General features: G+C 45.4%; 4 protein-coding genes across 10 annotated transcripts; 2 read left to right on the forward strand and 2 right to left on the reverse strand.

Annotated features, from left to right (window-relative positions):
• The first annotated feature begins 13,156 nt into the window (after positions 1–13,156).
• Positions 13,157–27,975, forward strand: DELE1 (DAP3 binding cell death enhancer 1). Of its 2 annotated transcripts, none has more exons than XM_029217691.1 (13): positions 13,157–14,115; positions 14,829–14,943; positions 15,045–15,162; positions 17,195–17,342; positions 18,309–18,470; positions 18,713–18,801; positions 18,904–19,000; positions 21,863–22,005; positions 22,846–23,004; positions 23,098–23,190; positions 25,329–25,488; positions 26,239–26,478; positions 27,381–27,975. In XM_029217691.1, the coding sequence occupies exons 1-12, from the start codon at positions 14,085–14,087 to the stop codon at positions 26,475–26,477; spliced, it is 1,554 nt and encodes a 517-aa protein (XP_029073524.1). In that variant the 5' UTR covers positions 13,157–14,084; the 3' UTR covers position 26,478; positions 27,381–27,975. The 2 variants fall into 2 exon arrangements, with proteins under 2 accessions (XP_029073524.1, XP_029073525.1); XM_029217692.1 differs by having other exon boundaries at positions 13,995–14,115; positions 21,916–22,005; positions 22,850–23,004.
• A 296-nt stretch (positions 27,976–28,271) lies between these two features.
• Positions 28,272–75,546, forward strand: RNF14 (ring finger protein 14). Of its 4 annotated transcripts, XM_029218168.1 has the most exons (9): positions 28,272–28,632; positions 31,909–32,037; positions 59,481–59,650; positions 60,709–60,860; positions 64,032–64,559; positions 65,513–65,741; positions 70,159–70,331; positions 71,297–71,427; positions 73,387–75,546. In XM_029218168.1, the coding sequence occupies exons 3-9, from the start codon at positions 59,497–59,499 to the stop codon at positions 73,442–73,444; spliced, it is 1,425 nt and encodes a 474-aa protein (XP_029074001.1). In that variant the 5' UTR covers positions 28,272–28,632; positions 31,909–32,037; positions 59,481–59,496; the 3' UTR covers positions 73,445–75,546. The 4 variants fall into 4 exon arrangements, with proteins under 4 accessions (XP_029074001.1, XP_029074003.1, XP_029074002.1 ...); XM_029218170.1 differs by lacking the exons at positions 28,272–28,632; positions 31,909–32,037 and adding an exon at positions 55,640–55,742; XM_029218169.1 differs by lacking the exons at positions 28,272–28,632; positions 31,909–32,037 and adding an exon at positions 55,869–56,073.
• Positions 32,666–45,870, reverse strand: PCDH12 (protocadherin 12). Of its 3 annotated transcripts, XM_029218167.1 has the most exons (4): positions 42,463–45,870; positions 38,943–39,040; positions 36,869–37,020; positions 32,666–33,512 (listed from the first exon to the last, which is right to left on the reverse strand). In XM_029218167.1, exons 1-4 carry the CDS (start codon positions 45,340–45,342, stop codon positions 33,043–33,045), a joined length of 3,600 nt encoding a protein of 1,199 aa, XP_029074000.1. In that variant the 5' UTR covers positions 45,343–45,870; the 3' UTR covers positions 32,666–33,042. The 3 variants fall into 3 exon arrangements, 1 of the variants encoding a protein (XP_029074000.1); XR_003792784.1 differs by lacking the exon at positions 38,943–39,040 and having other exon boundaries at positions 33,279–33,512; positions 42,463–45,655; XR_003792783.1 differs by lacking the exon at positions 32,666–33,512 and having other exon boundaries at positions 36,985–37,020; positions 38,943–39,271; positions 42,463–45,655.
• Positions 75,547–84,526: 8,980 nt separating the features above from the next.
• Positions 84,527–95,765, reverse strand: GNPDA1 (glucosamine-6-phosphate deaminase 1). The gene is made up of 7 exons (XM_029218249.1): positions 95,600–95,765; positions 94,610–94,739; positions 91,503–91,604; positions 90,121–90,303; positions 88,899–89,083; positions 86,910–87,084; positions 84,527–86,004 (listed from the first exon to the last, which is right to left on the reverse strand). Exons 2-7 carry the CDS (start codon positions 94,731–94,733, stop codon positions 85,904–85,906), a joined length of 870 nt encoding a protein of 289 aa, XP_029074082.1. The 5' UTR covers positions 94,734–94,739; positions 95,600–95,765; the 3' UTR covers positions 84,527–85,903.
• Positions 95,766–142,363: the final 46,598 nt, after the last annotated feature.

Here is a 142,363-nt window from a genome sequence, read left to right on the forward strand (position 1 = left end):
TGAAAGAATAGTCTCTTCAACAGTTGGTGCAGGGACAACTGGATATCCACATGCAAAAAGAAGGAGGAGGACGAGGAGGAGGAGGAGGAAGAGAAGTTGGCTCCCTACCTTACACTATACACAAAAGTTAACTCAATATGGTTCAAAAGGCTAAATATAAGAGCTAAAACTATTACACTCTTAGAAGAAAATATAACGGTAAATCTTCATGACCTGGATTTGGCAATGGTCTTAAACATGACACCAAAAACACAAGTAACAAAAGAAAAAATGGATATATTGCACATCATTAAATAAAAAACTTTTGTGCGTCAAAGGACACCATCAAGAAAGTGAAAACACATTTTGCAAGTTATATATCCAGTAAGGTTCTGGTATCCAGAATATATAAGGAACTCATTACAACTCAATGACAAAAAGACAAATAACCCAATGTAAAAATGAGTAAAGGGCTTGAACAGACATTTCTCCAAAGAAGATTATACAAGTGGCCAATAAGTACATGAAAAGACGCTCAACATCATTAGTCATTGGGGAAATGGAAATCAAAACCACAGTGAGATACGGCTTCATGTCCACTAGGATGGCTATAGTAAAACAAAACAAAACAAAAAATAAAACACCTAAACAAAAACAAGTGTTGGCAAGGATGTGAGGACTTTGGAGCCCTTGTACATGTCTGGTGGGCACGTAAAATGGTGCAGCCACTGTGGAAAATGGTTTGGTGGTTCCTTAAAAAGCTAAACATAGGGCTTCCCTGGTGGCGCAGTGGTTGAGTGTCCGCCTGCTGATGCAGGGGACACGGGTTTGTGCCCCGGTCCAGGAATATCCCACATGCCGCGGAGCGCTAGGCCCATGAGCCATGGCCGCTGAGCCTGCGCGTCCAGAGCCTGTGCTCCGCGACGGGAGAGGGCACAACAGTGAGAGGCCTGCGTACCGCAAAAAAAAAAAAAAAAAAAAAGCTAAACATAGAACTAGCATGTAACCCAGCAATGTCACTGCTAGGTATCTGCCCAAGAAAATTGAAAACAGGTACTCAGACAAATACTTATACGTGAATGTTCATAGCAGCAACATTCACAATAGCCAAAAGGTGGAAACAACCAAAATGTCCATCGATGGATGAATGGATAAACAAAATCTGGTATATTCATATAATGGAATGTTATTCAGCAATAAGAGGAAATGAAGTACTGACATATGATATAACATGGATGAACCTCAGAAACATTATGACAAGTGAAAGAAATCAGACACAAAATGTCATATAGAGTATCATTTCATTCATTTAAAATATGCAAGATAGGTAAATCCATTGAAAGTGGGTTAGTGGTTGCAAAGAGATGGGGGAGGGGAGCATGGGAAGTGACTGCTTGATGGGTGATGAAAATATTTTAGAACTAGATAGAGGTTATGATTGCACAACATTGTGAATGCACTAAATGTCACAGAAATGTATGCTTTTAAGGCTATTTCTATGTTATGTAAATTTTACTTCGATTAAAAAAGAAAAGCAGATTCCTGGCCCCACCTTCAGAGCCTTAGGCTCAGTGCATCTGCCATGAGGCCCAGGAATCTGAATTTTCTGCAAGTACCTTAGATACCTGACGCAGGTACCGGTACCGATTTTGAGAAATATCACTATACTGTCTTAAACCTCCTGTTGATCCTCTCGCATAGGACCCGAGCTTCTCCTTTCGTAATACACCTCATAACTGGAATTACTTTTCCCGCAGCTCTTCCTGCACCGCCCCCCGCCCCCACCCCACGAGTCTGCAAACTCCCTGAGGGCAGAACCCATGTCTTCCTTATTTATCATAATACTCCCAGCATTTAGAAAAATCACCTGGACATTACATGTGCTTAATTGATATCAGGTGAATGGAATTACTGAACTGGATTAACTAGAAGGGGTCAGAATAAAAGGGGGAAATCCTAAGGAGTCTCTAGCTCAAGAAGCCACAGTCTATGTAATGCGTCCAAGGTTTAAACTCACTTCTCTCCATGAGTTCCACCGCATGATGCAGTGTATCCATCCCTGGTGTGGAAATCAGCACACTCTGGTTGGGAAAGGCCTTCTCTAGGATCCCACACTGGGCTCCCCATGGGGAGGCACAGCTAGGGAGCTCCTGGCCAAGCCTGGGCACAGCAGTTTCCGTTCTTGGACCCTCAGACATGGCATCTAGAGGTGTACACCTCTGTTGGCATCTCCTGGCTGGAAGACTCTGCCAGGTTTTCCCAGCCTCCTGGCTGATCCCAGCACCTTTTGGCTGGGCGACTGCTCTTGCCTTGGCTGCTTGCACATTGCCTTAGAGAACACAGTCAGCCGAATGGCTTCCCTCACTGTCACTGAGCTGGGCCTGAGCCATCCTACTGTCGCCCATGCTGATTTCTGAGGCCTCAACCACACTGCAGGAAGCACAATGCAGCCGAGAGGGTGTAGGTGAGACATCCCGGGGACTGGCTGGACCTCTCATATGAGGCTTGCAAAATGCAGTTTTCGCCTCGCTGCTGTTACCCCTCCCGTCCAGGCTCCCTAGAGGCACCCTCGCCTCTGTGTCTTCTCTGAGGAGGAGAGTGAAGTTTTCCAGCTCCGCCCTAAGCTTATGACGGTCAATTAACCCTAAATCACCAACCACCGCCCCCCCCAGCCCCCACAGACTTATGCTTACATACCAGATACCACCAAAATAGGAAGACAGTGTGTCTCAAAGGAAAAACCAGGGCCTTTTAGAATTTTTATTATTGGCTAATTATGTGGCATTTCTCCAAGGCCCTCAATATTTCCCTCAACATGAAAAAAGCCACTTCCGTTGAGCACATACTATGCACCAGGCAATGGAACTTAATGCTTTCATCATGTATTACCTCATTCAATTCTCACAGGACCCTAGTAGGTATGTGATACTTTAGAAATTTAATTGTGAATACAACATATACAGAAGATGTCTAAAACATGTATATGAACCATTTAACCCATACTGGTCCCCTATATTAACATACTTATAATTAATATTATAATATCAATAGATTATGTGTTATTATTACATATATCTGTGATAAACATCCCCTTGTTTTTCTTTATAGTTTTATTGCCCATGTATGCATTCCTAAATCATATAGTTTTGTTTATTTTTAAACTATATATGAATGGAATAATACAATATATATTCTTTGGAGTTTTTTTCTTATCATGAATCTATGTGGAATTCATTTATGTTGTTTCATGTATCTGAAGTTAATTGATATTCATTGCTGTATATTCCACAGTATGAAATACAACAATTTATATTTCCATTCATTATAGCTGGGTATTGGGGTTGTTTCTCCTTTCTGGACCTCACAAACTTTTCTCTTTTTTTTAAATTTAATTTATTTTATTTTTGGCTGCATTGGGTCTTCGTTGCTGTGCGTGGGCTTTCTCTAGTTGCAGCGAGCAGGGGCTACTCTTCGTTGCAGTGCGCAGGCTTCTCATTGCGGTGGCTTCTCTTGTTGCAGAGCACGGGCTCCAGGAGCTCAGGCTTCAGTAGCTGTGGCATGCATGCTCGGTAGTTGTGGCTCATGGGCTTAGTTGCTCCGCAGCATGTGGGATCTTCCCACACCAGGACTCGAACCCGTGTCCCATGCATTGGCGGGCAGATTCTTAACCACCGCGCCACCAGGGAAGCCCCCGATTCTCTTTAGTAATCATATTTTGAGGCTTACTTCCTGTAAGGCACTGAGCACATACAGAGACATCATAAATGTCGGTTTACCATATATGGGAGTTCCAGAAAACAGCATGTGTGGATGAAGAGTTAAGGACATGTGCTCCTATAGAGTGAGCTTAGAACCAAATCATAGAGTCCCAGATATGTAGCCATGTCCTGCCCTGCAGGGAGAGCCCCACGTAGCACATGCGGAGGAGCTTGGACTGGATGGGATACACGTAAGGAAGGAGTGTGCTTCACAAAGGATGTACTATGGAATAATCTCACACTTTGAGTAATCCCTCCCCTCTACTCAGGACTGAAGATACAGCCTTGGGCCTTAGCAACAAGGGGTCTTAAGGGGCTTGGTCTGTGGAAATCATGTTTCTTACATTCAAATGGTCCCATTCAAGGGCCTGTGGGTCTCCTGATAACTAGAGGCACCCTCAGATAGGAGGGGCTGTAAGGACGTGAGTTTTCTGTACCTGTCGGGGAAGTCTGCATGGATTAGGTAGGAGACCCGATGAGATGACCTGTAGGTCCTTCCCAAATCTGGGCCTACGTTCTAAGGTTAGATGGATATTGTTCTAAGGTGTCAGACTTCCTGAACCATAACTTCTAGTTTTTTTCTTCTGCCTCATGGAAAAGAGGGTACCCCCTTTCTGCCACAGATGGCCTATTCTGGGAAACCTGGAGGAGGAGCTGGGCAAGATTGGGGGTGAATAAATAGGGTGAGGATCAGAAAGACACAGGAGTATGTCCTGGCTCTGTCCTAGTTGGGAAAAACTCTAAACTACCTTCAGCCTCAGTGTCTCATTTGTAAAATGCATCTGAGAAAGAAAGAATAATCATCCCATTTTACAGATGAGGAATCTGAGGTTCAGAGAAGTTAAGGTGTTCAGGAATTCACTATACAGAGTAGAGTCAGGATTCAGACTCAGGCTGTCTGACTCTAGAGGTGAAGCTCTTATTAATTACTAAGAATCACTCCTGGGGCGGGCAGAGGAGCCGGGGAAGGAAGAGATACTCTTTAATACATTTGATGCGGACATCCAGTGTCAGACGTAGAGTGTTTTGGCTTGAAGGCAGCGTGGTACTGTGGGTGGGCTGGAAGGAGAAGGAACAGAGACTCCGTGTGACTCCTGACGTTTCTTTGTCGGGTTTACAGCCTCTGGCAAGCACCAAGCAGGGGAACAGCCACGTTAACGGGGGCCTAGGGCACCTGCTCCCCAAGCGGAGGACATGCAGCAGCCTTATCCACAGGGTGCCACTCACTCCCTTCCCCCAGCATCCAAGGTTTGGAGGAGCGGGGAGGGGTACAGCGGTTGCCACCGTTTATGCTCCTCCAGAGCTTCGGAGCAAGATTTCCTCCAAAAGCCGTATTAAATAAATAAAAGGAAATTCAGCAGATGGAAACATGAATCAATGAAAAGACTCCCATATGAGTGCAAAGATTTATGTCAAAAAACAAAACATCAACATCTGGGAGCTGCCGTGTCTCCTCTTGGCTGCTCGTTTGGAATGGATTCTCCGTGTCGCTTTCTGCCTCTTTCTGGCCCTGGGAGAGGCCAGAGAGAAAGAATGAAGCCTATTTTTAAAACAGTCCTTTTTTTAAATCGGAAACGAACGCTGTTTTCCCCCTCAAGGCTGGAGGGAACTTGGTCCGGGCTGCCGGGGCCCCGAGATCTCCGGGAGAGAGAGCCCCCTGCCGGACGCGGAGCGGCGCCCCTCGTTCCCCACACCCCCACGGCTCTCTGGGGTCCGGTACTCCAGATTTCACAGCTGCCGCGGCAGCGCGAGCGCGTTACCCCAGCGCCCACCGCACTGCGGCCGCGTTCCGCGCTCCCAGCGCCGGCGCCCAGACCCGTCACGTGGCTGGAGGCCTGCGCTGAGGAGGTTCGGTGCTCGCCACCACCCGCAGTACGGCCGGCCGCCCGGGAGCTCATCTCACCAGAGCGGGCCTCTGCGTGGGTTCCCCCAGTTCCGAGGGGAAGGATCGGGGACGTGTGGTGAAATTAGAACGCAGGCTTTGAGGATGATGCAGCACGGAGATCGCACTTAGTTCGCAGGCTGGGCCACGCTGGAGTTAAGAAGGCAGGCGTTGGGATCCTGATGTTTGGGTTCAAATCCCAGATCTGCCACAGCCAACTGGGTGACCTTGAACACGTTAACCTCCCTGAGCCAGGGTTTCATCATCTGTAAAATGGGAATAATAGCACCAGCCTCCTGGGGGATTGTGCAAAGAGAATGAGAAAACACATATAAAGTACTCAGCTCAGTACAAATATACATGAAATTGAATAAATGTTAGCTATTGTCATCAGGATAAAGGCTCAGATTCTCATCATAACCTACAAGGCTCTGCATAACCTATGCTTCCAGCTCTGTGGCCTTGGAGAAGCCACTGACCCCCCTCCATCACTAGGCTCCAGTCATTAACCTTGTCTTCCACCCAGCAGCCTAGCTCCCTTCCACCTCAGGACCTTTGCACATGCTGTTTCCTCTGCTTGGAAGGCTATTTTACACCTTCCACTTCGCTCCAGGCTGCCCGTTCTTGGGGCCTCAGTTTACTTGCCTCCAGGAAATTTCCTGATTCTCCCCTCCCCCAAACATAGTCTCTGCTCTATACTTTCATAGCAGCCTTGGCTTCTTACTAGCAATGCTCCCAGTTGTAATGTATCTTCAGTTTTGTTATATGTTTGATGTCCATCACTCCCTAGACAGTTCACTTCTTGAGGCCAGGAGCCCATCCTATTGCATTCACTGTGGTATCCCCAGCCCCCAGGACAGTGACCGACCTAGGCCCACTATTTGTGGTGAAATGGTGGGACTCTGAGGCCAGAGGGAATCTTGAATCTTCTATATTGCTTTACCAGTTCCTTCCAACAATAAATGTATTTATTAAGCTGGGCACCAAGGACACAGAACTGTATAATTCTATCGCTGACCTACTGGAGCTCATAGTCCAATGGCAGAGACAGGCATGTAAATAGAGGACAACACAACACACAGATGGGGTGGAGACAGCAGACAGGGTGTGTGTGGGGTGCTCTACGTGGACTAAGCTTCGTGCTTTTCCTGCATTGTCTTACTAAAACTCACAACTGTCAGATAGGCCTATTACTATCCCCATTGTATAGATGAAGCACAGAGGTTAAACAACTTGCCTAGGATCACAAAGATAGCCATGGCAGAAGTGGCATTCAAAGAGGGCACATTCTGCTTCAAAGCCAGAGCTCTCAACTACTTGGCCACTCTGCCTCAGAGCAAAGGGCTCTCAGTGAGGTTACCCTCCCTGCCCACGACCCCAGTTCTGGTTCTGCACTGAGAGTGGGGCACTGCCCCTCACCATGTCCTTGCCAGTAGAAATCCCGCCACCCAGCGGCAGAGAGGGAGGTGGGCACGCAGGGCTGAGGGGCAGGTGAAAGCCCTATGCCCTGCTCCACACAAGAGCTTAATGAGGAATGTTCACAAGGCAGCAAGGGGGACCTGCAACAGCTCAGCTGAAAACAGGAGCACCTCTGGCTTCTGTGCTGCCAAACCCCAGCACTGGAGGGAGGCCCCAGCCTAAGCCGGCTCAGCACCCTGAGAGTGTTGCTCTCACCTTTCACACCCACCTCCAAGCTCCATTGATCCTGCTACCACACCCCCGGGGCTTTTTTTAAAAGGTTGGATTCACATCCTTCATTTGCTCTCTTAACAGCAGCCCTGCCTGCTCTCCCAGATTCCAAGAATCAGCCAGCAAAGCTTTTGGAGGCTTACAGGGGAACTGCTCTTCAGAGTCTTCTCTGCTGGGGCGTGGCTGAGGTTAGGTCAGGGTTCCTTCGAGGATTTGATGAGGCCACCCCTCTTTTTCAGCACCCACCCCCCTCCAGTTCTCAGAAAGCTGCATCTTCCAGCAGTGGCTGGAGTATTCCGACAGGTGGATCTGAGGTCACAGCAGGACATCTAATGGAAGAGACTAGCAGGTGATGTTAGAACTCAGGAAAGAGAACAAGGGTAAGGCTGTTAAGTGCTGCCATTTATCGAGTCCTTTCTGTGTGCAGGGAGCTGTGCTAAGCACCTCATGTGTGGTTGCCCAGTGAATGCTCACATCAGCCCTGTCAGGAAGGGACCGGTATTATCCCCATTTCACAGATGAGGAATTGAGGCTCAAAAAATTCAGGTAACTTTCCCAAGTTCACTCAGCTAGAAAGTGGTGGTAGGGACTTCCCTGGCAGACCAGTGGTTAAGACTCCGTGCTCCCACTGCAGGGGGCAAGGGTTCGATCCCTGGTCAGGGAACTAAGATCCCACATGCTGCACGGCGCGGCCAAAAACAAAAAGAAAGCGGTGGGGGATTCAAACCCAGGCCATTAGGACTCCAGAATTCAAGCTCTTAACCACTCTACTCTGTTTAGGAGTCAGCCGCCCAGAAGGAAGGTCAAGAAAAGAGTGACGGACAGAGAACTGAAATGTGGGCAATGCTGTACCCAGCATCAGGAGGAAGAGGCAATGGCAGAAACAGTGATCAGGAGGTAAACAGACATGGGAGAGGCAGTACAAGGGAAGCTGGAGAGGAGGCAGATTCAAGGGGCTGACACAAAAGATGGTGATTTTTACAGGACCTGGTGACTAGCTGGGTGTGGGAGTGTCTGACACCTTTGGGGTGCCGATCACTAGAAATCCAGGAGGCAAGCTAGAGAAAGAGGACTCACATCATTGGCTTTGAGTCTGCAGTCCTGGGCTTTCCTGGGTTCCAGATGCTTTCTACCTTTGGGGTCCATTAGCTGTCCCCCACTCCTCCATATCCTGATAAAAACTTTTCTAAAAAGCTATCTTCAGTGAGTTTCTTACATTTGCAGTAAGAGTCAAAAGTAATATGGGGGTGGGCAGAGAAAGGAGTTGAGCCAACTCTGAGTTTAAGGTTTATTCCTGAATGGTCTGGGGAAATGATACAATTGACCCATAAGGAAGGGTTGGGTGACGAGGTGGTTTGGTATGTGAGAGTTAAGGAGTGGACGGTCAACTGAGTCAAGGGCTCTGGGTCAAGACTGATTGAGCGAAGGCCCACTGGTGGTTAATGAGGAGGTCTTTGATGACCTTGGTGACAGCTGTGTCAGAAGAGTAGCGACGGAGGCTGGGAGCTGGCAGAAAAGTGAGGGAGTCATGAAGGAATGGGAGGCAGTGTGTGTGTTACTTAAGAAATCCAGCAGTAGGGAGAACAAAACAGAATGGTAGCTGTAAAGGGCAGGAGGATGAAATAAAGGATTTTCCCCCCAAGATAGGAAAGGCCTGTGTATATTTCATAGAAAGAAAAAAACTAATAGATGTATGCTTGTCTTGAGGGTCAGGATAATTATAGAGACAAGGTTCTAGAAAAGACAGGAAGGGAATGGGACTAGGAGCAAATACCGAGTTTGGCCTTAGAACAAAGTAAAGAGACAGACCTCTTCTGTGTTCTTGTCATTTCCTCCAACTCACATTCATGGCTTACATTTATTTGTACAGTGTGCAGCTAAACATCCACAGCTGTGCTCACAGCTGCTTTCAAGTTAGATCCTTCTTCACATTACTGTTTGTTGACCACGTGCCAGGCAATTATGTGTTATCTCATGAGATGTGTACAATTATCATTCCCATCTTACAGATGTGGAAACCAAGGTAGAAGATAACTCACTTGACCAAGGTCACCCAGCCGGTAAGTGGGAGAGCTGGGTTGGATGCCAGATAGTCCCATTCCAGTGCTCTTCTGTGCTGCTTCTAGAAATTTTAGAGTTGAAAATTGTTGCCTCTAGGGAGTAGGACTGTTATAAGCCGTTTAGTGACGTTTTTACTAGAGTAGGCGCTCCTTTAACAGACCTTTTTTTATTTTTATTTTTTTTACTTATTTATTTTTGGCTGTGTTGGGTCTTCGTTGCTGTGTGCGGGCTTCTTACTGCGGTGGCTTCTCTTGTTGCAGAGGACGGGCTCTGGGCACGTGGGCTTCAGTAGTTGTGGCACATAGGCTCAGTAGTTGTGGCTCATGGGCTCAGTAGTTGTGGCTCACGGGCTTAGTTGCTCCGTGGCATATGGGATCTTCCCGGACCAGGGATTGAACCCGTGTCCCCTGCATTGGCAGGCGGATTCTTAACCACTGCGCCACCAGGGAAGTCCCGGCAGGCAGCCCATTTTTTAAGTGAAGGGTAGAATCCACTGAGCCTGGCACGATCCCTGCTTTTTGCAGGCAGGCTCTTCCTTAACACGGTTCACACTTAAGTATAAACTGTTTGACCACCTGGCCAGCCTCATGTCTAGATGCTACCAGAAATAGCAGGCTTTCTATGACATGTTTTTGGTTTTTTTCTCTAATACAAAACAAAAAAAAAATCAAAAACTTGCACAAAGGAGTCTGCATTTTTTAATGATACGAATTCCCACTAACAAAAAGCAAAAGGAACTGGTATCAGTGCTGTGATAATGACTCAGCCTTCTCAGCGACGAAGGTGAGGTCACTGGCTAGAAGGGACAGGGTGAAAATGAGGGCATGACCCTCTCCAAACCATCCCTCACACAGCAGCCAAGAGCCTTTTAGCATCCCTTGGGCCTGATCATGCCCCTCCTTCCTTCTTTGATGTTTCACGCCCTCAGGACAGAGTCCAGACATGGGGTGGGAGTGGGGGGGTGGGCGGTGGACGCTATATAAGACTATGAACCAACAAGGACCTACTGTAGAGCACAGGGAACTCTACTCAATAATATGTAACAACCTAAGTGGGAAAAGAGTTGGAAAAAGAATAGATACATTTATATATATATATATAAAACTGAATCACTTTGCTGCACACCTGAAACTATCACAACATTATTAATCAACTATACTCCAATAGAAAATAAAAAGTTAAAAAAAAAAAAGACTTTATGATCTGGCCTCATTTACCTCTCCAGACTAAAGGGCTATTGCTATCCTATACCACCCCCTCCACCATCCCCTACCCTAGCTACAGTTGCACTGATCTTAAATTGTGCTCTTTGCCTCCCTGGGACTTTGTACCAGCTGTTTCCCCTGCCTGAATTGTTTTTCCCTTCCCTTCTTCATCTGGCTAGTTCCCAGGCCTCCTCATTCAGGTTCATCTGTTTAGAAGTCACTGCCTCCAGGAAGTCTTCCTGACTTCCATACCTAGGTTATGAGCTTCCCCTGGGTGTTCCAATAGCACCCTGTTCTTTCCCCACAAAAAAACCACATTCCCCTGTATTCGTGCCTGTGTGTCTTCCCCTCCCACACTGATGCTGGGATGGCCCTGTGAAGTGCTTTAACCAACAGAGTGTGGGAGAAGTGACCCTGAGCAGGTTCCAGGCCTAAGGCTGAAGAAGCCTGGCAGTTTCAGCTTTTGTACTTTTAGAAGCTCTGAGCCACTATTTAAGAAGTTCAGCTACCCAGATGGAGAGGCCCTGGGACTACACGGAGAAAGAAAGAGGCCTAGTTGAGCCTTCATATGACTCCAGCCCCAGCTGCCATCTGACTGCCACCTCATGACAGACCCCAAGTGAGACCAGCAGAATTGCCCAGCTGAGCCCGGTCAGTTCACAGAGCTGCAAGAGATAATAAAATGATTGTTTTAAGCCACTAAATTTTGGAGAGTATGCTATGCTGCAATACATAACTAAAGGACCACTCTGGATTTCAATCGCCTACTGAATGTTTGTCCTGCTAGACTATTTTCTCCATGAAGGCAGGGACCATCCCATTCTTAAAAATTGTTATACACTCAGGACATTCTCCAGCACGGAATAAGCTCTCATATATTTGATGAATGCAAATTAAGAATGTCTACAAGGTGAAGCCAACAACAAATGTCTAGACCACTCACTGTGTTGAGTATACAATGGCATCAACAAAAGGTGATTAACTGGACATCTGGGCAGTAAGTTCCCGATGTAAGACAGCTTACCTTTGTAGAGGGACTGAGTCAGATTGACTTTGGGCCGCAAGCCAACAACACAGAACAACGTTGGGAGCAGAAGAGAATGGCTAATGGTTCGGGCCTGCAAGTTCAGAAGCTAAAGGCAAGGGAACAAAGTTGTTATCCCCCATGGTGCTCCTCTGGGCAGCACTGAACAGGTGATCTGGTGTGTCAGTCAGTGAGGACTCCAGCTGCCCTAGCCAAGTACCCCTCACTCAAATGGTCTGTTAGCATTCACAGGCTTCTAGGGACAAGAGACATCAAAATGCCATTTTACACATAGGAACAGACATCATCGTCAAAAATTTTTTAACTCGCTTTAAACATGGAGGGCCTTCAATGTATGCGGAATGAATACATTTCTGCTCAAATCGGTAAATCCCAGGATTGAGGTCTGGTGGTCTTGTCTGTAATAACCATCAGCACAAAGTGTCCAGTCAAGTCAACGTGTATTGTTTGAATATCTTCTGTGTCAAGCCTTATGTGGGATGCAAAATGGGAAAATGCCATCCCTGCCCTGAGGGAGAGAACTGGGGAGACTAGACTTACACAAATGAGATAATTAAATAACAGGACAACATATAATTACTGCTAAATTGTGTGGTAAGAAATTAAGTGCTACAGGAATTGGGAAACGTGGAGAGCAGTAAGGGCTCAAGCAGTTGGGAAGTGCTGGGAGGAGGAAGAGAGCTGAACCAGCATGCTTGTTATTTTATTTTGACACAATAACACAAGGAATGTGAAAGGTGGCTGCCCCAAATCCCAAAGCCAAGGGTATTTCTGAAGTTTCCCAATATTCACATTTCTGGGCCTTTGTTTACTGCTTCTTCTGCTTGCAATACCTTTCTCCCTTCTCCACCTGGTGAATTCTTACTCAAATTTAAAGGTCCAACTCAAATGCAACTACTTTTCTGAATCCTTCCATGATATCCCATAACCCAGTGCTCTTGCTTCTACTGGAACATATCTATGCCTTTTGCATACTCACCTCCTCTACCACTGCCATTAATAGCAACTTACATTCATTAGGCTCTTACTATGTGCCGGGAACTATGCTGAACAGTTTAAAGGCGTTGTTTAAGCCTCACAACAATTGCATGAGGTATCCGTTTTCCTATTTTATAGATCAAGAACCTGAGGCTTAAAGTGGTTAAGTAAACTGACCAAGAATACATAACAGGAAGTAAGAAACCATTCAAACCATTTGTGGGACTCCAGAGGCCACTCTTAAAACACTGGACCATGTCTTCCTGGAGGCTGCAAATGCTGGGATTCAAACCGTTTGTGGGACTCCAGAGGCCACTCTTAAAACACTGGATCATGTCTTCCTGGAGGCTACAAATGCTCTTTACTCCTCGGTCTTCCCAGATTCTAGGATGCTGGCTGACATATGGCTCAAAAATTGCTGAACAAATTAATACCACTGTCATACACATGCCTGGGTCTAAAAGTAGGTACCTCCAGTACTCTTTTACCCCAGATAGAGACTTCCATCAAACCAGAAGTCACTACCTGGGAGAAAGGAGGAGGGAGAAAGTGTAAGCAACTTATATTTGATTTTGAGCTCCTTTATTTCACGGATTCAGGTGTGGGGAAAGAGGACCGAGTCTTTGCCCAACAAAAGAATACACAGATAACTCTGGCTGGGTCTGAAGAGGAGAGCTCTGATTAACAGGCGTGGGGGCGGGGAAGGGGCCAGTATCCTCTTTGGTATTTTGAAAGCAGCAATTCAAGTTGTTCTTGTCAAATCAGGAAGGACCAGTCGAGCTCACTCCATCTGACCCTATTACTGGGCAGACGGAGGCCCAGACAAGGGAAGGGCTCGGCCCGAGGCTACATGGTGAGACAAAGCTGGAGCCAGAGCTGGATGCCCCCGAATCGGAACCCCACTCGCAGTTTTCATCGCCTACCCAGTCGGGCAACTCCAAGCAGATGGCCTTGGGCGAAAAGCTCGTACTACTGGTTTCCTCCGTCGGACCCTAAGGTTCCTCTCCTCCACCCACTGGGCCTGGTGTCTCCCACCTCCTCTAGCATCGGGGCCTGGGGAAGATTGTTCCCCCTCGAGTCTCCACGGTGTCTGCAAGGTCGTCTGGCACCACCGAGGCCGCTCTCGCCCCGCTTCTCAATGGTCCTTCTTCTGAGGCGGTTCAGCTTCGCCCCCTGCGACCCTCCTCCTCTGCACGACGCCCCCCCATTCTTATGCGGGCAGCAAATGACACCTCTTCCACCGGAGGCCGGGCCCACATCCCCTTGCCCTTGTTGAAGTTCACCTCCCCGCTAGCCCCAGTACGCCTACACCTCCCACTTCCTTTCGCTGAGCGCCGTCCTTCCGGCTGGGCCCCCTTCTAATTGGCTGGCGGTGAGCTTCCTTGGGGACTCGGCCACTCCGAGGGCGCCACACAGGCCACTCTAGCCGCCGTCCCGGGGTTTGGCCGCGCTCTTTCGGCTGCGAGCTCTATGGTGTTGGCGACGACATGTGGCGGCTCCCGGGACTCCTGGGCCGAGGTAAGGGGCCTTCGGCCGCGGGTCTTGCGGCAGCTGAGACTTGGAACTGAGGAGGGGGCGGGCCGGAGGACTGAGCCAAAGCAATAGTGGGCGGTGTTAGAGCGGAAGAGAGGCGGGGTCGTTAGGGGCCGCGCTGCACTCTGAGTCAAGGGGCCGTTCGAATTTGAGGTGTGGGCGCGGCTAGTAGGAAGAGGGTGGAACTTAGAGCCAAGGAGATGGGTGGAGCCATCGGAAGGGGAAGGAGCCAAGTACCCGGAGATGGTGGGCGGAGTTCATGAAAGAGGAGTAGAGGCCAGTGCAGTAGGCGGGGCCAATGGGGTAGGCGGAGCCAATGAAAAGAGGCGCGATTTAGAGACAAAGAGCTACAAACATTGAGCGAGAGTTTGTGTATGAATGTCTGGTCATTTTAGAACAGTCAGTGGTTGTCAGCCCTAGGAGGGCGTCAGAATCACCCGGGGAGCTTTTTCAAAATATTGATGCTCAACCCTGAATGATCCTAGTTTATTTGGTTCTGGGGTGGCACGCTGGATTCTGTACTAAGCAAAAGATCCCCACGTGTATGTATCCTTGTTTAAGAACCTTTGTAGAAACAGGTGCCAGTGTTTCCTGGGTTCCTGGCGTGGGGCTCTGTCAAGGGTCAGAGGGAAGATTGGTGGGGCCACTGTTGCCTCAATCCTGCTCATATCAAAGTGACTGATCCTTGCTCTGCACAGCTCTTCCCCGTCTGCTGGGACCTGGCCTCCGTGGGGTGACCTCCAAGTCCACCAGCCCAGATGGGCCTCAGGCTACCTCCTCCAACCTGCTGGTCCCTGTGCCCAGTTTCGACAGGTGAAAGACTGCCATTCCGTCACCCATGTGCTCCCCTAGCCTCCCTCTACTCCCACTTAGGACAGAACTTGATAGCCTCTGTTACATCTTACATCTTCTAGGTCTGGCCACCATGGCCCAGGCACAAGCAAGGGCCCAAGGTCCCATGGATGGAAGGCTGCCTTCCAGTGGATGTCTGCCCGTGACTCCCGGAACACATTGTGGGATGCCATATCATGGGTAAGGTTTCCCCAGTCCTGTCCTTGTCCTTCAGTGTGGATGAGAATGATCCTGTATGGAAGTATAGCCTAGAAACAAGAGCTAGGGCATCATTGTGGCCACACTCAAAATTTGAGTAACTCATGGCATTGGAGCATATTTGGGGAGATATTGCTACTCCCTTTCCCCCTGCTCCCCATGTATATATTCCTCCTTTCATTCAGTAAACATTTATTTAACACTTTCTTTGAGCCAGGCATGTTTTGCTAAGCACTAGGGACGTAGCAGAGAACAAGGTAGATATGATTCTTGCCTTCCTGAATCTTATAATTAAATAATACTAAATAGCTAACTTTTAATGTATTAATGTATCTATATATTTCATCTTATTTAATCCTTACAAAATCTTGCAGAGGAAATATAATCTCTATTTTATAGATGAGAAAACTCAGGCTCTGAAACTTTAGGTAACACTCTTAAGGTCACACAGCTATTCAGTAGAGGAACCAGATTTTACTCTGGAGCTCGTGCTCTTAGCTACTATGCTCTACAGCTTGGTTGCTATACCTAGTATGGCTTGTAAAAGCACATAGTACATATCCCGACCCATGATCGTCGCTCAGTAAATATTTGTTAAATCTGATGTATAAAGGCAGAGGCTCAGTAACACGAGGTCTAACAAGGCAGAATCTTTGCCTCTTAGGTTCTGCTTATAAGATATTCTAAATGAAGTTGGCACTCACGTCACACTTGTCTCCATCACTTCTCATCCCTCTCACTTTCATGCTGCGTACTTTGGGCAAGTGGCTTGACCTCTCTGAGCCTCAGTTGTCTCATCTGTAACTTGTTGTCATCAGCAGAGCTGAGACTGGAATGTCTCCATGCCAGGGACACTTCTCTCTGGGGAGCTATGGCCTAGGGGCATAACACACCCTGGAGAGGGATGTGTTTTTCCATTTTGTCAAAGATATGAACCCTAGGGCAATCCTATAGTGAGTCCTTCTAAAACTGGATCTGCATCTCAGGGGTCCTGATGCCATCCCTCAGCTCTGTCACTACTGCCTATGTGAAAGGGCCTGAGCACAAGCTTATCTCCAGTGATATGGATACACGTCCCTGTTATTGACATTGCTGGGACCTTCTCTTCCTTCAGGTCTCAGCACACACATCACTTCTACAGACAGGCTTTCCTCTACTCCTGTCTTGTCAGGAGTCCCTTTTATGCCCTGTGTAAACTCTTGATTTGTTTCCTTAGCGGCATTTAGCATAATTTGTAGTTATATTATTTCTCTGTGTACTTGGATGTCGTCTTTCTCCCTCAGTGAAGGTATGAACTCCATGAGGGCAGAGACTGGGTCTGTCTTGTTTGCCATTGTATACAGTGCCTGTTGCAACAAATAAGTATTTGGGTGTCTTTTCTCGTGCATAACACAGGAAGGGACAGGGAAAACCAAGCAGTCACTGGGCTAGGAGCTAGCTTAGGTCTTCTGCAGACCTGTTGGAGAAGAGACACCCACGACAAGCCTGTAGCTGTGAATGTGTGTGGTGGGGTGGCTTTGGGGTGGGGGAGGAGTTGTGCCAGGCTAGAGAAGGAGGGAGCCTGATGGGGAACTCTGACCCGTCTGCATTTGGCTGCACGTGTGCCCAAGCCCAAACTTGCCATGTTATCTTTTTGCCTGCTTAGATTTTGTTTATTCAGTCACTCGCTCAGGCGTTTATTCAGCATGTATTTATTAGTGCTGTATCTTAGTGCTCTGCTAGGCGCTGGGGATACATAGGTGAGCAAAACAGACATGGTTCCTCCCTCGTGGTGCTTAGAGACTAACAGGAGAGACAGACCTTGATGAATGATTGTAGAGATGGCTGTTTAAGTGCCAGTGTGATCAGGGCTCCATGGGGGAAGTTCGGGTGCCTACGAGAGTGCGCAGTGGGGGAGTGGCTACAGCCAGGAGTCAGGAAGGATTTCTCGAGGAAGTGATGTTGGAGATGTAGGCGGAGACTGAAGGAGTTGACTGGTGGAGAGCTGTGTCCCCTGAAGTGCTGTCTTCCTCAGGGCACCCTGGCCGTGCTGGCCCTGCAGCTGGCAAGGCAGATCCACTTCCAGGCGTCCCTGCCAGCAGGACCTCGGCAAGCGGAGCGCTGCTTTTGGCGCAGTCCTCTGGACCGTTTCCTCTCATCTCCCTTGAGGCACCCGCGCTCCTGTGAGTTCTCAGTCCCGGGGACAGGAGAGCTGGGCTGGGAGTTTCTCTGGGCCAGGAAGCATCTCTGGACACACCTCAGGAAAAGAGCCGTCAGCAGCTCCTTGCCTCTCCTATCTGCAGTCAGAGGAAGAGGAATGGGAGGAAGGTCTGTCCACCCGGCATGTGGGCCACGCCTGTCCTCCAGGCCCCTCCCATGTCCTCCCCTCCCCTTCCATTGACAGAGCCCCGCAGGGGTCCAGGTTATTTTAGATCCTAGGAGTGGCTTCCTGCCTACTCCTCAGCCAGTTAGGTCATTCTCTGGTCAGTCATTCATCAATAAGTGAATCTTTATTGAATGGCTATCATGTGCCATGGTACAGAGGCAATGCAGCATAGTGATTAAGGCTCTGGAGTCACATTGTCACGGTTCAAGCCCAGAACTGCTGATACTAGTTTGGTGTCCCTGGATGAGTCACTTTTAACTTCCCTGTGCCTCAGTTTCTTCACCTATAGAATGGGGAAATAATAAAACCCACCCCCACAGGTTTCTTGGAAGGACTAAATGAGTTAATACATGTCGAGGACTTAGAACAGTGCCTGGCATGTAGTATGTGCTCAGTAAGTAGTGGTTTAAGTTCTTGCCCTTAGTATTATGATTATAATCATAATCAATGTTAACCATCAAACTAAGTGCTAAGTGCTGGGGCTAGAACAGTGAATAAAGTAGATCCCTCCCTGCGACTGGAAGAATTCAAGCCAAGGAGCGATTTATGCTTGGGGTGTGGGGATCAGCGTAAATGTGGGCCCCTCTCCACCCCTGCGGAGGGAAGCCAGCCAAGGAAATGGAGGAGGAGGCATGTGAAGGACATGTCTCAGGAGTTTCTAGATTCTTCCTTTGGTCCGCGAAGCCTCAGGGAGGGCTCAGTCAGCCCCAGCAGGCTGAACCTATCCCCTTCTGATGTGACCGCTCTCACTGGCTCTTTCCAGCACTGCGGAGACACATTCTGCCCAGCCCTGATAGCCCGGCTCCCAGGCACACTGGCCTCAGGGAACTCAGGCTGGGCCAGGAAGAACCCTCCACTTGGCCTGAGAGCCTCTCTTCACCCAGCTCCTTGAGAACAACTGGTCTTCAGGGTGCCTCTGAGGAAGGTATGGTCCCGCCTCCTAAAATCAGCAGAAGGCGGCGGTGGGGTGGGGAGTTGGGCAGGTGGACATTTGTTGTCGCATATGCCACATTGGGGAATTGTCATTCCTGTGAGCCCCCATGCTTTCTGGGGCAATTTGGAATGATTTTGGTTCCTGGCAGTGGTGCTGGATGGAGGGCTCTGTGGACTGGGGGAGTGAGAGAAAAGGAGAACTAACACCTTCCTTCTTTGCCTTTTCCCTTGCAGATCCCAGTGACGCCGGCTTCCTGCATGCCAGCAGTAGCTTCAAGTCCAAGGCAAAGCCAGCCCAGCCTCAGCCCACTGGCGAAAAGCAGGTATTGTCCAGATTTGGCCACCTGGATCCCCGTAACATTCCCCTAGACAGGTGGCAATCCCAGTGAACTGTCCCACGATGAGTCTTTATGTTTCTTCCCCAGGAACAAGATAAATCAAAAAGTCTTTCCCTCGAGGAGGCCATGACTTCCATTCAGCAGCTCTTCCAGCTTAGTGTTTCCATCGCTTTCAACTTCCTGGGTAACTGGGTGGACCCTGTCTCAAGGAGGGCGGATGGGAAAATGGAAAGGGTATGCGGTAGGTCAAGTAGAGTCAGGGCAGGGAGTGGTTTACATAAGAGACAGTTTATTTTCTCCCAGGTAGGTCGACCAAGTCTGGCATGGTGGCACAGTGGTGTCAGGGACCTATTCTCAGTCAAATGGTTCTGCCCTTCTTAAAATGGGCTCCCATCTCAAGGTTCAGTTTGGCTCATATCCGAATTCTAGCTAGCTAGAAGGGAAAGGTGGGAAAACTAAAGGACCACTCCTCCCCAACCTAAAAGTTACACAAATCATTGTCCAGAATGAAGGCTCACGGCCTTACCTAGTCAGAGAGGAGCCTGGAAAATAGAGTCCTTAGCTGAATGACCATGTGCTTACCTGAAAATTCGGTTACTGTGTAAGAAGGAGAAAATAAATCTTGAATGACACCTTGAATTTTCTGCCGCACTTAGGCAAGAACAGGCTCCTGAGATTTGGAGCAGGCCCTCAAGTGCCCTCCCTTACCCACATCTGGAGACTCCAGATTCCTCTCCACCATTTGTGCTATTCTCTGCAGTGACTTGGCTTCTTTCAGGCCTTCTCATGTGGAGACCCAGACTGCCAGCAGCATCTCCTGGACTCTAGTGGGCAAGTGAGTGAGAGGCTAGGATTCATTCAGTGCAAATGTATTAAGCATTCACCTTTGGTTAGGGCTTAGTTTAGGTGTTGGGGGTACAGTGATTCACAAGACAAAGTCCTTACTCTCATGGAGCTTCCATGTGAGTTGAAGGAGAGAAAAACAACAAACTGGTAAACAAATAAAAAAGGGAATTTCAGGGCTTCCCTGATGGCACAGTGGTTGAGAGTCCGCCTGCTGATGCAGGGGACAGGGGTTCGTGCCCTGGTCCGGGAAGATCCCACATGCCGCGGAGCCGTGGCCGCTGAGCCTGCGCGTCCGGAGCCTGTGCTCTGCAACGGGAGAGGCCACAACAGTGAGAGGCCCGCATACCGCAAAAAAAAAAAAAAACAAAAAAAACAAAGAGAATTTCAGATAGTGATAAATGTTATGGAGAAAATTAAACAGGGGTATGCATTAGTGACTTGGGCAAGGAGCAGCTTTGATTTGGAAGGCCTCGTGGATGGAAAGATCCTTGACCGGACTGACAAAAACAAGCCAGTCTTGTTTCCATCTGGAGAAAGCTTTCCAAGTAAAGGGAACAGCAAGTGCAAAGGTCCTGAGGCAGGATTGAGTTTTGTTTGTTAAAGGAACAAAGAAAAGGGTGAGCGTGGTTGTAGTTTAGCGATCACCAGGAGAGTAGAAAGAGATGAAGTCAGAGAAGCAGGCAGGGGCCAGATCAGATCAGGCCTTCTGAGCCGTGGTGGCGTGTGGTGCTTCTAAGCGAGCCAGGAAGCCATTGGAGTGTTTTACGCTGGAGCAGGAAGTGGGGGTAGTCATGTGATCTGATTTACTTTTCCAAAGATCTCTCTGCCTGCTGTGTAGACAGACGCAGGTCATAGGAATGCCAGAGGGGAAACAGGAGACTAGATTGGAACTGTTACTGATGGCTAAGCAAAACATGATGGTGACTTGGTTTAGGTTAGAGGCAGAGGATCCGGTGTGGGGGATGGGGACAGGGTGGGATCCTGTGCCCTCTCAAGTCTTCTCCTCAAGGACAGAGGGCTCTGTGAACCCTTGACAGTGAGTTTTCAGGCAGCCAGGAGGTGACTCATTCACTGCTGGCCGAGTGGAACCCGGCTTCTGCCTCATTGGCTTTTTGTGATGTTTCATGGGCAGACAGCCTTCTGCGAATTTTGTTGCCCATTCCTTCCTTCATATGCATATTCATTTATTCAGCAAGCGCTAAGCACTGTGGCAGAACACAAAGGGAGCATAAGCCATAATCATATTTTGCATTTGTATAGAGCTTTCACCCTATGCAAAGTTATTTCTTCTACATTCTTTTTCTGCTTCTGCCTCCAGGATTTTACAGTCTAATTGAGGAGACAGGGCTTGTACTCTTGAAACAGTTCAGTTCCTAGAAAAAGGCTTGTGTGTGAAGTAAGTGCTGAAAGAGTGTTTAAAGCCTGAGTGTGGTCTGAAGATTCTAGAGCAGAAACAGGTTGGGCAGGTCTGATGATAGAGGCAGAAAAAGGTGTCCCAGGCAGGAGAAACAGCTTGAGCAAAGGCTTAGAGTTGAGAGTAGGCTGTGCTCAGCCCCTTCCCTGTTTTCCTTTTCGTTTGGATGATAAAGAGAACATGGGCTTTGGAGCTGGGCTCTCTTTCTTATATTCTCTCACAGTGTCCTCATAAAGCAAGATTGACAGTGTCAGCTGAATCAGTTATGTTATGTTGGTTACAAGCAGCCTAAAACCACTTTGGCTAACCTAAGCACAAAAGGAATCTGTTGGGATCTAGTGACTTGCCAAGCCTCAGAAAGAACAGGAATCAGAGAGACTCCAGGGATGCATGCAGCAGTAACTGAGAAACAGCGTCTTCAGAGTGCTGCCATCAGAATAAACCTGCGGAAGCTGTTTTCTTTCCTGTTGCAGCCAGATCAAGATTCAGATTCCTGAGAGAGGGTCTCATTGGTTGGGAAGAGGGCAGGCACACTGACTGACAGCACTGGGGGGAAGGGCTGTTCCCAAAGGGAAATTAGGATGTTGTTACCAAGAGGAGGATGGTGTACAGGAGGGCAGAACCCACTGATACCTATGGCAAACCAGTGAAATATTCAGAGGATGGAAGTGCATGCGAAGTGTCTAAAAAGAAACGAAAAGAAAGGAAGGAGCATGTGGGTATCTGACTAAGAATGTGGGGAAGTTCACAGAGGAAGCTATGTTTACGCCTAGTGCTTTCTTTCAGGGACAGAGAACATGAGGGATGGAGACTACATGGCAGCCTTTTCTTACTTCCAGAAAGCAGCAGACCGTGGCTACAGCAAAGCGCAGTACAATGTGGGCTTGTGTCACGAGCACGGCAGAGGCACCCCCAGGGACCTCGGCAAGGTACTACACTTCCTCCCTGCCCCCAGGCCCATGGCCTGTGCTGCACCGCCCAGAGTGACCTCCAGAAATGAACAGTGGGCAGGGCTTGGGAAAGTCCAGCTTCTCTCTTCCAGCCTGGAGGGAAAACTAAGAAAGAAGTCTCCAGCTTCTAGGAATTTAGACTGAAAACACAGGAAGGCCGGGGACCTTGTCTTTCTTCTTTGCAGCTGTATCCTCACGACCTAGAACGTTACCTTGATGAATGGATCAATTAATTCTAAAAAGTAGGATAAGTATGCATAGATGTTATATATAAGAATTTATATATAACAGTTTCTTAGAATTGTATACGATGGCCAAAAAATGGGAAGAAACTTGAAGTTCCTTCAACAGAGAATTGGTTAATAACATCTATGTGGGCCTTAAAAATGATATGCTAGATCTATATTTATTTGCAGGGAAAGATATTCATGGTGTATTGTTAAATGAAAAAGAATAGGTTACAAAATAGGTTACAAAAAACAGTGAGTGTAGTTTTCTCTCTCTCCCTTTCTTCCTACACACACACACATACACACACACATTTATATATGTGTGTGAGTGTATATTAACATATTTGTGTATATATGTTAATACATACAGTACCGGGGGGGAAGAAATTTGCAAGATTGTACACTAAAATGTTAACAGAGAATGATCTTTAGGAGGCAGGATTTCTTGGAAGTTTGTTTCTATTTTTGGCTTCTCTGTATTTTCTGACTAATCTATAATGATTATGTGTTATTTAATTAAACACTTCACTCCATAAAAAGGCAGCGTACAGAGTTACCAGTTGACTGGATGTTTCTCCCTTTGCCCCAGGCAGCCTTTTACTACCAGCTGGCTGCCAGCCAGGGCCACAACCTGGCTCAGTACCGCTATGCCAGGTGCCTGCTGCAGGATCCAGCCTCCTCGTGGGACCCTGAGCAGCAGAGGGCAGTGTCCATGCTGAAGCATGCTGCAGACTCAGGCTTGAGAGAGGTGAGTGCCATTGGTGGGGTCACTCCTGGACACTTGGGGCAGGTGGGGCCTGGCAGTGACCAAGATACCTTTTTCCTTCCTCCTTGACCACAGGCCCAAGCTTTTCTCGGGGTGCTCTTCACCAAGGAGGCATACCTGGACGAGCAGAGAGCCGTGAAATATCTTTGGCTTGCAGCCAACAATGGGGTATGAGGTGTCCATATCCAGGCATGATGGGGATCAAGTCTGATAAAGGAAGGGATTTTGGAACTGGTACCGTGCCTAGGAGACGGTTGATAAGAGCATTGGGCTGGCTTCAAGCCTTAACTCTTGCTGACTTACTGTGTGCCCCTTGGACAGGTCCAGTGGTGTGCTGGCACTGGCTTGTACCAGCCTGCGAGAATTGTTGTTAGCCTGAAATCAGCTATGGGGAGAGCATTAGCACCACAGAATTGCCAAATGCTACAAAACAGGGCTTTTTCCCTTGGAGAGCTGGTTGTTAAACATTTACTAGCATACTACTGGGCTGGTCACTTCTTGTTTTCCTCATCTCTAAGATTGGGATACTAATGCCTGCCTGACCTGTCTACCACTTCACGGGGTTGTCGTGAGGATCAAAATCTGAGATAATAAGTGTGAAAGTGCTTTGTAAAGTGTACACGTGGAAGGTGCGTCATCACAAGTGGCTTAGTCCAGGGAAGTCAGAAGACGCGTGAGGTGAAGACATTGAGCAGTTTGGGGGGGGGTAGAGGATGTCTGGTCGTCTGTCACCTAGGGGTTGGCATCCAGGCAGCATGGAGTTTGTTCCACAGAGCATTAGTTCCATGGAACGTTTATAAATCATACGAGGGAAAAATGGTCAGATGGGTTTGGGAAATACTTTGTTAAACAGGTATCTTTAATGCAGGAAATCTCAGAGCTTTATGTCACTGTGAATTACTGAAAAGGCATCTGTGGGTTTGCTGTATCCTCAAGTATCTTTGACCAGTATATTTTTTGAGTTGTATCTTAAAGGACCAGGAGCCCTGGGTTAAAGCCAGCAGTGGCCATGTACTAGAATTTCCCAGCATAGGGGCTGCTGCTTCTCTTTACTTCCTGGCCAACACAGTGATAGTGTTATTGAACTCTTGGGCATCAGAATACTTCTCCTTTTTCACTCTATGTTGTCCAAAGTATCTGCAGTAGCCGTCAAAAGGGGACCAATGTCATCAAACAGTACCTGCCTCTGTGCCTGTCTTTCTATGAAAGAGCCCCAGGGTCTTCCTTGCGCTCAGTGGGTTGTGTGACCATGTGTGGGACAAGCCTGGGGGCACCCTGGCTGGCATTAGTCACCCAGCACGCCAGGAGAAGTGCACAAAGGGATGTTGTTAACACACACATAACAGCATGGGTGTTTTGGCCTAACTGTCCTACGCTGGCCTGTAGCCATGAGTCCACCATATTTATTACATAGACTTTGACCTACATGTTACAGAAACTCTATAGAGGGTAGACGAGAAATAGAACCATGGTTGGGAGATTGAATATAATGAAAATGTTCATTACAGAGAGGGAGAGATGAATGATGTGGGCAACTAAAGGTGTGAAAATAATAACACTAATCTAAGCACTTTCCACATATTGACACATTTAATCCTCACGACAGGGTAATAAGGTAGGTGCTCTTATTATGCCTACTTTACAGATGAGGAAACTGAGGCACAGAGACACAGAATATGATGCCTGAGGTTACACAGCTGGTAAGTGGTGGAGCCAAGATTGGAACCCAGGCGTCTGGCTGTAGAGATTGGGCTCCTACTCCCTACCTGATACTGCCTCTCCCAGGAGCCTAATTCTCAGTGAGAGGGGAGAGAGGATCCAGAGCCAGGGACAAAGAGATTAGCCTTTTAACGTTTCAAAGGAGGAGAAACATGTTCTCTGTAATGTATGCTTTGTAGCTCTCTGGGTAGAGATCAGGAAGGCATTCAGGGCCTTCGGAAGCCCAGCCTCCACCCTTGCTCCTGGCTCTTGCAGGATAACATAGGAGCCCGACTCCCTGGGCTCCCAGAGCAGGGCCAAGTGCTTCCCGCAGCCTTCACTTCTGCACACTTTCAGCACGAGAAGCCTCCACGCTGCTCTGGCCGGAAGCTCCCTGGGTGGAGGGATCCCTGTGTCCTCTGTTCTGGGCCTCTGGCTCTTCACAGATGAGATCCCTTGGTCCAGGGAGGGTTGCAGCTGGGCCTGACCCTGCAGGGGTGAAGCACCGGCCTGCTGACTGCTGCACCTTCCTCCTGCCCCAGCGTTTCAGTTCTTCAGTCCTGCATGCGTGGGCATTTGTGTGTCTGTCCGTCCGTCTTCTCCTTTAGGATTCACAGAGCAGGTACCACTTGGGAATTTGCTATGAGAAGGGCCTTGGTGTGCAGAGGAATCTGGGAGAGGCTGTGAGATGCTACCAGCAGTCAGCAGCTCTGGGGAATGCGCCTGCCCAGGAGAGGCTGCGGACCCTCTTTTCCATGGAGGCAGCAGGTACAGATGAGAGTCAAAGCCAGCAGGTGCCTCCCCGAGCTCAGTACCCTGTGACAGAGAAGGGGGTGGCAGTAGCCTTTGGTCTCTTTGTTACTTCTGCTCCATTGGTGGGAACGAGCACAGCTTTTTGAGTCAGACAAATCAAACCTGAGTTTTAACCCCTGCTCTATTCCTGAACTTGGCCTGTATGTCTTTGCACCTCTGTTTCTTCACCTCTGAAAACTCATTAGATTGTAAAGATTAAATGAGATGGGACTTCCGTGGTGGCGCAGTGGTTAAGCATCTGCCTGCCAATGCGGGGGACACGGGTTTGAGCCCTGGTCCGGGAAGATCCCACATGCTGCGGAGCAACAAAGCCCGTGCGCCACAACTACCGAGCCTGCGCTCTAGAGCCCACGAGCCACAACTACTGAGCCCATGTGCCTAGAGCCCGTGCTCCACAACAAGAGAAGCCACCGCACTGAGATTAAATGAGATGACAGCAAAGGGCTTAGCACAGCCTGGCATACAGTAGGTGTTGAATAAATGGTAGTCACTCCAATGACTTGTCAGGAGAGACACCATCCCAAGGCTGCCTCCGTGCCCTGACTTACCATCTAGGGCTCTGGGAGCCCTGCTCACTCCTGACTCATTCGGGCTGACCTGGGTTAGTAGTGCCAGGGGAACCAAGTCCTTTAAGAAGCCCCTGCTCCAAAGTAGGAGTCTAAGAACACAGCCTGAGTTAAGAGTTGCTCTCGCCTCTCCTCGCAGCCCCGGGGCCCAGCGACCTGGCAGTGAGAGGATTGAAGTCGTTTTCCAGCCCCTCCCTCTGCAGCCTGAACACCTTGCTGGCAGGAGCCTCGTGCCTGCCACATGCCTCGAGCACAGGGAACCTTGGCCTCCTCTATAGAAGCGCTCGTCTCAGAGCCAGCCCCGGATCCCCCAGCAGGGCTGTTCTCCCACACCCCTACCCCTTGGAAAGGAGTCTCGTCAGACTGGGTTTTGGCTAAGGTGAGATAAAATGCAGTCACCGGTACCTCTCACTGGTGCTGGGGGGAGGGGCGGGCAGGGAGGAGATGGGATGGCAGCAAAAAAGACAGGGTGTCAGTATCCCTTTACAGGGTAGAAATTCCATGGGGGCTCAGGTTCCCAAGCAATTTCAAGTGCATGGCTAATAAGTGACTTTGACCATTTCCCCTAGTTGGTAGCCTCAGCCTCACAAATGGGCAGTGGACACATTCATTTTTTGGCCACGCCACACGGCTTGTGAGGATCTTAGTTCCCCAACCAGGGATTGAACCAGCGGCCTCAGTAGTGAAAGCGCCGAGCCCTAACCACTGGACTGCCAGGGAATTCCCCATTCACAGTCATTTCTGTTCTGTGCATAAAAAAGATTCGTTCAGCGACCTGTGAAAAACTTTACGGAAGGGTCCAGGGACCCTGGTCCTCGCCGTAGCCTTTGCCTTGGAGCAAATCCCTTCCCGTCCCCCTTGCCAGTCTTCGATTTCCTCAGGCTTAGACCACGTCATTTTTTGCCAGCGTCTGATGTGTGTGCCTCCAGTGCTTCACCAGAGGATTTTAGGTCGTATTCAAACTAATATTTTTTAATTTTAGTGTTTGTATATTAATATATATTATAAAAACGCGATTAGCATGTCATAGTGTCACAGATATTAAAAATAATGAATCAAGTAGAGAAAAAACGTTGTGACATTGCGTAAAGGGGAGCACAGATCCAGAGAGGTGGCAGAAGTCATGGGGTGGTTTCATGAATGCCTAAAACTCAGGAAACGCTGAATGACGTCCGCTTTTGTTCATCCCCAATGGATTCCCGACTGTCTCCATTTCACCTTTGATTTGGAAGGAAGGAGTTTGGTGTCTAAATGCCTGATGTAGCTGCTTGACTTTTTCAGACCTTCGCACTTCACTCAGCCCTAGAGATGGAGCCTGCGAGTTCTCAGAGAGATACCACAACTTGAATCCCAGAAAAGAGGCCAGATGTTCACCCACCTTCCCAAAGAACCTTAAGTACCTGCCCAGCACAGTACAGAAGAAGAAAGTGTGTAAAGATCCAGGTTCTGGCCACGTCACCTTGAAGCAGTGGCCTGACTTGCTGTGTTGCTTCCTCAATTGTAGACCAAGGGCAGCAGTGTCTGCCCTCCTACCCTCCAGGGCTGATGTAGGGCATTTCACTGCGGAAAGGACGTTGGTGCTCACTTAGGCCTGAGGAGGCAGAGTGACGCCCATGGTTACCTGGATTTATGAGTCACCAGCCCAGGACAAGGACCCCAGCCTCCCAACTCCTGGCCCAGGGCTCTTTTGCACAGTTCTCACTGTAATTTTAGGTGAAAGCGTTACTATCATCCTGCCGATACGAGGGGGTAAATGGCGATTGGGCCCTTGGAGTCTTGGAGCGGGAGAGTGTAGATTTTGAGATCCTCTTTTGTGAAAGGTTTGTGCCAGAAATGGATGGGAGTTTAATAAAACTGATACTGGATTATCTCATCACTCTCGCCCTTGAGTATGTTGGGGAAAGCCAGGGAGACGGGCAGGGGAAGCAGAAAGCCGAGGCTCCATCCTTATCTCTAAACTCTCCATTAACCAATTTAAAGGGTCTTAAAAGCTTCTCCAAGAGAGAGACATAGCAAAAAATGATTTCTGAGTCAACGCTAATGATTCCAATTACTGAATTTGTGCATAGCTGTTCCCCGGCTTCTGGATGTTAGCCCAAGTTCAATAGCAGAGATGTGGTTGAGGACGGGGGGGGGGGGGGGGGGGTGGTGGTGGTGGGAGGGACTGAGGCCCAAACCCCCTAGGAACTGTCCAAATGCGAAAGACCACCCAGCATGGCCAGCTCAAAGCGGGGAGGATTTGAGCAGGGGAGTTGTCCACATTTCCCTGTCTGCTGCCCGCCCCCCTCCCCAGCCTCTAGCGGTCTCATCACACTTTTCCCAGCAACTTCCTCTCACTGCTGGAGCCCTAAGCTTCCTCCAGCTCGGGCGCCTCTCCTGTCCTCTGCTCCCTTTCCAGGGCTGCCCTGCACACTGGCCTCACCCCCACTGGTCCCTTCATGTGGTTTTCTTCCACAGATGGCTCCTTGGAAGCAGGGACTTTGTCTTTGGATTCCAGTATCCTCAGCACTTAGCACAAGGTCCCGTCGTGCAGGTAAGGGCTCAATACACACATTGGTTAAAGCTCCGGTTTTTAAGCTGTGCAGTGCACTAATCTCTCTGCAAAAAAAAAAAAAAAAAAAAAAGATTTCTGTGGTCAAATAAGTTTGGGAAACAGTGTACTAGACGTCCCCTTTTTATAGATGCACGACGCACGTCAGCATATTCAAGGTTCCAAGAAGTCCTGCAGTAAAGAACTTGGTTAACCCATTGCTTCCCTCATAGAGTCGGGCGCAGAGCGCGGCTCCCTGCAGATCGCCGATGAACCTTCCGGGGGCACCCTCTGTGTAAAGTAAAGTGTCACTTCCTGCCTTCCCATGGAGCTCCACTTGCCAGCCTCTTCCCCTCCTATTGTCACTTGGGGTTCTCCGATTATGGGCTCCTCTGGCCATGCCGGGGGCAGAAGGGCAGTTCACACAGTCCGGGGACCCAGGGCCTTCTGTGTTGATGGCCAAATAGGGTTCTCCCTCCCTCTCCGTCGTTATAAGTTAAGTGCTGATCCAATTTAGGGTACCAAATGTGGAGGGAGGATATTTTTAAGCTCTCCTTGTGGAGCAGGAAGGATGGAAGAGTCGTGAGAGAAATGCTGTCAAGGGGCCAAGAATCCTCGCGGTTCAGTCCCTACGGTCTCTGTACAGCCCAGGGGATGGGCTTCCTCGCAGACCCTGGAACTGCTGTGCTTTTGCCATTAAAATTCCGTTATTAATGACTCATTGTTAGTGCCCTGAAAGGAAATGTGAGGGGAGGCTAGGGAGGTGGCCTTTGTTAGCAGGGCCAGCCTGGGTCAGGACGACCCGAGGTTCGAGCCCTGATGCCCTCAGCAATGAGCCCTTTGCGCAAGGCTCTGCTGCCTCAGTTTCCTCATCCGGAGATGCTGTTTTCAGGGAGCCCTGACACTGTGGAGGGAATGAGGCTGTTTGGTTCATTATATCTTCAGTGCTAATACAGGGCAGGGCACTTAGTAAATGCTCAGTAAATATTCATTCAGTGAATGAGGGATTCTATGCATTGTCTTTTCTCCACCGGACACCAGCACCAAACCTACCCAGCAACATAGGAGGTGCTTTAAAATATCTGTTGAATGAATGATTCTGTATACCCCTCCCCTGACTGCCATTCCTAGTGCTACTTCTGACCTGTAGTAATTGCTCAGCAAATATAAAATGTTTGTTGAATGAGCGTTTCTGATCGTGCCCCCCACCCCAGACCCATTATATTGTGCCCAGTACTCAGTAGGGACTGGAAAACACTGACCTGTTTTCTAGGTACACACTATGTGCCAGGCTGAGCCTGTGCTAAAACTCCTCCCTCCCCTCCCCTGTCCTCTCTTCTCGTGTTGGAGATTTGGTTCTCTCCAGAGTCCCAAGGGTGGTAGTTGCCATCTCACTCATTTCAGTCAGCGGAGAGGTAAGTGAACTGCCAAGCTGAAGTTGGGTAACAGACAAGGAGGCTTCCTGTCAATCTCAGGACGGCCCCCAGGCTCCGAGTGAGCACTGCATTGCCCTCCTGGTGCTGGAGGACGGCTGACTATTGATAAAAAATGTCCCTCTGCGCTTTCCAAATTAAGACGACATTTAACTGAGTGCTCGCTGGCTCGCCAGCTCCTTCAGTCTCCCGGGGGACAGAGCCCATCTTGGTGGAAACGGTTTTGAGCACGTCCAAGGTCTCAGCTCTGACATCTCGGCTTATGTCAAGAAGTTTCTGTAACCTTTCTGTTCAGCACACTCAGTTCTGTCAGCGTACACACTGCCTCACCCTCAGTCGGTTACTGGGTATAAGGGCTGGCATCAGCCTACTTGGAGGGGTTGCAACGTTCGGGTGAGAGCACTAACCCTCACGTACATACAACCCCGCCCTGATCAAAGGTCGGTTGCCTCAGAACAGCAACAGCTCTACCCATGAGTTCTCCAGGTTCGGCGGGGAATAGAGGATCACAGTGGGCCTTAATCTTATTTAGGTCACAGACCCCTTTGAGAATCAGATGAAAGCACTGACTCCTTCCCATAGAAAAATGCACGTCTTCGCAATTTTGCACGCAGTTCAGCAGGTTCTTAGGTCCTGAAGCCCAACCAAGAACCCCAGGTTAAGAACCCTTGATGTATTAGAAAGAACATCATTCTGCACCTCAGATGCAGATGTCACAAGCCTGCCGTGTGGCTCTGGGCCAGTCGGCTCTTTCTGTCTTGCCATTTCCTTGGCTATAAAATGTTCAGACTCCTTGTGACTAAAATTGCCCACGTCTGTGGAGGTTTAGATAGTGACTGAGAGCAGTGCTGCTTATCTTTTTATAGGTCACATGTTCCTTTGAAAATCTGATAACTCCGTATCTTCTGCCTAGAAAAACACCTGTACACAAAGTCTCGCCTGGCATTCAGGGGGTCCGAGATTTAGGACTTTTGAACTAGAGTGAGGCAGTGATCCAGTTGCGAGCCCTGGTTCCAGTTTCCCTAGGTCACCTCCTCTTCCCATCTCTTCTCTCCACCTCCCAACATCAGCTCTGCACTGAAAATCCACTAGTAATTGGGGGTCAGCACTGTCTACTCCAGTGCTGTGGTTTTCAGACTTTGTCTTCACATAATGGAACATTTTTTTTTTCTTTTCTAAGGAAGTCTTACCTGGAGCTCCAATATAGAGAAAAGGGACTCCTTGTAGCATCTATTTACCCATTTATTCATTTATTCTTCCATTCAACAAGTATTCATCAAGTGTTGCCTTGTGCCAGGTACCTGGCTGGTCAGGTTGGAGACTCTACCCGCTTGGTGTCCCCCAGCCTCTTTCATTGACTTGGGGAACCCAGCAGCTTGCAAATCACAGACCTTGTAAAGAGTTTACTCTGCCTCGGAGTGATCAGAGACCTAGAGACCCTGCTCCAGAAGCATTCCTGAAGCTCCTGAAGCACTATGAGGGCCTCATTTTCCTCATCTGTAAAATGGGATAATGGAATAATGATGCCTCATTGCATTCCAAGTGTGGATGGTTTTCATTATCCCTAGTTGGGAGTATGATTGGCCCATTTCTGTGGACAGTGAACATGTGTACTGAGCTCCAGAAAAAGGGCAAAAGGAGAGGCACATAAAGGAATTTTCCCCTTTAGTATCCAAGAAAGCCCCACATTACTGAGAAGCTGAACAGACTGCTTGGAAATTTCCAGGGAAATTATAAAGCTGAGCCTTGGGAAAATATTTGCTATTTTTTTCACTCCTTTCTCTCCTGGAAGGTTTGCTGCTGTCAGTGTCAATTTCATAGACCCGGTTCACACACTGTCCTCTAGGGCCTGAATTCACTGCTGTGACAGAGGAAGATTTACTCACGATTGGTGGGTCTGGAAGGATGACTTCTGTACCTGAAGGGCTGCTTGCTGGGAAAGGACAGGAGTCTGCAGACACCCACCCTGCATCAGGTCAGTTCCAAGTCCCTCTCACTATGCGCTTGGAAGAGCAGAGATGTGAAGGCCTGAGTGGCTTTGGAAATGTTCTTTTCAACAGTGTTTCTTGAGGGGATCTCAGGCAAGTCTGCTACTGGCAAAAGCTCACGTATGGGGGCTCTTCCTTTCCTTTCCTTGGCTGGCAGCCTAGTGTCAAGGTCGAGGGCATGGGTTTTGGTGTTGGACAAGCCTAGTTCCAATTCCTGGCTCTGCCTCCTCTCTCTGCTTGATCTTGGGCAAGACCCTCAGCCTCTCCAAGTCTCATGGCTTTGTCTGTGAAATGGGGATAATAACACCTCCCCTCCTAGGGCTGTGGAGAAATGAAATTAAATCCTATTGTAAAGACTTGTGTCTGGCTCGTGTTAATGCTCTATAGTCATGCTTTTCTTAGCCTTAGTTTTCCAGCTGAGAATCGGATTATTTGATAATGTAGCAGCAGCAGAGGAGCAGGGGTCAAGAGTACCCATGTCCATCACTGCCTACCTAACACTGTGCCCCCTCCTGTCCAGGCCCCGCATGACCCTCTGGCCAGGGACTGGATGACAAAGAACCTTCACTCTATTCTTCCATCCTCCCTCTCGACAGGTGCAAACAGGATAACGAGCCACTGCTTTTCCTTTATTAGTAGGTCAGAGAGCTTTGCCTGGTGCCCCAGGATCCAGCCCCCCACACCCTCCAGTGTGCACCCAGGCCATCCTTTCCTGCTTGTGACACTCCTTGGCATCTGCTCTGCAGGAGGATGAACCCTCTGTGCTCTTACACGTGTTTTGCCAGCAAACACTTATCTCAGCGGCCAACTGTCTTCCTCCAAAAAATCCACAGGCAGAGCCAGCCCCTAACAAGGGGTTGCTTTGGTCAGCCCGCTGTTTGTCCTGGGGCTCCTGCCTCCTCTGTGGGGCAGCACTGGTCACCTTAAGTTCTCAGGCCACCTCTGGTCAGTGAGTTCAAAGATTAGAGAAACCACCTCCTGTCCCAGAATCCTCAGGGCCTGGGCTTCCTAACATCTCCCGGGGCCCCTGGTTCCTGGATCCACAGGTCCCTGCTGCTGCTGCCGCTGCTGGTCCTGCCCTCGGCCCCCTTCTTTCCAGATCGGCCCCCAGGGCCTTCCGAGCCCGAGGCCCCGCTGGTGGCTAGGTCTAGACTCAGGGTCCTTCCGCAGACTGAGAGCCGCCGCAGCACCTCGGAGGCGGCCTCCACCGGCACGGCGGGGCGCTGCTCCAGCAGCATCTCCAACAGTGAGCTCATCTCCGACAGGAAGGTGCTGGCCAGCCGCGTGCCCGTCGGGCTCAGCTCGGGCCCCGGCGCCTTGCCGAACGTCTGGAAGGTCCTGGGCTCCTCCGAGGTCGCAGCGTCCGGGGAGAACACGTTGTCACGGTAGTTGGTGGCGAGGGGCAAAGAGAGTCTTGCCATCCAGGCTGGATCGGGGACGCTCAGCCGGTCCAGGGCGAGGCCTGCAAGGGGCGGAAGGGACGCGGTGAGGGCGGAGCCCATGGCGGGCGGGGGTGGGGTCGTGGGCAGGGCGGGGCGCCGGACAAAGGAGGACAGGGAAATGGAGGGGACCGATGGGGCGGCCGGAGGTGGGCGGGAAGGAAGAGGCCCTGACAGGGAAGCGCTCCGGGCAGGAAGGCAGCGGCTGATGTCCGCGCGTGAGCTGAGTGAGGACGCGGCAGGGGGAGGAGGAAGGCCTAGAATTAGAAATGGCCCGTTTCTAAAGCATCTCCCGGTCCGTGGGGCTGTTTCAGGTTTAGGTGTCCTTCATCCATCCCTGTACAGCCAGGATTTTCACTCCCTCAGGACACCACTAGCTGAGGATGCCGGGGGTGGGGGTGGGGGAATCCCCGTTTTTAGCCGTTGCTGGAGTTCCTGGCTTGGTGCTGCCTTCGGTTCCTATTCATAATAATAGTGACCACTTATTAAGTACTTCTGTGCTAGGCAATTTACATAATTATCTCATTTAACCTCCACACAAACCTTTGAAGTCAAGAGTATTTTATGGATGAGGAAACTGAAGTTCCAAGAAGTTGTCACACAGCTACTAGGCAACCAAGCCCAGATTTGACCCCCAGCTCTGATGACTTGGAAGCCCCCTGTCACTACACCACTGCACCCACTCTCTGAAGAGCTGGCCCTTCCTCCCCCTGGATGCTAGGTGGCTCTGGTTTCCCAGGCCTACTAAGGTCTGTACTGTTGCCTCCTGGCCCCCATGCTCTCAACTCCTCAACCTTCCCCTCTCAAACTGCAGGAAACCGTGTGAAGGGGCTGGCTGCCTAAGAGCTGTCCCAGGGAAGGGCCGGGGCGGTGAAAAAGTGTCCCCCAGGCCCCAATCCCACCATCACACTTCTCCTTTTCCCATCTCTTCAACAGAAAATCCTGTCTCAGAAAACTAGTTCCAGGCCCAATGATAGAGGCCAAGCCAGAGGGAAGAAATTATAGGCCTTGTGGTTAAGGATGTGTGTCTCTAAAAAAAAAAAAAAAAAGGCACAACATCTGCTTTAACATGTATTTAATATTTGCTTAAGGTAACCTGCTTTAAAATCTGTGCATAGAATGAAAGACTGGAAGGGGACGCGTCATAGTGTCAACTGAAATTACCCCTGGGCAGAAATGATTTATTCTCTTTTTGTTTATCTGCATTTGTCTATATTAACCAAATATTACTTTTGTGATTTTGAAAAGTTATTGCAAAATACAGTAAATGCTGTTTCTATTGATAAATGAGTCTCGGTCTTGCCTTCACAGTGTGGGGCTGTGCAGGCTGTGAGGCAGGGTCACGCCCCTTCCCGACTGGTCCAGCCCACGCCTGGGGCTTAGTGAACGTTTATTGAATGATTGAATGGACATAAATATTAACCCTGGACATTTGGGAAATGTAAACCTAAGTTCCCTGAGACTCTGGGGTAATAAGGTTAGACCTCTTCTGGTGTTACAGAATCAGGCTTTTCCTTGCACAAGGGTCAGAGAGCTTTGGAAGGAATGAAGCTTGGCATGAGAAAATCAGTGGAGTGTAGGAGAATGGCTGAAATGCGATGATGAATTCACTCCGCGGCAGGTGGGCACTGGGCAGGCCTGGATTTGATTTCCTAACTTTGCAGCTTATGAGCATTGTGACCTTGAAAAACTTGCTTAACCTCTCTGAGCCTCCTTTTTCGCTCACAAAGTGGTGAAATAGTAGCACTTATCTTGTCAGGTGGCTGTAAGCATTCAGTGAGCTCATGCAACGGTAAAATATGGTTATCGTCACATCCTCAGGTGGGGCTTTTATCTGATGCAGCCAAGACCCCAGTGTCAGGCACATTCACCAGTAGCCTCATCACAGTCCAGCCCTGTGAGCAGCGCAGGCACTTCTACCCCTGCTGCGCTCTTCGTCACACCACTTGTTACCATCTCCCTGTGTTCTTTGCCCTCTGTGCTGTGGGGAAGCAGGACCACATGGGAACTGAGCCCACAGGTTCCAGCGCAGTGCTGGTGCACACAGATATAATGCAAGGCACTGAGGTCGTCTGAAATTTTCTAGTAGCCACATTTAAAAAGTAGAAAGAGAAGGTGAAATTAATTTGTAAAAGTTTTTTTATATTTAATATCATTTTATTACATAATCAATATTTTTAAAATTATTAATGAGATATTTTACATTCTTTTTTCATACTAAGTCTTCAAAATCTGGAGTGTGTTTTATACTTCTATCACATCTCAATTGGTACTAGCCATTTTCACATGTGGCCAGTGGCTACTCTATTGGACCTCACAGCTCCGCATTCTAGACAATGCTGTCCTGTAAAACTCTGTAGATTTGTGCTGTCCCAAGCAATATCCATTAGCCACACGTAGCTACTGAGCTCCGGAAATGTGGCTGATATGACTGAGGAACTGAATTTTTCATTTTACTTGATTTTAATTAGATTTCATTTTACTTAATTTTAATTTAGAGCCACACTGCCTGGGTTAATAACCATTGGCTGCACAACCTTGGGAGAATTACTAAACACCCTGGCCCCTCAGTTTTTTTCCTTTATGAAATGGGGATAACGAATAGTCCCTATCTCAGAAGATTTTCTCGTGAGGCAATTAGAACAGGGACTAGCACATAGAAAGCACTCAATAAAAGTTAGCTATATATTTTTTTAACCAAGGAAAGGGAAGTCCCTGTCATGCCTTCAGCGCACAGAATATGTCCAGATGAAGAGCGGATTATTAACTACAGAAACAGAAAGTCAGCGTAGGTTGGACTTACTGTGCGTTACCTGAAGGGGGCTGACTGATGCGGGGGGGGGGCGGAGGGAGCTGGCAGATTCTTGAATTCTCAGGGTAAAAGCGTATTTAAAGACATCAAAGAAATGCAGATGAGTGGTTTAGGAGGTAGAGAGAGGTCCCCTGATGGTAGGTGGGCTCAGGATGGCTTCCCTTCAATCATTGAAGTGACTCAGGGCAGGCTGTATTACCTCTCTGAGCCTCAGTTTGCTGATCTCTAAATTGGAGCTCATAATATCTACCTGAAAAGACTGTTTGGAAGCTTAACTGAGATAATGTATATAAGATGCTTCCTTGGTACCTGGCACACACCAAGAGCTCAGTAACTGTTCACTATTCTTATGATGATTTTTTTAAATGAATGATCAGAGTAGAATCTGATCTTTAAACAAATGAAATCTGAAGCTCCAGGGGAAGTGAAAAAATTTTGCCAATAGTCTTCTCCAGAAATAGAAAGGCTGTTTTCCTGCAGTGGATTGGAGCAGAACTCTGAAGCCTGGGCACAGGAGGGTACCATGGGGGCAGAAGCGGGGTCGGGGTGACCCTGAGGAGTCCCTACCTGTGTAGGGGTCCAGCAGGTTCGACAGCTCTTCTTCTAGCAGCTGCTTCACAGAGAGGTCCTCCTCAGGGTCCAAGGGCCCTTCCTCCTGATCTGGTTCTGTCTGGCCACCAGCCCTGGCACCTGGGCCATCTGTGTCTGGGATTGCACTCCTGCAAAGGGAGCCAGCACAGTCCGCGAGTGAGGAAATTCACACATAGATTCATTCATTCCTGCTCATGAATAGTCTTCTATTCATGCCAGCATTCATTCATCCACAGAGGGAAGTGGGTCCACAGCCCAGCCTTCAGAGTCAGACCAATCTGGGTTACTTGATCCCAGCCCTCCTGCCTACTCTGAGTCTGCTTCCTCATCTGTAAAATGGGAGTAATAAATAACACCCACCTCATGGGGCGTTGTGGGGGTAAAATGAGGTGTAAAGAGCTTAGCACAGTGTTGTAAGGCGTCAGCAAACAGAAGTGACTATGAATGCCCTGATATTACTCACCATTGTCCCTCCATTGCTTCTCATTACCTGGCATGGAATAGGAGTTTAGTAAACTTTGGGTGATCTAATGCAGTCATCCTTCCACCCCTCCATCCCTCTATCTGAGTATGAGCTCCAGTGAGGGCAGGGATATTTGTCTGTCTCATCCCCTGCTCTCTCACCAATGCTCAGAATAGGACTTGGCACATAGTAGGTGCTTAATAAATACTTTGTGGACTGAGTGACTGAATGTTCCTTCCTCCCTATTTGAGGCTAAATCCCAGACCAGAAGAGCAGGTCAATAGAGGATGCAGCTGAGGTGAGGCATCCGAAAGCTACTCAGAATCTACTATAGAGTCTCCTGCTGTCTCCCTGACCCCTCCCTGCCAAAGACCCTCTCTATCACCTGGGGGAGGCCAGTTCCTGGGACTACCTTAGCATGGTGGGGACAGGCCTGGCGCCTCATCCCAGCATCTGGAAAAGCTCCCTTTAAGGCCTGGGGGTCCTTGCAGCTTTTTTCTGTGGCCATTTCTGCTCCTATGCAGGGGTAGCAAGTTTGCAAGTAATGGCAACAACTAATGTTTATTGAGAAATTACTCTGAGTCAGACATATGCTTTGCAAGGTATATTTACCTTCTCATCAAACCTTTCACGTCTGTAAGGGGTTCTCTTGTTGTCCTCATTTTACAAACGAGAAAACCAAGATTTGTAAAGATTAAGTAGCTTGCCCAAGGTCCCCACAAATTAAGTAAGAATTCAAATCCAGGCTGATATGACTCTGGAATGTGTGTGCTCACCGCTACTCTACACTATTTCTAGCTATCTTTGCAAAAAAAAAAACAACAAAAAAAGGACTGTAAGTTGTCACAGCAAGAGCACTGAACCGGAAGTCAGTGTCCTGAGAGCTGGTCCCAGCTTTGCCACTCACTGGCTATTTGACCTTGAGCAAAGTCACTTTACGGGGAAAGGACTTAGCATTGTTTGTGTACCTCCCATGTGCCAGGCACTGGGCCATGGGCTTAGAACGCATGTGATCATTAAATCCTTACCCCATCACTACAAGGAAGTGCGGTGACCTCTGTTTCATGGATGAGAAACTGCATCCCTGAGGCTTGATTTGCTCAAGTTTACATAGCTGGCTTGGATCAAACTACTTAGAGCCTCAGTTTCTCCATCTGTAGCGAGAGGGGGTTAAATTAGATGTCCTCCTGAGGTCTCTTTAATTCTAGGACGGCCCAAAGGAACACACCCACACACCCACATCCTTAGCCAGGAGCCTTCATATTATGTTTAAGGGTCAAGAGAAAGAGCTAAACGTTACAGATTTAAAAGTTCATAGCCCAGCACCTCTGCAATCAGGGAACAGATAGATAATCAGAGCCTCAGGGATGAAGTCGCTTCCTTAGTGACTCGGGTCCTGTAAATACTATTAATACAGTTGCTCCAGGACCAGGATGCCTGGGTGGGGGAATGGATGCTGTTCGCTGCAGTCTCCTAGGGGAGCAGCGTCTGGGATGTGCTCACCCTTCCTCAAGGCACAGAGGCTGCAAGCGTGAGGGCAGGCTGGTGGGGGGCTTGAGAAGCCAGTGGGGGCTACGTGCAGCTTACCTGCTGCCGCCGGGCTTGGCCAAGTACTTATTTCCCCGGTGGTTTGGTTTGGGCTGGAATTGGCCCTGATGCAGCAAGGACAGCAGCTGGGAGATTTGCTACAAGACAGGAAAAATCTGTTGACTCCACACAATTCCGACCCAGCACACTTCCTCACCGGATGTTTCCCTCAATGCCGGTGCTTTCTTTTTATAGTCTTTCCTCCAGCTTCAGATGTTTGTGGATCGGATGGGGGATGGTGAACGGTGATGGTGACGGAGGCAGGGATGTGTGCAGACAGGTTCCCTGCTTGGCCATGTATCAACTACAAATTCCCGGGACCTGGGAGTCTGAGAGAGAGAATGAGAACCCTCTGGGCCTGTCCCCCAACTCTCATTCCCCCAGGAGACCTGCTCCGGGTGGAAGCTGTGGGACGGGGGTGAAAAGGGCATGTCCTGACTATAAATGTATTATAACCTCGATAAGGATTATTGTAAAGTGTTATTTCCCCCGCTTCAGTGATGTTCAAAGACTGAGCCATCGTTGGCGGGCCAGATGTAAGACTATGTTGTACAGAAGGCAGAAGGGTGTCTTTGAATCATTCGTTTATTCATCCTTTCATTCGCTCGACAAGTATTTAATGAGAGCTTGTTTGTGCCACACCGAGTGCTTGCTGGGGGGGTAACAATGAGAACAAGACCCAGCCTCCGCCCTCAGGGAGTTCCCAGTCTGCCAGGGAGGACAGTCAGGGGAGACAGGACACAGCAGTTGCTATGGGGGGTTGCACCAGGGATGAGAAACGATGGAGGTCAAGTGGAGCAGAGGAAGGCCCCTCACCCAGCTTGCAGCAAGGAGGGAGTTACGGGGTGGGGCTGTGGATACAGGGGGAAGTAATTCACTTATTTCAACATATGTTTTCTGAGTTCATACTACATGCCAGGCGCCTCTGCTGAGACCCGGAGGTTCCACAGGGGCTTGGCAAGTGGAGAGAGGGTGAGGGCCAGGGTGAGGGAGGAAGGGAGTTTCGGTCAGAAGGTGCTCAAGCTGAAAGGCCAGAGGAGACGGTGGCGTTTCAGAAAGGCTGGTGAATGGGGCAGGGGTGGGTGAGATGTCAGGGTGAGGCCCCACAGGCCCTTGTGAGGGAGAAGGCAACAGACCAAGTCAAGGTCGTTTCTAGCTTGTTGTGTGATGTCAGGCAGGTTTTTAGACACACTCAGACCTCAGTTTCCTCGTCTCTAAGGTGGACCTAAAAATACCACCCAGACTTCTTTACAGGGTTGTCAGGATTAATTAGGTGGTTTGAAAGTTTGAAATGCTCTGCAGAGTCAAGGGGTTTGGGTTGTTCCTCCTAGAAATGCTGCCTCTGCCTCCCAACTGGGCCCAGCCCCCCTCTTCCCTGAGAGGGTCCCTCTGCCCTCTGGGCAGCTCAAGACAGAAAATGCCAACCTCAGAGGAGAGTTGGAAGGGGAGGTGGCCAGGACTGGGGTTTCACTGTGATGTGGGAGGGTCAGGGTCTCATTGCCTGCCTCAGGGCAGTTCCCACCTCCTGGCTCAGGCCCAGAAACCCTCCTACAAGCACCTGCCACCCTGTTTTCGAGTGACAGCTGCTACTTCAGGGAAACTCCCTGAGTGCCAAACCCTAAGTTGTATGCTGTCATTCAGGCTGTCATTTCACAGTTAGAGTCCAGACTCTGGAGTCAGACTTGGGTTCAAGTCCTAAATCTGCCCCTGTTCCACTTCCCATCTGTGTGGCCTTGAGGAATTACTTAAGCATTCTGACCCTCAGTTTCCTCAGCAGTGAAAAAAAAAAAAAAAAAAAAAAAAGGGAATAAAAATGAGACTCAGGTCATGTGTTGGTTGTGGCTATGAGGATTAAATGAGTGAAAGTCTATAAATTACTTAGGAATAGATCTTATGATAAGCACTTAATAACTGTCCAGTGGTATATAATCTCATGTCATTCTTCAGTAACCCAAGGAAAGAGATACCATTATATCCACTTTACAGATGTGGCACCTGAGGCTCACAGGGGCTACACAGCAATTAGAGGCAGGGTTGGACTTTGAACTGGGATCTGACTCCCCTGTGGCACTGTGCTACCGGAGAGACAAGCATTAGGCAAGCTGCCTCTTACCCTCAACTTGATCCCAACTTGGTACCCTCCTCTCTTTCACCCCAGTGGGGTCACCCACAGGGCTTGCTATCTGCTCTCTCTGTTTGCCAACCACCAGCACAGTGTTTGGCACAAAGAGCTCATTCAATAAGCATTTGATGAATGAATGGGTCAATGAATGAATGAATGAATGAACAAGTGAATGAATGCATGGCTCTGGGCAACTTCTGGGGCTGCACAGAGCCCAGGGCAGGACTCCTGAGAGAGCAGCTGGGCCCTCTCGAGGTGGCTTCCTGGGGAAGGGGTGGGGGAAGGAAGCTGTGTCCTTGCTCTGCAGGAAACATGAGCTGATAGCCTGGCTCATGACAGAAGTGTGCCTTGGGCGGGCAGCCTGGCACAGGGAAAATGATCTGGGGTTCAGAGGAGTTGATACGGGTGTGAGATCAGACACCGTCCCGGAAAAAGCTTTCCCAGGTGTGTCCAGTAAATCCTAGGTCACTGGACACAGCCATTCATCATCCCATTTAATTCTCAACCCCCTGGGAGGTAGACACAGCTAAGTTTGACATCACAATCCCCATTTTATAGATGAAGAAAATAAGGCTCAGATGTTAATGTTGCCCAGCTCCTAAAGTGGCTGTGCTGAAACTGGAACCTAGATCTGCCTAACTCCCAAGTTCCAAGGTTGTTTCCACTGTCCTATCCCATAGGCCTAGCTGGCAAGCTCTGGGGTCTCAGGCAGGTCAAATGCAGCCCCTGAGCCTGGGGGCAATGATGCCTATGCCGGCTTGCTTCACCCGGAGGTTGCCCAGATGAGATGGGGGCAGGTGAAATGGAGAAGAGCTTTGCAGAAATCATCATAATCATTTTCTGAGTGCTGACTACACGCCAGACACTGTTCTAGAGGCTTTAAGCACATTCACTTTATTACCTTCAAGCAAACTTGGGAGATGGGTGCTGTTAACTTGGGCAACTTCAACAGAGAAGCTGAGTGACTTCCCTGTGGTTCACAGCTTGGAAGAGGTGGAGCCAGAATTTGAACCTGGGCAGCCTTGCTCCAAAGCTTGTACTCTTAATCACTACCTTTGCTATGTGTCTACTTGCACAAGGCACTCTAGGTGCGTGCTCATATAGGAATTAACTGACCAAATCCTTAGGACAATTCTGCAAGGCAGATGCTCTTACTGTCATCCCTATTTTATAGATAAGGAAACTAAGGCTCAGAGACAGTAAGTCATTTGTCCAGGATCACACAGCTAAATTCTGTTGACCCCAGAGCTGTGCCCTGAACAACTGCACCCAATGCATCCTAAAGTGCGTGGTGAGGCTGAGGAATGAATGTGAAGAATGCGAGGGTAATGGGGTCTGATGCTGTTGTGGGCGGGTGAGGGGGGCTGACAAGAGAGGGAGCTGCCCACACCGAGTTACCTGAACAGGAGGCGAATCCACAGTGAGCTCCTCTACGGGGTTCCGCTCCGCAAAGGCAGCCACAGACAGCCGGACCAGGCTCCGCAGGATCTGACGGGGGCCTGACTCTTTCTCAGGGGCTACTTTGCCATGGAGATTCCGCTGCCGCCTCAGGGTTGCAGAGGAGGCCGGCGGGCTCAGCGGGGCCTCCTTACTGCCCTGGTCCCCAGGCACCCTCCCTGTGGGGCTGCCCGCAACCTTCAGGGGCCTTGAGCGGGGCTGGCCCGTCGCAGGTTGGGGCTCGGGAAGGTTCAGGTTCTCCCGGGAGGCATTCCTCTGCCTGGGATGGTTGAAAAGGAGGTTGACAGTGTCCTGCAGCACCTCTCGGCTCTCGGCCAGCGTTCCCTGGTTACCTTGGTTACGCAGAGTCCTGTACAGGGTCGGTGTGAGATGAAAGGGGGCCTGCAGGCAGGGGTCCCAGCCTGCTTCCATCATCGCTTCCTTGCCCACGTGCTTGGGGGGCTGCCCAGCTTCGCCAGGCTCATCCACCTGGCCCCTGAGCACAGGCACGAGGTGGATGTCCGCCTTCTGGATGTGTTTCTGGGGCCTCTTGGGCTGGTGACGGTAGGTGGACTCAGCCTCCCGACAGTTGTAGGCCCTGTTGTCCTTCTTCTCCGTCCGGCAAATGGACATAATCAGAGCCAAGATCAACCCGGAGATGGCCAGCAGTACGACCAGGCAAATCACCGTGAGCACCGATGTGCTCAGAGCCCCAGGCTCACGGGCTGAATCCCTCAAGTGGTCCACACTGGTGACGAAGAAGACCCTCAACAGGGCCCGGGTCTGTAAGGAGGGGCTGCCCCGGTCTTCCACCACGATCTCCAGCTCCCACTCACTCCCAGTGAGGCTGCTGGCATTGGTGATGTTGATGAACAGCTGCCCCAGGTGGGGACTGAGGACAAAGAGACCGGCTTCGTTCCCACTCTGAATGCTGTAGAGGAGCTCTCCATTTGCCCCCGAGTCTGCATCTCTTGCTACAATGGTCACCAAAAGGAATGGCCGGGAGCTGGGGGTGGCCTGTGGTGGCATGTCAGTGCCTGCTGGACCCACGCCATTGGGAGTTTCAATGGGCACCAGCAGGTGACCTGTGGAGGCATTTACAAGCACCGAGAGACTGGCTTTCCCATCGCTGAGTATGGGGTGAATCACCTCTGGGACATTATCATTGGCATCCAGCAGGCTGACCCACACAGAGACACTGGATGCAAGCTGGGGCTGCCCCCTGTCCTCTGCGATCACCAGGAACTCAAAGCCGGCCATCTGTTCATAGTCCAGTGACCTCTGAGCGGTGACCTCGCCTGTGTCTGAGTCAATAGCTACCAAGTGAGAAACTGGAGAGTCCTGGATGTGGTATGAGATTTTCCCATTAACGCCCAGATCTGCATCATGGGCCTTGATGGTAATGAGGTGAAGAGAGGGTAGGTTGTTTTCCCGAGTGGAGACCTGGTACCTGCTTTTCTCAAACACAGGTGCGTTGTCGTTGGCATCACTGATCTGAATGCTGAGCTGTTTCTTGACTGATAAGGGCTGGGGTCCTTGGTCTTGGGCCAAAAGAGTGAGGGTATATTGCGGCCACTGCTCTCTGTCCAGCGTGGCATTGGTTAGCAGCATGTATGTGTTGCCATTGGTCCTCTTCAGCCTGAAGTGGCCCAGCTCTTGGCTCAGCCAACAGTGGACCAGGCCATTGTTTCCTGAGTCTAGGTCATTTGCCATGATGAGAGCAATGAAACTGTCCTTGGGAAGAGCTTCGGACACCAGGGATGGTTGGGAGGCCCACGTGATGTGGATGTTTGGGGTGTTGTCATTGACATCCAGAACCTTGATGAGAATTTTGCAGTGGGCTGGGATGGGATTGGGACCCAGGTCCCTTGCCTGGACATCCACCTCGTAGGCAGGATTCTTCTCATAGTCTAGGGGTTGACGCAGAGTCACCTGGCCTGTCTTGGCATCAATACTGAAGGTGTCCAGCACCTCTGGAGGCACATGCTTACTGAGGAAGTATTCCACCTCCCCGTTGGGGCCTTGATCAGGGTCTGTGGCAGTCAAGTTTATGAGGAGAGTACCAGGGGCAGCGTCTTCTTGGATTTCCAGTGCCAGCGAGCTCTCAGCAAACACAGGGCTATTGTCATTGGAGTCCAGGACATTGACCTTGACCAAGCTGGTGCCTGACTTGGGGGGGTTCCCACTGTCATAGGCAGTTAACACCAGATCAAAAAATGAATGGATTTCCCGGTCCAGCTCCTTCACCACCACGAGTTCCGCGTGTTTGGTCTCATCGGGCCCCACAATGACATCCAGGGCAAAATGCTCGCTGGGAGACAGGGTGTAGGAGTGCAGAGTGTTGGGGCCAGTGTCTGGGTCCAGAGCTCTGTCCAGGGGGATCCGGGTGCGCAGGGAGGCGCTCTCAGAGATTTCCAGCTCCTGCTCACCTTTGGGAAACTGAGGCTGGTGGTCATTGATGTCCAGCACCTGGATCTCCACGTGGATGAGAGCCAAATCCCCTGTGGCAAGCACGTCAAAGGAAACCAGGCAGGGATCCTGCTGCCGGCAAAGCTGCTCCCGGTCCAGCCGCCTCCCTGTGCTGAGCAGGCCGTCCTTGGAGTCCACCTGGATGGGGAGCGCCTGAGGCAGCTGCAAGACCTGGAAGGCAGCCCCTGCTCGCCCAGACCTCTCCTCCCGGCCCAGTTCCTGAGACAGCTTCCCTATCACTGTGCCGGACGGTACTTCCTCTGACACTTGATATTTCACAGTGAGAGTGGCGACCTCCTGACAATCCCCTGAAAGGAACAAGTAGCCACCTGGCCCCCAAAGTCCCAGCAGAAGTGGCAGAAGTCGCATCATGCTTACCGCCAGAGTGGGCTAGATCCAGAAACCGCTAGAGTTCTTCAAAGGCTGGGCAAGTCCTCCAGTGTTTCCTGGGGGGCTTGATTAGCCCTGTTCTCCTGCCCCCAGACCTGCTGGCACAGCCTCGTCCCATAATTAGTTGATGGAGCCAGCAGAATTCCCAGGCAAGGCCATCTTCATCAGAAGAGATTTGAGGGGTCCAAGGACCGATGAAGTAAAATTGTTCAGGGGCACTGTTGGTCCCCGTTAGCAAATGATGGACAAGAGCCGGTCCAGGAGGGACTTGACCCAGTAGAGCAGGATGTGGGGATCTGACTTCCAAACAGTTGCTAGGCTGGGGAAACAGAGAAGCAGCTTTTTCCTATGGAAACCCCACCTACAGGAAAAGGGAGGGCTATGAGTTTCTATGCCAATTAGAGAAAGAGAGTTTCCGTGAAGCTGAGTGGCCCGCCGCTGAGGAGGATGCGGCTGGGGACAGGCCGGATGGGAAGGTGCCGTCCATGTGGCAAGGCAGCCCTGCTGTGGCCAAGTGAGCAGAGAGCCTGAGCCCCTCCCGGGCAAGTCACACCCTGGCCTCTCTTCCCTTCCTTGTCTCTCTTTGTTTCCGTCATCCCCCGTCATTCTTCCCCCATTCCCCTTTCTCCCACACTTGTCTACCTCTCAGTCTTGACGTCGCCCTCATCACCCGTTTTTGTCTCATGGGAAGCAGCGCTGATTAAGAGAGTGGCCGTCAGAGCCAAAATGCCTGGGTTCAAATCCTGACTCCGCAACTTCCCAGCTGGGTCATGTAGGACAAGTCACTCAACCTCTCTGGGCCTCATCTTAAGAGCGCGGATGGGAATAACAACAGTAGCCCTCTCAGCAGGAAATCGTGGGGATGAAATGAAACGCTGGCCCGGAGTCATAGGCAATGACATTGTTATTAGTGGTGGGTGGCGTGATCTGCCAGCTTGGCCTACCTTGTGGCTGCCTCTGGCTCTTGCACTGGCCCTGGGTCAGTCCCTGCCCACATACTTCAGGAGCCAAAGGTGCCCGTGTCCTTGGCTCCTGAAGTACAATGACCTTTCTGACCCGACGGTGTGGCCTCCCTCCCCCTTCCCTTCCGGCTCCCTAGCCTCCTGGCCCATTGTTCTCCACATCTGGTCCAGCCTGAGCCCCTGTCCGGGGGAATCCCCCAGCTCCTGCTCCTTGGTCTTGGAGGTTTTTATACCTTTCCCTCTCCCACACCTTCCTCTCCCTTTCCCTCCCTTCCTCCAATTCTTCTCTTCCCACTGCTGTTCACGTCCAAGAGTCCCGTCACAGAGGTGAGGCCAGGAGGGGGGCGAGTGGGCAGTTGGCTTGGGTGGCCTTGAGGTGGCTTGCTGCTTCTCATTTCCTCCTCCATCCACTGCCCCCACCATTGTCCAGTCTCGCACTTTACCTTGAGGTTGAGTCCAGAGGTTTGTAAAACTTTTGAAGTGATGGGAGTTAAGGGCCAGCTTCCCCTCGATGGGTGTTGGCAGCTCAGTCCTTGGGGCTGGAGGTGCCTGTTGGGACACAAGTGACTCCAATCAGGCCCATTGGCCAGGGGGCTTGTGGCCATTAGGATGGGGCGACTGAGGACCTCCCTGGCCTAAGCCTCACCTTGCACCCCCCTTCCCCTCTGTATTCTCTTTCCCACACCCTATCCTTTCATATTCTACCCCTGGAGGTTTCCCAATAGCAAGGGGCCTGAATCCAATGGGGTGTTTCCTACAGTCTGGCTCTGAAGACAGAACACTCAATAGCTCGGAGACATGGCACAAGTCACATAACCTCTTTGGGCCTCAGTTTCCTTCTCTGTAGAGCGTGGCTGTCACCCATCTCCCAAGTTTGTGGTAAGGATTTGATGAGATAATGCAAGTGAGGGCTTGGTGCAATGCCTGGTACAGAGAAAGCACTCATTACATGGGACCAGTTTACCTTGTACTATTTGCCAGGCTTTATACCTCGAATGCAAATGGTAAAAATGGTCTTGCATTTGTCCCTTCACGTTTTTTCCTCTGCCTTCTTGGCCAGGAAGGCTCATTTCCCAGGGCTTCTTCAGCTCGGGCGAGGGCCCAGTGCTACCTGCCCTGCAAGGGGAACCAGCGTGGGCCCCAGGTCCTCTGGTGACAGTCAGCCTGCATGGCGGCCTCACTGTCTGGCCCTCACTCACCCTACTATGTGCAAGGCAGTGAGCAAGACAAAGTGACCCCCAAGGGGCTTGTAGTCTCAAGCCAGGGTGGGGAAAATGAAAGAAGTGGGTCCAGTGGATGGCTCCAGAGTCAGGCTTAGGGATCAGGGGAGGCTCCTCCTGGAGGACGCTCCGACACACCCTGAAGGGTGGGGAAGAGTGAGCGGGGGTGGGGGGGGGGGGCAGGTGTGAGCAGGTGGAGGGAGCAGAATGGAAGAGGCTGGAGGTGGGCGAGCTTGCTTCTCGCAGTCCCACACGAGGGCCTGTGCGAGTGGGGAGGAGGACGGTGGGCTGGGGGTGTCAGCAGGGGCCGCCAGATGATGGAAGGCCCGGGACCCCGTGCTCAGGATTTGGACCTTGTCCTGAAGGCCATGCAGAGCTTTGGAAGGGGTCTGAGCAGACTGATGAGAATAGCAGCTACCTGCCAAGCCTCGTCCCGAGTGTTTTACCTGCATCGTCCCATGCCACCCTCACAACCAGGCCATAGGGGTGAAGAAGCTGAGCATGGAGGGTTGGGTAGCTTGCCCAAGATCACGCACATTTGCCCTCCGCAAAGCCCCTTCAACTGTACTCTGGGACGTCGATTGAAAGGGAACAGAGAAGAGGGAAGGAGGCGGCCAGCTGGGAGTAATGCAGGGGAGCTTTGGTGCAGGAGACTCTGGTGCTGAGAACGTTTCTAGAGTGCCATCTGGTGGCCAAAGGCAGGAAAGCCACAGAGGCAGGCAGGTGGGTGGCTGGAGTTCTCAAACGTCCACAGCTCCAGACCCGTGTTCCTGAGCTGTGTACAACACAATGGAAGGAGCTATACCCAGGTGACAATCATTTCACTTAGTGGGAAACCTAATGTGACCCAACGCCCACAGGAGGAATTATGGAATTCATGATTTTACATGTGTTAACATTCATATTCTGGAAAGGGCATTGATTGTGTGTGTGTGTGTGTGTGTGTGTGTGTGTGTGTGTGTGTGTGTGTGTGTTGCCTTGACTGGGATTCGTGGATGTAAAAAATGGACTCACAGGCCAAGAAAAATTTTGAATTTGGATTTCGTAGGTGGTTTTTTTCTTGTTCTCTGTTTTACTCACGTTGGGGGCAGGAAGCTAAGACAACCCTTTAAGAGTCCGAAGTCAGCAAACCAGACCTTTTAAAGGCTATTACCTCTGGGAACGAGGTCCCCTTTTAGTAATATTTCCTCCTCCTTTCTGGCTACAGGGTCAGTTGATCTTTAGCCGCCACATATCAGGGGGTGAAACTGGAGTTTATCTGGAGAGCCTTCATCATCCTGAGTTTTGAAAATAGGTTTGAAGGAGAAGAAGTCCTCTGAAATAGGACCGAAATAGCTGAGGACAGCCTCCCTCTTTTTGAAAAGAGGGCAGGCTTGGGCTTGGTGCTTGGAGGCCTTGTTCGCCACCAGCCTTGGGGTTGTTCACACTTGGGTCCATTGTTTGGGAGGGGTCAGGGAGTGAAGTGAGAAGGGTGGGGGGTCAGAGGATCCCTGGTGTCCTGAGGAACCTTGAGGGTTCAGACCAGCAGGGTGGGACTCTGACCCTTGGGGGACTTGAAGACCAGCTGGAGGAAGGCTAAGATCATGCCCCACCTATGAATGTCCTACGGGGGTTGGCTGCTCACCCCCAGGGCTCCCTGTGAATCTGCCCAGTCGCTGGCCATAGTCATCCTCGCCCACCAAGGCAGTGTTGATGAAACTGGGAAGCTTCATCCTCAGGATCATTCTGGTTGGGGAGGTGACTGGACCACCTAAGGTCTGCCTCTTTTTTTCAGCAAGCCCTTGTTGAAATTGGAGGCAGTCTAGCCAGGGCCATTGACTGGGAGACTCAAGTAGCTGTTCTGGGTCACCTGGTCCTGGCCCGCACTCTGTGATCTCTGTTGGGACAGACCACAGATGTCCATTCCCACACAATGGCACCTCTTTCTGGGCAAAGAGCAGAGAGAAGAATGCACTTTGCAGGGAGAAATTTGCCAAGAAATAAGACTTTTCAAGAAATGAAAAGGCTTTGTGCCTTGATTAAGAGTGGTATCTCTCAGAAGCGTCCACATATCACGATCACTTGAAAAGCTTTTCAAAATACCAGGAACAGGGCAAGAAAATTCATACTTTTCTCTTTCGCAGCCTGCCAAAGAGAATTTTATAATTGCCAGCTCTATTACCCCCTCTCTGAAAATGCTTCTCACCTTTCAGATCATTTGGGACCGGATTGAGAAAGTTGATTGGACCTTTTTTGCTGGCAAGAGAGGCCTAATTGATCTACATAATAAAAGGAAAAATAGATGAGGGGGTGGGGGATTGCTGAAGCTTGAGGATATTGTGGAGGGAGGTACCCTACAGAACAGGCAGAGGCTGTGAAGGAAGTAGATTGAAGATAAGGACTTTCTAACAGATAGTTGTAAACTATGGATCACCTTCGTGGTTTTCAAGATAAATGCAAGAAAAGATTTATAATTTATTTTGTGCTTTAGCAACCACAACACGGCCCCCCCGAACAGACCACATAAATTCTGAGTTGATAAGGGTAACACTTATGTCTCTCTCCCCAATCCTCAGAGGGGGAGAGGGCTACTTCCAGCATGTAGATTTCGGTTCTGATATACTGTAGGTCATTCTGCCATGCACCCCTTCTCCACCCCACCCTCACTGAGAACCACTGACATAGAACTTCTTAGAAGCACCAACAACCTTGTAAGGGCCAAACTCTACAGCCATCAGGCCTTTCTCACTGAGCATCCTCCTGGTCCCCACCTCCCCCCTGTGCTTGTGTCAATGCTCAGCAGAAGCTCTGCACACAGCTGGTTCTTCTTCTGTATTTCTGCAGGCTCTTCTCTCTGCTTCTCTGAATCCTCCTTTGGTTTGCCTTCCTTCTGACTCCCAGGTGTGGGCACGTCCACCAGATAACTCTTCAGCCCTCTCTTCTACATAGGGTTATTAGCTCAGAAATAGTTTGCCAGATTTAACAAATAAAAATATACTGTGCCCTGTTAAATTTGAATTTCAGATAAACAATGAAAAATTTTTAGTATAAGTATTTTTATCTGGCAATCCTATCCAGAAGTAATGTATGATCTTACCACAAGTTCTTTTCTGTTTTCATTTTTCCTCTTCTTCTTTTTATTTTTAGAACTTTGGTTTACACAGTGAATTTGAAAATCTATCAGTAAACACAAAAATCAAACATATTGACTGGGAGCATCATCTGTGCATGAATATTCAGAGGCTGACTCTGTTGATTGGCCTTGTTATGTATTCAGCATTTCTCGGTGACTCTAGGATGGAACTGTTCTCACACTGGAAGAACCACCCCAGAGAAAGCCTGGATCACACTCATTCATTAATTTATTCGGTCATCCAGCCACTCATTTTTTTTTTTTTTTTTTTTCTTCAGTACGCGGGCCTCTCACTGTTGTGGTCTTTCCCGTTGCGGAGCACAGGCTCCAGACGCGCAGGCTCAGCGGCCATGGCTCACGGGCCCAGCCGCTCCGCGGCATGTGGGATCTTCCCGGACCGGGGCATGAACCCGTGTCTCCTGCATCGGCAGGCGGACTCTCAACCACTGCGCCACCAGGGAAGCCCCAAGCCACTCATTTATTTGGTGGAATTCAGCATGTTCTTCTCCATTTACAGGGTCAGGGTTTTTTTGGGAAGGGAAGTGGTAAATAGCTAAAGCTGACCCACATTTCCCCTTTCCATTGGTTTGGTTTTCTTTCTTCACATAGAATCTAATCCGCCTAATTCTCACCTTGCTTCAGAAAGATTCTTGCAGGAAGGAAAATGAGTCCTGCCATCATTACATAAATTCTCATGGGGCTCCCCTTTATAAGTTTATGACAGCCAGGAGTTGAGCCTGGAGCTCCGAGAGAAACAGCCATACACTGATTTATGATGGCAGCCGCTGCTAAATCTCACCCCTCTTTCTTTCTTACAGTGCCATGTTACCTTGGGGTTACAAAGCTCTTTTCACTGTTATTCAGGGGAATAATAATAAAGTCCCAGTTTGCAAGTATAAACATGATCATTCTTTGCCTATTATTGTAAATCAAATTTTACCTTTTGCATCAGAAGCACAGAAAACATTTTTATACTGTTAACCACCGCAAGCCTCTCTAGGAGTCTGTTTTTATATAACCCTGGGATGACCTGAGGTATTGTTTGAGCTACGCTGACCAGGGAAGCTGGCCACACAGGTAGTCTGGCTATTTCTCCTTACAGACCTGAGCACTTTGCATGAGCAAAGTGTAAACTTGATCTAAGCATAGCATTAGGGTTCGTAATGTGGGCTCAGGACTCCAATTGCCTGGGCTCAAAACCTGGCTTTGTAATTTCCTATCTGTGTGACAGTGGCAAGCCACTTAACTTCTCTGTGATCAGTCTCTTTAGCCTTAAAATAGGGATGACGATGATGGTAATATGTTACAGGGTTACTGTCAGGTTTAGGCTAGTCAATACAGAACATTTAGAGTGGGGCATGGGACATGAGTAGCGCTCTAGTTGTTAATTATTTATAATTGCTTTTAGTGTAGTAGCTCTCAATTTTTGTTTTGAGGATGAAGCCCCCGTTTTAAAGAAACACCAATTTTTCAGTTTCCCAGGCGATAATGGTAAATTTTTTGAGATCTACAGAGTGAGCAAATATATAACGACAGGAGACCAGCAGTGATACTTCTGTAATGAGGCGGGGCTCACCACTGTCCAGTCCTGTCCCAGAGTTGGGGCAGGGCTTTCCCTTCCACACTGCTGCCCCTCTCTACGTCAAGGCTTGTTTCAGGGGTGCTTGTGAGTGGTGGCCATTGAAAAGGAGGCTGTCCCCTCTGGGCAGGTGGGATGAGCTCAGCAAAGTCTCTGGACACCATTTGGATACCAGTGACGGACGGGAACCAGTGCAGGTCCTGATGGAAGCCCTGCTGGTCCCTACAAGACCAGACATATTTTTTGACTTACTCCTGCATCTCTACCCAATGGCCTGGGTCTTGACCTCTGGCCTAGGTCACACATCCCATCCTCTCCTAGCCCTAGACTCCATCATCATCTAGTGTCCCTGGGAACGGGGGATGGAGTTGGGTCTCTTTCTCTCTCTCTTTGTATCTTCATTCTCACCTATCATGATGTCATAAACTGTAATCCTGACTTTCCTAGGGCCTTCCCTTTTCATTCTTAAAGCCAGAATGATTTTATTCTGTATTTCTGTTTCAACAAACCCTAGTTCTTTCACAGGCTCTAGGAGAGGGTCAGACTGATGCAGAATTGGTCCTGCTACTATATGTCACCACTGAATGACACCGGTAAAATCACTTCACCCCTTAGTGCCTCAACTTCCTGATTTGTGAAATGGGGAGATAAAATTACCTTGGTCCTGGGGTCCTGGGTGTTTAAATGGGACAATGCGTGTAAAACGCTTAGCACAGTGGAGGGCTGGGCACGTGGGGATAGCTCAATTTAAAACCAAACGACATAAAGCCAGTCACATAAAACCAAAGATACAAAAATGTTATTTTTATGGAGTCTAAAAAGAAAATTAAGTAGAAAACTCTCTTTATCCAATCCTGACCTCCGAATGGGACTCTGAATGCTCAGTCCACTTTAAACATTCATCCAAATTATTAACACTGCTTTGAAATCCTCCCTTCTATTCCCTCCATCCTGTGACCTCTGACATGAAGTCATGATGTGATGTCACAATTCACCTCCTACTCTGACTTTGTGAGAATTTCCCGACCTGGTTCTTCGGCTCCCTCACTTTTTGCATCTGGGAGGTCTCTGTCTGTGTTTGTGGTCTCACCTCCAGGCACTCTGCGGTACGGTTGCCATGCATTTCTCTCTTGATTTTATTTCCTTTGGCTAAACATGAACAGTGATATTAGTGAATGGCTTCAGAGAGTCTTCTTCCTTCCTTTACGTTTTTAAGGAGTATATTTCTGGTTTTGGTGTCCATTACAGGGGTAGTTAGGTTTCTGTTCTGTAATGGTCAAGATTTACAGTACAGAAAATTAGGGCTGATTATTTGCATTTCAAAGATTTCCCTTCTGTGGCAGTCAGGTAAGCCCTTCCAGTGCCCGATTTTTTTTTCCCACTTGGCTTTTCCTTTCTCCTGGGTGCAGGACCAGCATCGTAATTTGTGAAGCCCAGCACAAAATGAAAATGCAGACCCTCTGTTTTCCAGAGTGGCTACACCACTTTACATTCCCAATAGCAACATATGAGGGTTCCAATTTCTCCACATTCCCACCAACACTTGTTATTATCTGTCTTCTTTTTAAAAATTGTTAATTGAGGTGTAATTTACATAAAATGTTATGTTAGTTTCAGGTATATAACAGTGATTCACTATGTGTATGTATTGAGAAATGATTTCCACAATAAGTCTAGTTAACATCCGTCACCATACATACAGATTTTTTTCTTGTGAGGAAAACTTTTAAGATTTATTCTCTTCGCAACTTTCAAATACCGTGTACAATACAGTATTATGTACTATAGTCACCACGGTGCACATAACATCCCAATGACCTATTTATTTTATAATTGGAAGCTGTATCTTCACCCGATTTGCCCACCCCCTACCTCTGGCAACCACCAAATGGTTCTCTGTATCTATGGGCTTGTTTTTTTTGTTTTTTGTTTTTTTTCTTTTTATTATAGCAGTCCTAGTGAGTATGAAGTAGCTTCTCATTAGGGTTTTGATTTCCCTGGTGACTAATGATGTTGAGTATTTTTCACATGCTTGCTGACCACTTGTATATCTTCTTTCGAGAAATGTCTATTCAGATCCTTTGCCCATTTTTAGATTGAGTTACTGGTCTTTCTGTTGTCAAGTTGTAGGAGTTCTTTATATGTTCTGGTCATTAAACCTTTATCAGATATATGATTTTCAGATATGTTCTCCTATTCTGTGGGTTGTCTTTTCACTTTCTTGATAATGTCCTTTGAAGCACAAAAGTTTTTAATTTCTTTTTAAACTGTTCTTTTTAAAAATAATTAATTAAGTAATTAATATTTTTGGCTGTGTTGGGTCTTCGTTTCTGTGCGAGGGCTTTCTCTAGTTGCGGCCAGCGGGGGCCACTCTTCATTGCGGTGTGCGGGCCTCTCACTGTCGTGGCCTCTCTTGTTGCGGAGCACAGGCTCCAGACACGCAGGCTCAGTAGTTGTGGCTCACGGGCCCAGTTGCCCCGTGGCATGTGGGATCTTCCCAGTCCAGGGCTCGAACCCTTGTCCCCTGCATTGGCAGGCAGATTCTCAACCACTGCGCCACCAGGGAAGCCAAAAAAGTTTTTAATTTTGATGAACCCAATTTATCTACTTTTTCTTTCGTTTCTTGTGCTTTTTTTCGTATCTAAGAACCTACTGCATAATCCAAGTTCGTGATTTATTCCAACATTTTCTTTTAAGAGTTTCTTAGATTTACCTTTTACATTTAGGTCTTTGATCCATTTTGAGTTAATTTTTACATATGGCATGAGGTAGGGGACATGTAATTTTAACTCCCACTCAGCCTGTTAATAATCGTGTACCCTTTAGTAAATTCTTGAACCTCTCTAAGTTTCAGTTTTCTCACTCGTAAAGTGGGAATAACAGATGGTACCGAAATCATAAGGCTATAGTGAAGATAAAGAGAAAATTTACATAAAGCACGTAGCACAGGGCCTGAAGCATCCTATGCTTAATAAACATGGTAGTTATTACTGTTATGAACAATGAGTGAATGCCTTCATAGTGGAGGTGTCAGAAAGATGGGCAGCATTTCTGAGACCGGGATCCGAGGAGGGAGAAGAGGCTTGCGTAGTCTATCTGGGCGAGCAGGTCTGGGATTGTTATAGGAACGTCTGCCCCCGGTAGATCGCTGCCTCATGATCACCTGTAGGGATTGGTAAAAATTCTAATTTCCGGACACTGTCACAGAAGTACTGAAAGGACCCCCCTGGGTAGGGGGCCCCAGAATCTGCATTTGTGTCAACTTCTCCAGAGGCATACTTATTAAGTGTGCAGGGCTGCGGTACGGGTGACGATGGTCGCTCCTGCAGCGCCGCCTTTGACCTGCGGGGGGCGGCCGAGGGGCCGGGGCGGTCAAGGCGGCTGCGCAGAGCCCTTCTCACGCGGGGGACTCCCAGCCAGATCCGCGCCGCTCAGCTGACAGCTCCGAAGACTGAAGAGGCGGTACGCTGGTTGAGCCGGGCGTCTCCAGGCGGAGCCGGCGAGTGGAGGTGAGGGGACCCGGAGCTAGGGTGGAGGGCGGAACTGTCGGGCCCGGCACGGCGGGGCAGCCGGAAGGTACGGTGGGGACTGCGCTCCGGGCGCGCGAGGCAGAGAAGGGCGGCCGGGCCGGGACTGCTCAGCGGGCTTCAGCTCCCCAGACCCGGGACTGGGCGCCCACAGCCCGGCCCGGCTAAGACCCACGGGGCGCTTAGAGGAGGAAGGGGAAGGACCAGGCCCTGCTCCTTTGGGACGCCCCGGGGCGGCCCACACCCGTGCAGCGCCCTCCGTGTCCAAGCGCCGGGGCAGGTAGCAGGGCTCGGGCCTGCCCCCAAGTTGTAGGTGAGTCTCACAAACAAGGACTCCACACCCCGCGATGAGCGGTGGAGACACCGGCAGCGGCGTGCTGAGCCCGGAGCCAGGGCAGACCTCACGGCTGGAGCCCGCACGGTGTGGCCTGGGAGTATGAGTAGGATTTTCCCAGGCCCAAGGGAAACCCGGAGGAGGAGGGGCCTTCCCTCACTGATGTAGCGGTTTCCGGTTTGCCAAAAGCAATATTAAACTTGAATTCTCTCTTGTGTCGTGGCACCGGGGTTTATTCTCGTTCCCGTGTTACGGCTGAGGAAACAGGGTGGTCCGAATCCAGGTTTAGTTATGTATTAGCTGTGTGACTTTGGGCCAGCAAGGACTTAAAATGTCATTTTTCTCTGTATAATGGAAGTAGGGCCAGGACTTGCTCCATGGGGCTGTGGGAATGTAACGAGCTAATGCATTTAAAGGGCTTAGCACAATGCCTGACACACGGTAAGAGCTCCCTAAGTGACTGTTCTTACGGTTATTGTGACGACCGACCCAACCTGCTCCTAGTGGGATGTGGCAACGCTGTCACTGAACCTTGATTCTAGTCCCCCATAAGAGCACACTGCATCTCACCCCAATTCAGTTCTCACTTTTTCCAGTGTCTAATGTAAGGCACTGGTAGATGCTGAGAACAATATACGCAGATGCAAAAGACTTGATCCTCACCCATAAGGAGCTAATGCGGTCTGGTAGGAGAGGAAGTGCAAGTTCAGAGGAAGAACTGTAATGCAAGGTGGGTTGTGACAATATCATAGGAAAGTTGCAGTAGAAAAGTTTGCTGGATTTTTAAAGAAAGACATGATATCTAATTGGAAAATTTTACGTGGAATAGGGGCTTTGGATATGGGTCTTGAAAGCTGAATGGATAGAATCAGAAGGAAATCTAGGTCAGCGATCTGAATTAAGGGACTGGGACCCAGTGGCAGCTTCAGAAGCTGGGGTCTGGGAGGGTAGGTCATGAGGAGCTGCCGATGGGAAACAGCTTGGAGTAGAGCTTAAGCCTGGCTGCTCATTAGAATCACGTGGAGAGCTTGGATAGCTACTGATGCCTGATTGAATTGCTCTGGGGTATCGCCTGGGTATTGGGATTTTAAAAGTAGCTCCTCAGGTGATTCTACCATGCAGACAAGGTAGAGAACACTAATCTAAAACCAGAAACTATAAATTCATCTCACCCCATTTATAATGTTTGAACAGGAAGAAACAAAAAGCTTAATTACATTATCACCGTGTACTACACCTGGTAAAATTGTTTACAATTAAGTAATGTGAAAAGACGGTATAGTACATAGTAATACTACTCAGTAAATGTAAATTAATCCTGAATTTCATTCTTAGCTTATCTGGGAGTCACACATCTGAGAATTTGGTTTTAAAATTATGGTTTTACATCATATTTTTTGCATATAATATTAGGATGTTCATAGGATTCTCTAAAACCCATCTATGGACCACTCTCCCCTTCTCCTTCATTCCCCGTTAAGAAGCCTGGTAAAGCATTTAGAATAGGACTTAAAAGTGTGTGTGCGTGTGCGCTTTTATTGTTTTGTTTTTAAATATCCTGCTGTCTTGCTTAAATTAACCTAATGTTGAGTGTCCCTGGCAGGATTAATTCATTAGCAGGCAAGAGGACAAACTGGAGGGGGATAGGAAGTGAAGGAATAGAGGAAGCAGAAGAGGAAAGGAGAAACAAAATCAAGAAAACCGCAGGAAGTCGTTTGTTATGGGAGCATGCTGTACTGTCCTCTCATATGACCTCGGTGTTTCTCCTCAGCTCCTCCTGGGGCTGAAGGCAGTCAGATAAGAAGGGTGCTCTTATTACTGGGGACATGCACATGTCCGTTCAACCACGTGCCTCAGTTAGGCTGACCTAGGAGAGTAATATGCAGCTGTAGATTAGGATTGACTGTGTGTTAGGATGTGTTTGATTTAAGTGATGGTAACGGAAATTCAGAATTTAAATTTGGAGAGGGTCCTAACACCATCTTTTGTATTTTTTTTCTGCAATTGGCAGGATTTCTGTAGTATACCTAGTATGAGTTCCACATCTTGGCCTCTTATCCAGCTTCAGCAGTCTCATCTCCATCATCTGGAGAGTAAATGAGATTTGCATGAGTTCCAAACTGAGCTGAAATACGGACTGCAATGCCAATATCCTTTTCTTCTGGTTGTTATTAACAGGTACTAACTGACCTCGAATAGAATATGTCACTGTGTCTTAGGGACACAGCTCAAGCAGAACTGTTATCATCTGCTGGAAAAACGTACCTTTTGAAAATGGAATCATTTTAAATGAATCTGTCTCAGTTTTGTAGTATCACCTTTTATAACGTGAAAAACCATGTCCTAACTTTTCAATTCTGTGCATTTCCGTGTAGAAAAATATTTCAGCCAAGAGGGAGCATATTTGCAAATGCAGTTATAGTCCAATATTTTAATTGATAGAATGGTAATTTTTGGTGGTGGTTTTATTAAAGTAATTTTCGTAGATGCTCACTACATATTTTTTGCACGTTTAAATTATCTGATAGTGTGGTGCATCTTTCAGCTGCTGTGATTAAAAAGCATTGTACAGTTTAATTGTAGCATATTTTCACTGTTGGTGTTACCTTAAAAAATGATAAATGTTACAATTGATTTGACAAAATTCATTATTGTTTCAAAAATTTAATGTTATTTTGCTACTTCCTCAGTTATCTGTCTTACATAGTATCTGTCCCTGTAACATTCTCTAGAGTAGGGTGGTCTCAACTGGGAGCAATTTTCTTCCGCCTTCCCTGTGCAAGGGGGGGATATTTGGCTGTGTCTGGCGATATTTGTGACTGTCACAACTCTTGAGGAAAAGGGATGCTATTGGTATCTAGTAGGTTGAAGCCAGGGATGCTGATATACATCCTCTAATGCACAGGATAACCTCCCACAACAATTGTTTGTTCCAAAATGTCAGTAGCGCGGAGTTTGAGAAAACCTGTCCTAGAGATTGCTGTGGATTTAAAAACTTCATTTATTTTTAAGCATATCAAGTATACTTTGACTACTTTTATGAGCAAGGCATTTTCGGAAGTTCAGTGGGCAAGTCAAACTAATTTGTGATTTTTTTGATTGTGCTTTTTTTCTTAAATCATACCTAACTGATAAAGTCAGCAATTAAAAGAACCACAACTCTCCTTTTTGGAAAAGGCTATTGCTGTTGCAGAGCTACTGGAATATTAGATATGCCTGTCATTTTTAGTTTGACAGAAAAGTGAGAATATTGATTAATTCTTTGCAGTTGTTTTTGAGGAACTTTCTTTTTGGGGGGTGTGCGGGGGGGCCGTGGACAGTGCCGCTAGACTTTTCCAAACTCTGTGCCTTTTCCGTTCTTAACTGACTTGAATGATTGTCTTCAGCTCCTCAGAAAATTAAATGTCGTCAGAAGACCGAGAAGCTCAGGAGGATGAATTGCTGGCCCTGGCGAGTATTTATGATGGAGATGAATTTAGAAAAGCAGAGTCTGTCCAAGGTGGAGAAACCAGGATCTATTTGGACTTACCACAAAATTTCAAGATATTTGTGAGCGGTTAGTTAATATTCTCTTAAACAGATTTTTCTAAATAAAGGTTATTCTCAGTTTCTTAGTGTACCCTAAATTATTTATTATCTTGTATTTATAGGCATCAGTGATATATGGTAGTATTACAGATTTAATGCCTGTTTCTCTTTTAATTGAAAATTGAGCTGGGGGTGAACAATTTTCAATTTGATCCTGCCTTTTTGATCACTGAATTAGGATATTATCCTGCATATTTCATGCATCCTAATCGTCTTAACTAGCAGTTCATTAGCCATGAGTCATTGGCTGTTAAATAGGGATAATAAAAGAGAAAATGAAATAATATATGTGAAAACACTTGGAAAGATTTAAAGTACCATGGCGGTTGTTAATACTATTTGGTTTCCAGAATCTTTTCAACCACCATAAACACATGACACTTGCTGCTACTCTGTGACCTTCTGCTTCAGAAAAAAGTTGAAAACTGGTACTTTTGATACCAATGTACCAGATGTCATCTGTGAACACTTTCTTAAAATGTTTCTACTATAAAGGCTTTGAGTAAACAAATTAAGTGTGATAACTGAAAATGAAACTTCGATTGTGAGAGTGTTGTGTGTTGTATCTTGCCCTCAAGAGATCCTTGTACTGGCACAAATTCTCCCAACTATGATTCATGGGTAGTTGGCACATGGTGGTCTAAGTAGGTCGTGGCTCTTTGATAGAAATAAACGTCCTTTTCTCTAGATTGTGTCTTTAATCATCTACTGTAAAACAACAACAAAAGAAAACATTGTGTTATTACTTGTCATTAGTGTTAGGAATTATACTCAAAAGTGTATACAAGAATAAGTTGTGTATCTTCATTTTAAATTTCATGATGCTTAGTAGATTTTTTTAAGGGCTTACAAGATTTTTTTTTTAAGGTGGCGGCTACGAAGTAACATTAGGGAATAGAAGGTGCTTTGGGGCAGGGTTTTTATCCCCTCAACCAAAGCATTACGTTTTTCTTGAGCATTGCTCAGCAGTAACGGACACTCAAGTGTTGACCAACTGATCCTTTCTAATCTTTGTTTTTGGTTCAGGCAATTCAAATGAGTGTCTCCAGAATAGTGGCTTTGAATACACCATTTGCTTTCTGCCTCCACTTGTGCTGAACTTTGAACTGCCACCAGATTATCCATCCTCCGCCCCACCTTCATTCACACTTAGTGGCAAATGGCTGTCACCAACTCAGGTTAGACCCGAAACTTAATTTCTCCTATCCATCTTTAGAAACTTAAAAATCATCTTTAATTGAACACTACCTTGATGATCTTGAATTCAGTGCATGAAGAACAAATGGGTTTGATTTTGTAATTTTTTTTCCCCTTGCCTTCATGAATTGCAATGTTAATAAATTGAAAATGTTTGGTGTTTTAGAAAAGAATGGCGTAATTAGAACGATTAATCATTTTGAATTGCAGTAGGAGTAATTTTTAATCAAGTATATTGTTTCTCTCTTTGTCTTGTTATTTTCCTATTTAATCTGTATTGTAATGGATACTATAAGGTCCTCCTCATTTTCCTTAGATGTTGGTATTGCTTTTTTTTGTTTTTTGGTTTTTTTTTTGCTGTACGCGGGCCTCTCACTGTTGTGGCCTGTCCCGCTGCGGAGCACAGGCTCCGGACGTGCAGGCTCAGCAGCCATGGCTCACGGGCCCAGCCGCTCCGCAGCATGTGGGACCTTCCCGGACCGGGGCACGAACCCGTGTCCCCTGCATTGGCAGGCGGACCCTCAACCACTGCGCCACCAGGGAAGCCCTGGTATTGCTTTTTATTTTTTTTAGTTTCTTATCCATTCCTTAAATGAAAGATTTAATTGTAGTCAGGAGGACTAAAATTGAGCTAATGTAGTTATAATAAATATTTCCTAAGAAAACGTAAGAGTGCTTTTATTTTTAAAAGTCTGTATATTAATAACAGAGTTGTTGACTACTCTCACATAGGTGTGAATGCACACAAATAGAAATGTGTATGATTCCTGTAGATATCTCATTAAGGCTTGAGATCTTATATTATGATCTTTATTTCCTCTGGGTTGTATATCTTTTTCTAGTAACAACCTCAGCTCTTGATTGAGGCATGAATATGGCTTGAAGCTAATATCATGTATTCTGGGGTAGATAATGGATCAGTAGCAGTTATTTTTCTAGAAGTCATGATGAAGATTGATAGGCTGATGTATTAAGACAAAAGCTGTCAGAGTTACTTGACCTCAAGGAACAGCTGTCAGTTTTTCCTTTTTGATCGTGTAATTTTCATTCCCACCCCTGCTCATCACCAGTCTAATCTTTAGATGAGAGTGCTTTTGTAAAATTGAACTTACAGTTTAAAAACAAAATTAAACTTTAAGAAAGAATAATACATGTAGAGTAAAAAGGAATTTTACCTTACATTTTAATATCTGTGTCAGAGGCAACACATGCAAGACAGTGGATGATTTGCCCAAGAATATCAAAGATGTTTGACATTTAGATCACCGAGAGTTGACTGAATTATCTAGATGTTTATAGTCCCATTTCTCTAGAGAGCTCTTGATACTTTATGTCCATGCATGTTTGCACATATACAGTTTCAGATTCCAGCCAAATAGCATCTACTTAATGCTGGCTTTTAGGGTGTGGGGAGAAGAGGGTTACTCATTATTTTATGTTACACAGCTAAAATTACAGTAGGGTTCTCTATCAAATTTTTGTCCTTCTTCAGTTCTTGTTTGTTACTGGGCCCAGATTCCTTGGCATCATGAATTTCACCTGTTGATAGTGAAGTTGATTCATGGACCTGTCCCTCACTGAATTTGGTTGGTAGATAGAAGTGGGTTTAGTTTTCTAGTATTTTCCATCATTCCTCTTCCAATATATATACACAGTCTCTCTCATGCTCTTCTCTTTCTTCCTCCCTTATTCCTCACATTTATGTACATCCCAGATGCCTCTTTTGAGAAGGGACTAGAGAAGAAAAGAGGACGGAGGAGAATGGCTTCTCCACTGGACTTGGTAGCCCAAACAATACTCACGAACAAGGCTTCCCTTTTAGTATTTATTACATTTTAAAGATTTCATCAGGTTTCTGGTTGATCATATTGCATGATTCATATTCATGCAAATGTATAAAAGCATTAGTTGTCCAATCTTGAAGTAGTCAGTAAGTGTTTAATTTTGTGCCTGTATAGGGTTTAGTGAATAGCGCTACGCAGCGTAAGGAAGAGAGAATGTGGTCCTTTTTCACTTGGTATTCAAATTTACAAAATTTATTTACATCTGGAAGGCTTATTTTTTGATGTTTACCTTAAAAAGAAAAGCTGCTTATGATTCCTGAGCTCTACTTTAAAATATTTTACATTTCTAATGGAAAATCTTCTTATATTTGCCTTTCAAATTGAACAGACCAGGTTTTTGGGGTTTTTTTGTTTTGCGGTACGTGGGCCTCTCACTGTGGTGGCCTCTCCCGTTGCGGAGCACAGGCTCCGGACGCGCAGGCTCAGCGGCCATGGCTCACGGGCCCAGCCGCTCCGCGGCATGTGGGATCTTCCCGGACCGGGGCACGAACCCGCGTCCCCTGCATCGGCAGGCGGACTCTCAACCACTGCGCCACCAGGGAAGCCCACGAACAGACCAGTTTTAAGGAGGAAAAGTCAAAATAGTTTAAACTTTGGTTGCTTAGGTTAGGAAATGTGAGCTTTGGCCTATGGCAGCCAAACCATGTTAAGGGCTTATAATCATGTCTGGGTTCAATATCAGCCTGCCTCCCTCTATTAGCCAGGATCTGGTGTAAGCCCAGATTGCTTAGTTGAAATCAGCTTGTAAATCTGAATACCAAGGACTCTGAGGTTAGATTCTGTTAGTGATTCTTTCGCACGAGGTGGCTTCTTGATACGACTGAAAGAATTAATTTTAAGGTTTGGATGGTATTTTTAAACTGTTCTTTTCCTAATCATTATTGTAGGGTACCTACAGGGCTAGGACTCCAAGGAATAGAAATAGTTCATTTTAGAACTAGATCTCTTCTCCTACACGAGGTAGCAATACTAACGTGAAGAAAAATAAAGAACAGAAAAAGTCCCCCATTGCAGTGGCTCGTATGTAAACCTAGTTCTGCATTTGGTAGAGTCTTGCTGTTTCTCTTGTTTTAATGATACTTCTTTTAGCTCTGACCTTGTGTTCTACTGTGGCTCGTGTTGCTGAATAGTTTAAGAAGTGCTTCGATAAGAACACTGATGCTGTTGTGCAGCACAGTTTATCACAGAAGTGAAAAATCATGTTAGGAGGTAGAAAACCCTGACCTAAAAAGATTTCAAGGGAAATCAGGAGTTGACAGCATCGTCATCTTTCCAAACTTACCAGCATCCTCATGTGTTTTCCCCTAGCTGTCTGCTCTCTGCAAGCACTTAGACAACCTGTGGGAAGAACACCGCGGCAGCGTGGTCCTGTTTGCCTGGATGCAGTTTCTTAAAGAAGAGACCTTAGCGTATCTGAATATTGTCTCTCCTTTTGAACTCAAGATGGGTTCTCAGAAAAAAGTTCAGAGGAGGATGGCTCAAGCTTCTTCCAACACAGAGCTAGATTTTGGAGGAGCTGCTGGATCTGACGTAGACCAAGCGGAAGTTGTGGACGAGAGAGCCGTGCAGGATGTGGAATCGTTGTCCAGTCTGATCCAGGAAATCTTGGACTTCGATCAGGCTCAACAGATAAAATGCTTTAATAGTAAATTGTTCCTGTGCAATATCTGCTTCTGTGAGAAGCTGGGTAGTGAGTGCATGTACTTCTTGGAGTGCAGGCATGTGTACTGCAAAGCCTGTCTCAAGGACTACTTTGAAATCCAGATCAGAGATGGCCAAGTTCAGTGCCTCAACTGCCCAGAACCCAAGTGCCCTTCAGTGGCCACTCCTGGTCAGGTAACTCTTTTACTCTGCTGACAGCTGCCCCCTAATTCTCTCTCACAAAGGGAGACATTTTCTCAGGAACTTCTTGATAGGGCTCATCAGGGCAGTCTGAGGCCTGGGAGCCAGCCCACAAGTTGTTTCATTGTATCCATCAAGAATGCCACGATCTTAGTTTAAGCAAATGTAAATGCTTCCTTTGCTGGCTTTGGAATGTGTGGTCCTCCGCAGGGATGAGCAGTTAAAAAAGTAAAGTAATTCTGGTGATTTACTCTGTATATCTGCTAGGTGGGGGAAGTTCTACCCTGTCTTTATGTGACAGGGTTGGGATCTGGAGGGGTTATCTCTTAGAATAGTTAACCAAATGTTTTACAGACTTTTAAAGACAGCCTGCTTGGTTTCCTTTTTTTTTCAGTCAACTCCATTAAGGCATAAATGTACTCATTTAAAGTGTACTGTCTGCTTAGTTTTTTTTTTTTTTTTTTTTAAACATCTTTATTGGGGTATAATTGCTTTACAATGGTGTGTTAGTTTCTACTTTATAACAAAGTGAATCAGTTATACATATGCATATGTTCCCATATCTCTTTCCTCTTGCGTCTCCCTCCCTCCCACCCTCCCTATCCCACCCCTCCAGGAGGTCACAAAGCACCAAGCCGATATCCCTGTGCCATGCGGCTGCTTCCCACTAGCTATCTACCTTACGTTTGTTAGTGTGTATATGTCCATGACTCTCTCTCGCCCTGTCACAGCTCACCCTTCCCCCTGTCTGCTTAGTTTTTACACATGTGTAGACCCACGTAACCACCATCTCAGTCAAGATGTAGACCTCCCATAACTTGGTTTGATTTTGAAAGTAGAGTTTTAGTTTATGTGCCTCTGGTTTACACTAGCTTCCTAAGGATCTCCTCAGGATCAGAACTGGTTGGAAAATCATCAAACCTATGATGTTTTATATTTCCCTCCAGGTCAAAGAGCTAGTGGAAGCGGAGTTATTTGCCCGTTATGACCGCCTTCTCCTCCAGTCTACCTTGGACCTGATGGCAGATGTGGTGTACTGCCCCCGCCCATCCTGCCAGCTGCCTGTGATGCAGGAGCCTGGCTGCACAATGGGCATCTGTTCCAGCTGCAATTTTGCCTTCTGTACTTTATGCAGATTGACCTACCATGGGGTTTCTCCATGTAAGGTGACTGCAGGTAGGTTGTAACTGTGTGAACTCAGTCTCCCAGCGCTCCACCCGCCTCCCCCCACTCACCGGAAATAAAAAGAGACATCACTTCAATTCTTCAGTTTGGAAGAATTGTGTTCTTCTGTGTTTGTTCAACACATACTTTTGAGTCAGTTACTGTCCTAGGTTCTGGGGATACAGCAGTGACCAAATGCCCTCATGGAACTTACATTCTAATGGGGGAGATAGGCAGACAAAATAAATAAGAATATTCGATGGTGGTAAATGCTGAAGAGGGAAAAAAAAATAAAGCAGGGACAGGCTATGAAGTGTTCTGAAGGGGAAGGGGCTTTGGATTTTATTTAGAAAAACCAGGGGAGGCCTCGCTGGCAAAGTGGTTTGAGTAAAGACTTGAAGGAAGTAAGGAAACAAGCCACGCAGATATCAGGGGGAGCATTCCAGGGAAGGAATGACAGGGTAATTTCTGTCTATGAATATGGAATAATGTAGATCCTGGTCGGCAGATGCAGAGCATCTAAGCCATCACTCTTGTTTCCACTGTACACATGTTTGATCAGTCATCAGGTGCTTTCTCAGTGAGCCCTGGGAGGCCTCAGAATCTTCCTCAACACAGTGCTTCAGAAGGCCACCCTCTATTGAGGTCGTCACAGGAGGTAAAACCTGTTAGCCATTTCTGATCTAGATTAAGGTTTGAGGAATCAGGCCCTGGACATCAGTTTGACTAGACTTCGGTGACTTAGTCTTTCTCAAACTAAAAGGGCTGATGATAATAGCTACTTCATAAGGTTCTTGTAAGTTTGAAATGACCTGTTGGAGTGCTACTTAAAGTTGTAATAGTTGTTATACTGGTCTGTGACAAGGTGAATACAGAAATTGAGAGTCAGTGTTTGAAACTTTAATAACGATTTTGCTATCGCTATTCACTGACTAAATTTTATGGCAGTCAAATCTAATAAAAATTTAGGCTTATATTTTTTGTCTTTTTACCCTCATTTTTCTAATAATTCATTTGATTATATTTTGCAAAAGTACTGGTCCTTGACAGAGTGAGGGAAAAAAACTGGTACTTAACCATAGTTTGAGAATGGGCTAATGTATGGAAAATGCAAAATGGTAACTATTTCTTTTTTAGTTTGTGTATTTATTTATTTATTTAAATTATTGAAATGTAGTTGATTTAAAATGTGTTAGTTTCTGCTGCACAGCAAAGTGATTCAGTTATACATATGTGTACATTCTTTTTCATATTCTTTTCCATTGTGGTTTGTCACAGGATATTGAATATAGTTCCCTGTGCCATACAGTAGGACCTTGTCGTTTATCCATTCTATATAAATACAACAGTTTGCATCTGGTAACCCCAATCTCCCAATCCATCTCTCCCCCAGGCCCCCTCCCCGTTGGCAACCACAAGTCTGTTTTGTATGTCTGTGAGTCTGTTTTTGTTTTGTAGATAGGTTCACTTGTGTCATATTTTAGATTCCACATGTAAGTGATATTATATGGTATTGGTCTTTATGACTTAGTTCACTTAGTATGATAATCTCAAAGTCCATCCATGTTGCTGCAGATGGCCTTATTTCATTCTTTTTTATGGCTGAGTAATATTCTGTTGTATCTATATACATACCACATCTTCTTTATCCATTCCTCTGGCGATGGACATTTAGGTTGTTTCCATGTCTTGGCTGTTGTAAATAGTGCTGCTGTGAACATAGGTATCTTTTTGAATTATAGTTTTGTCTGGATACATGCCCAGGAGTGGGATTGCTAGATCATATGGCAACTCTTATTTTTAGTTTTTTGAGGAATCTCCATACAGTTTTCCATAGTGGCTACACCAATTTACATTCCCACCAACAATGTAGGAAGGTTCCCTTTTCTCCACACCCCCTCCAGCATTTGTTATTGGTAGACTTGTGTGTTATTTTGTTGGGTTTTTTTTGGCCTTGATGTGTGGCATGTGGGATCTTGGTTCCCTGGCCAGGGATTGATCCCGTGCCCCCTGCATTGGGAGCATGGAACCTTAACCACTGGACTGCCAGGGAACTCCCCTGTAGACTCTTTTTTTCTTTCAAAGTTTAGTTTTTATTTTTATTTATTTATTTATTTTTATAAATTTATTTATTTATTATTTATTTTTGGCTGTGTTGGGTCTTTGTTGCTGCACGTGGGCTTTCTCTAGTTGTGGCGAGCGGGGGCTACTCTTCGTCGCGGTACACGGGCTTCTCATTGCGGTGGCTTCTCTTGCTGCAGAGCACGGGCTCTAGGGTGCGCGGGCTTCGGTAGTTGTGGCTCGCGGGCTCTAGAGCGAAGGCTCAGTAGTTGTGGCACGTGGGCTTAGTTGCTCTGCGTCATGTGGGATCTTCCCAGACCAGGGCTTGAACCCGTGTCCCCTGCATTGGCAGGCGGATTCTTAACCACTGTGCCACCAGGGAAGTCCTCCCCTGTAGAATTTTTAGTGATGGCCATTCTGACTGGTGTGAGGTGGTACCTCATCGTAGTTTTGATTTGCATTTCTCTAACAGTTAGCAGTGATGAGCCTCTTTTTATATGTCTTTCGGTTATCTGGATGTCTTCTCTGAAGAAATGTCTATTTAGTTGTTTTGCCCATTTTTCCATTGAGCTGTTTGTTTGTTTTTTGTTGAGTTGTATGAGCTGTTTGTATATTTTGGAAATTTAGACCTTGTCGGTTACATCATTTGCAAATGTTTTCTCCCAGCCTATAGGTTGTCTTTTCATTTTGTTTACGGTTTCCTTTGCTGTACAGAAGCTTGTAAGTTAGATTAGGTCACATTTGTTTACTTTTGCTTTTATTTCTATTGCCTTGGTCAGGAAATGTTTTGCCTGTGTTCTCTTCTAGAGGTTTTATGGTGTTATGTCTTACATTTAAGTCTTAAACCACAAAATGGTAACTAGTAATGCCAGTATTACTATAGTTATTAATTGTTATTAATTAATTAGTTATTAATTAATTATTATCAGTGTCATTATCTCTAAGAAAGGACTCTGAGCGGAGAATGAGTAAATACAGTACTTCCAGTTGCCTATTGCAGAGTTTTGTAGGGTTTATAGGCAGATGGGATGGAGAACTCACCAGAATATAATGTTAGCCTTTACTTTAGACTTCTGTATCCTTATCATTGAGAGGCTGAAGTACATTTCGGGTGTTTCACAGTGTTTGGGGAAGAAATCAAAGATAGGCTTGGGGGCTTCAGCAAAATTAGCAATCTCTTTCTCAGTCTCTATATCTATATATTTGATATTACCATACAAAATATATGATATACTAATAATTTTATTATTTTGAGAACATTAGAGCAGTAACCTTTGTGCTTAAGATGTCTAGGAACACAAAAACGTTTTGAATTAGTAGAGGAGATAAAAGTGACAGGATAAAAAAATACATGTCTGCTACATCTAAGTAGAAGTGACGGAGTCATGGGAATGAACAACACAGAGAAAGGATTCACAAGTGAAGCAAAAGTGCAGATAGAATTCTGCCCCTGAAGATGTCCACTGCGTTTAGAGGGAAGATGTCCACCTCTAAATAATGTGAGGAAAGTAAATTAATAACATAGCTAGAACATTGTTGAGAGAGGTCTTTAATTAATTGTGTTGAAAAATTAAGGTAATAGAATTGTGAGCAAAAGCCTTGTCTACAACTAAAGCCTTTGGGAATGGCTGCCCATTCCATTTGAGTTAAGTGATAAAGCAGTAGAAACCAGACTGAAGAGTATTAAGGGGAAGAGTTGACAGGAGGGACTATTCATTTCCTGTGGGTGGTAAACTTTATTCACTGGCTTCTTTTTATATACAGAATTGAATAGCTGGTCTTTGCCCTGGTGCTCTTGTTTAATTTGGTAGGCCTGTTGTTATCAAATGGTGAATGATGCTGATTTAGTAGAAAATCAGCGTCTGTTTCAACCTTTGTGTCATTTAGATAAGTCAGTCTTAAACTGTACTACTAGTTGTACTAGTTGCACAAAAATATCAACATTAATAAGTTAAAAGCAAAGGAAAAAGATAAGCTGTTATTCTGTCACCTTTAACAAGTCCAGCTTTTCTACTTGGAGGATTCCCGTCTGTTCTTTGTCTTTCATGCATGTGTAATTTTTACCTAGTTACAACCTAAATATGCTTTTTTCTGAATTCCATAATGAGTATTTTAACTGAGTTGTAGCCATCCTAATTATAAGTTTTAATAACTAAATATTATATCTTAAGTGGCTCCACACATAATTATTCCCTTGGACATTTAATTCGTTTGCCATTTTTATATGTAACTTTACTTTGGATTAATTCCTTATGATTAAAATCCCAGGAATAGCATTATTGAGTAGTCAAACGTTATGGCCAATTTTAATGGTTTTTAATCAGCATTACAAGTTGTATAAAAGTTAATTTTCCATTTCACTTTCTAGAGAAATTAATGGACTTACGAAATGAGTACCTGCAAGCAGATGAGGCCAATAAAAGATTTTTGGAACAGAGGTATGGTAAGAGGGTGATTCAGAAGGCACTGGAAGAGATGGAAAGTAAGGAGTGGCTAGAAAAGAACTCAAAGAGCTGCCCATGTTGTGGGACTCCCATTGAGGTAAAGGTTTGGGGACAGACATGGCGGCAAACCTAATTGCAAGCATGTTACGATTTCCTCAAGAAGCCTTTTAATTTTGTGCCTAATTAAGAAAACACATTTTGGTATTTATTAAACTTTCTTAACTTGGAAGATGTAAATTTACTACTAAATATTGTTATTGACCTAAAATGTATGTAGGCTTCCCATTTCAAAGAGCTTTCATACGGTGACAGTTGTTCTCACATTATATCCACCTCAAAATTGAGTGGGTTATAAAGAGGCCATACTCGAGCTACAGTCAACTCTTAACTCATCTACGTGACTAAAAAAGAATCAAGCCTGACTTCTCCGAACTATATACCCTGGAATTTAATAGCTGTTTTACAAGTGCCTGCTTATGAAATGGAGACATCTGAGTCAAGATAGATAGATACATCTACTGCTTCTTGACAAAATCTTAATATGTTTCAAAATTGAAATATGTCTTTGCATTTGATTCTGTTGTTCCAGTCCATCATATCTGAGCTGACCCTTGTGGTGATGCCCCAGTTACTCCATTAAGGAAACTGGCCTTCTATTTAACCACTTCTGACATGCCTCAGCTCTTATAGAATGGGGGACTTGGTACCAAATGTTTACTTAGATTTATGTAAAAAGTTTAAATCCCACATATTAAATCCAAACATTTTAATATTAATCTAACTGTATGTTTCACTTATACATGTTTGGTTTGTATTTACTGTTTATCAGAAGAGGTTTTGCTAAGTATCTAATTGTAGGAACACCTGCTAAGTGTTTTCTGTATTTTACTTGTAATGCAAGCGAGTTAGGCATTCATAGTTATCATTGTGTGTTACCTGTATATCTCCACCCTGCATTAGAAAAGGGAGAAGACAAGGAGAATGTTGTACCAAATCATTTTGTCATGTGCATTTCTCTTTTGCTTTTGTAGCCTTGATATTTTTCTCTGTCTTTCCCACCAGAAATTAGATGGATGTAACAAGATGACATGTACCGGCTGTATGCAGTATTTCTGCTGGATTTGCATGGGTTCTCTCTCCAGAGCAAACCCTTATAAACATTTCACTGATCCTGTTTCCCCATGTTTTAACCGGTACGTACACACAGACTCCTAGTCTTAGCAGTTTTGGGTACTTGGTTTGCGGACCATAAGCCCAGAAAGTTTTACTTCAGTACTTTGCTTATTTAGAGAATTCTCATATATTTTCCCCCATGTATGAATTTTCTTGAAAATGAGTTTTATGATGAAAATATACTATCTGGGGATTTTCTTTTATTTATTATCCTCAACTTTTTTAGTGAAAATTTTCAAACATACAGAAAAGATAGGACTATGATTAATAGGAAGGATACCTTCCACCAAAATGAACAATTGGTAATATTTTGCCATATTTGTTTTCTAAATTTATTGCTGAACTACTTGACCCTAAGTTGGAAATATGATGCTTCATGTCTATATGCTTTTTTTTCTTTAATTAATTAATTTATTTATCTTTGGCTGCGTTGGGTCTTCATTTCTGCGCGCAGGCTTTCTGTAGTTGCAGTGAGCGGGGACTACTCTTGGTTGCGGTGTGCGGGCTTCTCATTGCGGTGGCTTCTCTTGTTGCGGAGTATAGGCTCTAGGCACATATGCTTCAGTAGTTGTGGCGCGTGGGCTCAGTAGTTGTGGCTCACGGGCTCTAGAGCTCAGGCCCAGTAGATGTGGCACACAGACTTAGTTGCTCCGCGGCATGTGGGATCTTCCTGGACCAAGGCTCAAACCCGTGTCCCCTGCATCGGCAGGTGGATTCTTAACCACTGTGCCACCAGGGAAGTCCCTCTATATGCTTTCACATGTCTTTCCTACGATAAGAAAAGTCTTCTATATAACGACAGTACTGCAAAAAATTTAACAACAATGGCATACTATCATATAATAAAATATTTAAGACTTATCAACTATCCCTAAAAATATCTCTTGAAGCTGTTTTATTATACCAGGATCTAATCAAGTTCAATCACTTTATTTGGTTCTGTCTCTTTAGTTTCTTAATGGAGAAAAGTTTTGCCCACCTTCTTTTTGTTTGTTTGTTTGTGTTGAGGGGAGCATTGACTTTTTGAGGAGTCCAGGCTGTTGTCCTGTATAACTTCTTACCTTCTGGAGTTTTGTTTCTCCATGGTACCTTTGAGTTTGTTTCTCTATCCTCTCTATTGCCTGTAAAGTGGAAGTTAGCTCTAGACTGGAGTTTGACTAGATTTAGAGTAACATTTTTGACAAGAATACTTAATAAGGGGTGATGTACTTCATGTTGTACCACATCAGATCCATAAAGTCAGGCTGTCTCACTGTTAGTATGATGCTCAGTTCTATCATTTGTTCCACTGTAAAGGTAAGGTTTCTCTTTTTGTTATTAGTAAGTGATCTGTGGGGTGATTCCTTGGCACAATGTGAATATCTTGTTCTCCACCAGCTCCAATTTCAGCATCAGCTGATAACCTTTGTTAATAGACATTTGTGGAATACCTACAATCAATCATTGGTGTTATGAAACTATAAGATAAGTCGAAGAAACAGTCTCTTCCCATGAACCATTGGAAATATAGTGTTGAAAATTGCATAAATTTTAAGTAACATAAGGGGAGGAAAAGAAATTGGCAACTGAAAAATACTCTATAGATGGAGAGTGCAAGGACAGTGAAGATGGAGAGGATGGAGTGATTAGCGTGTAATAAAGTTATAGTGTTTTGAATGAGTTCAGCTTCTAGACTACCTGAATTTTCCAGTCTTGGCTTATTCCACATATTGTACACATTTAGTATCAGTTTTGTGATACCCATCTCCCATTACTGTTTATGCTTGGTCCTAGAGAGTTGTCTGGATCCTTAAGAGGCCTGTTCCTATAAACTTTAAGGGACCCATATTTCAGCCCTCGCCAGTGGAATGATTAAAGGAGAGGAAAAGATATACAAAGATGTTATCAGAAGAGTACAGAAAGTATATTTGAGAAAAGGAAAGAAATTATATTCAGTTTCTATCAGGTGTATTAAAATGTACCTTATTTTATGCTTCCAGGTTGTTCCATGCTGTGGATGCTAATGGAGTTATTTGGGAAGATGAGTTTGAAGACTAGTTAACTTCTGCTGCTCAAGATATGGAAGTGGAATGGTTTGCCCTAATCTTTTGTCAAGTATACAGAGTAACTTCGCAGGATATTTAGGGTACCATTGATTCCCTCTTCCTATGTAGAAGATATGGAAGAACAAGTTTGATATTTTCACGTGGTACTACTGATTAAGGCACATTCAGACATTTTTCATTGCAACGTGACTGAGGAAATATTAAGCCAAAGGTTCCGAAAGTGAAAACTAGAAAATATTAGTATTACAATGTGCCCAAAGCTTTTAGTAGTTAAAAATTAAATATTTATTTTCTTCTCCAAGCTTTAGGTAAGGAGAGAGGGGTCAAGAGTTAAGCTTTTAGTCCTTTTTATCTCTGAGAAACATCCCTCTAAGACATTCTGTGGGAGCTCCCTCAGTAGTACTGCTTACAACTGGGGTGGGTAGAAGCCTTATTAAAATTGTACCGAGAGCCTGATGTTAATTTACTCCATGTTACATTCTTTCCAACCTGAATTTCTGCTAAATTTTCTTTGGAGGAAGCCCTTTACTCTATAACTGATTGGATGGCCCAGTGTCATTTTGATCTGATTTTCAGAATAGAAATTTATAGATAATTTTAAAAATATTTTTTGATACCACAAACACTGTGGGTCACCTGATATATTTATTAGTGGTCTATAGTCCACTGGTTTTGAGCCAAGTCTAGAATTTATTGATACTGGCTCAGAAGAATTTCAGCCCTATTCAACTTTCCAGTTTCTTCTAGGCAGTGGAGCCTAGATTCAGAACGACTTGTCTTCTGTTCTGCATTCTTTCTGTTGACTCTTGCCCTGCTTTTCATTGGTAAGGACAATTTTAATATTAGCTCCAGCAGCTCATATTTCTGTTTCTTCTGCTGGGATAGGAGAAAGCCTAATATGTTCCCAAGACGAACAAGCTGAACTTTTTTTTTTTTTGCGGTACACGGGCCTCTCACTGTTGTGGCCTCTCCCATTGCGGAGCACAGGCTCCGGAAGCGCAGGCTCAGCAGCCATGGCTCACAGGCCCAGCCGCTCCGCGGCATGTGGGATCTTCCCAGACCGGGGCACGAACCCGTGTCCTCTGCATCGGCAGGTGGACTCTCAACCACTGCGCTACCAGGGAAGCCCGCAAGCTGAACTTTAATTATCTGCGTTTTGAACACTGTACCACCATAGTTCCAGTCCTAACTTTCTGAATTCTTTTTAAAGGGCTTCTCTAATGAGCTATGGAAATTTGTCTTCCTATCTTTTTTTTTTTTTTTTTTTTGGCAACAGCGCTGTTTCAGGGGATAATTTTGGCTTGATACCTAGATCCTTGTTTCTGGGTTTTGCTGGCTTTTTGAAAAATCGTCTTTCCTTGTGGTTTGGTGAGTGGCTTGGTAGCAAAATAAGATTTTTGGAAAAAAAGGACAGAGGAATTCTTCTGCAGCTGTGAACATGTTCTTTTTTCATACCTTGTCATTGAAAATTGGTGAATCACTTTTAACCATTTTAAGTGTGTGTATCCAAAGAGCACGGACTGTTTCTGGATTGTCAATGAGGATGCTTAATCTTAAAAATAAAAATTATTTAAAAATTGTCTTATAATTAAAGCAGAGTTGCTGCTCTGTGTTCTGTCACCAAGGCAACTGGTCACATTTAAAAACTATATGGTATATAACACATATTCTTAAAATGAGCAGAAGAAAGTCATGGTACAGCACCTCCGCTTGTGACTGAACTTAGATTTTAGAACCCATATTTTGTTTGAACTACATGGACTTCGATTCAGCACATTTAATATAAGAACGAAAGTTAACTTAAAGAATAAGTTGAAGATAAGAAATGGAAATTAAAACAACTAATTATACAATACATACTTGAGAAGAGTGCTTCTTCTCAGTGACTGGATAGGAGTTCAATTCATCTTTCACTACTAGCCACTCAGAAGCTCTTTATTAGTTCATGGGCTAGTTGATGTTGCTAGAGATTATTTTATTTTAGGCTGTTGTACATTATGTTGATGATGTATTGGAAGTAGGAAAGAAGCCTTAGTTTCGTGAAACAAATGGCGTGGTTTTTCTCCATGATTTTAAAAAACACGTGGGCTTCGCTGGTGGCACAGTGGTTAAGAGTCCGCCTGCCAATGCAGGGGATATGGGTTTGAGCCTTGGTCCGGGAAGATCCCACATGCCACGGAGCAACTAAGCCCATAAGCCACAACTACTGAGCCTGCAGCCTAGAGCCCGCGAGCCACAACTACTGAGCCCACTCACCACAACTACTGAAGCCCGCGCACCTAGAGCCCATGCTCTGCAACAAGAGAAGCCACTGCAATGAGAAGCCCGCGCACTGCAACGAAGAGTAGCCCCCGCTCGCCGCAACTAGAGAAAGATTGCACGCAGCAACGAAGACCCAACGCAGCCAAAAATAAATAAATAAAATAAATAAATAAATAACACAACAGGTCGTTAGTCTTAAAGATTTGTTTGTTCAACTGAGTGTTTCTTCCTTAGGTACAAAATCTTCACCCCTTAATTTTCACAAAGACAGTAGGGCTTATTTTTGAGGCATGAGTTAAGAGCTAATTTTAAGATGGTATAGTTTTGGGTAGAGTACTTCTGTCTCTGAGTAAAATGGAAGATTGAGGTAACCCCTTATATGACCTGTGAAATAAATAGGTTTGTGGAATGTTGGTATTATCAAGAAAGTATATGAGAGAACAAAGAGTTTTGTGTATCTAGCTTCATTTCATGAAGGCCTTTTTTTCCTCCCAGCATTTAAAATTATTGTTTTATTTTAAAATTAACTTATTTTTGCCAATCTGATAGGGCAAAATGGCACACAATTAAATTTTTTGCACACATTAATCACTAATGAGTATAATTTTTGGAAATTTGAAATTTCATTCTATGAATTGCTGTTAATTTCCTTTGAATTTTTTAAAAGTTATTTATTTATTTATTTTTGGCTGCGTTGGGTCTTCGTTGCTGCACGTGGACTTTCTCTAGTTGTGGCGAGCGGGGGCTACTCTTCGTTGCGGTGTGTGGGCTTCTCATTGCAGTGACTTCTCTTGTTGCGGAGCACAGGCTCTAGGCGCGCGGGCTTCGGTAGTTGTGGCACGTAGGCTCAGTAGTTGTGACTTGCGGGCTCTAGAGTACAGGCTTAGTAGTTGTGGCGCACGGGCTTAGCTGTTATGCGGCATGTGAGATCTTCCTGCACCAGGGCTCGAACCCGTGTCCCCTGCATTGGCAGTTGGATTCTTAACCACTGCGCCACCAGGGAAGTCCCTGAGATTCTTTTTTGATTGAGGTCTTTTTGTAGCTCTGAATCAGGTTTTTTTGAGAACACTGGCTGTCTCTGGAGTTTAGGCTGTGTGCCTGTTGTGGTCATTTTTCTGCTCAGCTTCATGAGGAAATCATTAAACACTGGACAAGTTGATCAGACTTGTGGGTCATCTGGACTCACGGAGGCTCTGCACTAGTGTGAGAGGATTAGCCTGCCACCTCAGCTAAATACTGAATCCAACGAGTGAGCATCTAGTGGCTACATCCCTTCCTGTTGAGGAGATGGGTAAGGGAGAAAACACTTGGCAGCCGTACTCCCAGACCTATAGCATTGTCAGCAAAGTCATTTTTTAGTAGTAGAGGGTTCTCGTTTACATTAGAATTTCATTAATATACTTACTACTTTTTTGTTCAGAGAAAAAAAATTGGAGTTAATCAAATATGATAATCATAAAGCCATTCATGTGGTTGCCTGCTTTAGAAGGGAATTTTAAAATTTTGACTGGAATTTTGGAGAGCCCACCAAGTATTAATTGTAATATAAGCACCACCAGCAGGTGGCAACAGTTCCCATGTTATAAATGCAATAACTGGTTATGACAGGCGTGTACTTTGTTATAGAAGCAGGTTTATTTCTGGGATTTTAATTTTCCTCATTGTGTTTCATTATAGTCTGTTACACACCTTGGTAGGTAGAATAGCATCAAATGAGACAAGCAAGGCAGGAATAGCAGTATTACCAAAAACTGTAAGGCCACTTAAAACTATTTGAACCATAGTTGACCTCCAATTGTGATGTGACATTAAAGTGTCACTCCTGATAGTAGCACTTGCCTGCAACCACTGAAGTAAAGAAATTAAGTTATAGCTGAAGCTGCTAAGTAAGACAAGGAATTGTAACACTGTGGTGCCCTCTCATACTGGTAAGAGTAGCCAAATAGTCTGTTCCCTGAACTTTGGCTCATTAAAAAAAACATCGGCCCGCAGGCCAGGTTGAGAGTTTGTGGTCAGAAAGCTGTTTATGGTAATATCAATTTTCAGCACCCATAGTCTATTCTTTGCACAATTATTCAGGTAGCCCAAAGATTTACCACTCCAAGTAGTCCCACATTTCTCAGAGCCAGGGGTTGCTTTGGAGAATATTGTGCACATTGAAAATGTAGTGAGATTCTGATGCCACAGTTGGTAAGTAGAAAGTCAGCACAGTTGTTTCTTTTCCTTGGCTCTTTTTAATTTTTTTCATTGAATCAACAAACTAAACTAATATTAATATAACCTAAATGCATATAAATTTAAAAGGTGATTGTGTATCTTATTTTCGATCCCGTTCCACTTCTTGTAACCTATTGTGTTTCCTAGTATTCATTTACTCATTTAACGAATATTTATTGAACACCTCACAGTGGGCCTTACTATTTTTCTAGGTGCTGAGAATGTAACAGTGATTAAAGCAGGTATAAATCTCCCTGCCCTTGTAGAACTTAAATTCTGGTGGAAGGAGACAGACGCTAAGCAAATCATATGGTTTATCAGAAAATAAGCACCACAGAGAGAAGTTGGGAGAAGGAATAAGGTGTTAGGGGAAGCAGAGTGATGTTGGAATCTTAAAGAGTGGAGAGGAGTTCATCAACATAGCACTTGAACAAAGGCTTGGCAGTGTGGGAGTGAACCTTGTGGACACCTGTGAGAAGAGAGTCGAGGCAGAGGGAACAGCAGGGGCAAAGGCCCTTGGGGTAGGAGCATGTTAGAGGGCTCCAGGCACAGTGTGGTAGCCAGTAAGGACTTAAGCAGGCTGAGGAAGGGAGAATTTTAAGAGGTGGGATGGGAGTGGGTGGTGCTACAGACTGCATAGGGCCTTGGGTGAACTTTGGCTTCTACTCTGCGATGGGAGCCGTTGGAGGACTTTTGAGCAAAGTGTGATAGGGTCTGACTTAACGTTTCAGGGGAGCAGGGTGAGCAGGGACAGAAACAGACCAATTAGGAGACTACTGCAGTGACTCAGGTGAGAAGTACAAATGGCTTGGACAAGTGTACCAGCACTTGGAGTCTTGACAAATGTTCAGATTCTGTACTTCCTTGAAGGTAAAACTAATAGGATTTGCTGATAGATTGGATATACAATGTGAGAAGGTGAGGCATCAGAGTCGATTTCTAGGTCTTTTTGAATAGTTGAGATGGAGAAACTTACAGGTAGCAGAGGTTTGCCAGTGAAGATCAGGACTTGAGTCGTGGACAGATGAGTTTGAGATGTCTGATAGTCATTTCAGTGGAGATGTTCGGTAGGCAGTTGGATATTCTAGTCCAAGGTTCAAGGGAGAGATTCGGGCTGGAGATATAAATATGGGAGTCAATGTATAGATTGTATTTAAAGCCATGAGACTGGATGAAATTACCAAGAGAGTGAGTTTTAAGAGAGAAGAGGTCCAAAGACTGAGCCCTGGGACACTGCAAATGCTAAGAATTCAGGGTGATGAGGAGGAACCAGCAAAGGAGACTGAGAGTGGCCAGTAAGGTAAGAAAACCAGCACAGTGTGATGTCCTGGAAGCCATGTCAAATTTGAAGGAAGGAGGGGTCGGCTTTGTCAGGTACTGCAAGTGGATCAAATAATACGAGCTCTGAGCACTGACTTGGCAATCAGTGTAGAGGTCATTGGTGCCCTTGACGAGTGCTGTTTCACTGGGGGGGAGGTGAAAATCTGGAGTGTGTTTGAGAAAGAATGGTGTATCTTCACAATAAAAAAAGCTGAACAAACTGAAAATCAGCTTTTCTCCGATCCATCAGAGAACTGAGGTCACAGGGCAAACTTCCACAAAAACTAGAAAGACAGGAAAATGCAGAAAATACAGATCAGCTCACCCAAAGTCGAAGCTGCTTGAGGCAATAATTAGGATTTAAATGAATTGCTAGGGCGCTGAGTGTGGATTCATTTGAGAGTTTAAAACTCTGGGGAGCAATTTGTAACAAGTATCAAATTATTACAACTTAAAACAGGAACAAGACAACTCCTGGGAGTTTTCCTTAGGGGGCCCCCCACGCTTCTGTGGGTTTTACCTCCAGGAGCTGGATCATGTTCCCACTGTGAAGATGGCAGAGGAATCCCCTCTTGTTGGGGGAACGGGCGGCCCCGGGGGATGGGGGTGGGGTGGGAGGAGTAACCATTTGGAAATACACCCAGAGCTTTGCTTCCATGGCAGAAGCCTGCCCTCAAGGAAAATTACTTTGCTGGAGTCTTCTGTGATCTAGGGGAAGGGCATTTGGATGGTGTGAGCCCTCTAGCCTTCCTTGCTCACGTTAAATGGGGAGGAAAAAAAGGCTAAGGAACTTCTGTAGGTCTCAGCCCAGAGATTCCAGCCCAGTAAAATAAAGCAGATTTAACCATAAGATTATAGAATGCTTCTCCCTAATACTATATCATCTATAGGGCTCCAGTGTTATAACAGTGGATTACAGCTCTTGAAAGAGTTGCAAGACACAGCCTCTATTTTAAGGAGTTTCTAGGGAAACCCAAAGACAACAGGGGAGACAAAAACAAAAGACACTGAAGAAAATTGAAGCATCTGACACCTACAGGAGACATTAAAACACAGCCTAGCTGCTAGCCAGATAAACATAAAACCTCACATCAATGGCCCATTTATCTCAGTTTCTATTACCCAGTACCTCGTGTCCAACTTTCAACAAAAAATTACAAGGATGCTAAGAGGCGGAAAAAAATAACCTGAGGAGATAAAGCAAGCATCAGAACCAAACTCAGACATGGCAGAGATTTTCGAGTTATCATAATGGGAATTTAAAATAACCCAGATTAATATGATAAGGTCTCAGAAAAAGTGGACAACATGCAAGAACAGATGAGTAAGCAAAAGAAACTCTAAGAATTGAAAGAAATGCTAGAAATAAAAACATTGTAACAGAAATGAATGCTTTTGATGGGCTCATCAGTAGACTGAACACAGCTGAGAAAAGACTCTTGCACTTGAAGATATGTCAATATCTTGAAATGTCCCAAACTGAAATTTAAAGAGAAAAAGGAATGAAAGAAAAATAGGTACAGAATATCTAAGAACTGTGAGATTTGCAAAAGGTGTGTAACGTGCATAATGGGAATACCAGAATAAAGAGAGAACTGGGGGAGAGAGATTGGAGCCGGAGTATGGGTAATTCCAGAAATTTTGCTTATTGAAAAGGGTATCAGAGAATGAAGCTATTATAGGAGGGGACAAACAGGGTAAAGAGTTTTATTTTTAAAGCTTCCTTTGTATTCTGATAGGGGTGATCCAGGAAAGAAGGAGTTTGATGCTGTAGGTGCGAGAGGAGAGTCTTGCTTGGAGCAATGCCCTCAAGGAGGCAAGGGAAGATGGGATCTAGTGCACAGAGGGTGACAAGAAAAGGGCAAACAATGAGGGCAGGGCTGGCAGGCGGGTGTATGTGATGGTGGGAACTTGTGGAAGTTCTTTCCGATTGCTTCTATTTTCAAGGTCATCAGCTCAGAGAAGAACTGGAGGAAAAGGGATTAGAGTCTTGAGACATTATGAATTAGGTCTCTCTAAGTAGACCGAATGGACTAGGGGAAGATAGTGGGTGTTAAGGGCACCCTTGAGATCCAAATTACTATGTTGTTTTATTTACCCATTGTTTCATAACCCAGGATTCTATCACAACATGTCTTACTGGAAACTTATGCATGCTTCACTAGCATCTCATCACAGTAGGGATTTTAGTTCCCAGGAAGGAGGCATCAGAAACTATCCCAGAGAGGGATAGAGAATCAGGATTGGAGGGTCAGGGAAGATCTCTCTGATAAATGACATTTGAGCAAAGACCTGAGGAAGTAAGGGAGTAAGCCATAGATAGGGGCGGGTAGATAGTGGGCTAGACTCTTGTATCCATCTGTTCTTTATAAACAGACGTATTTAATAGGAGAGGTGACACCCATTTATGTCAACATGCTGCTTGTTTTTATTAAATGTAATGAAAATTTAAGCACATTCCATCCACCCTTCCTGAAATACAACTCCATGTATACTTAATGTTACCATTTCCTTTTTGAGTGTCACACTTGGGGTTTTACAGATAGATTCAATTTGTTCCACTTAGCTGTATTTATTTATTTTTTTAAAATTTTGTTGAAGTATAGTTGATTTATTTACAATGTTGTGTTAGTTTCAGGTGTGTAGCGAAGTGATTCAGTTTTATCAATACATATACATATATTCGTTCTTCTTCAGATGCTTTTCCCATATAGGTTATTATAGAATATTGAGTAGAGTTCCCTGTGCTATGTAGTAGGTCCTTGTTAGTTATCTATTTTATATATAGTACTGTGTGTATGTTAATCCCAAGCTCCTAATTTATCCCTCCCCCCAACATTTCTCCTTTGATAATAATGTTTGGTTTTGAAATCTGTGAGTCTGTTTCTGTTTTGTAAATAAGTTCATTTATATCATTTTTAAAAATTAGATTCCACATATAAGTGATATCTTGATATTTGTCTTTCTCTGTCTGACTTACTTCACTTGGTATGATAATCTCTAGGTCCACCCATGTTGCTGCAAAATGGCATTATTTTGTTGTTCTTTTATGGCTGAGTAATATTCCACTTATATATGTAACCCATCTTCTTTATCTATTCCTGTCGATGGACATTTAGGTTGCTTCCATGTCTTGGCCATTGTCAATAGTGCTGCAATGAACACTGGGGAGCATGTATCTTTTCGAATTATGGTTTTCTCCAGATATTATGCCCAGGAGTGGGACTGCTGGATCATATGGTAGTTCTATTTTTAGTTTAAGGAAACTCCATACTGTTCTTTATAGTGGTTGTACCAATTGACATTCCCACCAACAGTGTAGGAGGGTTCTCTTTTCTCCACACCATCTCCAGCATTTATTGTTTGTACTTTTTTTTTAAAATTAGTTTTACTTATTTTTGGCTGCGTTGGGCCTTTGTTGCTGTGCGTGGGCTTTCTCTAGTTGCAGTGAGCAGGGGCTACTCTTCGTGTGGTGTGCAGGCTTCTCATTGCGGTGGCTTCTCTTGTTGTGGAGCACGGGCTCTAGGGTCACGGGCTTCAGTAGTTGTGGCTTGTGGGCTCAGTAGTTGTGGCTCACAGGCTCTAGAGCTCAGGCTCAGTAGTTGTGGTGCACGGGCTTAGTTGCTCCACGGCATGTGGGATCTTCCCAGACCAGAGCTCGAACCCGTGCCCCCTGCATTGGCAGGCAGATTCTTAACCACTGCGCCACCAGGGAAGTCCTGTTTGTAGACTTTTTGATGATGACCATTCTGACTGGTGTGAGGTGATATTGTAGTTTTGATTTGCATTTCTCTGATGATTAGTGGTGGTGAGCATCTTTACATGTGCTTTTTGGCCATCTGTATGTCTTCTTTCATTTAGCTGTATTTAATATTTCTTTATTGATCAAACTGTCACCACCTGGCCAATAGGAGTCTCATTAAACAGGCTGCTTTGTCCTCTCAGTACTGCCTCGGACATTTTTGAAAGCATCCTTGTTTTCTGGGAACAAGATATTCCAGGCCCACTGTGATCCCTGCCCCCAAAACATATAATTTCTCCTCTCCAAGAAGCCCTGAGTGGTATCAGAGGCCCAGTCTGGCCCAGGAGTATACATCCCACTTGATCTGCATAAGAGCTGGTTGTAGCAGGACGACACGGCTGTTGGGCCACCAGGGAAACTGGCCTGGGAAAGACAGATTTTTTTTTTTAATCATTATTATTATTTAAATTTTTATTGGCGTATAGGTGATTTAATGTTGTTACTTTCTGCTGTACAGTGAAGTGAATCAGTTATATACATATATCCACTCTTTTTAAGATTCTTTTCCCATGACAGATCTTTTTAAGGTCCTGAGTTCATACAGACATCTCCAGCTTAGCTGTCATCACTAAATCCTTTCTCATTTCGTTCTAATATGATTTTTTTCCTATTAACATATGTACTTAAAATGTAATCCCTTCTTTACCGGATAAACAAAATGTGGTATATCCATACAATGGAATATTCTTCAGCAATAAGAAGGAATGGATGCTTGCTACGTGTCATATGGGTAAGCCTCAAAAACATTATGCTTAGTGAAAGAAGCCAAGGAAGATCCAAAAGATGTCTGCTGTATGATTCCATTTATATATGAAATGTCCAGCAAAGGTAAATCTATAGGGACAAAGTAGATGAGTGGTCACCTGGGCTGGGGTAGGAGTAGGGAGCTTTGGGGATGATAGAGAGGGACTGTGGTGAGGAATTGTACAACTCCATAAACTTAATAAAAATCATTGAATGTATATTTAAAACAGGTGAATTCTATGGGAATGTAAATTATCTTAATACAGTTCTTAAAAAAGTAAACCCTTCTTTCAACTTCTACTTATACCTCAGTTGGTTACGTTGACCCAAGATGTTCCATTATATTGACTTTTTTAACTAAAAAAAAAACCTTAAACCTGTCTTCCATACCTTGCAGTTGATACATCCCTCCTGGTCACAAATCTGCCTTATTCTAGTTAACAGTCGTATCTTCATTTGGACGCCAAGTAGAGCCAGAATCGGATACTTTATTGCTCATCTGTTCATTCCTACCATTTTTTCACACAGGCACTTCATTTTTACGAAATATTTTGATTATTTTCCCCTCGGGTGATTGAAGAAGATCAACAGTTGCTATGATTGTGACGTCCTGCCGAGCTGCTGTGAGGAGTGAGTATGAAGCTTTGCTCGCTAGCTATTCTCAAAATATATAAATATCAACCCAAACCAGCTTCTGACCTTTGGGGGTGGAAGTCCACAAACAACACATTTTACTTGAAAATACTGGATTTAATAGAAAATATTGTAAACAAGTCCACTGATCCATTAGCTTAAGACAGAATGACAGCACAATCACGTATAAAAGCTAAAGATGAAATGCTGGTACCAAACACAGCACTTAAAGAGAGGCCTGAGCCAGGCTCCGAAAGGTCTTTCCCAGAAATAGAGGCAGCAGCAGCTTCAAATGGGCACAGAAATAGGGAGGAGGAGGCAGCATCCAAACCATCAAGGCAGAGGAGTAAAAGAAGGCAGAGCAGTGGACAGCTTGTGAACAAGGGGTGAAGGATAAAGGAGCAAAAGCACTGTATTTCCTGATGTTCTGGGAACATCGGACCATGCCACACGAACCTGGGAGGGTTAGAAGGGCAGGGTATTTTCAGTGGGGAAAGGACGTTAGGCAACTTTAGAAACAGTTGGTATGTTTCTTGGCATTCAGCTCTTAGGGATGTAGAACATGTCACTCGTGTGTTGTTTCTAACTCAACTAAGCTGCTTGCCCTGGCTCCATCACCTTGACTGAACACAACGCTGAACTTGACAGTATCTGCTGGCCCTGTGGACTTATGAAAGAGCACGTATGAGAGGTGCCACAGTGAGACCTTGGAACAAAACACAGGGCTCTGGTGGGAAAAGCGTTTCCGCCTTCCTCCTGGTGCTGGAAGGTCCCTGATGGAGGGGAGTTTGACGTGGCTGGGCCCCTTGAGGCTCTGAGTTTATCAGCAAAAGCCGCCTTCTTAGTCCTACCCACCCAAATCCTCCCTCAAGGAGTCCTCTGAGTTCACAGAAAGGCCAACTGAAAGAGCAGTAAAAACTGGGGAAAGAAAGTAAGGGATAGTTTCCTTCCCATGGCACTTGTTACTGACCAGAGGGACCACTTCCTTATACTGATTCTAGACGTTGGGAGTGTTTGTTCCTTAATCTAAAACAGTGATTCCCAAATAAGGGGCAGGCCTGCTCAAGAGGGGCTCTCAGGACTCTCCAAAGAGGTTTTGTCCCATATACATAAGCCCCTAACTCCCTCCCAATTGAGAATCAGTGCACATAATGATAGAACTTACTAGCAGGAGTGTATTGTACACGTGAACAGTGTCAGAGACAGAACAAAAAGTTAAAAACCCCTAGTCAGGCCAACATCAAAATTATGGAGTGATTTTTTTTTCTTTTTTTTCTGATTAACAGTAAGTTACAACCAAGTAGCTAAACTCCATGACCAGACTCCACGCTGCATAGCCAAGAATAATAAGTTCACCCACTTATCTGGAGTAACCATACTAGATTAAAGAAATACAATTCTGTCCTCCTAAAGACAATTTCCAGAAAGACCTGCCTGTCCCAATGAGGTACTTGACACTAGGATTAGCACAGGCTAATCACTGTATGGTTTCTTAGAAGACTGGCTTTTCTCTGTTTCTTTCTCTTTGATACTGTACAAGGGATCCACCAACTTGTTATGAACAAGCATTAAACCTACAAAAAATTAAAAACAAAAGTCATTAATGCAGGTAGAGGCAGAGTTCCATGATTATCAACAGTAACATCCAGGAGCTCTCAAATTTTGTCCTAGAACTGATACTCATCATCTTTCGTCTGTGGGCCCAAACGATAAACACCCTAAGAATAGGAAAAGAATTTGTTACTCCTAATGAATGCTAGAATCCATGGGACTGTTATAAATTCAGTCTCTAGGAGAGTTGGCCATTATAAGGTTAATCTTGGGCTTCCCTGGTGGCGCAGTGGTTGAGAGTCCGCTTGCCAATGCAGGAGACACGGGTTTGTGCCCCGGTCCGGGAGGATCCCACATACCACGGAGCGGCTGGGCCCGTGAGCCATGGCCCCTGAGCCTGTGCGTCCGGAGCCTGTGCTCCGCAATGGGAGAGGGCACAACAGTGAGAGGCCCGCGTACCGCAAAAAAAAAAAAGTTAATCTTTTCATCAAAGAACAAATTCCTAATTTGCCTGTTCAGTAAATGAGGATTTTCCCATAAGTTTATTTAAAGCAGTGAGTGTCCGCTTTAAGTAGAAGAAAAAAAGATATGCATGGCAGTTCAGTGCCTTGACTACAAGGAAAAGGCCTGTACAAGATCCGGAAAGATAAAAAACCTAAGGCTCAATATCGCTGCAAGGAGATTACCAAACTGCCCTTGAACTACCACTTTCATTTCATTTTCTTTCCTCCTCCTCAGAGCAAACAGGTCTCTAGAAATGGACCCTTAAATAGTCATGGATGGAAGAGAAAACTGTATTCTGAGAGGAGGGTTTGATTTTATTAAAATCATAGTTGTCAAAGTGGCCAGAGCATGCAAGCTAGATCCACTCCTCACTCCTGGCACACCTGAACTTGGCAACCTACTCCCTGACCTACCCCACCCTCACCTTTGAAATACTTGACGGTCTTCACTTTCAACTCCAGGGTGGCATCCTCGTCGCACACAAACACCGTGCGGGGATGCTGCTGGAAGGCAGACACGGTCCACATGTGGTTCACTCCCTCCTCGATGGCCTTGTATAGAGCAAACGCCTTGTGAGCACCCGTGATGAGGATCATCACCTGGGGATCAGAAAACAAGCCTGTGATGGAGGAGAAGGAGCAGCGGAACGGGGAGTCTAGACACCTGAATCCTAGTGGCCACCCAGGACAATCGTAAGGACTGTTGTTGTTATGTGTCATTGTAAGTCGTTAGCACGTGGCACACTGCTCCACGCTCTGTGTGCTCTGTCACACAAGTAGCCTGAGATGGGGAGCATTGTTATCCCTACATTCTAGGATAAGGGAGTGGACTCTGTGATGGGGGTTTCAGTAACTTGCCCCAGGTCATTTCTAACCCAGAGTCCATGCTCTTGACCACCACATGCTCTTGACCACCACATGATAGTGCCTCCTGGCACCTTTGATGATGACCGTGAAAGTGCCCTGGGAACAGATGTGCCATACATACAGAGGCCCACGCCTTATCCCGACAGTTCTGACACTGGGTCCCGGGGCCGCTAGGTTGGGTGAGTTTCCACAGAGACAAACTGGAAAAAGATGGGTCCTGATTTGCGCCTCCAGGGAGGCCTTGGAAGCAATGGTGAGAGTTATCTGTGTGGCTGCTAAGGTTGAATCCCAATAAAGCTTCCCCTTAATCTGGTCACTTTCAGTTCAGAGTATTAGACCTGCTCATGTGACTTGGAGTAACGCTTTTTGTTTAAGTAAAACAGGCACAGACTCCCCTCAACACTTAAAATATCGAGAATGTTAAGTGTGGGAATTCCCTGGCAGTCTAGTGGTCAGGACTCCTTGCTTTCACTGCCGAGGGCCCGGGTTCAATCCCTGGTCAGGGTACTAAGATCCTGCAAGCCGTGAGGCACAGCCAAAAATAAATAAATAAAATAATTAAAAAAAAAAAAAAGAATGTTAAGTGCCAGAAAGTGATTATAAAGAACTCAGCATTCCAGATATCCTTTCATTGTAATTCACTTCTGCCATGGAGTTGTGAGCAGGATATACTGTTCCTTTCTTGAAATGAGAAAACAGAGGCATAGAAAGAATGTGACTCTTTGTTCAGGACCCCAGAACTCGTTTTAAAAAAAAGAATTTCCAGATTTCCATCCCCAGGTCCTTTCTGCACACCACAGGAAGAGCCCTCAAACTGTAGTGTTTATAAGCTGCAAGGCCAAAAACAGCAGAATGACCTCCCTAGGTACTGATTCAAGGTTACCCAACAGAAATCTGCTGCCATTGCTCATTTCACAAAAAATCACTTTAGACAGGGAAACTTTTTCAATGATTTACATGTTTGTTTACAGACTTGGGCAAAGAAACTTAAAGCTAAAATGTCTGTAGCTGCTTCCCACTGAATATATCAGAAAGGAAGAGAAAATGCTTCTAATGAAAGTAAGGAAATTGGAACTACAAAAAATTCAAATGATACCCAGATTTCTATAGAAAGACTCAATTCAGTTCAAGACACTATTTCAATCACACTTCTCCACATTTATGAATCCCTGAGCACAGGGCTATAACCACAAGCATCCTGCAGTTGCAGGGGGAGCTCCCTTCAAGCATTGGCCTCCACCAGCTGCAGGGAACCAGAGGGTCCCTCTCAGTACCTGGACAGGTACAAATTCATATTCTGATATTAGTGGTGCTGGGTAGGCAGAGACCAGGAGCCTGTGGCCTCCTGGGCAGTCAGTGCTGAAAAGGTTTCACCTCACACTGGGAAGAATGGTTACTTCCAGAGAGGAAGGACAGCAGTGATAGGGTCAGTTGGGATTTTAGCCTTATTTACAATGTCTTCATTTTTAATAAAATGGATTCAGGTGGTACCTGTATGGTTGAAATTAACAGCAAAAAGCCAAGTCCAGCCCCCCTTGTGCCCTTACCTCTCTAGCATCCATGACAGTGCCCACACCCACCGTCAGGGCCATGGTGGGCACCTTGGCGAGATCTCCATCAAAGAACCTAGCATTGGCCAGGATGGTGTCCATGGCCAGCGTCTTCACACGGGTCCTGGACACCAGACTGGATCCCGGCTCGTTGAAGGCGATGTGTCCGTCAGGGCCAATGCCTGCCCAGAAGAGACAGGGCAGCCCTGTCAGTCCCAGGGATCCAAGATTTCAAGAACGGACAATCTCTCCTTCCCCACCTGGGGTCTGAAAAAAATCCTTGAAAACCATGTCTCTCACCTCATTCATTTAAAGGTACACTTTAAGCATATGATCTTCCCCTCTCATTTCTAGCTGAGGCACACACAGACATTGTTAACTTGCCGCCACCCTCAGAAAGCTAAGTAGGGAGCAATCCCAAAAGCTTCTGCCCCCCAGATCATCCAAGTGTAACTTCTCTCTCTCCTGCCACTTCTCTATCCCTGCTGGGATGGAGTCACACCGAAGAAAACATACACAGGGCCTGGAAAGGGGCTGCCAAGTTTATAAGATCTCAGAACATGAGCACTCCTAGCCATTTCCTCCCCACCTTGAAGTAAAGAAGGGTTAAATCTGGAGCAGTCAAAGACTGTTCAACTTCAGCCTCCCACCCCCACCCCCCATGGGGGACTCCAGAGGCCTTGACAGATGGAAGTGTAAGAGGGCAACTCAGGGCAGGGACAGGCATAAACCTGAGAGCGGGATACCCTAGGTCCCCACCCTCTTTCCACTGCTCTGGCTGGCTGACCCTGGGCAAGTCACAAAACTCTGGGGTTCAATTGCTATTTTTAGCATGCAGGGGCTGATGGTGGAATCTTCTGGAACTACATGAGTCTCTGATTATGTTTAACTAAGTCCCATGACTGATCCATAAAACCTTGTCTGAGGAATAGAGAGAATCTTGGAGTCCAAATCCAAATACCTCAATTTACAGACAAGGCATCAAATTGCAGAAAGAGGAGATGCCCCAGATCACAAAGTTTCTGAGCGGCAGAGGCAGGGCAGGGCACCAGGGCTCCCACTCTGTGTCTTCCTTGCTGCCTCAGGCTAATGAGTGACCCCACTGTCACTGGTGCAGAGAGAGGGAGCTGTTTGCAGACAGGCACGGGTCTTGTCCCCTTCTCATATGTTCCAGCCACCCTGCGTTTGCCCTGGACACCTGCTGCGGTGTCGAGCTCACCTCCGACAAACAGCTCAATCCCACCCGCAGCCTTGATCTTCTCCTCAAAGGCATCACACTCAGCCTGCAGGTCAGCTGCATTCCCATCCAGAATGTGGGTGTTTTCTGGGTGGATGTCAATGTGCTTGAAGAAGTTGTTCCACATGAAGGAGTGGTAGCTCTCCGGGTGGTCTCGACGAAGGCCTGTGGGGCCATGGCTGCACTCAGTCATGCCAGGCTGAGCAAGGGCACCCTCCCAAGGATGGCAGGGTACTCCCAGACCCCAGAGACACTTTCAGGGAAGAGCCCATCGGGGAGCCTTGGGCAGTAGCCCTCTCACCCCCAGCCACTCGGAGTAAGCTGAGCTGGTGTCCTTGTGCCCATGACCATGGGCCTGGGCCCTCATTCTGATCTCCTTTTCACAAGAGAATGGCTGGGGGCCAGGATCAGTCTGGACCTCTGGAGGTGGGCTAGCCTCTGCGGGGGAGGGCTGGGCCCATCAGGAAAGGAAGCAAGAACACCCCTTACCCTGTGCCTCCCACCTCACCATTCACACCCCCCCATTACACCCTGCTCAGCCTGAACCCCAAGTGGAACACCAAGTGGTTGGAGAGAATTATCTCAGAGCTTCCAAAAAAAGATTTTTTTCAGTTAAGAAGAAAAACAGTGTTTAAAGTGCATGTTTCAGGGGCATGAGGAGCGGGGAAGCGGGCGGTTGACTTTTAATGGATAGCTCCAGTTTTGCAAGGTGAGAAGAGTTCTGGAGATTGGTTGCACAACAATGTGAATCCACGCAACACTGAACTGTACACATAAAAATGGTTAAAATGGTAAATTCTATGTTACGTGTAGTTTACCACAATTAAAACAAAAAAGAACCTTTAAGGCGAAACCATTACAAAATGGTGGTGGAGGTGGAGAGGGTGACAGAAGCCCAAGGTGCCACTTTTCATCAGTGGAAAGGACACCAGTCTCAGCTCCCTTCCCAGTATACTTGGCAGGAAGGGGACTGGAAGATGAACAGTAGAGAGAAAGTCCAGACACAGACACCGGTGTGAGGGGGGGCACACACCCCAGCCATGGGACCCCAGATCCCCTTTGCAGCCATTTGTTCCAGAAAGAAACGGCATGGAGTTGGGGAGGAGGCAGGGGAGGAGATATGCTGGAATTCATTAAGTGCTTGCTCTGATCAAGAAGCTTCCACACCTGTTATATCACTTAATGCTTTCAGCCCATGAGGTCAGCTTTATTAGCCTCATGTCATAGCTGAGTGAACCAAGGCCTGGAAGATACAGTATCACCAATTGAGCCTACCCCCAAATGCCACTGGTTCCCTGAGACCTCCCCCGTCCTCTCCTGGGCCGATCCTGTGAGGGGAGGAGTACGATTCTCCCAAGACTCACCCACATACTCGTCCATGTTGAAAGTCTTCACATATTTGAAGGACAGGTCTCCATTCTTGTAGTATTCAATCAGCTTCTTGTAGCAGCCGAGTGGTGTGCTCCCTGCAAGAGAGGCCACAGCCATGAACCCCCTTCAGCCCCCAGCTCCTGGAAGCCCAGAGGGCGCCCGGGAATGAATCAGGGATGCTCCACCAGGAGAACCTGTCAGACCTGACAGAAACAAATCAGATCTGAAGTCCTACCCAATGCTCAATCCCAACTGCCATCCGTTAAGTGCTGGTTTAATGCCTATTTCCCCCCTAGACTGTAAGCTCCAGGAGGGAAGGGCTGTGTCTTGTCTTGTTCATGGCTGAATCCCTAGCATTCAGCACACTGATGATTGAAATGACTGTGATTAGCACCTAAGTGAATGTCAGACTTAATTACTGACATGACATTCCCTGAACAACCAGTACGTGAGAGGTACGTGATGGGGATGCAGAGAAGTGAGAGACACAGCAGCCATCCTGGAAGAGCTCACTGTTTAGGAGTGGGGACACGAAGCAGTAATGTCGGCTGTGGTACAGGCTAGCCTGTGGGTTTGGGGAAGACTTCCCCTCGGAGCAGCAAACCCGAGCTGAGTCTCATTAAAAAGTCAGTCATAAAACCCATAAAAAGGCAAGAGGACTGCTGTCGATTAAGAAACTAAATATGCGTGAAAGCCTGACTGGACACTGGGATTAATTTTTTTTAAAAACTCTAAAAAATAAATGTGGACAATTAGGGGAAAAAATTTAATATAGTCTATATATTAGATGATATTATGAAATGATTTTTAATTTTCGTAGGTATTACAATAGTATTGTGGTTATATAAGAGAATGTCCTTATTCTGAGGAGATATGTACTAAAGGATTTAGAGGTAAAGTGTCAGGATCTCTGGACCTTGCTTTCCAGTGGCTTATAAGAAATGTGTACGTGTATGTGTGTGTGTACAGACAGAACATGAGCCACGAGATGAAAGCAAATGTGGCAAAAGGTTAACAATTGGTGAATCTAGGTAGATGGTACTGTACTATTCTTTCAGCTTTTCTGAATGCATGAAACTTTTAAAAATAAAAAGACGGAAAGAAAAAAGCCCCACCCAAATCAGATCATTCTTTTCATAACCCACTAATGGCTTTTCATTTCACTCTGAGTTATAATCAGTCCTAACAAAGGCTCTATATAACCTGGCCCCTCGCTAACTCTCTCCCCAGCTAGGAATCCTGCGTCAAGCAATTCTACCTCAGGGCCTTTGCACATGGTGTTTGTTCCCTTTGCCAGCAATGCTCTCCTTCAGGTATCTGCATAGCTAACTCACCTCTTTAGGCCTTTACTCAAATGTCACTTTCTCAGAGAGACCTTCCCTGCCCCCATATCCAACACTGTAACTCCCACCTCTGCCTAAACACTCTCTAGCCCCTTTCCCTGCTTCATTTTTCTCCTTCCCTCTTATCACCATCTAACATACTCTATATATTTTGCTAATTCACTTGTTTATTATCTGTCTCTCCCACCATAATTCAAGCTTTAGGAAGGCAGGAATTTGTGTTCTTTTTATTCATTGCTGTATCCCTGGCACCTAGAACAGCTTGGCATACAGCAGGTATTCAATAAGTATCTGCTGAATGAATGACAGTGGCAGCCCCATCCACACAAAATAATCAGCCTATCCCTGTGACATGGTCTTAGCCATGGCTGAGCCACACAGCTTCCCTGTCCTCCCCCTGAGCTTCATCATGTCCATTTTCCAAACTTGTAGCCTTCCCATCAATTCTGTGAGCTTCCACTATCTAGCCAATAAATTCCTTTTCTGCTTAAGTTAGTCAGAGTCGGCTTCTGTGGCTTCCACCCAGAACCCTGAGGGTGCTTCAACTAACAGTAGGAATGTTCCAAGGAACCCATATGGAAATGCTGTGCTGGTTCAAGTGGATAGTCAGGAAGGGGCCAGGTCCTGGAGGGCCCTGACACCACTCTGAGGGGCTTGGATCTAATTTTGCAGACGATGGGGAAATGGGGAGGGGTTTCAGCAGAAGCCCAGACTCTGACCCAGGGTGGCTCCACAGTTAGAAAACAGGATGTTAGCACAGCCCCGACACAGTCTGAGACGCTGGTGGTTTCACAGATACCTACCTGAATATACTGTTCCCACAAACCTCTAGAGCAGAGGTCGGAAAACTTCAGCCCACAGGCCAGATCTGGCCTGCTGCCTGTTTTTGTAGAGCTCATAAATTAAGAGTAGTTTTTACACTTTAAAAGTTTTTAAAAACCAAAAGAATATTATGATACATGAAAATTATATAAACTCAAATGTCAGTGCTGGCGGACATCCATGCTCATTTCTGGATTGTCTATGGCTCCTTTTGAGCTACAAGGGCAGAGTTAAGTAGCTGCAACAGAAAGTGTATGGCGAGTGAAGTGTAAAATATTTATTATTTGGCCGTATACAGAAAAAGCTTGAAGACTCCTGCAATAGTGGATTGGTCACTGAGGGAAATCCACCCCACTTCTGAAAGAAATAATCAGAACATTTGCCTTGAAAAAATATCCCCTTGAAAAAATATGCCTTTAAAATATCCTCCCATAAAGGCAACATTCTGATTTTTTCCCCAAAGAAACTAGGACTGTTTTTCACTTAGGTCCTGTGTTTAATTAAGCCTTACAGAAAATGCGTTGGGTGACTATCTTCTCAATTCTCCCAAGGATGGTGCTTAGTTAGTAGCACTCTAGATGCAGAGAAGAGAAATTAATTCATTACATAAAACGTATGCCTTAAGGTATTAGGACTTAATTCTGTTAAGGAGACTTGACTGACAGGGCTGGCTTAGGATATAAACTAAAAATCAAAGTTTTTCCTGCCTAACCAAGATCCCTTCTACTCCAGGACTCTTCAGGAGCAGGCAGCAACAAACCAGCCCAGAGGAAGCTGGGTCCTCTCTTTCGTATGTCCGGGGTCAGGGGAGTCGTTCGCTCATAGGGCCAGTACCTCAGAGCCCTCCTTGCAGTCCCTTGGCTGAATGGGCCTACCTACCTGGCCCCTTATAAGCCCATAATGCCCTCGCCCACCCTCCCCATCCCACAACGCACCAGTAGGGAGCCCCAGGGTGAAGTACTTGTCTGGCCCTGGGTTAAACTGGATGATGCGGTTCCTGATGTATTTGGCTGCCCACTCACTGGCCTGAGAATAGTGGTCCAGGATGATGAGCTTCATCTTGTCCTGCGGGGGTAGGTGACAAAAGGAATCAGTGGTAAGGGGTAAGGAGAAAGGGGTGGAGGGGAGAAGCCCTTCTCTCCATGCTGTCTGAGCCCAGAAGGGGAAGTTCACAGAGCATTGACAGGTTGGGCCAAGTGCCTCCACTACCCACCGGGAGGCGCTGCTGTGGGACAGACCTGGGTTCCAGTTTCGGTTCCTCCATTGATCAACTAACTGCAGGACCTTGGTTAAGGACCCAAGTTCTTTGAGCTTGTTTTCTCTTACGGGAAAATGGGGACAACAGCACCTACCTGACAAATTTCATGATGGTGAATGTGAAATGAGAAGATGCATGTAAACCACATAGTATTCAATATAACATGTTGGCTATCATCTTGCAGCTCGACCCAGGTCCCCCTTCCCCACCCCTCGACAACCCCCACCTGGCTAGATACTCTGTTGAACTCTTCCTCAATAAATAGAGAGGTCATGGGTTCATCTTGGCTCACTAGAGCAGGTGGAGGCCTGGAGAGGTGTGTTCTTTCAGTACCAGAGAGGGGCGCTCCCAGCGGCCTGCCTTGCTTTGCAGATCCTGTTCCCCCAAAGAACACGCGGCAAAGGTAATCGCTCTGGAAGGAGGGCGTTTAGTCCTCCCCGCCGCACTGCGGTCAAATCAGAGTGGGAAGGCCAAGGCTGAGGTGGCCGGATCCGCGGTCCGTGGGGTACAGGAGTTTTTCCCCCACCCCAATGGCGATTCCATCGCCCCTCCCGGGGAGGGACCCGAACGGATCGCTGGGGGTCCCGGTCCCAGGTTGCCGGAGGCTGGGCAGCGCCCGGACCCCCGCCCGCGAGGAGGGTTCCCGCGGACCCCGCTCCCCACTTACGCGGACGCTTCCCGCGGCTGATGCAGCGACTGCGCTGGCGGCCCCGCCCCGCGTGGGTCATGTGGCTGCAGGTCACGCGGTGCCGCGCTCTGCCCGCGGGGCTGACTTCTAGGGGCTGCGGCTCCAGGGAGGGCTCTGCCCGGCGGGCCAGGAGCTCCCATTTTCTTAGCACAGGGGCTGTGTAGGCCCCGGAAAAGCCGTGGGGGGCGGGGCTTGGAGACTGGTTTGGTGGAGGAGGGAGACTTGGGGGGGGTTTCAGGTCGCTCCCAGCGATGCAGTCCCCAAGGCCGGGGGCTGGGGCAGGGTTTTCAGTGCTGGGGGTGGGGCGCGGAAGGAAGAGCAGAACCGCTTCCTCTAGGGCTGGGCTTGGCTCTGCCTTCAGTTTATTTTTTTAGATATCATTTATTTACCTAGTTATTACTGCTTTTTTGTTTTAAATATAATTGGATTTTTTCTACCTTAAAAAAAAAATCCATCTTTGCAGCAGTATGAACTAGAGAAAAATGTAGGTCCCTGGTATCCTCTACTTCCCACCCTAAGGTAATCATTGCTAACAGGTTAGACTACATCCTCAGTGATTTTTCGTGAATATCCTTACATTGTATTTTACAGAAATGAGAACACACCACACGTGTGGTCCACAGTCAGCTGGGTGACCACATCCTGCAGTTCCCGTGACTTGGTTCGCCTCTTCCTTGGGCCTCGCTGCGACTCCGGAGCAGCTTGAGAGAGTGGGCTTCTAATGGTGAGGCCCTGATGAGCCCGGGCGGTGGAGCTAACACAGTTAGAGGGACTTGTTCTTTGGCCTCAGTGTTGGTGTAGGTGTCTTTTGTTTTTCTGTTTTTTAAAATTCAGTTAGAAATCTCATCTTAGCCTGAGGATTGCAGATGTTTCACAGTGAGGTTCCCATCCCAATCTCCAAACACTTCAGGTGATACCTCCAGGTCTGCAGCACTTGCCCTCAGATGGTACAGGAAGTGACTTCATGGGACCTAATTGGGCCTGTTTCCCCGGAGTTACCCTTTCAGTAGGGAACCAATGCAGGTGTCTGTTAAGCCTGGAGGCTCTTGATTTTGCATGCGGACTAATCAGGAAGGCCTGGGTTTAAATTCTGATCTTGCCAATATCCATTTCTTGAGTGAGTGACTCAAACCAATGACTCAGCTTCTCCAGCTCTTCATTTTCTTATCTGGAACTTGGGAATTGAGTGGAAATTACGTAATAGTGACCTCATGTAGCTGTTGTAAGCATTAAATGAAAACCAGTGGGCCCTCCATATCTGTGGTTCCAAATGCACAGATTCAACCAACCTCAGATGGAAAATATTCAAAAAATAATTCCTGAAAGTTCTCAAAAAGCAAAACTTGAATTTGCTCTGTGCCTGGCAACTGTTTACATAGCATTTACGTTGTATTAGGTGTTATAAGTAGTCTAGAGGTGATTTAAAGTATATGGGAAGATGTATGTAGATTATATGCAAATACTGTGTCATTTTATGTAAGAGATTTGAGCATGCATGGACTTTGGTATTTGTGGGGGTCCTGGAACCAATTTCCTGGGGAAACTGATGGCTGACTGTGTTAGCATATCATAGCATGGCTAGCCATGTTACCAATACCCCTTATTTCCTCCTACCCTCCTTACAGCTCTCTCTCTCTAACCCTGAAATACTCTCTACCCTAATCTTCTGCCTTCCTCAGGCTCCTCCCACTCCATGCCTGGGTTTAAACTGTTACCCATACCCATCCTTCCATCCTCTTGTTTTGGAACTAAAGTTGGCTAACTAAAAGAACTGTGAGTCCCTCCCCACCCCAGGTTTTTTGCTTATGAGTTCATCTATGCAGTCTCTGTTCCTTTTCCTTCCTTCCTGTGGTGAAGGCAGATGTGATGCCTGGAGCTGGGGAAGCCATATTATAACTATGAGGCAATAAGCGTGAAGGTAGAGTGGAGGATAGAAGGAACTTAAGTCCTTGATGTTTGACAAGTGCTAGGCCTCTACTTCTGGACTTCCTCTAAGGAAATAACAAATATCCGTGTGGTATTTATTTAAGCCACCGCTGGTAGAGTTTTCTGTGTCTTGAGATTAAAAACATGACTCACTGTTACAGCAGATGACTCAGGTCTTCCTTGGGGTTTATGTTGGTATTGTGGGGAGATACCTTTCTTCTACAGGAATTTTGAGCTGTGAAATCCAGGAAAGCTTAGAGCTGCCAGTGAGGAAAGTAGAAACAATAGAAAAGAGATGCAAAGCCCTGTGACATCATTTGAGCTGCCTAGATCTAGCCATGTCCAAAGCCAAATATACTCTGTTGGGTTTAAGTTGGGTGAATGAATGAGGGAGTATAAAAATAATATCTTTTCTTCCCTGAGGCTAGTGAGGGGAAAGTCTAGGAGAATATTGAGTTATCTATTGCTGCATAACAGATTACCCCAAAACTTAATGGCTGAAAGCAATAATTACAATAAGGGCTAAAAAGAAATACGCTGTCAAGCCATGAAAAGACCTGGAGGAAACATAAATGTGTGTTACTGAAAAGGCTACATATTGTACTATTCCAACCCTATGACATTCTGGAAAAGGCAAAACTATGGAGACAATAAAAAGATGGTTGCCAGGAGTTAGCAGGGAGGGTGGGATGAATAGGTAGAGCACAGAGGTTATAGGGTAGTGAAACTATCCTGTATGACACTGTAATGGTGGATACATGTGGTTATACTTTTGTCTGAACCCTGGAATGTACAAGAGTGAACTCTGATGTAAACTATGGACTTTGGGTGATTATAATGTATAGGTTTGTCACTTGCAACAAGTGTGCCACTCTGATCAGTATATTGAGTGAAATCTCATGAGAGACCCTGACCCAGAATCACTCAGCTAAGTCAGTCCTGAATTCCTGACCCACAGAATCTGTGAGATAATAAACATTTGTTGTTTTAAGCTGCTAAATTATAAAGTCATTTGTTATGCTGCAATAGATAACTCAACACACTCAGGAAAATTCCATAGGTGGGGTAGGTGTTAAGCAGGGGATTCAACCCCTGTTTCTCTCCCCTGTGCATGGAGGTCTGTCATCTGACCCACCAGAGACTCCATTCCTCAGACCACACATTCCCGCGTTGTGCTGCCCTCCGCCATGTTTGTGGAATCCCCGGCCAAGGCTTCTGCTGAGCCTTTCTTCCTGTTTACTTGCTGTTTTCTAATTATCTGAGGCCATGTCTTACCTTCATTCCCTGTAGCTGTTTCTCACTGACCTTTGCATTTCCCATACCACCTAGCTCACTACCTTGCACATAAAAGCCAAAGCCCCACATGTTTCAGAGCATTGGCTCTGGAGCCCATTGGGTTCAGATGCTAGACCAACCACTTATTAGCTGGGGTACTTTCTTAATCTCTGTGCCTCAGTTTCCTCAACTGTAAAATAGGGAGAGTAATGGTAGCTACTTCATAGGGTTGTTTTGAGCATTAAAATACATTGTCACGTGGAAAGCATTTGAAACTATGCCTGACACGTGGCAGCTGCTCCATAAATATCACTTATTAGATTGAATCATACAAAAATTGTCATTTTTCTGGGTCAAAAAACTAAATATTGGCAATTTCACATAGTTTAATCTCATATTATTATTTCTATCCTTTCACCAGAGTTATATTCAAAGAAACAGTCCGGCAACCCAAAACAATTACAATTGTTGGTAATGTCTCTAGAAGAATGTTAAAGACAATCCAAATCAGAACTCAGAGCACCTCTTAAAATTCTCCTTGCCTCATTCTTTTTACTGTTACCAGGAAACCTTTTCCACTGCTCATTCTAAACTCCTAACTAAAAAATCTCTGCCCCAACACCCCATCCCACATAACCAGCCAAAGTAGGTGACTACCTTGCCCATCCTTCAACTTACCTCCATTCTTTTCCTCACAGTAAATTTCTCTTTTTTGATGCAGACACCTGGGTTTGGCTTCCCAGGTGTCTCTCTTTTCCTCTCTCTCATTGCAAAAACCTAGACATGATACTGCCCAAAACTGGCTTCCTAGAGAGCAGAAGAGAGGGGAGAGGCTGAGAAGGCAAAGGTGAAATTCCTTCTTTCTTTTAAAAAAATTTTAATTATGGTAAAAACATACAAAGTTTACCATCTTAACCATTTTTAAGCATCCAGCTCAACAGTGTTAAGTACATTCATGTTGTACAACCAATCTCCACGACTCTTTCCTCTTGGCAAACTGAAACTCTAAACCCATTAGACAACAACTTCCCCATTTCCTCCTGCCCCGAGTCCCTGCAGCCACTGTTCTACTTTCTGTCTCTATGAATTCGATTACTCTAGTTCCCTCATATATGTGGAATCATGTGGTATTTGACTTTTGCAACTGACTTACTTCAGTTAGCACAGTGTTCTCACATACATACATAGATACATACACACACATACATACGTACATACTATATTATTTTATCCATTCATCTGTCCATGGATACTAAGGTTGCTTCTACCTCTTGGCTATTGCAGAATTCCTTTTAAATGGGGAAATATGAACAAATTTAGTAATTTCAGGCTCCTTCACAAGGGGAAGACAATGTAATAAACTGCATGATTGTGTTGTTCAAATGTTAAATGGGGAAGCAGGTCATGGCCCCAAGAGAGCCACATCGGTCAGAGCCGGACAGACTTGGGTGGCATATCCAGGAATGGATGCCAGAGCCACACTGGCTTTGAATTCCAGCTCTACCACTTACCGATTGGTTAACTTCTGGGAAGTCAATTTCTCTCTCACTAATTGCTTCGTCCATGAAATAGGAAAAATAACACCTACCTTATTGTATGGACTATTATTGCCAAGAGTAGTTACCTCAGGGGAGGAATAAATGATTTAATACATGTAAGGCACTTAGAACAGTGCCTGGCATTGAGTTAGCTGTCACTAAGGGATCATTATTATTACTAGGGTTTTCAGATGGTCCTTGAAAGAGAATCAGGGTTTGGTCGCTGAAGAGGAGGAGGGTGGCATTACAGACAGGGATGATCAGAGGCAGGAATGGACTGAGGCTGGGGGAATACTGTTTCCAGAGTTAAGAAACAAAAACACAGGATATCCAGTTAAATTTGAATTATGGCTACTTGCCTGTGCATATGTACTTTGAGATAAAAGAAAAATATCGCATGACATACTTATTCTAAAAGCAAATTTTGGGGAATTACCTGGTGGCGCAGTGGTTAAGAATCTGCCTGCCAGTGTAGGGGACATGGATTCGATCCCTGGTCCAAGAAGATCCCACATGCCGCAGAGCAACTAAGCCCATGCGCCACAACTACTGAGCCTGTGCCCTAGAGCCCGCGAGCCACTAAAGAGCCTGCGTGCCACAACTACTGAAGCTCTTAATCTTTCTTTGCAGGATTTGCTTATAAAATTCCTCAAAGTTACAGTCTGTGTTTCATTTACATTTTGATATGATTTCTTTAGTGGTCACATCTAACTTATTCAGTTCTTGGCCGTTGAACATTCACTAATGAGAAATCGTGCTCAGCGTTAGCATTATGAGCCAGTATATAGAACTGGCTGGTCATAAAGTTAACGACTTGTCATAAAGTTAACAACTCTGAGAATTACTCTTCAAATTTCATTGGTTGAAGCCCATAATACAGTCTTTCACAGCATAACTTGCTTTTCCACTCTTCAGGATTACATTGTACCTTTTGATCAACAACTTTTTAAAATGTGCATGAACAAAAAGGAGCATTGTCATCAGTGTTTATTCGTTTTTGCTTCAACACTGCACCTGATGATTCCACCTGTTTCCACACTAAAAGCATATTTAGTAACATCCATGTAAGAGAATTGAATTTGTCAATGGATGAAATCCATTTCAAAAGATAATCATAACAAGTGCTGCAATAATTATCCACTTTGGGCTGAAATTTATTTTCCTGCTCACATAATGTTGTCCCTTTTAAAAACAGCTTTGGTAATAAAAGGGATACATTTTCCATCAGTTCTTCTTTAACACATTCAACTAGTTCCTTTAAGCAATGGAGTACTGCAGTAACACTGTTGGTTCTTCTTTCAGTTTGCATAATCCTATCGCTAAATTGATACTGAAAACTAGGAACAAACTTCATTCAGTGCATTATTTAAAAAGCCAACAAGAATTTTGGGGTCCTTTTCTTCAGAATTGAAGCATAATGTCAGTGCTTCAAATAAATGGAGGATTCTCTCAACTGCAGTTGTTAGAGAGCCAGTGGTTTTTGAATGTGGAGAAGTAAAGAATACTGAATGCCAAAAAAATCACAAAAAGCTTTAAATCGCTTAGTTAGAATAGTGTAAATGCTGAAGTAGGAAAACATTGCATGACAGTTACTTCAATCTCAAAAGAAAAGACATCAGGTACTCTTTTTTTTTTTTAATAAATAAATAAATAAATAATTTATTTATTTATTTGACTGCACCGGGTCTTAGTTGCAGCACGCGGGATCTTCGTTGCGGACTGCAGGATCTTTGTTGCGGCATGCGGAATCTAGTTCCCTGACCAGGGATCAAACCCAGGCTCCCTGCATTAGGAGCACAGAGTCTTAACCACTGGCCCACCAGGGAAGTCCCAACATCAGGTACTCTTGAGCACATTATGCAGAGCACAGGCAGGACCACCAACGCCTTCCATAGAATTATTCATGCTTTGTTTCAACTTTGAATAAACGTTGTTTGTACCTTTATGGAAACATCCACCAAAAGTTGTATTTGTATTATCTCCAACAAAAATAGTAAAAATTTCTGATTAACTCTTTATTTTTAAAATAAAATTTCGACTTTATTCTGATATCCAAGAAGTTCATTCTGTGATTGTAGTATTGCGTTTTGACCTTGACTTTGGTCAAATACTGATATAAACATTGTTATTCAGCCAAAATGTGTATTTGGTGCACTTATTTGGAAAGATTTTTCCTTCCAGTTTGATTAAGATATAATTGGCATACAGCACTGTATAAGTTTAAGGTGTACAGCATAATGATCTGACTTACATTCATCATGAAATGATTACCACAATAAGTTTAGTGAACATCCTTCATCTCATAGATACAAAATAAAAGAAAAAAATGTTTTTACCTATGATAAGCACTCTTAGGATTTACTCAACATCTTTCATTCATAACGTACAGCAGTGTTAATTATATTAATCATGTAGTACACTACATCCCTAGTACTTATTTATCTTTTAAAAGGAAATTTGTACCTTTTGACCACCTTCAGCCAACTCCCCCCTCCCTCCACCCCCTGCCTCTGGTAACTGCAAATCTCATCTCTTTTTCTGTGAGTTTGTTTTAATCTTGTTCATTTTTTATTCCAAGTTTCCTTGTACATATCCAAAGAGAAGTGATAACTGTTAATGTGTGGGCTCCACGGGCAAAAGAACAACCTTACAAACAGCTAAATAATGCCAGTTAGATATCAATGTCATCCAGTGTTTTAAGTATATCAGTTAACTCCAATGGGGATTTGATTTTTTTTCAACCAATTCATGGAATCAAAATAAAGCTTTAAGAAGTTCATTCTGCCAAAGGTAAAACATCCAGAATTAATGTAAACACAATTATAAATTTAGTTAAAATATCCAGCATTCAAGATAAAATTGTTTCTGTGGTCTCAATACAAATATATATTTTGGTGGATCACAGCTTCATGATAAAAATGTTTTTACCATATTAGGATATTAGCAATGACCTTAGAATTGGTTGTGATGCACATGTAATTTCTTTCTTTTCTTTTTTTCGGAGGGAAAATATTTTGTATTTTTAAAATTTTTTTTTAAATTTAATTTTTATTCTATTTATTTATTTTTTGGCTGCGCTGCATGTGGGATCTTAGTTCCCTGACCAGGGACCGAACCCACACCCCTGCAGTAGAAGTGTGGGTCTTAACCACTGGACTGCCAGGGAAGTCCCTACATATATTTATTCTTTTTCAGATTCTTTTCCCATGTAGGTTATTACAGAATATTGAGTAGAGTTCCCTGTGCTATACAGTAGGTCCTTGTTGATTATCTATTTTATACATAGTAGTGTGTATATGTTGAGTTTGTTTGGTTTTGAAGTATAATTGACCTACAACACTGTGTTAGCTCCTGGCATACAACATAGTGATTCGATATTTCTATACGTTACAAAATGATCACCACAATAAATCTAGTTACCATCTGCCACCATATAAAAATATTACATTATTATTGACTATATTCCTCACACTATACATTTCATACCCATGACTCTTATTTTGTAACTGGAAGTTTATACCTCTTAATCTCCCTCGCCTATTTCTTTCATTCCCACACCCCTCTCGCCTCTGGCAACCACCTGTTGTTCTCGGTGTTTGTTTTGTTATGTTTGTTCATTTGTTTTGCTTTTAGATTCCACATATAAGCGAAATCATACAGTATTTGTCTCTGTCCATCTGACTTAGCATAATGCCCTCCAGGTCCATCCATGTTGTCACCAATGGCAAGATTTCATTCTTTTCTTACGGCTGAATAATATTCCATTATATGTACCACATCTTCTTTATCCATTCATCTATCAGTGGGCACTTAGGTTCCTTCATATCTTGGAAATAATGCTGCAATGAACGTAGGGGTGCATCTTATTTTTTATTATTTATTTATTTATTTATATTTTTGTTTTGGCTGTGTTGGGTCTTCGTTGCTGTGTGCGGGCTTTCTCTAGTTGCAGCGAGCGGGGGCCACTCTTCGTTGCGGTGCATGGGCTTCTCACTGCGGTTGCTTCTCTTGTTGTGGAGCATGGGCTCTAGGCACGCAGGCTCAGTAGTTGTGGCTTGTGGGCTCTAGAGCGCAGGCTCAGTAGTTGTGGCGCACGAGCTTAGTTGTTCCACGGCATGAGGGATCTTCCCGGACCAGGCCTCGAACCCATGTCCCCTGCATTGGCAGGCAGATTCTTAACCACTGCACCACCAGGGAAGCCCGGGGTGCATCTTTTTGAATTAGTGTTTTTCTTTTTTTTTTTTTCTTCAGATAAATACCTAGGAGTGGAATTGCTGGATCGTATGGTAGTTCTGTTTTTAATTTTTTGAGCCACTATTTTCCATAGTGGCTGCACTAATTTACATTCCCACCAACAGTGCACGAGGGTTCCCTTTTCTCCACATTCTCGCCAACACTTGTTATTTGTTGTCTTTTTGGTAATAGCCATTCTGACAGGTGTGAAGTGATATCTCATTGTGGTGGGGAGTTTTTAATTAATTAATTTATTTGGCTGCGTTGGGTCTTAGTTGCGGCACATGGGATCTTTCGTAGCGGCACTCGGGCTCTTTGTTGTGGCGCGTGGTCTTCTCTCCAGTTGCAGCGCAGGCTCCAGAGTGTGCGGGCTCAGTAGTTGTGGCGCACGGGCTTAGTTACCCCATGGCTTGTGGGATTTTAGTTCCCTGATCAGGGATCGAACCTGTGTCCCCTGCATTGGAAGGTGGATTCTTAACCACTGGACCACCAGGGAAGTTCCTCATTGTGGCTTTGATTTGCACTACTAACTTTTTAAAATATATACAAAATACTACATATATTTAATGTGTATAATTTGATGAGTATGGGCATAAGCATTCCCTGGGGAACAATCGCCATAATCAAGGTAATAGATTTATCCATCACCTCCAAAAGTTTCCCATGTCCCTTTGTTTTTGGTTTTCGTGTGTGTGTGTGTGTGTGTGTGTGTGTGTGTGTGAGATTAACTCTTTTTTTGCGGTACGCGGGCCTCTCACTGTTGTGGCCTCTCCAGTTGTGGAGCACAGGCTCTGGACGTGCAGGCTCAGCGGCCATGGCTCACGGGCCCAGCCGCTCCGCAGCATGTGGGATCTTCCCGGACCGGGGCACGAACCCGTGTCCCCTGCATCGGCAGGCGGACCCTCAACCACTGCGCCACCAGGGAAGCCTGAGATTAACTCTTAACTCAATAAGAGAGTGTCTGCAAACATTTTTACTGTTTCTGAAATCTCATCTGAAAGGCATTCTACTTGCAATAGCCTTATATGAAAGCCTTTTTCACAAGAAAAATATTGCACAAAGGAAAATTTGTTTCTGCACTGTGATTATTTGCATTTTGGCTATGCCATAAAAGGGTGAGACATTTAGATCTTTGATAATCTCTGTAGTAATAAATGGAACTATTATATTATTATTATGGCAGTAGATTTCATCCTAGCATTTGAAACTTTGTTTGCAATTTTGGAACCTGAAAACACTTCTGGTGGTAGTACATCCGAACACTTACTTGAGCTGAAAGACTGATGATGATATACAGGTGTGGGAGCCCATTACATTTCTGCTGTGATTGTATTATCTGCTTAATCTGAATTTTTCCTAAAAAAAATTGTTTATCACTTTCCTTAGTGTTAGTTAAGGAAATCATACATCTCTTATGGTTAGTTGTTAACATATGCTGGCTTATGTCTGATTTTTCATCTTTTATTAAATGAACAACTGCATACTGCAGAAACTTTCAAAAGGGATTTCTGTCTTGTTTAATAATTGTTCACTGCTCAGAAAGTTCAGCACAAGTTATGCTTGCTCTTTTATATTTGGGGGTTCATATATACAGAAAAATAGATTTCTGATAAAGTGTTAATATCCAAAATATATAAGGAACTCATACAACTGAATAGCAAAAAACAAACAATCCCAATTAAAAATAGGTAGAGGATCTGAATAGACATTTTCCAAGGAAGATATACAGATGGCCAATAGGTACATGAAAAGATACTCGACATCACTAATCATGAGGAAATGCAAATCAAAACCACAATGAGGTATCATCGCATACTTGCCAGGATGGCCATTACCAAAAAGACAACAAATAACAAGTGTGGACGAGAATGTGGAGAAAAGGGAACCCTCGTGCACTGTTGGTGGGAATGTAAATTGGTGTAGCCACTATGGAAAACAGTATGGAAGTTCCTAGAAAATTAAAAACAGAACTACCACACGATACAGCAATTCCACTCCTAGGTATTTATCTGAAGAAAACGAAAACACTAATTCGTAAAGATATATGTTAGGACTTCCCTGGTGGTCCAGTGGCTAAGACTCTGAGCTCCCAAAGCAGGGGCCCCGGGTTCGATCCCTGGTCAGGGAACTAGATCCCACATGCATGCTGCAACTAAGAGTTCACATGCTGCAACTAAAAGATTCCCACATGCCACAACGAAGATCCCACGTGCAGCAACTAAGACCTGGAGCAGCCAAATAAAGAAATTTTTTTAAAAAAGATATATGCAACGCTGTGTTCACTGCAGCATTACTTACAACAGCCAAGATATGGAAACAACCCATGTGTCCATCAATGGATGAATAGATAAAGGAGATGCAGTATAGGGACTTCCCTGGTGGCACAGTGGATAGGACCTCATGTTCCCAATGCAGGGGGCCCCGGTTCTGATCCCTGATCAGGGAACTAGATCCCACATGCGTGCCACAACTAAGGAGTCCGCCTACCACAACTAAGATGAGGTGCAGCCAAGTAAGAAAATAAATAAATAAATATTTTTTAAAAAAGAAGATGCAGTATATATTACACAATGGAATACTATTCGGCCATCAAAAAGAATGAAATCTTGCCATTGGCAACAAAATGGATGGGCCTCGAGGGCATTATGCTAAGCAAAATAAGACAAAGACAGAATAGCCTATGATTATACTTATATGTGAAATTTAAAACAACATCAAAAAACCAAGCTCACAGATACAGAGAACAGACTGGTGGTTGCCACAGGTGAGGGGGTAAGGAGTGGGAGAAATTGGTGAAAAGGACCAAAAGGTACAAGCTTCCAGCAATAAAGTAAATAAATCATGGGGATGTAATGTGACTGTAATGTAATGGTATAATGTAATGGTGACTACAGTTCAACTTTACTGCAGATTTTAAAGCTGCTAAGAGAGTAGATCTGAAAAGTCCTCATCACAAAAAAAATATTTTTGTAACTGTATGGTGTCGTGTTAACTAGGCTTATTGTGGTGATCATTTTGCAATATTTACAAATATCAAATATTTTGTTCACCTGAAACTAATACAGTGTTTTGTCTGTTACACCTCAATAAAAAAAATTGTAGGAAGGTTTAAAAAAAAGTAATAGAAACCACTTCAAGAATCAAAGAGATTGAATTTGATAATCTCACAGCTGTGAGAGTGCATTTGTCATTTACAGGTTCAAACTCTTGACTTACTATAAACTGGGTCCAACTTGACCCAGTTTGAAAGGGCTGCAAAACTGCAAGCTAACATAAACTGAGTTTAACATCTGATTAAAAAAAAAAAAAAAAAGGTGAACTTCCTGTTTGCCTGAAAGTGAGACTGCACTTTTAAGGCAAAGTCTCCCCAGCAAAGCCAGAGCTGATTTTATGGAAGGTTTTGGGAAGCCTGGGCGCAGGGGCTGGTGGACTTTCAGAAGAGAAAGGCTTTAAGGATGTAAGGACTTTCAGCTGCTCCCTGGAGCAAGGTTGTCTTTGACTGGCTGGCTTTCGAGCACGGTCCTGGGAGTGAGACGCTTGCTGATTGGCTGTCGTCTAGGAGCGTGGGGACTGTCACTGACTGGCTGGCTTTCAGAGGCTTGGTGGTGGATTTGTTCACATCCAGAAGCATAGTTACTGAAGTGAGAGTATCGCTGATTGGCTGATTATCAGAACAAAAATCGTAAGTGATTTCTCATCATCGTAGTCACTGGTCACAGCTTGGGACTTTGGCCAAAGAACAGTGTTCTCCTTTCCTGAATATGAAAATAAGTACCTTTAATTCTCAGTCTCCCCTTTTATTTCCCTCAGCTAAACCTGCAGGAGATCATAAGAGGCTGAATTTTTATTTGTGGAGATACGCTTTTCAGCTGGTGTTGCCATTTAAGTGATTTAAGCACCAGTTACTGTGAAGGAAAAATAGCTCTGACGCATTTTAGTAATTTATTGAAAAAAGCTGAATGCAAGATATTCATGGTGTCCTGACAGTCAATACAGGACGCAGGACAAAATATAGGACATGTCCTGTATGTACAGGCAACTCTATGAGCAAAGTGCTAAGGGAAGAGAAGGAAGCCTCACCTCAACAGAAGGAAATTGAATTCTCATTTCCTTCCAGAAGGGCATTCATTGTAGCCTGCTTGTTAAAGGCAAATACTGGAAACAACCTAAATGTCCGTCAGTTGGGAACTGGTTGGATAAAGCTTTGGGTACCTGTAAAATGGAATACAGTGCATCCATTAAAAATGAGATGGAGTTCTGTGAACTAATATGAATACTACCATGATAGTTAATTTAAAAAAAAAAACAAGATGCAAATTCCATGTATGGTATCATTTGTGCTAGAATATGTGTGGGGGTCATGGAGAGAGGAATAAATATATGTTCCTATATGTGTCGACTGTCTGTGGAAGGATATTCAAGAAACAGTCATGATGATCTTGGGGAAGGGGAACTGAAAGGCTGGGAGGCTGAAGGGCAGGGAGCAGAAGAGGCTTCCTTTTCAGGGCATATCCTTTTGCAAACGGAACACTTTTAATTATTTTTAAAACAATGATTTTTAAAAAATCGAATGTATGACCTGGGCTTGGGTGAGAGGCACAGGTTTGATAGGCTAAGGGTGTGGACAGGATGTTTTTTGAGCCTAGTGACCCGTCTGCACAAGGGTGGACCTCTGAGGCTGGCTAACCAGCTGTGTGGGATGTTTCCCACATCTCCGAGTCTCCACACCACAGAGCGCAGGAACTAGCCTGGGGCTGGGAGGGGAACAATGCCATCCCACGTAGCAAATGACCAAGAAACAGAGTTCACAATAAGTGCACTAAATTGCACAGGCAGCCAAAGGGAACAGGGATCGCTCTAATGATCCTGTGTCGAGTTCACTTCCTGGGAGCTCTCCACTGCTGATGGAGATAAAAACCAGGAAGGGTCCCTCCAAACATCCTTGGAATTTCATCGCTGGAGGTCTCCTCATTGGGGAGTCAGTCTGCTTTGAGGAGAACAGCTCCTTTCCTGGCTGAAACAGATCTCTGCAGCATAAAATGTATAACAGAGAGAGTATGACAAAAACTTTTGAAAATGGAGGAGTTGGAAACAGTGAACCCACTATAGGGGATCATCATCACAATTATAGCAGCTAATATTAACTGAGCATTTATCGTGTCCTAGGGACTGTTCCAAGTGCTTTGCATGCATTATACTCTCACTTAGTCCCTAAAACAACCCTATGAGGTAGATACCCTTATTCCAGTTTCACTGATGAGAAAACTGGTAACCAGAGGTTTAGAAATTCACCCAAGGTCACGTATGTAGTTGATCTGGGGTTTGAACCAAGGCTGTGTGTACTCCAGCCATTTGACCATACTGCCTCCAAAAGAGGGCTTCTCTGGCACAACCTAAAAACCAATTAACAGCATTAAGCATAGGTGCTATGGGAAACATTTGGTGTTCCTGAGTGCCAGCACAGCTCCTGGAATGTGGTTTTTTAAAAATTGAGGTGAGGGACTTCCCTGGCCGTCCAGTGGTTAAGACTCCACGCTTCCACTGTAGGAGGCATGGGTTCAATCCCTGGTCGGGGAACTGAGATCCCGCATGCCGTATGGTGCAGCAAAAAAAAAAAAAAAAAAAAAAAAAATTTGAGGTGAAATTCACCTAACATAAAATTAACCTTGTTAACGTGAGCAATTCAGTGGCATTTAGTGCGCTCACAGTGTTTTATAATCATCACCTCTATTTAGTTCCAAAACATTTTCATCACCCCAAAAGGAAACCCTCTACCCGTTAAGCAGTTTCTCTCCATTTCCGCCTCCCCCCAACCTCTGATAACCACCAAATATGTGTTCTGTCTCTGTGGATTTATGTATTCTGGATATTTCATATAAATCGAATCATGCTATATGTGACCTTTTGTGTGTGGCTTCTTTCCCATAGCATGTGTGTTTGAGGTTTATCTACAGTATAACATGCATCAGTGCTTCGTTTCTTGTTATGGCTGAATAACATTCCATTGTATGCGTCTGCCACAATTTGTTTATCCATCCATTCATTGATGGGCTTTGGGGCTGTTTCCACCTTGTGGCTGTAGTACAGCTGTGAACATTTGTGTATGTGTGCTTGTTTGAGTACCTGTTTTCAGTTTTTTGGGTGTATACCTAGGAATGGATTGCTGGGTCATGTGGGAATTCTGTTTAACTTTTAGAGGATCTGCCAAATCAGAATGTGATGTTTTGATATTAGAATCTCTCCTTGGTACCTTGGCTGTCTCCTATCCAAGAAAAGGAGAGCTCATTTTTCAGGTGAATAAGAGAAACACAGTGTGTTGTAGTGCAGGGAAGACACAAGCTGACCTGGTTTTGAATCTCTGCTCTACCACTTATTGAAAGCGTCTGGTAATAAGTTATCAGCAGAAATGGAGATGATCACACCATCCATCCATCCATTCATTCATTCATTCAATGAATCCGCTGAGGGCTTGTTGCAGGTCTGGCACTGGGGATAGAGTAAGCCATCGTGAAGTTTACAAAATGAGGGGTGGGAGGAGGAAGGGAGGACCCAGGAGTGAATTATTTTACAAAAGGAAGAATCTTTTTGTCATGAGAATAATCACTCCCTTTAGTCACAAGTAGTCAGTGAGCACATCCAGGTGGGCCTGCATCTTATTCCTCTATCCCCAGCAGCCGACACAGGGCTTACAGAGATAGGTCATTTAGGATTCTGGAGTGGCAAGCAATAGAAACTCAGTGGCTTGGTTTAACAAGGATTACTGGATAAAGATTGGGATAGCTCCCAGAATGGAAAGAATAGCTAAACAATCAGTCCTCTGGGAGGCTGGAAAGAGGCCAGGAAGTGATGGGCGTCTCAGCACCAGAGGCTTGTAGCTCGGCCTCCCCTGGGGCTTTGTCTTGGATGACCCAGCTCCAACCTCTGCTGGTGTGGCAGGGTTCTTCCTATCACTGCAGTTTGGGCTTTGCACACTCCAGGGGGTTCCTTCATGTCACAGTCGTCAGAGGATTGAATTCTCATTAGGACAATTTTCTAGCAAATGACAGTCAAGTGTCTTGAGGAAGGGTGTCTTTGTACAAAGTCTCAGTTGGCGCTGAAAGTGAAAATCAGCTTGGACTGAAAAAGGAAAAAAGCTGGCTGGGAGGACAGAGGAGATAAAGCCAGCTGCAAAGCCACAGCTTTGTGTTTCTCCCACAGTCAGGCAGCAGCTGTGAAATGCCACAAGGACCTCTCTTTGGGTGACTGCTGCTTTCTGACTTTTGACAAAAGACAAAAGCAAAAGCCTGGTTTGCTATTCTCATCTCTTACTGCAGACAACCAACTGCTCTGTGGCCTCACCTCATGACAGCACTCCATCCCTAGTTAATCTCTGCTTTTCTCAATCCTGAGTCCAAAACAGCAACCAGTCCAGAACTGATTCCCACTTCCCTTTGACCCTCCTTGGAATCCTTGAGCTGGAACCCAAAACTTACAAAAGAGCTGCCATCCTTCTGTGGGTCCTCTGGAGTGCCCCACCTCACTGCTTGGAGCCAAGAAATCTGATTCCAGCAGACCACAGGCTTGTTCTTGGTCACCTCTGGCTGGTTAAGCTGGAACGATTTATTACTGACTGTCAGGAATAGAGGACTGTGATGGAGGGAGGAAGGTCCCCAGAGGTAAATGAGATGCTGTCATCAGGAAAAGGTGAAGGCATTGAGCATGCAGACCCAAGAGATGGCTCTTGGAGTAGTACTCAATTAATATGAATTATTATTAATGAAGTCATGTTTTTAGAGACACTCTAGCAGATATCTTACAAAATGATAGATAATAACAATGCCTAATAATGATGGAATATTTGCTGTGTGCTATGCTCTCTACTACCTCATTTAATTCTTAGAGTGGCCTCCCATCTATCTTACAGATCTCTGAGTTTCTAGGACATACTGTCTGTGCAGGAGGAGTTATCCAGCATGAATGCTGGTGGCAGGTTGTTTCTGGCTCTGGTACCACCTCGGCAACTGCACTAGCCTTGAAAGCAACCCCTGGATTTCCTCTGTATCTTGGTGGGAGTGTGTGATGTCAGAAGTGGCTTTAGACCCAACTCTTACCCTGCTTTAGGATGGGGGACTCAAACTCTACTCTGGCAGCAACAATGATAATAACAACCATTAGAAACACTCATAAGCTGTTTTACCACATGCCGGGGACTGTGCTAAGAGCTTTGCATGTATCATCTCCTTTAATCAGATGAACAGTCCTGTGAGGTGCGTGCTGCCTTATTTCTCAGATGAGCACACTGAGGTCTGGATATCCTTCTTGCTAAGGTCACACAGTTAATGAAGGTCAGAGCCAGGACTTGAACCTGAGGCTGTCTAGAACTCAAGTGCTAAAACAGAAGGCTATACTGCTTGACTGACTTGCAACCATCTGTAAATACAGCCTCTGTTTATATTTTTGTACACGTTTACTTATGTAAATATATTTTTTAATGAATTAATGAATAAAACACTTAGCACAGGGCCTGGCTCATGAGCCATTATTATTATGGTTACAAATGGGTGTGTTCTTGACAAGTATAAAAACCAAATCCTATCTCTCTGTAACTTTAGCTTGTGATTCTCATTTTATCTTCGTTGCTCAGTGATGTTCAGTTTGCCATGGATCTTAAATGCTCTCCACCTCTCCCCTGAATGCCATCTGCCAAACTTCTCAAACTCTTAATCTGGCAAACAAACACCTAAGAGCAAGCACCTGAAAAGTGAAAGCATCCCTTAGCAAATTCTTTTGGGGAGGGAAGAATCCTGTTGTCTTGGGGTAATAAGTCATTGACCCCTAATTTTTCTGTTTATCATCTCAGGAATCATTCCCAGTATTGGGGAAGGGAAAGGGGGAATAGAGACTATGGTGGCTGTCTCACAGACTGGGGACAGCCCAGGGGAGTCTCTGCCACTGAGAGTAGCCAGCGGGGTTGAAGATATGGGCTCTAGCCATTAGCATTGCCATCATCGTGGGCAGCGGGGCCAAAATTCAGGTTCCCAGGCACCTGAGGGCACATCTCCAGAGATGGTGCCTGGGAACCGGCATGTAGTGTTTCCTGGTGAAGAGCTATAGTCTTATTCTAATGTCTAGGGGAAGGAACCTGGGATGGGGCTGGGGTCACTGTCAGAGGAGCAAGTATGCTTAAAAAGTGGCTCATGGATGGCTGCCATTTTAGGAGGTCTCCTGATTTTGCTTCTCACGTGTCTTCCCTACACAACTTTTCATCATGGCTGCGACTGCCTTTTTAACTGCCTTTTTAACATCAACTTACTTATTACACTATTGTTACTTACTTATTACACTATTGTTCTAAAATTCCACCTCTGGAGAATGTGCTGGGGGAGCAATCACTCTTCCTGCTTCTTCCCCCACACACGTTTCTGCTCCCCAAAGGCTGCTTGCACAGGACCTACCATCCTTCCAGGCCCCTCTTTGTCTTATGTCTTCTGGTCCTTGCTGCTGCCGTTCCATTGTGAGGGGATGCAGGGAGGATGCTCCTAGAATGTGCAAAGACACATTCCCTTTGTGAAGTTCAAAGGTGAAATTCATATGAATCACTTCACATTTGGATTTGAGGCACTGAAATTTTGTGCCCAATTTAGTAAGGACCGGATTGAGAGAATTGGAGGCTATTTGTTTATCCTCTTAGTTGGCCTTCCCCTCCCTCCTTTCTGCATTTGGTTATTTCTTGTCTAGCTGCTGTTGCAGGTTTCATTTATCAGGCTGAGGTGCCTTGGGAGGCCAGCAGAGGAGGCGGGGCCTGAGTCTGTGCCTGGCGGGAGCATTAAGAGGAGGCTCTGGGGCTTCCCTGGTGGCGCAGTGGTTGAGAATCTGCCTGCCAATGCAGGGGACACGGGTTCGAGCCCTGGTCTGGGAAGATCCCACATGCCGCAGAACAGCTGGGCCCGTGAGCCACAATTACTGAGCCTGCGCGTCTGGAGCCTGTGCACCGCAACAGGAGAGGCCGCGATAGTGAGAGGCCCGCGCACCGCGATGAAGAGTGACCTCCGCTTGCCACAACTACAGAAAGCCCTCGCACAGAAACGAAGACGCAACACAGCCATAAAAAAAAAAAAATAAAAATAAATAAAGAGGAGACTCTGGGAGCATTGTGGGAAGAAAGGACTAAACTCGTGTAAAACACCTTGCTGTACTCAACAACAGCACAAACAGCTCAAATTCAAAGATGACTTAGATACACATTTCTCCAAGGAAGGTATGCAAATAGCCAAGAAGCACCTGAAAAGATGTTCAACATCACTGACCAGTAGGAAAATGCAAATCAAAACCACAATGAGGGGACTTCTCTGGTGGTCCAGTGGTTAAGACTCTGTGCTCCCAATGCAGGGGCCCCGGCTTCAATCCCTGGTCAGGAAACTAGATCCTGCGTGCCACAACTAAGAGCCCGCATGCTGCAACTAAAGAGCCTACATGCCACAATGAAGACCCCGCGTGCTGCAACTAAGACCCAGTGCAGCTAAATAAATAAGTAAATAAATAAATAAATACTACAATGAGATACCACTTCACACCCATTAGGATGGCTATTATAAAAAAAAGAAAACTGATAATAAGTGTTGGTGAGGATGTGGAGAAATTAGAACTCTTGTGGTGGGAATGTAAAATGGTGCATTGCTGTGGAAATGCAGTATGGCAGTTCCTCAAAAAATAAAAAATGGAATTACTGTATGAACTAGCAATTCCACTTCTGGGTGTATATCCAAACGCAAGGATTCGAAATGATAGTTGTTCACCCATGTTCATAGCAGCATTATTCACAATGGTCAAAAGGTAGAAACTACCCAAGTGTCCATGGATAAACAAAATATGGTATATACATATAATGGCATATTATTATTATTATTTTTTTTTTTTGCGGTACGCGGGCCTCTCACTGTTGTGGCCTCTCCCGTTGCGGAGCACAGGCTCCGGACGCGCAGGCTCAGCGGCCATGGCTCACGGGCCCAGCCGCTCCGCGACATGTGGGATCTTCCGGGACCGGGGCACAAACCCATGTCTCCTGCATCGGCAGGTGGACTCTCAACCACTGCGCCACCAGGGAAGCCCATGGCATATTATTCAACCTTAAAAAGGAAGGAGGAAGAGGACATTCAAGATGGCAGAGGAGTAAGATGTGGAGATAACCTTCCTCCCCACAAATACATCAAAAATACATCTACATGTGGAACAGCTCCTACAGAACACCTACTGAACATTGGCAGAAGACCTCAGACTTCCCAATAGGCAAGAAACTCCCCACGTACCTGGCTGTGTGGCTGACAGAGTCTTGGTGCTCCGGCCAGGTGTCAGGCCTGAGCCTCTGAGGTGGGAGAGCTGAGTTCAGGACATTGGGCCACCAGAGACCTCCTGACCCAGCATAATGTCAATCGATGAGAGCTCTGCCACAGATCTCTGTCTCAACGCTAAGACCCAGCTGCACTCAACGACCAGCAAGCTCCAGTGCTGGACACCCCATGCCAAACAACTAGCAAGACAGGAACACAACCCCACCCGTTAGCAGAGAAGCTGCCTAAAATCATAATAAGTTTGCAGACATCCCAAAATACACCACTGGACACAGTCCTGCCCACCAGAATGACAAGATCCAGCTTCATCCACCAGAACACAGGCACCAGTCCCCTCCACCAGTAAGCCTACACGACCCACTGAACCAACCTTACCCACTGGGGGCAGACACCAAAAACAACAGGAACTATGAAACTGCAAACTGTGAAAAGGAGACCCCAAACACAATAAGTTAAGCAAAATGAGGAGACAGAGAAACACACAGCAGATGAAGGAGCAAGGTAAAAACCCACCAGACCTAACAAATGAAGAGGAAACAGGCAGTCTACCTGAAAAAGAATTCAGAGTAATGATAGTAAAGATGATCCAAAATCTTGGAAATAGAATGGAAAAAATACAAGAAACGTTGAACAAGGACCTCGAAGAACTAAAGAGCAAACAAACAATGATGACCAGCACAATAAATGAAATTTAAAATTCTCTAGACAGAATCAATAGTAGAATAACTGAGGCAGAAGAACGGATAAGTGACCTGGAAGATAAAATAGTGGAAAAAACTGCAGAGCAGAGTAAAGAGAAAAGAATGAAAAGAATTGAGGACAGTCTCAGAGACCTCTGGGACAACATTAAGCACAACAACATTCAAATGATAGGGATCCTAGAAGAAGAAGAGAAAAAAAAAGAAGGGACTGAGAAAATATTTGAAGAGATTATAGTTGAAAACTTCCCTGATATGGGAAAGGAAATAGTCAATCAAGTCCAGGAAGCTCAGAGAGTCCCATACAGGATAAGTCCAAGGAGAAACACGCCAGAACATATTAATCAAACAATCAAAAATTAAATATAAAGAAAAAACATTAAAAGCAGCAAGGGAAAAGCAACAAATAACATACAAGGTAAAAAAAACAACAACAAGGGAATCCCCATAAGGTTAACAGCTGATCTTTCAGCAGAAACTCTGCAAGCCAGAAGGGAGTGGTAGGACATAATTAAAGTGATGAAAGGGAAAAACCTACAACCAAGATTACTCTACCCAGCAAGGATTTCATTCAGGTTCGACAGAGAAATTAAAACCTTTACAGACAAGCAAAAGCTAAGAGAATTCATCACCACCAAACCAGCTTTACAACAAATGCTAAAGGAACTTCTCTAGGCAGGAAACACAAGAGAAGGAAAAGACCTACAATAACAAACCCAAAACAATTAAGAAAATGATAACAGGAATATACATATTGATAATAACCTTAAATGTAAATGGATTAAGTGCTCCAACCAAAAGACAAAGACTGGCTGAATGGATATAAAAACAAAACCTGTACATATGCTGTCTACAAGAGATGCATTTCAGACCTAGGGACACATACAGACTGGAAGTGAGGGGATGGAAAAAGATATTCCATGCAAATGGAAATCAAAAGAAAGCTGGAGTAGCAATTCTCATATCAGACAAAATACAGTTTAAAGACTATTGCAAGAGACAAGGACACTACATAATGATCAAGGGATCAATCCAAGAAGAAGATATAACAATTGTAAACATTTATGACCCCAACATAGGAGCACCTCAATACATAAGGCAAATGTTAACAGCCATAAAAGGGAAAATCGACAGTAACACAATCATAGTAGGAGACTTTAACACCCCACTTTCACCAATGGACAGATCAACCAAAATGAAAATAAATAAGGAAACACAAGCTTTAAATGGCACATTAAACAAGATGGACTTGATTGATATTTATAGGACATTCCATCCAAAAACAACAGAATACACTTTCTTCTCAAGTGCTCGTGGAACATTCTCCAGGATAGATCATACCTTGGGTCACAAATCAAGCCTTGGTAAATTTAAGAAAATTGAAATCGTATCAAGTATCTTTTCCTACCCCAATGCTATGAGACTAGATATCAATTACAGGAAAAAAACTGTAAAAATTACCAACACATGGAGGCTAAACAATACACTACTAAATAACCAAGAGATCATGGAAGAAATCAAAGAGGAAATCAAAAAATACCTGGAAACAAATGACAATGAAAACACGACAACCCAAAACCTATGGGATGCAGCAAAAGCAGTTCTAAGAGGGAAGTTTATAGCAATACAATCCTACCTCAAGAAACAAGAAAAATCTCAAGTAAACTACCTAACCTTACACCTAAAGCAATTAGAGAAAGAAGAACAAAAAAACCCCAAAGTTAGCAGAAGGAAAGAAATCATAAAGATCATATCAGAAATAAAAAGAAATGAAAGAAACGATAGCAAAGATCAATAAAACTAAAAGCTGGTTCTTTGAGAAGATAAACAAAATTGATAAACCATTAGCCAGACTCACCAAGAAAAAAAGGGAGAAGACTCAAATCAATAGAATTAGAAATGAAAAAGGAGAGGTAACAACTGACCCTGCAGAAATACAAAGGATCGTGAGAGATTACTACAAGCACTATATGCCAATAAAATGGACAACCGGGAAGAAATGGACAAATGCTTAGAAAAGCACAACCTTCCAAGACTGAATCAGGAAGAAACAGAAAATATGAACAGACCAATCACAAGCACTGAAATTGAAACTGTGATTAAAAATCTTCCAACAAACAAAAGCCCAGGACCAAATGGCTTCACAGGTGAATTCTATCAAACATTTAGAGAAGAGCTAACACCTATGCTTCTCAAACTCTTCCAAAATATAGCAGAGGGAGGAACACTCCCAAATTCATTCTACGAGGCCACCATCACCCTGATAACAAAACCAGACAAAGATGTCACACACACAAAAAACTACAGGCCAATATCACTGATGAACATAGATGCAAAAATCCTCAACAAAATACTAGCAAACAGAATCCAACAGCACATTAAAAGGATCATACACCATGATCAAGTGGAGTTTATCCCAGGAATGCAAGGACTCTTCAATATATGCAAATCAATCAATGTGATAAACCGCATTAACAAATTGAAGGAGAAAAACCATATGATCATCTCAATAGATGCAGAGAAAGCTTTTGACAAAATTCAACACCTATTTATGATAAAAAAAACCCTCCAGAAAGTGTGCATAGAGGGAACTTACCTCAACATAATAAAGGCCATATATGACAAACCCACAGCCAACATCATTCTCAATGGTGAAAAACTGAAATCATTTCCACTAAGATCAGGAACAAGACAAGGTTGCCCACTCACACCACTCTTATTCAACATAGTTTTGGAAGTTTTAGCCACAGCAATCAGAGACAAAAAAGAAATAAAAGGAATCCAAATTGGAAAAGAAGAAATAAAATTGTCAGTGTTTGCAGATGACATGATGCTATACACAGAAAATCCTAAAGATACTACCAGAAAACTACTAGAGCTAATCAATGAATTTGGTAAAGTAGCAGGATACAAAATTAATGCACAGAAATCTCTTGCATTTCTGCACACTAATGATGAAAAATCTGAAAAAGAAATTAAGGAAACACTCCCATTTACCATTGCAACAAGAAGAATAAAACATCTAGGAATAAACCTACCTAAGGAGAAAAAGACCTGTATGCAGAAAACTATAGGACACTGATGAAAGAAATTAAAGATAATAGAAACAGATGGAGAGATATACCATGTTCTTGGATCGGAAGAATCAGCATTGTGAAAACGACTGTACTACCCAAAGCAGTCAGCGCAATCCCTATCAAACTACCAATGGCATTTTCCACAGAACTAGAACAAAAAAATTTCACAATTTGTATGGAAACACAAAAGACCCTGAATAGCCAAAGTAATCTTGAGAAAGAAACACGGAGCTGGAGGAATCAGTCTCCCTGACTTTATACTACAAAGCTACAGTAATCAATACAGTATGGTACTGGCACAAAAACAGAAATATAGATCAATGGAACAGGATAGAAAGCCAAGAGATAAACCCATGCACATATGCCACCTTATCTTTGATAAAGGTGGCAAGAGTATACAATGGAGAAAAGATAGCCTCTTCAATAAGTGGTGCTGGGAAAACTGGACAGCTACATGTAAAAGAATGAAATTAGAACACTCCCTAACACCATACACAAAAATAAGCTCAAAATGGATTAAAGACCTAAATGTAAGGCCAGACACCATAAAAGTCTTAGAGGAAAATATAGGCAGAACACTATGACATAAATCACAGCAAGATCCTTTTTGACCAACCTCCTAGAGAACTGGAAATAACAAAAATAAATAAATGGGACATAATGAAACTTAAAAGCTTTTGCACAGCAAAGGAAACCGTAAGCAAGACGAAAAGACAGAATGGGAGAAAATATTTGCAAATGAAGCAACTGACAAAGGATTAATCTTCGAAATATACAAGCAACTCATGCAGCTCAATATCAAAAAAACAAACAACCCAATCCAAAAATGGGCAGAAGACCTAAATAGACATTTCTCCAAAGAAGATGTACAGGTTGCCAACAAACACATGAAAGGATGCGCAACATCACTAATCATTAGAGAAATGCAAATCAAAACTACAATGAGGTATCACCTCACACCAGTCAGAATGGCCATCATCAAAAAATCTACAAACAATAAATGCTGGAGAGGGTGTGGAGAAAAGGGAACCCTCTTGCACTGTTGGTGGGAATGTAAATTGATACAGCCACTATGGAGAACAGTATGGAGGTTCCTTAAAAAACTAAAAATAGAATTACCATATGACCCAGCAATCCCACTACTGGGCATGTACCCTGAGAAAACCATAATTCAAAAAGAGTCATGTACCACAATGTTCATTGCAGCTCTATTTACAATAACCAGGACATGGAAGCAACCTAAGTGTCCACTGACAGATGAATGGATAAAGAAGATGTGGCACATATATACAATGGAATATTACTCAGCCATAAAAGGAAATGAAATTGAGTTATTTGTAGTGAGGTGGATGGACCTAGAGTCTGTCATACAGAGTGAAGTAAGTCAGAAAGAGAAAGATAAATACTGTATGCTAACACATACATATGGAATCAAAAAAAAAAAAAGTCATGAAGAACCTGGGAGCAGGACAGGAATAAAGATGCAGACAATGGACTTGAGGACTCGGTGAGGGGGAAGGGTAAGCTGGGACGAAGTGAGAGAGTAGCATTGACATACATACGCTACCAAATGTAAAATAGATAGCTAGTGGGAAGCAACCACATAGCACAGGGAGATCAGCTCAGTGCTTTGTGACCACCTAGAGGGGTGGGATAGGTAGGGTGGGAGGGAGAGGCAAGAGGGAGGGGATATGGGGATATGTGTATATGTATAGGTGATCCACTTTGTTATACAGCAGAAACTAGCACAACAATGTAAAGCAATTATACTCCAATAAAGATGTTTAAAAAAATAGAAATAGAAAAAAACAAAAGGAAGGAAATTCTGACACATGCTACAACATGGATGATCCTTGAGGATATTATGCTAAGTGAAATAAGCCAGCCACAAAAGGATAAATATTGTATGATTCCATTTATATTAGGTACTTAACATTAGTTAAATTCATAGAAAGTAGTATGGTGGTTGCCAGGGTCCAGAGGAAGGGAGAAATGGGGAGTTATTTTTAATGGGTATGAAATTTCAGTTTGGGAAGGTGGAAAAAATTCTGGATATGGATGGTGGTGATGGTTGCCCACCAACGTGAATGTACTTAATGCCATTGAACTATATACTCTAAAATGGTAAAAATGATAAATTTTATGTATATTTTACCACCACAGCAAAAAAAAAAGAATGGGGACAATAAGGGTACCTACCTGAAGGATTACAAATAACGGCCAGTATTTATTGAGCCTTTACTGGGTCCTGTGCACTGCTCTAAGAACTTGACACGTTTTGTTTCATTTAATCCTCACACAAACCTTTAAGGTAAATTCTTTTTAAATTTCGTAGCTGCAGAAACTAAGGCCCACAGGGACTACTGGTCGATCATCTAGTGAAAGGTAGGTTTAAAATCCAAATCTGGTCCAAGTGAAGCCTCTGGCTTAGGTAACTTCTTAGAGTAGGGACTTGGACTTGGCACTGCTGTTTCTCCAGTACCTAGAACAGCACCTGGCACATAGTAGGCTCTTAATAAAATGTGCTGACTGAATAACTCCAAAGCCTGTGCTGTCAGCCACTCTGCTAAGTGGGGTAACACATGGAGAGAGCTCAGCACAGTCCTGGCACGTTGTCAGCTGTCCATAAATAGAAACAATTATTACCATCATGGGCCCATCCATATGGCTGGGAGCTCTGAGGAGGGTTATAATTCACCCCCCACCCCGTTCTGTGAGCCTGGCTTGTTTCTTCCTCAGTGCACTCCTAGGCATCCCTCCTTCTTGGCTTCCTTCTACCTTTTTAATGCTTTTGCTCCTCTCTACTCCCAGATGGACTGAGTACATTAAGAACAAGATGGTGAAATCTTTGTGTCTGCTCCACAGGTGCCACACACAGGCTTTAGGCTCAAAGGACCCAAAAGAAATAGTGGGAAACCCACATGCTTGCTGAATGGGTGTGTGTGTGGCTTCTCTTCAGTGGGCCCTGTGGCCCCCAGGAACTCAAGGGCAGTCAAAGCCCTTACTTCCTGCTCTGCTGGCAGGACCCTGACCCTTAGCTCTGGCGTCCAAAGGTAGTTCTATCCAAGTTGGGAAGCATTCTGGTCAGAAACAGGTAAAAAGGAAAGAAAGAAAGGACTTTGGGGATATTGATAGGAAAGACAAATTCCGAAAACAGATCTACTCATAGACCTAAGAAAGAGAGCGCCACCCAGAGTTAGGGAACTGGTCCATTATCTTTTTTTGTTCAACAAATTCAGTATTCACGGATGTGCACTTCCCCACGGCTTTCCTCTCTGTCAGTCCTTCATCCTGGCAGCTGTCCCGGCCCTTGGTCAGCCCTGCAGGCAGCCACTTGCCTGTGAACCCCACAGACAGGAAGTGCCCCCTTGGGAGATCTGCTGACCCAGGAGTGCATGGCTCTGGGATGCCGCATGGGTGAGGAGTGGGGGCCTTTCCCCTTTGCCCCAGGGGAACAAAGAAGAAGAATCTCTACTGTGGCTGCAATATAAGTCCCTTTGGAGAAACCTGCACTGTGTTTCCTTCAAGGTCTTGCTTTTTCTAGCAAATGGTCTCTTGACTTCCAACCAGCCAATTTCTGATGCCTCTTGAAGAGATTCTGAACTAACTGTTGCTCTTCTTTTCCTCCTGATTCACCTGCATAGACCAGTCCCTTAAGTACCTCCCCCTGCCCCACCCCAAAAAGCCTGGGTCTCCAGGATCATTTCATGGAGGGACAGTGGTTTATCAAAAATTCAAAGATTTGCCTACCACTTTATAATTTGTTGCTGTTGCTGCTATATCCATGTACCATCTGTGTTGTTACATACTTAATATTTTTATTTACAGTCACCTTTTATTTTATTCATTTATTTTATTTTATTTTATTATTTTATTTCTTGGCTGCTCTATGCAGCTTGTGGGATCTCAGTTCCCTGACCAGGGATCGAACCCGGGCCCCCTGCAGTGGAAGCACAGAGTCCTAACCGCTGGACCACCAGGGGACTCCCTATGGTCATTTTTTTAACTTTAGCATTACCCTAACCAATTGTTATCTATGAAGTTATGGATTTTATGTTCCATTATACACGCATGTACTTACACACACACACACAATTTTAAATAAATACATAACAATTAAAAAAATTTTCCGACATACCACTAAAATTATCGGGTGCATGTACCCTACCTCAGGAACACTGACCTAACCTGCAGTGCTCAGAGCAGAATGGAGGTAGATTCTCTCAGGCTTGCATGGAGCACGGGTCAGCTGTGGCCGTGGGAGCCTTCCTGGCCAGTGGGTTGGGATCTCACCTGCCTCTTCTCTACATGAGTCCCAGAACATTCTCTTCATCTCTGGGGGCAAAGGCAGCTAGAAGGTGCTGTGTGTAAACCTTTAGACTCACTCCACACTCCTACTAGCATTAGGGCATTCTCCCCAAGTTTCTGTTCTTCCTTCTCTTAGTGGAGCTGATTTGCCCTGTTCTGCCTGGCCCTGGGCTGAGCCTCTGTTGTGTAGGCAAATCAGCTGACTTGAGGGGGTTGCCCCTGGAACTCTGAATGGTGTCCTCGGTCCCAGAGAGGGATGCTCAGTTCTGCTGAGTCTCCAGAGGCTGCTTTTCTTTGCTTGATATGTCTCCTAACCCTCTTTTTTACAGGTTCATTTAAATTTTTAAAAATTTATTTTATTGAAGTATTGATACAACGCTTATACCTTTTTAAAATATTTATTTATTTATTTTTGGCTGTGTTGGGTCTTCGTTTCTGTGCGAGGGTTTTCTCTAGTCGCGGCCAGCGGGGGCCACTCTTCATCGCGGTGCGCGGGCCTCTCACTGTCGCGGCCTCTCTTGTTGCGGAGCACAGGCTCCAGACGCGCAGGCTCAGTAGTTGTGGCTCACGGGCCCAGCTGTTCCGTGGCATGTGGGATCTTCCCAGATCTGAGCTCGAACCCGTGTCCCCTGCATTGGCAGGCAGATTCTCAACCACTGCGCCACCGGGGAAGCCCTATACCTTTTTTTTTAAGATTTTTTTTTTAAAGGTCAAGTCTTTATTTTATTTATTTTTGGCTGCGTTGGCTCTTTGTTGCTGCGCGTGGGCTTTCTCTAGTTGTGGCGAGGGGGGCTACTCTTCGTTGCGGTGCGCAGGCTTCTCATTGCGGTGGCTTTTCTTGTTGCGGAGCGCGTGCGGGCTTCAGCAGTCGTGGTTCGCGGGCTCTAGAGCGCAGGCTCAGTAGTTGTGGCGCACGGGCTTAGTTGCTCCGCGGCATGTGGGATCTTCCCGTTCCAGGGCTGGAACCCGGCTCCCCTGCATTGGCAGGCGGATTCTTAACCACTGCGCCACCGGGGAAGTCCCCAACGCTTATATCTTAAATGTACAGCATGATGGATTTTTATATAAATATCCGTGAAGCCACCGCTCAAATCAAGATACAGGCTTGCACTATTCGATACAGTAACTACTAGCCACTCTGTCTAGTAAGCAGTTCAAGTCTGGCTAGTGGGAATTGAGATGTGCTGTGAGTGTAAGATACACTTCCAACAACTTAGTACAATAAAGGGGAGCATATGTCATCGGTGGTTTGTTTATAGTAATTCAATACCCCAATGACAATATTTTGGATATATTATATTAAATACAAATATATCCTTAAAATTAATTTCACCTGTAAATTTTAATTTACATATGCAGCTCACATTATATTTCTTTTGGATAGCACTGATTTAGAACATTCCCAGCACGCCAGAAATCTTCCTCATGTTCCTTTTTCTTCAATACCATCTCTAAAGGTAACCCCTAGAAGATATGTAGAACCTACACTTAGGCAAAATGAAGATAATAAAACATACCCACCATTTCAAGTCAACTGCTGTTAACACTTGAAATACATATATCCATCTGTACGTTTATCTGTATGTATACTGGCAAAAATGGCATCATACTACAATTATATTTTTTTCTAACAGTTTATTGTACTGTACCCATCTGTCCATGTCCGTGAGTATTCATCTACAGCATAGTTTTACAGGGTAAATAATATTCTATTTTATGGATGTGCCATAATTTAATAAATCCCCATATTCTTTTTTTTAAAAAAATTGAGGTATAGCTGATTTACAATGTTGTGTTCGTTTCTGCTGTACAGCAAAGTGCTTCAGTTATACATATATATGTATTCTATTTCATATTCTTTTCCATTATGGTTTATCACAGGATATTGAATATAGTCCCCTGTGCTATACAGTAGGACTTTATTGTTTATCCATCCTATATATAATAGTTTGCATCTGCTAATCCCAAGCTCCCAATCCTTCCCTTCCCCAGCCTCCCCCTCCACCACCACCTTGGCAACCACAAGTCTGTCCTCTATTTCTGTGAGTCTGTTTCTGTTTCATAGATATGTTCATTTGTGTTGTATTTTAGATTCCACATATAAGTAATATCCTATGGATTTGTCTTTCTCTTTCTGACTTACTTCACTTAGTATGATAATCTCTAGTTGCATCTATGTTGCTGCAAATGGCATTACTTTGTTCTTTTAATGGCTGAGTAGTATTCCATTGTATATATGTGCCACATCTTCTTTATCCATTCCTCTGGCGATGGACATTTAGGTTGTTTCCTTGTCTTGGCTATTGTAAATAGTGCTGCTATGAACACAGGGGTGCATGTATATTTTCTCTGGATGTTATGTCCAGGAATGGGATTGCTGGATCATATGGCAGCTCTGTTTTTAGTTTTTTGAGGAACCACCGTACTGTTTTCCATAGTGACTGCACCAACTTACATTCCCACCAACAGGGTAGGAGGGTTCCCTTTTCTCCAGACCCTCTCCAGCATTTGTTATTTGTAGACTTTTTAATGATGGCCATTCTGACCGGTGTGAGGTGGTAACTCATTGTAGTTTTAATTTGCATTTCTCTGATAATTAGCAATGATGAACATCTTTTCATATGTCTATTGGCCATCTGTATGTCTTTGCAGAAATGTCTGTTTAGGTCTTCTGCCCATTTTTCGATTGGGTTGTTTGTTTTTTTGTCATTGAGTGTATGAGCTGTTTGTATATTTTGGAAATTAAACCCTTGTCGGTCGCATCGTTTGCAAGTATTTTCTCCCATTCTATGGGTTGTCTTTTCACTTTATTTATGGTTTCCTTTGCTATGCAAAAGCTTATAAAGTTTGATTAGGTCCCATTTGGTTTTTTTTGCTTTTATTTCTATTGCCTTGGGAGACTGACCTAAGAAAACATTGGTACAATTTATGTCAGAGAATGTTTTGCCTATGTTCTTTTCTAGGAGTTTTATGTTGTTATGTCTTATAGTTAAGTCTTTAAGCCATTTTGAGTTTATTTTTGTGTACGGTGTGAGGGTGTGTTCTAACTTCATTGATTTGCACGCAGCTGTTCAGCTTTCCCAACACCACTTGCTGAGAAGACTGTCTTTTCCCCATTGTATATTCTTGCCTCCTTTGTTGAAGATTAAACCATAGGTGTGTGAATCCCCTTACTCTTGAGCCTTTAGGCTCTTGCCAATTTTTCACTATTATAAACTATGTTATAATGGGCATCCTTGACCTAGAGAATACTATGCTTGGTGAAATAAGACAGAGAAAGACAAATACTATATAATATCACTTACATGTGGAATCTAAAAAATAGATCTATGTCCAAATGAATCTATATACAAAACAGAAACAGACTCACAGACATAGAAAGCAAACTTATAGTTACCGAAGGGAAGAGGGGGGTTGGGGTGGGACAAATTATTAGTATGGGATTAACAGATAAAAACTACTATACATAAAATAGATAAGCAACAAGGATTTACTGTATAGCAGCGGTCCCCAACCTTTTTGGCACCAGGGATGGGTTTCGTGGAAGACAATTTTTCCATGGATGGGGTGGGGGGATGGTTCAGGCGGTAATGTGAGCGACGGGGAGCGGTGGGGAGCGACAGATGAAGCTTCACTCTCTTGCCTGCCACTCACCTCCTGTTGTGAAGTCCGGTTCCTAACAGACCACAAACTGCTACCGCTCCGTGGTCCAGGGGTTGGGGACCCCTGCTGTATAGCACAGGAAATTATACCCAATATCTTGTAAATAACCTATAGTGCAATATAATCTGCAAAACAACAACAACAGCAAAAATGAATCACTGTGCTGTAGACCTGAAACTAACACAATATTGTAAATCGACATTTCAATTAAAAAAAATAATGCACACCCTTGCCATTAAATCTTTGCTATGTCCTTAAAATTTTTCTAACCATGGAGTTGCTTGTTAAAAGACTGAGATGTGTGATTTGAAGGCTGCCAGATTGTCCCCCTCCCCACCCTTGACAACAAAAACCTCTTACTGGTGAATGCCAGTTTTGAAGGTTAGAGGGAAAAGAATCCTCTCTAGAACACAGACTCACTCCTTCCTAGATCTAAAGTGCAGAAGGCACTGCTTCCCTAAGAATACTAGGTCATCTATAATGCAAAAGCACAGGCAGGTTGGGACTTCCCTGGTGGCGCAGTGGTTAGGACTCTGCGCTCCCAATGCAGGGGGCCTGGGTTCAATCCCTGGTCTGGGAACTAAATCCCACATGCGTGCTGCAACTATGAGTTTGCCTGCTGCAACTAAGGAGCCAGTGAGCCGCAACTAAGGAGCCTGACTGTGGCAGCTAAGACCCGGCACAACCAAGTAAATAATAAAAAAAAAAAAAAAAAAAAAAAAAGCCCTGAGAGAAATATTTAAATCAGGAGACCTCACCCCTCAGAAAACATCCAGTAGCCTCATTTAAAAAAAAAAAAAAAAAGCACAGGCAGGTCTCATTCCTCTGGGGCAGAGGGAGAGCTGTTGGGTTCCCAAGGAGGAGATATTTGGAACAAGGATGGGAAAGCTATATCTGTGAGAAGGCACGTGCTAACTAGGTGAGTTAGAGAGACCAGACATGCTCTCAGGTTAGGTCTGGAAAAAGGGATGGGGCTAGCAGAGCATTGTTCATGCTGATAATCCACATCCCCAGTCACCCCCCCCATCGGTCTCCATCCATTTATGTGGGATATTTGCTCTGTGAAGGGAGAAGAAGAGTAGCCCCCCCTCACCGCAACTAGAGGAAGCCTGTGTGCAGCCACAAAGACCCAACACAGCCAAAATTAAAAATAAATAAATAAATTTATTTAAAAAAAATTAGAAGAAAACTGAAGTAGAGCAGGATACTGAGTCATGACACAAAAGCTTAGGCAACACAAAAGAAATGATTGATGGATATGATCGTGTATGAAAATGAAATACTTTAGAAGAGAAAAACAAGTTAAAAGACAAATGAAAGCAGGAGAGAAATATTTGCAACTTCTGAGACAGACAGGAACTAAGAGCTCTTACAAATTCATGTGCGTGAGAGCGCGCACACACACACACACACACACACACTCCAAAACACGTCCCAGAAGCATGTCTTCTCTCCTGGGAGACTGGACTGTAAATGTGCAAGGAGAGAATTGTGTCTGAAATGTCTTTGTTCTGCCCACGGGACATTATACATGGTAAGTACTCAGGTGGAGTCTGTTGATTTCAGCTGTTTATTGCAGTTTCAAAACTGTCTGCACCTCTTTCCCTTCCTCACATGTAAAGACTCTCCTCTCTCACTCAGAAAAATCTCATTAAAATGCTTCCTCTGCAGTTTGTGGCTCACAGCTGGATTATGGTACCCGCAGTGCTGATTTCAGCAAGAAATCCTCCCCCAGGCATAGGTTGGGTTCCTGCAATGCCCAAAGAGTGAATTAAACTGGAAAGTCTTTGCAACCATTCAGCACCTCTTTCTTATGCCCTTACTATGTATCTGGAGCCGTATTTACTTTTTTTTTTTAAATTTAAGTTTGTGCTCATAAGGGAGAGTACAGACAAGAAGAGGCCTGGTCAAGAAGAATGGGCATGATGGACCGGGAAATCTGGATTTAGTAGCTCTGCCACTTCTTATCTGCGTGACCAGACAGGCCTCTTCCATCCCTGGGGCTCAGTTGCTCCCTGTGTAAAACGAGTGGGGGAACTAGGTGGTCCCCACAGGGTCTTCCAATTCTAACATCTAAGGATTCAGCTCATTTTGTCTAGCCATTTAACCTTATTTGAGAAGTTTTGGAAGTCCCTTGAGAGTCCTTTTCAGATTTTGGAACCCACCGAGAGTAAAGTAGAAAATGCTTTCAATTACTGAAGTTGTTCCTCCATTTTCTAAGAAAGATTCCGTTCCACTCATTTGGAAAAAGTAAAACTGCAACAGAATTAAATAACTAAGGAGGCAGTAATCAAGTTAGGTGGTGGGTCTGCTCCAGTCCCCACATGTGCTGCAGTGATATGTGTTGCCCTATAATTTGAAAAGTGCCTGTTGGCTTTCCAGGGACTCAGTGTCCTCTGTTACCCCAGGAGACTGTCCAGACCAGGGCTGGCTCCAGACACAGACAGAATAAGCTCTGGGGTTGTTGTCCTGCCCCACAATGGCCTTCTATTTGCCTATGATTTTGGAATGTCCATGATGTCAGAAATTTCTAACACTAGCTCCTCCCCTTTGAATTAAGGTCTTTGGCAGTGATTATTTTTGGCTGCTCAGCATGTCCCTCTCACCATCTACCCTAGTCCACCTATGCCCCTTCTTCTGATCTGGCCACAGATGTAGGTGTGGTAGCTAGTGTAGACCAAACATTAGCCTTCATTTTCCTAGACACATGATTGATCCAGATGGGCATGACACACGTTGCTGGGAGAGAGAGGGTCCCTGTCCTCAGATCTAAAACCATCCCTGGGGGCTACTAAGCTGGGAGGATGTAAGTCTGAACTGCTGGCAGCCATCATTCTTGTAACATGGAAAGAACCTGATGTGGAATGAGGCCAAGCTGAGGCTACAGAGATGAGATATGGAGAGAGTATCACGGAAGGAGGGAACCAAAGAAACAAAAGGGAGGTTCAGAAAGGTGGGGGTGATGAAACAGAGAGAGAGAGAGAAGAGAGAGATTTACTGATTCACCGTGAAGCTGAAGCTTTGGTTCCTGTAACCCCCTTAGAGTCTGTAAGCTGCTCTGCTATCTTCCCAGCTACATAAACAAATAAATCCTCTTTCTGCTTCAGATGTTTTGAATTTGGACGTGTCCTGAATAATGTATTATTGTATCTCCGGGAAGCTTTTCTTAAACTGTGAATGTGTTGTCCAGAGGGATGACACATGAAGCCAGTAATGTAGATTAGGTTTTCAGATAAGCTGTGACTGGTACATAGAATAGATAACATTTTGACCAGGAAGATAAAGTAAGGGTATTACTAGAGAAAGAAAGGTAGTGCTAGAAAAGGGCAGAACCCTTGTACGCTGCTGGGGGGAATAACGTAAAATGGTGCAGCCACAGTGGAAAACAGTTTGACACTTCCTCAAAAAATTGAACATATGTTACCTTATGACCCAGCAATTCTACTCCTACGTATGTACCGAAGAGAATTGAAAACATACGTTCGCACGAAATCCTGTACATGAATGTTCATAGTAGCATTATTCATAATAGCCAAAAAGGAGAAACAAACCAATTTCCATTAAGTGATGAGTGGATAAGCAAAATATAGCATATCTGTACAATGGAATATTATTCGGCAATAAAAAGGAATGAAGTACTGATACATGCTACAACATGGATGAACTTTGGAAATATTACGCTAAGTTAAAGGAACTTGTCACTAAAGGCCACATGTTACGTGATTCCATCTATATGAAATGTCTGGAACAGGCAAATCTATAGAGATAGAAAGTAGATTAATGGTTGCCAGAGGCTGGTGTACAGTGACTTGTATACTTTAAAAGGATGAATTACATCTCAATTTTTAAAAAAAGGTTACTCTTATTTTTCTGGTCATTCCCATCTTTGCATCATACCATCCAGAGTTCATTTTGTGGTTTGGCTCTGATTCTCCCCAGACCTAGAGCTCCCCATCCCACCCTGAATCCTCCACAATATTTAGAACCCTTGGGACACTGCCTGCCATGAATAGGAGCTGGGGCTGACTTCCCCTTCAAAGAAGCTAGACCCTTTTCTCCTTGCTCGGTTATTTTGCTGGGGTACAAGACCAGTCTTATCAACTCAAAGGGGATAGGCGGCAGTGGACTGAAACTAATTCACAATTTTGTTTAAATTTATTTGTCAAAGGCAGAAATATTCAATTTCATGCATACTCCCAATTCCCTTCACTGGGAGCAGATTTCCAGAAGGCAATTATGTAGAACAAAATGTAATGGGTAACAGGGGGTACCTTGTGAATTATTCATAATCCGATAATGGTTTGAACCCATTTTTATCATGACCTGCTATTGGTGTTAGCTTCTGGAAAGTTCCCAAAGTAAGCAACAGAGAGGCTTCCTTTAGCAATGCTTATATAACCATAAACCTCCTGCCTTTCCCCAAACCACCTGAATAATTAAAATCAAAAGAGGCCTGGGATCCCTTTTCCTCCTCAAGTTCTTCAAAGCAAAAGGAAATGCTGCCTTACAGACTCCATCTCGCTCACGCATTACTCCTCCTTAGAGACTTCTCAGGGAGGTTGGTACAACATCATGCCCAGCAGATGGGCTGGCTCTGGGAAGGTACACAATACTTATTTGTTTTTGATTGTTTGAATGAATGAATGAATGAATGAATGGTGGGAAGAATGAGGTACTTGTAGTAAGGAAGACTTTGGGCTAAGTGGTTTTGCTACTTATCAGCTGTGTGATTTGAGCAAGTTTCTTGCTCTCAGTTTTTTTTAATCTGTAAAATGACACCTGCTTTGCTGGGTTATTGGAAGAATTTGAGAACATAATAAGTGCTCCGTGAGGAATAGCTATTATCATAGCTAGTCTTTCTTTCTAGTAACAGCCCTAGAACTTCCTCAAATCTGGTAAACAATGAGAGAGTCAGCCAAAGCTTCTAGAGCCACAGGTTCCCAGGTCTGGCTGTGTAGCAGAATCACCTGGGGAGTTTTTTAAAATATAAATTTCCAGATTCTGCCTCTGGAGATTCTGATTCAGTAGGAATGGGATGGGGTCAGAGGATATATTTTTTAGTTTTGCTTTGAAATTCAGGTAAAAGTTATCTACAGCGGATTACACGGATCTTCAGAGTATAATTGGATGAGTTTTGACAAATGTATATAGAACATCTCCACGGCCCCAGAAAGTTAAATCAACCCCCACCCTGCATAGGCCACCAATGTCCTGATTTCTGCCACCATAGGTGAGTTTTGCCCCTTCTTGAATATCAGCAGAATCATACAGGATTCACTTATTTGGATCTGGTTTCTTTTGCTTCTCATAGTGTTTTCCAGATCCATCCATGTTGTTGCATGGATCACGTCAACAGTTCATTCCTTTTTATTGCTGAGTAGTATCCACCATATGGTTGTACCTCAATTTGTTTCTCTCTTCACCTACCGAGAGGACTTTTAGGATTGTTTTTGGCCATTATGTATAAAGCTGCTGTAAATATGTTTTCATTTGTCATAGGTAAATACCTAGGGGTGTAATTGCTGTGTAAGGGCGTTTAACTTCATTTTTACTTAAGCCCTTCAGATGATTCTGATGGTCAGCCAGACTTGGGGACCCCTAAGGAAGAGAAAGATCAACCTTGATGATTCGGCTGATTTGTTCAGCTTTTGTGTCACTGTGCAGGTGCCAGGAACAACTTCTTTCACCAGGGGAACATCTTGTGTTGCCCCTCTCTTGGCTACCCAGCTCTTCTTTCCCCCGCTTGCCAATTTCTTACCAGAGAAGAGAGTTCCAAGCCAAGGATCCCCGTGAATCTCTCGAGGTGTCATCCAAAGAGTTCCAGGAAACACTGAGGGTGTGAAGGGCGTCGGATGAGGCTGCCAACCCAACAAAGACTTGCTCTAACCTTGGGATCGCTTGCTTAGGATGAAAGGCCAACCCTGCAGTCACCTGGGGTGGGAAAGGAAGGCCATTTCCCTCTGGGCCACAGCAACGCCACCACCTGACACAGGGCCAGGCCTGGGGCAGTTTGGGACTGAGGCCTTCAGTGACCACATGGAACTCTAAGAGAAGTGCAGTGGCCAGGGCCCAGTAGACTCCTCAAAGGCTCAGGAAATTGGAGTCAGTGTTGGGTTCTGTAAACTGTGATGGGAGAGGAAAAGCTGTCAAAACACAGCAATTTTGTTTCAAGGGTCATGCTGGCTGTTGGCTGGGGAATAATTTTTTTTTTTTTCTGAAATTGCTTCTCCTTTTTGGGATTATTAGAATTTCACAGTAGGGGTGAAGACATTGGGAGCTGAAGTGGTGCTCTAATCCAGCGTTTCCAAAGGGTGGTCCACATGTATGGTAGTCAGGATGGTTTCAGGGATTATACAGATGAGTGTGATTAAAAATAAATATTTCTGGGCTTCCCTGGTGGCGCAGTGGTTGAGAGTCCGCCTGCCGATGCAGGGGACGTGGGTTCGTGCCCCGGACCGGTCCGGGAAGATCCCACATGCCGTGGAGCGGCTGGGTCCGTGAGCCACGGCCGCTGAGCCTGCGCGTCCGGGGCCTGTGCTCCGCAATGGGAGAGGCCACAACAGTGAGAGGCCCGCGTACCACAAAATAAATAAATAAATAAATATTTGTTTCAGCACATAGTCGAAAAAATAAAACTAGCACCATAAATATGTGATTTCATGGATGTATTGCTTAGCATGGAGCCAAGTTATAAAGATTAATGAATTTTCAGGAAAAGATTAAGTATATAATAAGACAGGTAATACACAGGTGTAACAAAAGATATGAAGGTGGAGATGAGTGACTGTGGTTCAGAAAACTATCAAGCCATGCGTTTGACATGAGCAAACCAAGGCACCAAGATGCAAGTGACCTGCTCGCCGTCAGACTTCCTCAGAGCCAGGACCAGATCACCCAAGTTACCTGGTTCCTGGCCATGTCACTAACGTGCTCTTCCCTCCTGTGAGGAGGGAATGTGATCTCGAGGCCATGTAGCGTAGCCCCTAGATTCAAAGTCAAATGCATTTGCAGAAACCACCTGCAGTTTGCTCAGACCATGAAGTCAGGAGGAGTCCATAATAGGACCAGGCTCCAGGAAATCTGAGTTAATGAGAAGGAACCAGCCTTCTAAAGAAGGAGCACCAAGATCTTGGTAACTCTCCTCATATGAACTCTCTGGGGGAGAAGAGGACAGAAGTAGAACGGGCAGCTGGTTTCCACATCCCTGTCCCTCATCCTTCCAGAAGATTAAAAATAGCCTCTAAGTTAAGGCACTAGAAGGCATGAGTGCCCTTTGTGGGCAGCCTACCTCTGCACAGGTTTTTCTGAGGTCTCAGGGAGGGCTCTGATTGTTCACAGAGATAGCGTCAGGCAGCTGGAAACATGTCAGGGCACAGCTTCCCAGATGACTGTCATCTTTGAATCTTCGCAAATCCAATAGGGAGCTGTGGAGGAGACACCCCGTTAGGCGTCTAGCATTTGCTGAGCCCCATGGCATTGAGTGAAAAGAGCAGGCACTGGAAATGCAGGCACGGACTTGAACTTTTTCAGCTGGAAGGTAATGTAACTGAGCATGGGAGAGAGGATCTGTTACTGAATCGGTTGACTGCACTCGTGCTGGGGTCCTAGCCCAGACCAAGACCCCTGTCTCTGCCAGGGAGGTTCTTTTCCCGATCAGATTCGCACAGCCAATACAAAACTGATGCTGAGACTGGAAAAGCACAAGCTTTATTCAACAGCCAAAGAATGGAGAAGCAGGAACCTAGTTCACAAATCAACTTCTCAACACAATTCGGGTGGAGACATCAAATATATAGGAGGGTCGAGGTAAAAGGGAGGAAATTGGAAAGAATGGGAGGAATATTTGTGAGTTATCCAAGAACAGGGGTGTGGTTTGGACCCAGAAATCCAACTCTCCTTTTCAGTCCTTGTATGGGCTTTTCCAGTTGTTGTCATGGCAATTGTCGACTGTCATGGCGCTGGCGGGTGTGTCATTTAGCATGCTAATGTATTAAATGAGACTATAACGAGGCTCAAGGTCTATTGGAAGTCAAATCTTCCACCATCTTGGGCCTAGTTGGTTCTAACCAGTTGTTTTTTTCTCTTTGTAGCTTCCTCCTGAAACTTAGATAAGAGTAGTTGGTTTCTGTTCGAGGGAGGGACAGAGGTATGATTCTGGGGCAATAGGCTTGGTAACAGAGCCATATTACTATTTCTCTTCCCTGAATGGGATCGTGTGTCCCTTGCTGAAGCATCCCCGACCTCTGCAGTCTGGGAGCCACTTGTTCTTCCTCTGTGTCACCTTCTGGGTGTTGGGTAGTGTGTGACCTGCTAGCCCACCTCTCGGAGGAACTCTCAGGGATCCAAAAACACGAACCCATCTAACCTCAAAGTAGGCATGGTGGAATACACTGTGTGTAAGTTTTCCCGGTCAGCCTTACAAGAGTTCCACATCGAGGAAGACACCGCTTTATCCTAGGCCCAAATCAGAGTCTGTGCATGAACTCCTCTGCCCCCACCTCCTGTCCTGGCTCTGGTCCTTGGGAATGGGAGGCCTAAGCATTTGAGAGTGGATAAGTTAAACCAGTGACTATAGTTCCAAAGTTTCTCCTGTCCTTTGTAGGCTCAGCATGAAGATTCTTTAGTTGAGCAAAGCACCTTAATGTGTTTTTAGGATATGCCAGTGTTGGCACGGGAACCTGATTTGAGTGGAGACAGACAGGTGAACACCTCTGCAGTAGAACATAATAAGGAATTTCCAGGCACCTGCTGTGAGTTGGGGGTGGGGTGTGAGGTCAGGAGGGAGGGAAACCAGATAAGACCCTCGGGTCTCAGCTCTAAGGATAGAAGATGGTGAGAATCGGACCACAAGTTGGTCTTGTTCTGAGCTATGGGGTGTTCGCCCTCTGTCACCTCCAGACCTTCAATAAAACCTGCTGTACCTGCCCAGTGTTGATGGTGACCTGGACTCATGCATGGGGTGGTTAGGATTCCACATGAGGGTGACACAGGTGAGGTGGGCAGAGAAGACCCCAGAGCAGAGGGTGACCTTCAGAACTGGGACTGGACTGGGGTACAGGCCACAAAGCTGCCTCTCTGAAACAGAAGTTAGACCATTAAGGTATGAAAGCAGGAGTAGGGGTGGGGTGAGGTGAGGGTGGGGGAGTGGCAGGGGGCACACACCGCGATGGGTCTCACTTTGTAGGGGTGGTCTAGACCCTGGGATGGTCTGCCTTCCCCCAGAGCACAGAGCACTAACCCTTATTAGTACTCTGATCCCATCCTTGGCCTTTACTGGTTAGCCCAGGCCTGGGAACCTCCAGCCTGGGTCAATGAGTCTCTCCCCTTGGTGTTTTAGTCTGGGAATGGGAGAGTGCTTGAGGTCAGGCTGTCTTCCATGACTGAAGCTGTGAAAATTAAAACTCATAGGATCTGTCAGCAGCCACGCTTCCTGTCTTGTGGGAAAAGCCACTGCAAGGGGAAGGAAGGTTGCTGATGTCCTGAGAGGGACAAGAGATGGGGATGGAGTCCTGATGACTTTCAGACCTCAGATCCCCAGCTGCATCACTGCCTAAAGAACACTTCTCCCTAAGTTTGGTCTTTGCCACTTGCATCCAAAAGTGCCCACTGGACATCAAGCACCATCTACTCACCCCTCATCTGGTGTGCCCCTCCCTCTGCAAGTGGGGAACTTAGATGAGGACAGAGGAAAATGTCCAGCCTAGGATCGGAGCCCCTCAGCTCCTTTATCTGCACCACACTTACAGATACCGCAAATTATATTTATTTGTTTGTTTACCTGTTTACTTTATCACCCCTCTCCCCTGGGGAAATGTAAAGTTCCATTCTGTCTTGTTTAACATGGTGTCCCTAGTGCTTGGAACATAGTAGGTGCTCATGAGTCATTGAATGAATACATGAATGAATGAATGAAGAAATCAGGCCACTGTAGACCGCATACAAAGTCACGGTTGCAACGGAAAGATCTTGGTGCCAGACACTAAGTCCCAGATGTCTGAAATTTGTGTGTCCAAGCTCTCTGCAAGTCGGTTGAGTACATATGCTGGGAGCAAGGCTGGATAACACAATCAGTGCTTCATAAACCCCAGATAAAGAGCCAGAGGCTGGGTATGATAAATGGGCTCTTGGGAGGAGAAGTTCAATGCAGATTACAAAGGTTTTCCAACAGGACTAGGGAACTGAAAGGCAGCTGTAATTAGAAAGCCTAGGCATTCAAAGCTGCCTGGAGGTCAGAGGGGCTGGGCTGGCGGGCTGGGAAGCTTGGGCAGGAAATGGACACGGAGGCACTGCAGTTCTGGGCTGACATAATTGGACAGAGATCAGCAGCCAGTTGCCATGGTAACAGCCAATCCGAGGGGCTGCTTCTGCGGCGTGGAGTGAAGGTTTCTAAAGAAGGGGCTGAAAAAGCTGCCTTTGTTCCCACTCTGAGCGAGTTGCTGTCAGATCCCTGTGGGGGTGATGCCGCTTGGGGCCTGAGCCAACAAGTGCTGGCCACTGTGGCCAGGATGAGGCCACATGAGGACCCAAGAGGGCTGGCTGAGGCTGGGGAAGCTCACTGTAGTCATGTTCTGTAGCTGCTGGTACTTCCCAGTATAGAGCAGTGGCCAATGGCTTGGGTTTCAGCATCTGAGAGCGCAGTGTTTGGATCGCAGTTTGGCCCCTTAGCAGCTGTGTGACCCCAGGAACGAGGGAGCCTCAGTTTCCTTACATGTAAAGAGGGACTGTAATACCTTTTCTCCAGGGCAGTTGTGAGGATTGAGAGAAGCGATGCATGTCACACACTCAGTGAGTGGTAGATACTATTGTCATTCTTTTGACAAATGACACAAACTGCTTCTCAGCAGCTTCCCCAAAGGGCATTTAGCTTCTGGGGCGTAAAAGCCAGGTTTTGCTTCTTTAGGGATACCAAAAAGGCAGCCAACAGAGCCTCAAAAACTCCAGGACGTGACCAGTTAGACTAACAAAGTGGTATTTAAAAAGAAAACATTCTTAAAAAAAAAAAAAAAGAAAGAAAACATTCTTTTTTTATTAATTTAATTTTTTAATTTATTTAATTTTTGTCTACGTTGGGTCTTCGTTGCTGCACGCGGGCTTTCTCTAGTTGTGGCAAGTGGGGGTTACCCTTCGTTGTGGTGCCTTCTCATGTTGCAGAGCATGGGCTTTAGGCGTGTGGGCTTCAGTAGTTGTGGCTTGTGGGCTCAGTAGTTGTGGCACACGGGCTTAGTTGTTTCACAGCATGTGGGATCTTCCTGGACCAGGGCTCAAACCCCTGTCCCCTGCACTGGCAGGCGGATTTTCAACCACTGTGCCACCAGGGAAGCCCCAAAAAGAAAACATTCTTAAGGCCGTCTCGAGAGCCGTGAGCCATCAGAGAGCCCTTGTCCTTTGTTCTTCTGGCCGATTTGCGGGCCTGAACAGGATACAAAGATGAGGCCATCCCTTCCCTTGCCTTCCACAGCAGGAGAGAAAACACAGAGGAGAAGGCTCTGAAGCGAGATCTTCCTCCGATGTTCAAGGGATGTGGGGGTGAGGGGCAGAGGAGGTGCTTTGCTTAGACACCAGGACAGATCAGAGGCAGACAGAGCCAGGGCATGACTGTGGACCGGCCCCCCTCCTTCTCGCCCTCCCCAGAAGATGTGCTGGGAGATGCAGACATCCCTATTTGGACTCTGGCACCATCCTCTGTTGCTACGGCAACTCAGTGGGCTCGCTGGTGGGTGGAGGAAGGCAGCCGCTGTGTGGAAATCAGCATTGGAGGCAGCAGCTCTGCCCTTTCGCTGCGGCAGTCAAGGCGTTTCTGAGTGATGGAGAGCCGTTCCCTCTCCCATCTCAGGAAGCCTCAGGAGGCCCCTGAGACTTCAGGGCTGTCGCTCCTGGCTCCGATCTACACCTGTGTCCCAGTGAGGAAGCAGGCTCCTGTGTGGAGAGAGAGCTCCCTGGGGACCCCTCCCTTGGAGTGTCTCCTCACACCACACGTTCTCCTGGAGGTTTCCTCCTTCATTTTCCTGGTTGATGTATTCATTCATCTGTTTGCTCATTCATTCGATAAGTGCATACTGTGCACCTGCTGTGCCAGGGGCTGGGGGCAAAACAGCAAACAAGACAGACAGAGCACCTGCCCTCAGGGAGATCGCAGATTTGTGGGGAGAAAACAGTAACAACTGAGTAGAGGGAGACTCGGAGGGTGGTACACAGGGCAGGATGATACAGAGAAATTGGAGTGGGTGGGCCAATCTAGAGTGGGTGGTCAGTGTAGGTCTTTCTGTGCCGAAATTGGCAAGCTGAGAAGGAGCCATGGAGTTGCCCAGGTGTGAGGAGTGTTCCAGGGATGTGGATTTAGAGGAGGAGGAAGGAAGCAAGTTGTGAGGGCAGCGGGGGATGGAGCTGGAGAGGCAGCAGTGGGATCACGGCCTTGGGCCTCGCTGTGGAGCCTGGATTTTGCTCTGAAGGCAACAGGAAGCGCTGATGGGTTTTAAGCAAGAGAGGGAAGTCATCTGACTTATGTTATTATTTTTTACTTTTTAAAAATATATAAATAACTTTATTTATTTATTTATTTTTGGCTGTGTTGGGTCTTTGTTGCTGCGCATGGGCTTTCTCTAGATGCGGCCAGCAGGGGCTACTCTTTGTTGCGGTGCACAGGCTTCTCATTGCGGTGGCTTCTCTTGTTGCAGAGCACGGACTCTAGGGCGCGCGAGCTTCAGTAGTCGTGGCACACAGGCTTCAGTAGTTGTGGCTCACGGGCTCTAGAGCGCAGGCTCAGTAACTGTGGTGCACGGGCTTAGTTGCTCCGCAGCATGTGGGATCTTTCCAGACCAGGGATCGAACCTGTGTCCCCTGCATTGGCAAGTTCTTATCCATTGCACCACCAGGGAAGTCCCTGCCATGTTTTTAAATGGCTCTGCTCTCCTGCTGGACGATGGACTGTAGGAAGGCAAGAGTGGAAGCAGGGATTCCAGCGGGGAGATGGCTGCAGTGACCCAGGTGCATGGGCCTGGCTTGTGGGGAGCAGTGTATAGAGAATCTGTAGGTAACCCCAACAAGGGCTTACTGGGGGACTGACAGGCGGAGATAAGGGAAAGGCGGCTTCACAATGACTCCCAAATGTCTCCCTTGAGCCCCTGGGTGGGTGCAGGTGCCATCCGTGAAGGGAGGGGTAGCAGAGGGCCAGGGGGAGGGGTTGCACTGAATCTCTGCCTTGTGACCTGGAGGAAGGGAGTTTAAGTTGCCCAAGCACCTCTTTTCCCATATTCACCATGAAACCCCTGAGAGCTAGTACATTTCACAAGCAACATCTCTAAGGAGCTAGGCTGAAAGGAAGCTTTCCTACAACACACTAACAGGGAAGAAAGCCATATTTAAAAAGCCAACCGCCAGATGTCCTAGGGTGGTGGCAAAACTTAGGGCCATAACAGCCCTTTTGAGCGGTAAGGGACTTGATGGGTCATTTCCTGGCGTGAGAGGTGATATTGTCACGGATGCCTAGCACAAATGTACGAGGGACGGTGCTAACCCCTTTAAATACATTCTGGTGTTACCCCTGTCACATATTAAGAAACTGGAGCTGAGAGAGAACGAGTACCATGCCGAAGGCCATGCAGGCAGCAGTAGCAGAGCCCCGATGTGGACAGATGGGGCCTATCGACCACTCCACAAGACCAAGAGAGGTCAACTGCTGGGCTGAATAAGAAGAAAGCAATGGGAACGGAGGAGCTGTTCCCTGGACAGTGAAATTGGAAGAAATCTGGGGAGATGGCAAAGGGCCCCTGAGAGAGAGGAGGTGACCTGGCAAGTTGCCATGAGTCCAGGGCCTGAGAAGTTCAGCCTGTACTGCAGTCAAGGAGTTGTTCAGAAGAGTGATGCCTGGTATTCGTTGTAATGCTTCCTGTTCAGCACCCTCTCCTTTACCCACAAACCGCAGAAAGACATTGATGTTTGGGAGAACTAAAGAAGGAATAGCAGCCATGATGAGTGTGGAGAGAGGTGTGAGAACAGAGAGGCCAGTAGCAGATTCAAGAACAGGACAGGGACAGGAAGTGACCAGGGACACATAAGTAACCCTGGAATCCACAGTAATCCTGGGGAGGGAGCTGGCCTTGCCATAGGTTGTGAAATAGGAAAAGCAGCCATTTTGTTTTGTTATTGAAGGGAAGGGTACTGTCTGAAGGCTGGAAGACTTGGGGAAATAGGCTGCTCGTGATATTATTACATCACAAGCTGAGGAACAGAGCATCTCCAGAGAGAAGCGCAGTGGAATGCAAACTTCCACTGGGGTCAGTACAATTAGCCATCACTACTTTGTTCATGGGATCTGGTGATGGCAGCCTCCTGAAGTCTGTGTTAGAGCACATACCAATTTTCCTTCTCCATTGCTCCATCTGAAGTCCTCTCTCTGTCCCTTCAGTGCTGCTTTATTCAACCAGAGGATGGGAAGGAAGAGGGGCGGGGCCTGGAGGAGGGAAGGGTGAGGAGGGGGCTGCTCTCCTGAGAAGTCCTCTATGCTCACCATTCTCTCTCTACCCCCAATCCCCGATGACAGTGCAAATGGTGCTTTATTTGTTTTTTAGAGTTTGTATTATTCTATGGATTTGCATGCCTCTTTTTGCTTGTGAACACTATATCAGTTTTAGGCCACAATCTCCAAAGGTACATACATAGCAGTCCTGTACAACCATGTCACTGCTTAGGGGAGATCCCT

Source organism: Monodon monoceros, unplaced genomic scaffold, assembly GCF_005190385.1.
Source record: "Monodon monoceros isolate NGI ecotype Baffin Bay Population unplaced genomic scaffold, NGI_Narwhal_1 Super_Scaffold_12, whole genome shotgun sequence".
NCBI classification, from domain to species: domain Eukaryota; kingdom Metazoa; phylum Chordata; class Mammalia; order Artiodactyla; family Monodontidae; genus Monodon; species Monodon monoceros.

Bases quoted from the DNA above. Each gene is read 5' to 3' on its own strand.
- PCDH12 (XM_029218167.1), bottom strand. From the start codon at position 45,342: ATGATGCGACTTCTGCCACTTCTGCTGGGACTTTGGGGGCCAGGTGGC. The intron at 39,041-42,462 runs GTAACTCGGTGT...CCTGTCTTGTAG, and splicing joins TGGATTCGCCTCCTGTTCAG to CAAATCTCCCAGCTGCTGTC. The intron at 37,021-38,942 runs GTAAGCTGCACG...CTCCCTTTGCAG, and splicing joins GCCAAGCCCGGCGGCAGCAG to GAGTGCAATCCCAGACACAG.
- RNF14 (XM_029218168.1), top strand. From the start codon at position 59,497: ATGTCGTCAGAAGACCGAGAAGCTCAGGAGGATGAATTGCTGGCCCTG. The intron at 60,861-64,031 runs GTTAGACCCGAA...GTTTTCCCCTAG, and splicing joins AATGGCTGTCACCAACTCAG to CTGTCTGCTCTCTGCAAGCA. The intron at 70,332-71,296 runs GTAAAGGTTTGG...CTTTCCCACCAG, and splicing joins GTTGTGGGACTCCCATTGAG to AAATTAGATGGATGTAACAA.
- DELE1 (XM_029217691.1), top strand. From the start codon at position 14,085: ATGTGGCGGCTCCCGGGACTCCTGGGCCGAG. The intron at 18,471-18,712 runs GTATGGTCCCGC...TTTCCCTTGCAG, and splicing joins TCAGGGTGCCTCTGAGGAAG to ATCCCAGTGACGCCGGCTTC. The intron at 23,005-23,097 runs GTGAGTGCCATT...CCTTGACCACAG, and splicing joins CAGACTCAGGCTTGAGAGAG to GCCCAAGCTTTTCTCGGGGT.
- GNPDA1 (XM_029218249.1), bottom strand. From the start codon at position 94,733: ATGAAGCTCATCATCCTGGACCACTATTCTCAGGCCAGTGAGTGGGCA. The intron at 89,084-90,120 runs GTGAGCTCGACA...TCTTCTGGGCAG, and splicing joins GATTGAGCTGTTTGTCGGAG to GCATTGGCCCTGACGGACAC. The intron at 87,085-88,898 runs GTAAGGGCACAA...TCTGATCCCCAG, and splicing joins CTGTCATGGATGCTAGAGAG to GTGATGATCCTCATCACGGG.